The sequence below is a fragment of the Microcaecilia unicolor genome, chromosome 13, assembly GCF_901765095.1.
Source record: "Microcaecilia unicolor chromosome 13, aMicUni1.1, whole genome shotgun sequence".
Lineage (NCBI taxonomy): Eukaryota > Metazoa > Chordata > Amphibia > Gymnophiona > Siphonopidae > Microcaecilia > Microcaecilia unicolor.
This window is the reverse complement of record NC_044043.1, coordinates 28,652,670-28,774,565: the sequence shown is the minus strand read 5'-3', so window position 1 is coordinate 28,774,565 and position 121,896 is coordinate 28,652,670. Positions and strand designations below refer to the sequence as shown.

At 44.0% G+C, this 121,896-nt stretch overlaps 1 protein-coding gene across 1 annotated transcript; it reads right to left on the bottom strand.

The window, feature by feature from the left end:
- Positions 1–2,562: 2,562 nt before the first annotated feature.
- On the bottom strand, positions 2,563–93,087 carry NCBP3 (nuclear cap binding subunit 3). Its single transcript, XM_030185771.1, has 13 exons — positions 92,892–93,087; positions 89,984–90,049; positions 80,649–80,754; positions 75,924–76,049; positions 72,452–72,577; positions 61,047–61,144; positions 51,670–51,778; positions 47,148–47,247; positions 45,759–45,865; positions 33,728–34,019; positions 27,549–27,703; positions 17,131–17,331; positions 2,563–5,013 (listed from the first exon to the last, which is right to left on the bottom strand). The coding sequence occupies exons 1-13, from the start codon at positions 93,015–93,017 to the stop codon at positions 4,784–4,786; spliced, it is 1,842 nt and encodes a 613-aa protein (XP_030041631.1). The 5' UTR covers positions 93,018–93,087; the 3' UTR covers positions 2,563–4,783.
- Between the last annotated feature and the right edge of the window lie 28,809 nt (positions 93,088–121,896).

Sequence of the window (121,896 nt, the reverse complement as noted above, 5' to 3'; positions counted from 1 at the left end):
AGACATCTCCCGGACAAAGGAAGCGAAAGACAGGCTCTCAGGAGGGGAAAGCTGTCTTTCAGGAGAGGGAGTGGGATCGGAAGGAAGACCCTCAGACTCCTCGTCAGAGAAATATCTGATGTCCTCTTCCTCTTCCCACGAGGCCTCACCATCGGTGTCAGACACAAGTTCACGGACCTGTGTCTGCAACCGTGCCCGGCTCGACTCCGTGGAACCACGGCCACGGTGGGAGCGTCGAGAGGTAGACTCCCTCGCCCGCACCGGCGAAGCTCCCTCCGCCGACGTAGTCGGGGAGCCTTCCTGGGAGGCTACCGCAGTCAGTACCGCAAGCGGCACCGGTGTCAGAGACCTCACCCCGGACAATGGGCCAGCCAGCGCCTGGCTCGACGGTACCGGTGGCGCAAGCACCCCCGGTACCGGAGGGGTAGGGCGCAACAGCTCTCCCAGGATCTCTGGGAGAACGGCCCGGAGACTCTCGTTCAGAGCGGCTGTAGAAAAAGGCATGGAAGCCGATGCAGGCGTCGACGTCAGAGTCTGTTCCGGGTGTGGAGGCTGTTCCGGGCTGTCCAAAGGGGAGCGCATCGACACCTCTTGAACAGAGGGCGAGCGGTCCTCTCGGTGCCGATGCCTACTGGGTGCCGACTCCCTCGGCGACCCAGAGCTCTCGGTGCCGACATGGGAAGGGGACCGGTGACGATGCTTCTTCGACTTCTTGGGACGAAGCATGTCACCGGAGCTTCCCAGCACCGACGAGGACGCAGAATCCAGCCGTCGCTTCCTCGGGGCCGAGACCGAAGGAGGTCGGTCTCGGTGGGGGGGGGGGGGGGGGGGGGGGGGCTGTACAGCAGGAGCCCTCGGAATGGGGGGAGACCCACCCGAAGGCTCACCGCCACCAGCAGGGGAATGGACAGCCCTCACCTGCACTCCAGACGAAGCACCACCGTCCAACGACATCAGCAGCCGAGGAGGTCTCGATACCGACGCCGACGCAGCCTTCCGATGTCGCCCCGATGCAGAGGGCCGATGCCTCGATGCACTCGGGGGCGAAGATGAAGGTCCAGGCGCCGACGACGTCGAAGCAGTCGATACTCCCGGTGCCGACGAAGAGCCCGAGAACAAAATGTTCCACTGGGCTAACCTCGCTACCTGAGTCCGCTTTTGTAAAAGGGAACACAGACTACAGGCCTGAGGGCGGTGCCCAGCCCCCAGACACTGAAGACACGACGCGTGCCTGTCAGTGAGCGAGATTACCCGGGCGCACTGGGTGCACTTCTTGAAGCAGCTGGAAGACTTCGATGTCATGGGCGGAAAAATCGCGCCGGCGAGATCAAAACTCGAAATGGCGAAAATGGCACCGCAAAAATAGGGGGAAGAAAAACTTCGACCGAGGCCTAAATAGGGCCTACCCCGACGACGAAAGAAAACTTACCAGGGCAAAGACTGGAAGTACGGGAAGGGAGAAAACCATAAAGGTCTCCTTCCGACACCTTTTTTTTTTTTTTTTTAACAAAGTCGATAAAACGACGCGCGAGGTCAACTTTGGGGCGCGAACGGCGAAACACGACCGTACCGAGCGCGGACAAAAGAAGACTGGCCGGCACGAGCCGGTTCGGGCGGGAAGATGGCCGCGCATGCGCGGTGCGCATCGGCGCGCGAGGACTAGCAAAGGACTTTGCTAGAAAGTGTTCCGATTGGAGGGGCTGCCGTGGACGTCACCCATCAGTGAGAACAAGCAGCCTGGTTGTCCTCGGAGAAGTACTTTTATACTCAGTACAAAAAGGGGTAAAGCAGGCCAGGAAAGAGATTTTATTTTGAAATCTGTGGATCTACTTTGCCCTTGCTCCATGAGATGCCTGGTATACAGCCACACACACCTGCCTGATTTTTATAGTGATACAGAAGACAGTCAGTAAGAAAACAAAATGAGAGAACAGTCACCTTCCAATTGATCAACAGCTTTATCCATGGCATAATTCAAGGGAGCTGAAACGGATGGAGCAAACAATTTTTTTTTAATAAGCTACAAAATCTTTTCCAATATCGACAAAAGGCACATGTCCCATCCCAGATGTCAACTTTTTTGCCCTATTTAGGGGATACATACCACATCCTCCAGACCACCACAGATGTTTATAAAACAAAGCAACAAACTCTACAGCAGTGTTTCCCAAGTCTGGTGTTGGAGTAGCCCTTGCAATCAGATTATCAGGATATCTACAATAAATATGCATATAATGGAGGTAGTGTATGCAAATCAAGTTCATGCATATTCATTGTGGATATCTTGAAAGCCTGACTGGCAAAGGGCACTCTAGGACTGGACTTGGGAAACACTACTGTAGAGCAAGCATGGGCAACTTTAATCCTTGAGAGCCACAAACTGGGCTGTTTTTCTGGCTATTCCTAATGGACTGTACATGAGTCAGAATTGAACACACTGAGATAGGAGTTCACAAGTCACTCCTTATGGATATCCATTAAACACAGCCTGAAAACCTGACCAGTTTTTGGTTCTTGAAGACGAAGGGGGTCTTTTACTAAAGCTTAGGTCGAGTTAGCTGCAGCAGGGCCCATAGGAATAAAATGGGCCCTGCTGTAGGTAACTCAAGCTAAGCTTTAGTAAAAGACTCCCTAAAGTTGCCCACTCCTGGCTCCTGGATCTGGGCTTATTAATCATGTCAACTCAGTATTCAATCGACACCGTCATCTTAATATCTCATACTCCGCTCAGCACTGAAGAATATCCTTTAAAATTAGGGTCCAAACACTCAAGAGACGGAAACAGACCCTTGTCATGACTTATAAGACTCAATGTGTATTTATAGTTCGCTGTAAACTGATTCTGAGTGAATTCAGTTTATTCCTAACACAATAGACTTACCAAGAGCTTACCCACCTTCTCCACCTTAATTGTAGATCCAGTAAACATCAGAACAGCTATATCATGTTCAATTATGTCAGATAATTAAAACAGTAAAACACCACACCTCATTTTCCTGGCCCCTCCAATTCATTTATGTATATATAACAGCACATATAAAAAAAAAAAAAAAAACCCACTAGCTCTCACTATTGCCAACAGAAAAACTGGCACAAATATACATATATTATAAACAGGTTTCAAAGAATTTAAATCATTAACAGGTTCTTTTAAAAATTATACATATACATTGCCCCCCCCCCCCCCCCCCAAATCAAAATTCAGAAACATTTCATGTAAATAAAACCTGAATAGCTATTGAAGGAAAAATTACTTGATGACTAAAGCAGGATAATGTGGAATGGTCTAGGTCTTACGCTTTATATTGCTTTTCCACTGTGGGGAGCTGGGGCTTTCAGAGGGGTGCTTAGGGAAAGATTATTTCATTCTCTACAGAGCTTTATAACAAAATGAAATATAAAGCAGTCTCTGCCTCAGAGAGCTTACAATCTTCTAAGGCAAAAGGAATAAAGTGGCTTACCCCGAATTATGGGGAGTGTCTGGTGGAAATACAATTTGGAGCCAATTTGCTTGGTTTGAGGTCCACTATTCTAAACCACTTGACTACTGGCTCTCTCCCAGACAACTTTCAAGATTTCATAAAAGCCATAGTTTGTATTCCCCTCTGTCTGCACAGATATTAAAACAATTTCCTTCAACAAAAGTAATTTTCTCAACATTGAAACCAGTAGGTTGCCGCAGCAGATGCTCTATAAATCTGTAAACGCAATCTTCTCAGTTCAGTGGTTAAAAAACAAAACAAACAACTTAACTCTATGTCCAATACAGTTATCAGATATTATATAGTACAATAAATTAGGAATAGTTGGATGAATTGTTTTAGGTCAGCACTGAAGGGGTGAGAAATCATAGGACAAGAGCACTGATGGTAGATGTTACCACACCAGTAGGTCATTCATAGGCCCTTGGCTGGGTGGCTGATTTTGTATGCAGAGGTGTGATTTCTATGAGCATATTCTGCTTCTAGGTCTCAAAATGATTAAAAAAAGGAGAAGGTAGCAGCTGTAAATAAGCTGCTGCTCCTAAGTAACAGGAAGTACCAATACACACTGGGAATAAAGAGTGACGTGAGAAAGGGGATTATTTAATAGAGAAGGCCATGTGCACACTGCTGTAACGGAAAAATATATTATACTTTGTACATATAAGGAAACGGAAAGGAGAACAAAACCAAAGGATCAGAACCAGTGAAGGTAAACTTTACAAAGTTAGTCCTATTGCTTTAATGAAGGGATTACAATGAACAATTGGCTGGGCACTTATGAAGAACAACGGTTGTCATTTCTCCATTGGTCAGAACTTGAGCTCAACACATATGGAGCTACTCAGCAGTCACATCCCTCACATCTATGAGCACAATTTCATGGGAAACCAGGTTCTGGACAAAAATTGTTCCTGCAGTATTGCAAGTTTAAACACTCTTTCCAAAGGGCCAAAAACAAAAAACAAAAAAAAACCCAAAACAAGCAAAAAAAAAAAAACCCCAAACCAAACCAAACCAAACCAAAAAAAAGAAAAAACCCAAAAACAAAACAAAAAAAAAGGCAAAATGTTTTCTTCAAAAGCCAGAATGATCCAACTCAGACGCTGTGCATATGTAAGCAAGGATCTGCGGTCAAAAGATATTACATATCTTCTGTTTATTACCCTGTCACTCAAGGTCTTTATACGGCAAGCACATGGTGTAGCTGCCTTAAGGTGTCTTTAGAAATGGTTATCAGCCAAGTGGGTTATTTCTATCCTTGTGCTGAAGAGAGAAAAGTCCACAAAGGTTAAACTTCATCATGATTCACTGTCAGAGCCAGAAGTGCTCGCTCGGCTAATTTCGATCTGTAGGGAGGGAAGGTTATCCAGGCGACTTTTCTTCTTCCGTGATTGTTCTTTTTCTTTTATCAGTGCGCCCCACGCTCGCTGCAGTTCTGAATCATCTTCCTCTGCTGAGGAGCCGCCAGACTTCTCTGCATCCTTTTCTTTTGCTCTTGGTGCGGCTCCCAGGCGGTTCCATAAACTACCTGTTGAGAGCAGAAGATGCAATTGAGAATTCAGTTACCAAACTGGTAATCACTCATCCAGCACTGCCTGAATACACAGAGCTGTACAAGACAATATATATATATTTAATCATTTGAATTTAGCTCACATCCTTTTCAGTGGTAGTTCAAGGTGAGTTGCATTTAGGACTAGATATTTCCCTGTCCTTGGAGGGCTTACAGTTTAATTTTGTATCTGAGGCAATGGAGGGCTAAGTGACTTGTCCAACATCACAAGCAGCAAAAGTGGGATTTGAACCAGTCTTCTCTGGTTGTACGTCAGGTGCTCTAACCACTAAGCTACTCCTCCACTCCCTGCCCTGGAAAGCGACATTGAAAATTTTAGCTGTCAGCATTTTTCTAAAGTCAGTATCAGATAGCCAACACTACTAGTCACTATGTATCAATTTACCTTGTTTATTTGTAATTTATTAAATAGATTGAAATTAAACCCTGACAAATCTTCTGGGGTCCTTTTTGCCAAGAGTAGAACCCCCAAATTACATGGGCGTCTTTTGATAGCGGGTAGCAAGATTACTCTTGGACAGACTGTGAAAGTCTTGGGGATAATACTCAACCAGAACTTGAACTTTCATGCACAAATTTCTGGCCTGGTACAACCCAGTTTCTACAAGTCGAGGATGATATATTCAGTTTTATTCTCTATAGCAGCCCCTCACATATTAATACACGCTTTCATAATTAGTCAGCTTGACTACTGCAGTGCACTCTATAAAATAGAGGCCGACTGAACTTTGGTTTTGAGTTTGGCATCGAAGCCAACCCAAAATCCAGGTTCAGATTTCAGCTAAAAATGCCTGTGCATTTTCAGTGGAAACTGAAACCACAGCCCTGCCCCCCCCCCCCCCCCCCCCCCAATAGGCCCTCCCAGAGCCTACCTTCTAAAAGCCTGGTGGGTTAGTGGCCTCTTTGGTGCAGGAGCATCCCAAGTTAGCTGCATTGCCAAAATGGCGGCTGCGGCAGCCTCTCAAAACTGAAGTGGGAGGTTGCAGCCACCATTTTGGAGCAAAGTTACTGTTCTGTTTCATTTATCAGACCTTTTCTGGATGATACTGTAATTTCCAGATTCTTCCTTTGATGTTTTCTCCTAAATAGTGACATTGGAATCTCCAAATTATGGATATCAGCTTTCATTTTTATTTGTCTTCCTGTTTTCTTAAATTGTAGTTTCCTATTATGGACATGAATTCCTGTATTTGAAAGCTTTTCTGTACAAGTATGATTTGCTTGACTTATATGTTGAAATTGCGTTAACTCCCCCCCCCCCCCCCCCCACACAATTAGTTGTTCCATCACTTTGTAGCATCGGGTTAGACACCATACAGTCTAGAATACTCAATGTCGCTGGACCCTCACTCTGGAATGCTATTCCATTATTGCTTCATCTGGAGGAATCACTGCCAAATTTTAAAAAAATTAAAATCCTTATTTCAAGATGCTTTTGGAACCTGATTATGTGATGTCACAGACACTTGGGGTCCCTTATTGCCTGCTGATCCAGGGCTGGGGGCTGAGTTGAATATCACCGGATATATGTTTACATATCTGCGTATATATTTGTTTTATTCTTTTAATACCTCTTCCTATCCTATTAGAAAATAGAGTTCTTTTCATCCTTTTAATTTTTAGGTTTTGTAAACTGTCCAGAAGGCCTACCAATTGAGTGGTATATGAAATTTTAAATAAACTTGGAAATTCTAGAAAGAGCACATCTGCTATTCCTCTGAACTCTTGGGCCTTTAATTGTTATTTCATAAAGTTAGTTTGAAACAATTTTTATTGATGACAAGTTTAGAAACAATCCAACATGTTAAAGATACAGAAATCCAAGATCACCATGTTCACCATAACATAGTAATATAGGCAGTCATCAATCTTTTAACAACTTTTTTTCTCTCCCCCTCCCCCCTCTCCTTTGTATTTCCACCTTTTAGTGATAGCAGGACAATACTAGCTCTTCCATTTTTGTACCTTTGATAGTATAAACAGCTCATCCGACTCCCTTGGCAGCCATCACCCGCATTATTAGTCCCCCCACCCTTCCCCCCCTAGTCCACCCCCAGGTTACTGATGCGCCCCTCCCATTGTGAGAGCGCCGCTGCCTAGTGTACATATCAGTGCACTATGTGCCTTCTTTTAAGAGCTGAGAACATGAGATTCCAGATGAGAGGTCTTATTTCTCAAAGTCCCCCATCTCCCTACTCGGCCTATATTTACTGGAACACACTTCATTCTTTACAGCAGAATTTCTATTACCCTCCTAATAATATTATGTGTCTCCTTGTATCTAATATGTATAAGAAGTTAAGGTTAGACACCAAGTAAACAAGTCTGCTTTTCCTGTTTATCAGATTAGCCTCTCATCGTCCCCCCCCTTCCCCTCTATCACCCCATAGTGCAATCCCCCCCCAGCCCTCACATTCACTCCACATTCATCCCAATTCATTCAATACCTGACTTCTGGATCTAGGTGCGATTATATTTAAATAGGCTCTCCACACTCTAATGAACTGCTTCCTCCTTTTTGCCGTGTCACGGTCCCCTTGTGCCTCCCACAACATCCGTGCATGCAATTTGTTTCTCCAATACCAGTATGACGGCGGTATGCTGGATATCCAGTGATTGAGAATGCATTTTTTTCCCTAGGATGCAGGACTTACTTAAGAATAATTTCTCCTCTCGGGTCCCTGTTGACCATACCGCCACCGAGCTGAACATTGCTCGATCAAATGATATGTGAATCCTACGCCCCCGAATCCCCGAAACAAATTGGGCAATAGCTGTCCAGAACTTCTGAATGGTCCCGCATTGCCACATCCCGTGTGCTAATGTTGGCATACTCGCTCCACATTTCCTGCATTTATCTGAGTCTTTTACCCCTGCCCGCCATGCTTTTTTACCCGAGAAATAGGCCCTGTGAATCGAGCGGAAATGACATTCCTCCAACTCCGCACTACCCCTGTTATTCCTTTAAGTGCGGATAAGACCCTCCCTTCTGCGATTCTCCCGCCCACCTTAATAAAGTGCTTTAAGGACTTTTCTGCGTTGATCTGCTTCTTGTTTGTGCCATGTTGGTAGAAGAGTCACAGAATGGTTGATAAAGGCCGAATGTTACAAATTATACGCTGAAATGCTCTGCTCAGTGTGCTGCGGCTAAGAAAGCAAATAGAATGTTAGGTATTATTAAGAAAGGAATGGAAAACAAAAGTGAGGACGTTATAATGCCTTTGTATCGGTCCATGGTGCAACCGCACATCGAATATTGTGTTCAATTCTGGTTGCTGCATCTAAAAAAAGATATAGTGGACTTAGAAAAGGTACCGAGAAAGGTGATGAAAAAGATAAAGGGGATGGGATGACTTCCCGATGAGGAAAGGCTGAAGCGTCTAGGGCTCTTCAGCTTGGAGAAGAGACGGCTGAGGGGAGATATGATAGAGGTCTATAAAATAATGAGTGGAGTGGAATGGGTAGATGTGAATCATTTGTTTACTCTTTCCAAAAATACTAGGACTAGGGGGCGTGCGATGAAGCTACAAAGTAGTAAATTTAATACGAATTGGAGAAAATGTTTCTTCACTGAACATGTAATTAAACTCTGGAATTCTTTGCCAGAGAATGTGGTAAAGGTGGTTAGCTTAATGGGGTTTAAAAAGGGTCTGGACGGCTTCCTAAAGGAAAAGTCCATAGACCATTATTAAATTGACTTGGGAAAATCCACTGCTTACTTCTGGGATAAGCAGCATAAAATGTATTGAGCTTTTCTGGGATCTTGCCAGGTATTTGTGTCCTGGATGGCCACTGTTGAAAACAGGATGCTGGGCTTGATGGACCTTTGGTCTGTCCCAGTGTGGCAATACTTATGTACGACATCATAGAGATTGAAATAAATGGATTGCAGCAGGTATGCAGCAATTTGGGATACTAATGAACCAAACTGGTGGAGATGAAAACGGTAACGGAATTCAAACATGCGTGGGATATGCATAAAGGAATCCTGTGCAGTAGGAATGGATCCTCAGAAGCTTAGCCGAAATTGGATGGCGGAGCAGGTGGGGGAAGAGGGGTTGGTGGTTGGGAGGCAAGGATAGTGGAGGGCAGACTTATACGGTCTGTGCCAGAGCCAGTGATGGGAGGCAGGGCAGACTTGTACAGTGTGTGTCCTGAAAAAGGCAGGTACAAATCAAGGTAAGGTATACACATATGAGTTTATCTTGTTGGGCAAACTGGATGGACCATGCAGGTCTTTTTCTGCCGTCATCTACTATGTTATGTTACTATGTTATGTAACTGCACCCAGGGCTTCAAGAAAAATATCAGGGACAGTTTAAGAGAGTAACAGTAACTCCATCTAAATAGCACCTGATGAACTGATGCTGTGTTCTGTAATTTCCCCTAAAGGCACACATTGGAGGGAATTCAATGAACAGCATTTAAACTCGGGTGTTGAAAAAAAAAAAAATTCAGCACCAAGTACTATTCTGCAAAGGGTGCATGTCATATACACTAGTGCTTACACACAGATCTTGTGCCTAACTTTTGGGAGCTGGACTTCTGCCTGCTGAAGCCAGGTGTAAATGCTGGTGCCCAAAGCACAAATTCTGAGTGCAATTTTTTGGAACATTCTCGACATGTCCCCCCTTTTCAGATACATGCTAGAAAAGTTGGGCGCTAATCCTTATAGATAGAGTGCACCCAGATGCATGCAAAAAACTTCTAATCAAAGCCAATTAACTGCAATAATTGGTTAGTGCCCAATTATTGCTAGTCAAGGGCTCATTACTCAATTAAGGTGCATGTGTCTTGGATGTGTGTCTGAATTTTGGTGTACAATTTTGGGTGCGATATATAGAACTGGGGGGGGGGGGGGGGGGTGGGGGGGGGGGGGGGGGGGGCGGCTGTGTGTGTAGCCAGTTGCCAAAATATGTTTTCCTATGAAGTTGCAGGAATCAAATCTGAACAGGGGTGATCTATTCTGAGAAAGTGGTCCAACTGAAATCTTAGCTTTCAAAGCGAAGTATAAAACTAAGTTCAGGGAGGAGCCTTGTTTTCCTCCTCCAGAGGGGTCCATGACAGAGATATAGAACTACAACAGGTGGGTTACTACACTCGGAGGGTCCACATAAGCCTTGATACTCTGCTCTAGAGGCTAAGGGAGAAGGACACTGAAAGGAGAGGATAAACAGATCAGGAGTTGCCAGTCTGATCTACAGCTTCTCCTCAGGCACAGAGTGCCAAAGACAAGAGGAGGAGTAGATCACTGGAGAGATCTGATCCTCAAAAGGCAGAGCAGCTGAGTGAAGGTAAAATTATGTATAATCATACCTGATAATTTTCTTTCCATTAATCATAGCTGATCAATCCATAGACTGGTGGGTTGTGTCCATCTACCAGCAGGTGGAGATAGAGAGCAAACTTTTGCCTCCCTATATGTGGTCATGTGCTGCCGGAAACTCCTCAGTATGTCGATATCAAAGCTCCATCCGCAGGACTCAGCACTTCGAGAATTACACCCACGAAGGGACACTCTGCCCAGCTCACCACCGCCGAAACGGGGGAGGGGAATTAACCCAGCTCATCCCCACACAAGTGGGGGAGGGGAATCCGTCCAGCTCATCCCCGCGGAGCGGGGGAGGGACACCACACCCGCCGATGCGGGGGGATCTGGCTTATCCTGCAACCGCAACCGCGGGAGGAGCTGACTGACCCTAACACCGCCGAAGCGGGAGGGGTACAAAACTGCCCTACAGCCGCACGAAGCGGGAGGGAGTGCCGGCAGAATTTTAAGTCTCAATCCAGCCCCGTAAAACGGAGGGGAGAGGAATGCAGCAGCTCACTGTAACACAAACTCGTCTTAACTCTTGAAGAATCCAAGTGAAAAAACTTGAACACGAAGTCTTTCTGAAGTAACTGAAGACTAAACTTGAACCTGAAATGCAACCAGAATAAAACAATACAGATATCTGGGAGGGGCTATGGATTGATCAGCTATGATTAATGGAAAGAAAATTATCAGGTATGATTATACATAATTTTACCTTCCATATCATCAAGCTGATCAATCCATAGACTGGTGGGATGTACCGAAGCAGTACTCACCCAGGGCGGGACATAGAAATCCCTGACCGCAACACTGAAGCTCCAAACCGGGCCTCCGCCCGAGCAGCCACAGTCAAGCGGTAATGCTTGGAGAATGTATGGGCCGAAGCCCAAGTTGCCGCCTTGCATATCTCTTCCAAGGAGACGGAACCGGCCTCTGCCATCGAGGCCGCCTGAGCTCTTGTAGAGTGAGCCTTCAGCTGGATAGGCGGCACCTTCCCCGCGGCCACATAAGCCGCTGCAATGGCTTCCTTGATCCATCTTGCCACTGTAGGCTTAGCAGCCTGCAGACCCCTACGAGGACCTGAATACAGGACAAACAGATGATCCGATTTCCGGAAATCATTGGTCACTTCCAAGTATCTGATGATGACTCGTCTCACATCCAAATATTTAAGAGCAGAGTACTCCTCTGGGTAGTCCTCCCTACGAAAGGAAGGGAGACATAGCTGCTGATTCACATGGAAGCGAGAAACAATCTTGGGCAGGAAGGAAGGCACTGTGCGAATAGTCACTCCTGCCTCAGTGAACTGTAGAAAAGGCTCTCGACATGAGAGCGCCTGGAGCTCGGAAACTCTTCTGGCTGAAGTGATAGCCACCAAAAAGACTGCTTTCAACGTCAGGTCTTTCAGAGATGCCCTTGACAAGGGTTCAAACGGCGGCTTCTGCAATGCTCTCAGCACCAGGTTGAGATTCCCCGCAGGCACCACTGAGTGCAGAGGAGGGCGCAGGTGAATAACCCCCTTGAGAAAACGCACCACATCTGGCTGCGAAGCCAGGGAAGCACCCTTCAGGCGGCCCCTGAAGCAAGCCAGAGCCGCTACCTGGACCTTAAGGGAACTGAGCGACAGGCCTTTGTCCAGACCTTCTTGCAGGAACGCCAACACTGAAGAAATTGGAGCAGTGAAGGGAGAAAGTGAGCCTGCTTCACACCATGCTGCAAAGATACGCCAAACCCTGGCGTAAGCAGTAGAAGTAGAGCGTTTCCTCGCTCTCAGCATAGTGGCGATGACCTTGTCTGAGAAGCCCTTCTTCCTCAGACGCTGCCGCTCAATAGCCAGGCCGTAAGACCAAAGGGGGAGGGATCCTCCATCACCACGGGACCCTGATGTAACAGGCCCTGCTCCACTGGCAGCCGCAGAGGATCGTCGACTGAGAGCCTGATCAAGTCCGCATACCAGGGACGCCTGGGCCAATCCGGACCCACCAGGATTATCCTGCCGGGATGCTTTGCCACCCGGTCTAGTACCCTGCCCAACATGGGCCAGGGCGGGAACACATAGAGAAGCTCTTGTGTCGGCCATTGTTGGAGAAGAGCATCTACTCCCAGGGATCGAGGGTCCCGTCCTCTGCTGAAAAAAGCGCGGCACTTGGCAATTGGCCGATGACGCCATCAGATCTAGGCTCGGCTGGCCCCAGCGCTTCGTGATGTCCAAGAACGCCTGAGCAGATAGCTGCCACTCTCCGGGCTCCAAGGTATGGCGACTGAGAAAGTCCGCCTTGACATTCATGACTCCGGCAATGTGGGCCGCTGACAGCTGTTCCAGGTTCGCTTCCGCCCACTGGCATAGACTCATAGCTTCCTTGGCTAGAGGGGCGCTCTTGGTACCTCCCTGGCGGTTGACATAGGCCACAGCCGTGGCATTGTCCGACAGGACCCGTACAGGCTTCAACACCAGTACCGGGATGAACTCCAAAAGCGCCAACCGAATGGCTCTGAGCTCCAGGAGGTTGATAGACCACTTTGCCTCTGCAGGAGACCAGAGCCCCTGCGCTGTCCTTCCCAAGCAGTGGGCTCCCCAGCCCGATAACGAGGCGTCCGTCGTGACGACAATCCACTCTGGGGACACCAGAGGCATTCCCGCAGACAACTTGTCTGTCTGCATCCACCAGCTCAGCGCCTTGCGCACTGCTGGATCCAAGGGAAGACGCACCGCATAATCCTCCGACATCGGAGTCCAGCGCTGCAGCAGAGAGTGTTGTAGTGGTCTCATACGAGCCCTGGCCCAGGGCACTACTTCCATCGTGGCCGTCATAGAGCCCAACAGCTGCACATAGTCCCAAGCCCGAAGAGGAGAGGCTACTAGGAACTGGTCCACCTGAGCCTGAAGCTTGACAATCCGATTGTCTGGCAGGAACACTCTGCCCACTTGGGTGTCGAATCGAACTCCCAGATACTCCAGGGACTGAGTCGGGCGCAGCTGGCTCTTCTCCCAGTTGATGATCCATCCCAGGGAGCTCAAAAGAGCAACTACCCGGTCCACAGCTCTGCCGCACTCTGCATAAGAGGGGGCTCGGATCAACCAGTCGTCCAGATAAGGATGGACTTGTACTCCTTCCTTTCGCAGGAAGGCCGCTATGACCACCATTACCTTGGAAAAGGTCCGCGGAGCAGTAGCCAACCCGAACAGGAGGGCTCTGAACTGGAAGTGTCGGCCCAGGACTGCAAAACGCAGAAAGCGTTGATGAGGAGGCCAGATGGGAATATGCAGGTACGCTTCCTTGATGTCCAAGGATGCCAGGTACTCCCCTGCCTTCACTGCCGCTATAACAGAGCGGAGAGTCTCCATGCGAAAGTGCCGCACTTTCAAGGCCCGATTGACCCCTTTGAGGTCGAGGATAGGCCGGACAGAACCTCCTTTCTTTGGTACCACAAAGTAAATGGAGTAACGCCCCTTGCCAAGCTGACTTTCTGGCACCGGAACGACCGCACCCAGGCGGATCAGATTGTCCAAAGTCTGCTGCACTGCCACAGCTTTGACCGGAGACTTGCAGGGAGAGAGTACAAACCCGTCTCTTAAGGGTCGGCAGAACTCTAGCTTGTAGCCGTCTCTGATGACTTCCAGCACCCAAGCGTCTGAAGTTATTGTGGTCCACTCGCCCAGAAACGAGGACAGCCGTCCTCCAATCTGCACTGGGGCGTGGACCAATACCCCGTCATTGGGTACGAGACCCTGGGGGAGGACCGGAGGGAGCACCTCCGGGACGGCGGTCTCTGCGAAAGGAATGCTGCTTGGGGGAGAACTTCCTCTTAAAGGAAGAAGGGGCAGAAGCACCCGACCTGCCCGGGCGGTACCGACGGGCTTCCTGAAACCGTCCTCTGGAGGTACCGGGACGAGCACTAGCCCGAGCCCTGACCTCCGGTAACTTCTTGCCCTTAGACGTGCCGAGATCAGTCACGATTTTGTCCAGCTCGACCCCAAAGAGCAGCTTGCCTTTAAAAGGCAATCTAGCCAGGCGGGATTTTGAGGCGTGGTCAGCAGACCAATGTTTCAGCCAAAGCCACCGCCGCGCAGAGACAGTCTGAGCCATGCCTTTAGCTGAGGCTCTCAAGACATCATACAGCAAGTCTGCCAAATAGGCCAGGCCCGATTCCAGGGCTGGCCAATCATCCCTCAAGGAATGATCCGAGGGGAAAGCCCGCTGCACCATAGTCAGGCACGCCCTGGCCACATAGGAGCCGCAAACTGAGGCCTGCAAACTTAAAGCAGCCGCCTCAAAGGACGACCTTAAGGCCGCCTCCAATCTCCTGTCTTGGGCGTCCTTTAGGGCCGTGCCACCTTCCACCGGCAATGCCGTTTTCTTAGTCACCGCAGTGATTAAAGAATCCACGGTAGGCCACAGATAGGCCTCACGTTCACTCACAGCCAAAGGATAGAGGCGGGACATAGCCCTAGCCACTTTAAGGCTCGCTTCTGGGACATCCCATTGAGCCGAAATTAAGGTGTGCATGGCATCATGCACGTGGAAGGTTCTAGGCGGGCGCTTCGTCCCCAGCATAATGGCAGAGCCAACAGGGGCTGAGGGAAAGACGTCCTCCGGAGAGGATATCTTCAAAGTGTCCATGGCCTGTAACAACAGGTTGGGCAAATCCTCCGGGTGAAAAAGCCGCGCTGCAGAGGGGTCATCCGCTCCATCCGAGCGGGGATCCGTCTCCTCCAAGGAATCCGCAAAGGACCGTTGGGAGACCCCAGACACGCTGCCCTCATCTACATCGGAGGAGACAAATTCCTCCAAGGCCTGGGAATCAACCCGAGGGCGTTTACCTCTGGGAACCTCAACCTCTTTACCAGAGGAGGAAGCGGGGGCAGCGTTGTGCATGAGGAAGGCCCGATGCAGCAGCAAAACAAACTCGGGGGAGAAACCCCCCAGACTGTGCACTTCCGCAGCCTGGGCAACAGCCCTAGGCGCTCTCTCAACTGGCGCTCGCAACAGCGGGGGAGAGACATGCTGCGCATCCAAAATGGCGTCCGGCGCGAAACTCCGCGAAGGAGCCGCGCGGGAAGAACGGCTCTTAACTTTAGCCGCTTCTGTGCCGTCGCCCAAATTAAGGGCGTTCATGGCATTAATGTCTCCAACCTCAAGGGCGGCCCAAGAAGAAGCCGTCCGAGCCGCGTGGCCGGCCAAGATGGCGGAGGCGAGGAGCGGGGGATGGGCGTTTATGGCGGGAAAAACCGCCACGCCGGAGGAAGGACCGGGACATGCATCGGTCGCGAAACTGTCACCCACCAAGGGCGAATCCGGCTTGAAGACCCCCGCATCCCCTCTAGAAGCGCTCGAGCGACCCGGGGAGCGACCCTTTGCGCCCTCGCCCTCCGACGCCATGTGCCACGAGGAGAAGAATCGGGGAACCCCCGCCCGCTATAAAAAGGTAAAATTACCTGCTGTCCGCTCCGAGTCGTAACGACCTGGTGTCTCAGTGAGTAGCTGCAATAGACGCTTAAATAAACGTCGAAATAAACGCCTTTAAGGCCGTTCAAAATTTTTTTTTTTTTTTTTTAACGGAGCCAGCGGGAGGGGGGAGAAAAGGAGGGACCTGGCACCACCAGGTTTGCACTTGCTCAAAAGAGCCCTCAACCCCAGGCACTCAACAAAACCTAAAAATTAGGCTTGGAGGCCTAGCCAGAGCTGCTGCTGATGTGTGACCACCACCTGCTGAGATAGAGAACATACTGAGGAGTTTCCGGCAGCACATGACCACATATAGGGAGGCAAAAGTTTGCTCTCTATCTCCACCTGCTGGTAGATGGACACAACCCACCAGTCTATGGATTGATCAGCTTGATGATATGGAAACAACATTTCTTGTTTGGAAAATGATTGGATATTGGAAGTAGTGGAGTTGGGAGTGCTGAGACCTTGAAAGAGACTGGAGATAGGGACCAACTCTTGAATGTGGCTTGACCTGCCTGATCTAGTAAGCGGTGGGGGGAGGGGAGGAGGTGTGACTGGGGCACAGACAACCTGTTTGCCTACCAAAGAGTGAGACAGGAGAGAAATACAGGGCTAAACCTATGTATAGGAGTTAAAGTACTATTGGAAGGACTAATGAAATGAAGAGAAGCTATTGATCTACTTAAAGGAGACTAAAAGGCACATTACTGAGGAGTAAGGATTTTAACAACTGTCCAGTCTGAAGAGAGGTGTGAAAGATGTACAAGCTTGAAGGAGAGAGACAATGCTCAGAGACACCAAGAATTATAAATTCTTTGAAACTTTTTGATAGCTTTTGCAACTATTTTAACTTTATTTACATGGACTGTCATTTTAATCCCATTCCTTCTTTTGCTCCCGCGGGAGGTGGTAGAGATGAAAACGGTAACGGAATTCAAAAATGCGTGGGATAAACATAAAGGAATCTTGTTGGGCAGACTGGATGGACCGTGCAGGTCTTTTTCTGCTGTCATCTACTATGTTATGTTACTATGTATATATTTGTACATTACTGGAGAGCCCAGTAAACAGGAATGTTGTTATAATTCAGAACAGCCTCCCTGTCATGTCTGAAAATGTACTGTGCCCATCTAATGCTAATCCATATTTAGGTCTGCCATTACGGGACCCTTTCATTGGGAAAGATTTCTGAGAGATCTGATGTGTTTTAGCCACAGATCTCAACTAATTTGTTCGTGCACTGATCCACGAGGTCCGCTACACATTTGATGTCAAGATGAGTCCCAAGGAGACTTTCTGCAAACCAACCTGCTTTCTTTTCTTTGCCATCCGAGTAAAGGCCCTTGACATCCGGTGCCTGATGCTGCTGCTGCTGCTGCTGCTGCTGCTTTGGGACTCCTAGTCTGCTGTGCACATCAGATATGGGCTCTCGACGTGTGATGGTAATGTTGCCTGCAGGCTTACTGCTCTCAGGAGAATGCGGTCTTTTTCCCAATCTCTGTCGTACATCTGGAAACAAACATACAGTCCTGTGTCAGTAGATCTCACGTGTGCAAGTATGGCTTTAGCCAGTGACGATCTGCCATAAGCTACTGGTAAGCGCAGATAAAATTCTTAAGCTTTTCCCTTTCTCCAATACATCATTTCTTACATATTTTTAATTTGCTCTCTGTTTAAGCAGCACACATGAAACCATTAACCTTAATGTGGTTCTTAGAATTCTCAAAACATCAGTGTGCCCTTAGATACAGTCAGGTTGGACTACAGACTGTCTTGTAACTTATTCTTGTGAAATCCAGTGCTTTTTTTGTGCCGGTACGCAACGGTACGGCGTACCGGCACCTTTTTTTTTTGCTCCCCCCGCCCCGTGAGTCCATGTCCCGCACGCAGTGCCGGCCCCCATTTCCGGCCGCTGCTGCTTCTCCTGTTGAGCAGCAGCGGCCGCTACACAAAGAAAAAGATTTTTTTAAAAATTGAAACCTGGCTGAAACGCGGCACCCCGGCACTTTAGACAGCCATTAGGCATTGGCTGTTGCCCCGCAACCGCTCCTCCTCTTGCCTCTACGTCACTGCGCTCCTCCGGGGTCTTCCTCCAGGGGCAGTGACGTAGAGGCAAGAGGAGGAGCGGTTGCGGGGCAACAGCCAATGCCTAATGGCTGTCTACAGTGCCGGGGTGCCGCGTTTCAGCCAGGTTTCAATTTTTTTTCAATCTTCTTTTTCTTTGTGTAGCGGCCGCTGCTGCTCAACAACAGGAGAAGCAGCAGCGGCCGGAAATAGGGGCTGGTGCCGCGTGCGTCGCGTCTTCGCGCCGTTCGCGTCAAACTTGGCAGGGAGAGGGAATCCAACAGAGGGAAGGATTGGGGAGAGAGAGAAAGAGGGAAACCAACAGAGGGAAGGATTTGGGAGAGAGAGGGAAAACAACAGAGGGAAGGATTGGGGGGAGAGAGAGAAAGAGGGAAACCAACAGAGGGAAGGATTGGGGAGAGAGAGAAAGAGGGAAACAACAGAGGGAAGGATTGGGGAGAGAGAGGGAAAACAATAGAGGGAAGGATTGGGGAGAGAGAGAAAGAGGGAAAACAACAGAGGGAAGGATTGGGGAGAGAGAGAAAGAGGGAAACCAACAGAGGGAAGGATTTGGGAGAGAGAGGGAAAACAACAGAGGGAAGGATTGGGGGAGAGAGAGAAAGAGGGAAAACAACAGAGGGAAGGATTGGGGAGCGAGAGAAAGAGGGAAACCAACAGAGGGAAGGATTTGGGAGAGAGAGGGAAAACAACAGAGGGAAGGATTGGGGGAGAGAGAGAAAGAGGGAAACCAACAGAGGGAAGGATTGGGGGAGAGAGAGAAAGAGGGAAAACAACAGAGGGAAGGATTGGGGAGAGAGGGAAACCAACAGAGGGAAGGATTGGAGAAAGAGGGAAAACAACAGAGGGAAGGATTGGGGAGAGAGAGGGAAAACAACAGAGGGAAGGATTGGGGAGAGAGAGAAAGGGAAAACAACAGGGAAGGATTGGGGAGAGAGAGGGAAAAACAGATGGAAGGATGGGGAGAGAGAGGGAAAAACAGATGGAAGGATTGGGGAGAGAGGGAAAAACAGATGGAAGGATTGGGGAAAGAGAGAGGGAAAACAGATGGAAGGATGGGGAGAGAGAGGGGGAAAACAGATGGAAGGATGGGGAGAGAGAGAGGGAAGATGCTGGATGGAAGAATGCAGAAAGAAATAGGGGAGACACTGGAAGGATGGGGAGAGAAAGCAGAGCTGCTGGATGGAAAAGGGGAATAGAGAAAGACTGGAGAATAAGAGGAAGGGGCATGGGGAGAACAAGGGTGAGGAAAAGATGAAAAGCCACAGGTAGATGAAGGACATTAAAGAATGGATAGTAAGAATGAATTAAATCTGGACAGAGAGAGAGCCTGAAAAATATTGAAGAAAGCAAAGAAAAAGGAGACAAAAATGACAAATGGCACAGAAGAGTTAAGCGAAAAGAAAAGAAAGCAGAATCACAGACTGGGACCAATATGGAAAGAAAAACAGTCACCAGACAACAAAGGTAGAAAAAAATCATTTTATTTTCATTTTAGTGTTTGTAATTATGTCCAATTTGAGAATTTACATTGGCTGTCTTATTTTGCACTGGGTATACTGGAGCTGTAAGAGCTCACAGAGATTATTTATAATGAAAAAAAATCACGTTATTTTTTTCTCCTATAGTACTATAATATTTTCAATGATGTCTGTTTATATGCGCCATGGCTGGTATAGGGTGTGTGGTTAATGTGGGTGTGGCTATCATAGGGGTGGAGCCATATGTGGTGACCCCGCCCATAATGAGTACCGGCACCTTTTTTTCTACAAAAAAAGCACTGGTGAAATCTGTCCTCTCTATCCATTCTGTGGACTTTTGGATCACCATCATCTCCTCTTTTGGATTTTTATAATGTCTTTCTCTTTTAGAGGCATTTATACTGTTACTTGTTTATATCCTATTGTGAGTATTCATTGTACCATGGGTTTCAACTTAAAAAGCTAAAACAAAACAAAAAAACCCCCACATCCTTCTGCCTATGTTTTTCTTCTGTCTTAGTGTAGCAAACAAGAATAGGACTGCTAGAAAGATTTCTCCTGTTTGTCATATTTCCTTGTTACGGCTAAAATTACTTGATTTTTGTTGATTTTTCCTAAATCTTCAACCTATTATCACTGACATGATGATCTCTGTTTTTTTTTTTTTGTTACATTTGTACCCCACGCTTTCCCACTCATGGCAGGCTCAATGTGGCTTACATGGGGCAATGGAGGGTTAAGTGACTTGCCCAGAGTCACAAGGAGCTGCCTGTGCCTGAAGTGGGAATCGAACTCAGTTCCTCAGTTCCCCAGGACCAAAGTCCACCACCCTAACCACTAGGCCACTCCTCCACTATTTCCTTCTATTTCTAGATTACAGTGATGTGGTGAACTCGCTGCATCTTCTCAGTAAAATAAAATCACAGCAAATAAATTCCTTGACATTAAAATACTCAGTAAACAGCAACATTTCCAATTTTTTTCTGGCATACCATTAGATCTTGAGACAACTTACTCCACCCAACTAAATAGAATTTACTGAGAACATCTATCACAATTACATTTCAGTCTCACTTACATAAAAGACAGGACTACCAACAAATTTCACTCTAGTAACACATACTAAATGGATGCAATTATGAAGCATTTACCTAAATAACAAAAGTGTCTCCCCAGATCTTGCTTTAAGGTCCAACAATACTATTTTACATTTAAACTGCAAATGGACTGTCGACTATGGCAGTATGAGAGTAATATAGTCACGGCTTCCTATAATGCCGACAAACTGAGCTGAAGTTGATGAATAGCAGTTTAACACAACACCCAGCAAAACAGCACTGCAGAAGTCCAAATGAGGAAAAACGAAGTGAGGTGATCAAATTTGCAGATGATAAAAAAACTATTCAAGGTTGTTAAAACCACGTGCAGACTGTGAAATATTGCAGAAAGACCTGTAACCTTCAGTTACCCTGGACCTGGGGCTGTGCTGGGGATTTTCAGAGCTGGTTTGAACTGGTGGCTGAGGCAGAATTTGTTTTAAAAAGTTTTTCTTTTTCTTATGTGACTGTTCTTAATTTTATATTTCACCTAAAACAAACGTAGAAGAAAAACAACAAAAAAACGCTGTTCTTTCAATTGCTGTTCTTTCACTGCTGTCCTTTCTAAGCCTCTCAAGCCTATTAACTAATCTATAATTGCTTAAACGGTGCTGAATTTCTGTGCTGGTGATCTCCTGTTCTGTGTGCTGGGGTGTCTTGAGGGTGCTCCCTGGGGCTGTGTTTTTCTACTGAGTGAAGTAATCTGATTAATTTACATCAACAGATAGAGGCTAGCAGGCACTGCAGGATCTATTTTGGACTAATGGGACAAAGTCAACATGGATTAAGTGAAGGGAAGTCTTGCCTCACCAATCTGCTGCATTTCTTTGAAGGAGTAAACAAACATGTGGACAAAGGTGAGCCGGTTCATATTGTGTATCTAGATTTTCAGAAGGCGTTTGATAAAGTCCCTCATGAAAGACTACTGAGGAAATTAGAGGGACATGGGATCGGAGGTAGTGTCTTATTGTGGATTAAAAACTGGTTGAAAGATAGGAAACAGAGAGTAGGATTAAAAGGTCAATATTTGCAATGGAGAAGGGTAGTTAGCGGGATCCCTCAGGGATCTGTGCTGGGACCTCTGCTTTTTAACATATTCATAAATGACCTAGATATGGGGGTTACTAGTGAGGTAATCAAATTTGCCGATGACACAAAGTTATTCAAAGTCGTCAAATCGCGGGAAGATTGTGAAAATCTACAAGAGGACCTTACAAGACTGGGAGACTGGGTGTCTAAATGGCAGATGACGTTTAATGTGAACAAGTGCAAAGTGATGCATGTGGGAAAGAGGAACCCAAACTATAACTACGTCATGCAAGGTTTAGCATTGGGAGTCACGGACCGAGAAAGGATCTAGGAGTCATCGTTGATGATACATTGAAAACTTCTGCTCAATGTGCTGCTGTGGCTAGGAAAGCAAATAGAATGTTGGGTATCATTAGGAAAGGGATTGAAAACAAAAATAAGGATACTATTCTGCCGTTGTATCGCTCCATGGTGCGACCGCACCTCAAGTACTGTGTTCAATTTGGGAGAGAGATGTTGGAGGAGGCACAGAGAAGGCCTCCAGTATTCAATGTACAGAATTAATTTTTCATTTTTAGACAGGGAGAGATGGAGATTTCTCCCCTTCTGATCATGAGGACAGTTATTGCTGGAAGCAATTCACTCTACCCCCCCCCCCCCCCCTCTTGACCAGCCAGGTAATTGTAAACTTGTCTGCCCACGACCCTCTCATAAGTGTGGACAGGCCTCAGGGAATTTGGGCGACAGAGTTCTTTTCCATGTCTTTTGTAGGGGGCCACTTCAAGGCAAGAAAAAATGACTTTTCTGTAACCGTGAGAGGAAATAGCACCTGCAGAGACTTCTTTTTCTGTCTAGAACAATAGATCAAATATTGTATCTCACAAAATGGGAGGCAATAGACCCCCCTTTGAGAAACAGACCTCTGGAGCCAGGTAGCAATAGCTTTTATTATGTATTTCTTTGAACACAAGAGAATCTATGTTCTGACATGTCTCCAAACACAAGGTCTGGGCTGTCAGGAGAGAAATGTAACACCTCTAAAGGGAGCAGTTAAACTCTTGCCTCCTCTCTTTAGAATAAGAATAAGGATAAGGAAAATACTGAGACAAAAGACCAAAAGTTCTGACAAATATATTCTTTTGTGGGAAAACTGTAAATGTGACCAGAAGAGAGATAATGATCCAAAACATTTTGTCACTTTTTGACAACAAATGCATCTTCTAAGGAAATGCAAACATATGCTATGTATTTCTTTGTTGATACTATAAACAAAGAAATCCTGACTGTACCTGCAAGATGCTAACTGGGGGGGGGGGGGGGGGGGGGGGGGGGGAACCTCCCCTCCCTCTTACTCCTTTGTACTGTAAGGGAAAAAAACCCTATATAAACTTTTCTGTAAGACAGGAAAGAGGTCAGCATACATCTCTTTTGGGCCCACGCCAGGGAGACTGAAAGAATGTCCTATTTCCACTGAATTTCCATTTCTGTACATGTTCTTCTTTCTGTCCTGTTCTGTATACTGTATCTATACTATTTATTATTTTTTCCTAATTTTGGATGAAGAATAAACCTGTATTAACCCCAAGAAGCTTCTTTTGGTTCTTTTTTCTTCTTTTGTTTCTAGTTGTTATTGTTTTAGTAGACTTTACCAGCTGTCCAGGGTTCTAAGATACCAGTTGGAGAATTTGTCTGTGTAAGTAGTGCTGGTTCTGTTGGGCTCTGGGACGCAGCATGAAAAGGCACAAACAGATACCAGTGCCAGAAATAGTATTCAAAGCTGAGGAGCTGGAGAAACTGAATGAAATCTCTATAAACCTGGAAGATGTAATGGCGCAATTTGACAAATTGAAGAGTATCAAATCACCTGGACCAGATGGTATTCATCCCAGAGTACTGACAGAATTGAAAAATGAACTTGCAGAACTATTGTTAGTAATATGTAATTTATCTGTAAAATCAAGAATGGTACCGGAAGATTGGAGGGTGGCCAATGTAATGCCAATTTTTAAAAAAAGGTTCCAGAGGTGATCTGGGCTATTATAGACCGGTGAGCCTGACGTTGGTGCCGGGCAAAATGGTAGAGACTATTATAAAATAACAGAATTACAGAGCATATTCAAAAGCATGGACTAATGAGATAAAGCCAACGTGAAGGGAAATCTTGCCTCACTATTTTACTACATTTCTTTGACGGAGTGACGTGGATAAAGGTGAGCTGTTTGATATTTTGTATCTGGATTTTCAAAAGGCATTTGACAAAGTACCTCATAAAAGACCCAGAGGCAATTAGAGAGTCATGGGATAGGAGGTAGTGTTCTATTGTGGATTAAAAACTGGTTAAAAGAAAACAGAGAGTAGGCTATTATAAACAACAAAATTACAGAGCATATTCATAAGCATGGATTCATGAGATAAAGCCAAAATAGATTTAGTGAAGGGAAGTCTTGCCTCACCAATCTACTACATTTCTTTCAAGAGGTGAACAAACATTGTGGATAAAGGTGAGCCAGCCGATATTGTGTATCTGGATTTTTAAAAAAAGGCGTTTGACAAAGTATCTCATGAAAGACTCCAGAGAAAATTGAAGAGTCATGGGATAGGAAGTAGTGTTCCATTATGGATTAAAAACTAGTTAAAAGATAGAAAACAGAGAGTAGGTTTAAATGGTCAGTATTCTCAATGGATAAGGGTAGATAGAGGGGTGCCCCAGGGGTCTGTACTGGGTCTGCTGCTTTTTAACATATTTATAAATGATCTAGAGATAGGAGTAACTAGTGAGGTAATTACATCTGCTGATGACACAAAGTTATTCAAAGTTGTTAAATCACAAGAGGATTGAGAAAAATGACAAGAGGACCTTAACGAGACGGAGACAGGACATCCAAATGGAAATTGGCATTTAATGTGAGCAAGTGCAAAGTGATGCATGTAGGAAAGAGGAACCCGAACAATCTATATATATAAAACTCACCCTCAACGTTCTATTTGCACTGACGTCACTGAAGCCAGGTTCGTAAGTTCGAAGCCACACAAAATCAGTCTGTGGGCCCCGCCCTCGCGTCAAATGTTATGACGTTGAGGGCGGAGCACATTCTCAGCTCCAACGTTGTACTGCACTGTAGCTCTGCTCCGCCCTCGCGTCAAAACGTGATGTCGAGGGCGGAGCACACGTTACTTCGGAGGGTCAGTGGGGTGGGGGGGGGGGGGGCCTTCGGAGAGAGGGGAGCGCCGGCAGCGACGACATCGGTAGGGGTGGAAGGGGGTGCACTGGCAACTCACACATCGGGGGGGGGGAACGGAACGGTCACGGACGTTGGGGGGGTGTGCCAAAAGGGCCAGGGTCACAGCACATTCGCACGGAGGCTGCAGGAGGGCCGGCGACACACGGAGACACAAAGGGACGGAGGGGAGCCCTGCTAGCGCCCGTTTCATTGCGATTTGAAACGGGCCTTCGTTACTAGTAGCTACATGATGCAAGGTTCCACATTTGGAGTCAATGACCAGGAGAGGGATGTAGGTGTCATCGTTGATAATACACTGAACCCTCTGTTTAGTGGGTGGCGGCAGCTAAGATAGCAAATAGAATGTTACGTGGTATTAGGAAAGGAAAACATAAAATGAGGATGTTATAATGCCTTTGTATCGCTCCATGGTGCGACCGCACCTCGAATAATGTGCACAATTCTGGTCACTGCACCTCAAAAAAGATATAGTGGAATTAGAAAAGGTACAGAGAAGGGTGACAAAAATGATAAATGGGGATGGGGAAGACTTCCCTATGAGCAAATGCTAAAGCGGCTAGGGCTCTTCAGCTTGGAGAAAGGACGGCTGAGGGGAGATATGATAGAGATCTATAAAATAATGAGTGGAGCGGAACAGGTGGACGTGAATTGCTTGTTTACTCTTTCCAAAAATACTAGGACTAGAGGCATGCAATGAAGCTACAAAGTAGTAAATTTGAAACAAATCGGAGAAAACATGTCTTCATTCAACGTGTAATTGAACTCTGGTATGTAGCAAAATGTGGTAAAAGCAGTTAGTTTATCGGGGACCAAGAATCAGGGGAATCAAGTTTGATTCCTACTGTGGCTCCTTGTGACCCTGGGCAAGTCACTTAACCCTCCATTTCCCCAAGGTACAAAACTTAGAGCCCACTAGGGAGAGAAAAAATACCTGTATGTAACATGTGAACTGCTTTGGTTGTACTCCAGAGAGGCGGTATATCAAATGCATGACCCACAGTCATAAGCTTCATGCAAAAGAAGCTAAAGGAGGAGTGGCCTAGTGGTTAGGGTGGTGGACTTTGGTCCTGGGGAACTGAGAAACTGAGTTCGATTCCCACCTTCAGGCACAGGCAGCTCCTTGTGATTCTGGGCAAGTCACTTAACCCTCCATTGCTCCAGGTACAAATAAGTACCTGTATACAATATGTAAGCCGCATTGAGCCTGCCATGAGTGGGAAAGTGCGGGGTACAAATGTAACAAAAATAATAAAATAAAATAAAGTCTTTGGAAGGGCAGCACAAAGGATCTTCCTGTTACCCTAAACTGGGGACAAGATAGAAGGCAGGCTGTCCAACAGAGATACCAGGTGACTCCTCCAGATGTCACCAAACCTATGTAGAGCCCTAGCAGAACCCTGGCCTTTTCCCCTTTGCCACATGCAACTTGGGTACCAACTCTCTAGCTGGGCCCAGGAGCAGTCCCCTCAGATGTTCATAGTCAGCTGCATGGTATGTTCACTCATCATCTGCTGGAGACAGAATAATGCATACAAAAATTGTCTGTCTTCATCTGCTCATTGGTGGACATTCTGGACTGGTCTGGGAGACAAAAAAAAAAAAAAAGGACTAAAAACATGGCTTTTTAAAGAAGCCTTCCAACTAGGGTGAAGGATACTAGGATTTTGACTTTTTATAATGTTTTTAACAAATTTTAACAGGCCATCCCTTTTATTTACTGTTAATTATAGTTTACACAATAATTACTGTTGTGCAGCTACTTATCTAACCCCCTTCTCCCTCCCATGCACTGATGTTTGTTTGGTATTTTCATGTTTTATATTCAGTTAAAACCAAGTACTGTAAACTGCCTTGATATAGTTAGTTGTTTAAAGGCAGAATATCAAATTTAAGGAACTTAAGAAATAAATGATGTTCTGAACGTGCATTTAGTGGTTTTTCTGGCACCTTTGTTCCTGGGTTGTGCTCTTCATCGCCTGAAGAGGTTGTCTCCTCCTCTTTTCCTTTCACCCTATGTACAAATGGAATCCACATAAAATATTCCTAAAATTTTCACCAATACATACAGATTTTAGTATCCTCCCAAAGCACCTAACTACCTTGAAAATCAACACTAGTATTTATAATTTATAAACACTCTAAGATCAGAGGCCCTAATTATTTGTCTAAGATGGCCACATAAAACTGCCCTAGTTCCAGTGCTGCTTATGAAATTCTGCATTTGCACAACTCAGGAGATGGATTTTCTAACTGCAGGAGATGAAGGATAGCTTAGATGTTATAATTTCAGACGGCCTCTCCTGTTCATCCCTCTCACCTGGAAAATCAGTCAGCTCATGTCAAAAATTGAAGTTAAGGAAAGTCAAGCAAATTTTGATAATATACAGCGATTTAGACTCTGATGGAGGAGTGGCCTAGTGGTTAGGGTGGTGGACTTTGGTTCTGGGGAACTGAGGAACTGAGTTCGATTCCCACTTCAGGCACAGGCAGCTCCTTGTGACTCTGGGCAAGTCACTTAACCCTCCATTGCCCCAGGTACAAATAAGTACCTGTATACAATATGTAAGCAGCATTTAGCCTGCCATGAGTGGGAAAGCGCGGGGTACAAATGTAACTAAAAAAAAAATGTGAGCAAAGATAAAAATGGGTCAAAATGACTCAGGAGAACCTAACCAAAGTCAGCAGCCTAGCCTTGGTTATCATCATTTACCAATAGGTCATGAAAGTTCAGGGGTGCTCACAGCTTGCAAAGAAGGCTCACTGCATTGATCTCATGTTATGCTTGATTGGATTACCTGATTTTTGGTTGCCGCTCAACTGCCGCTGCCCGGTATTCTGCCGTTTCTCCTCTAAAAGAAGGCGCACATCTGCAGGTTTCTCTGACACTGCTTTGTTGCCAATGCGGTTTTTCACATTACTACTCGTGACAGTATCAGCTCTCATGGAGTTCCTGGGAAAAGAGGAACAAAGCAGACATCCCTTCATCAGGAATGGCAAGGCAGGACAAAGGTGCTTTGTGCAACACCATGATGGGGCCACAAATGCTCCCTACATAGACAAAAGTATTCAAATGGACTGGCCCAGTGATCAGAATAACGGGCTGATAACCAAAACATCAGGATTCAAATTCTGAACCTGGCCAAGTTTTCTGTTGCCAGGGGCACCCAGACTGTAAGCTCTTTATGGAAGGGATTTACTTTATCTACTATATAATTTGTACCTCAATGTTCTATGGCTGGCTGGCTGGGTTCGTAACATCCTGACGTCAGCAAGCATCCAGCGTTCCCTTCCCTCTCACTGTCCTGCCCTCGCATAAAGACGAAATGACGTCAGAGGAGGGTGGAGGCGAGCTGACGTCAGGATGTTACGAACGCAAGTGAAAGCAACGAAACCCTGGAGGGGACGCAAGCACAACCTGCCTGCAGGGAACGCTGGATGGGAGGGCACGGCAGAGGAGAATCACTGGGGAGGGCAGAATCGCTGGACATGGGAGGGGAGGGCAGAGCAGAGGAGAATTGCTGGACATGGAGAGGATGGGAGGCGAGGGGAGAATCGCAGGACACGGATGGGAGGGGAGGCGAGGGGAGAATCGCAGGACATGGAGGGAAGGGCAGACTGGGGGAAGACTCAGAGAGGTGATATGCCTCTGTTTTACCTATCTACACTAGAGGGTGCTGTCACACTGCTCACTGCTGACAACGTGCTTTGGGAATATTGACTTCTAAAACAATTAACAGAAGCACCTTAAGGAACTGGTTTACTAAAGTTTTGTTGCCCACAGACAAAAATGGGGGGGGGGGGGGGGGGAGGAGAGGATAAAACCTTAGTTAAGTTAATTTCTAAGAGAGCTACTGCTAATTTGGGAGGGGATTCAACCCCCCTCCCAAAAAAAAAAAACTTCACTGGAGACAATGTTGGAAGGGTTGATAAAGGTCTTAGACGCTGGCTCCTAGATTTAATTAAAATTTGTTAAGGTCTGCACTAACCTAACACTAACCACATGAGCAAACGTGTGTGGACTTCACATCTCTGGACAACTTGTAGAAAACAAGAGAAACCTCGGGTGGACCTCTGGAATTCTGAGCAGCTTTGCACTATTCCAGAACCTGAGGGATGTTGAAAAGCAATCCCTAGAGTGGGTGGGATCCTGGCACCGCTGCCCTGAGAACCAAAGCTCCAAAACTTGCTTTTGAGTGTGCTGAAACATCCAACCCTGTAGTGACTTTTAAAGGTATGCTGCGTTGACCACATCGCCACCTTGCAAATATCCACCAGAGACAGTAGTCTCTGCCCAAGATTACACTGTATGCCTCACAGAATGAGCCCACAAGGCCTGAGGTCCCTGCACGCAAATAAGCTGGTGCAACAGTCTCCTTCATCCATCTAGCAACTGTGGGCTTGGAAGCCATGAGGCTTCTGTTTACCAAAAACCACAGTCTGTCCGAATTGCGAAACATTTGTGACTTCCAGATATCTAATGAGGACTCTATGTACATCAAGAATCTTCAAGGAAATGCTGATACCACTTTCAGAAGAGAGGAAGAAACCGTGCGCAGGGAGACCCTCCTCTCTGAAAAGTGAAGAAAGGGATACTGACAAGAGATCCTGAAGCGCCGAAACCCTAAGTGCTGACACCACAGCCATCAAGAACAATTGTCTTTAGTGCAAGATCTTTCCAAACGGCCTTCCAGGGTGGCTCAAAAGTAGGCTTCTGAAGAGCCCGAAGGACTAAATTAAGGTTTCACTCTGGTACTGCATATGAAAGGGAGGCCACTAGTGTCCTGCTCCCTGCAAGAATTGAATGATATTCAGGTAAGCTGCAAGAGACATCTTCTGTAGTCGGCCCTTGAAACAGGCCAAAGTAGCAACCTGAACTTTTTGAGAACCCAACACCAATCCTTTCTGAAGACCTGCCTGGAGAAATGCTAGGATGTGCGTGCAGTCTGAGAAGAAAAGGGAGAAAGTCCATGCTCAGAATGCCTGCCCTCGAACATCCTCCATACCCTCACATATGCCATGGATGTAGAGCATTTCCAAGCCTTCAGCAAGGTAGCAATGACCAAATCAGAATAACCTTTTTGTCTTAATTGAGCCCTTTCAAAGGCCAAGCCGTAAGACTAAACAGGCACAGATCCTGATCTTGCTTCAGTAGGCCGTGTACCTGTGGAAGGCAGAGAACCCATGTCCAGTCGTTGAATCAGGCGTGTATTATGGCCTCTGGGGCTATGAGAATTATTTAACCCTAGTGCAATGCAATCCTTTTCAACACATGGCCTACCATGTCTCCGGCCAGGACTACAGTAGGGAATCTTCCACTTCCTTCTCGTTCTCTCATGTGTGGGGTCCTTTGGGGTTCTATTTTGTTCCCCACATTGCTCTTTCTTACACCCCTCTTCCCCATTTATTAGCCCCCTTCAAAACTGCTTAAATGTAGTGGTCCAATGACTCTTGGATCATAAATTAGTGAACAAACAAAAACAGTCGTGTGCTGGTTCACAGGTGCCCACCTTCTACCTCCACTTTAAATCTCTTTGGGGCAGATATTCAGCCCACTACCTGTTTTCATTACCTTGGAGTAAATCTAGACTCACAACTTTCTTTTTCAGCTCAGATATCCTCCATATGCAAGGCAGGTTTCTTTATTTTACAACAGCTGTGTTCAGTTAGGTGGTATTTCATGAGGTACTTTGTCAAATGCCTTTTGCAAATCCAGATACACAATAAAGGAATTTCAAATGCTCAAAATACTGCTGTTCGTCTTCTTTGTCACGTTCATCAAAATTACTATATCACTCATCTCTTGAAAGCTCACCATTGGTTGCCGGTGGAACAACGTTATCATTCACAAAGTAGCTACACCCAATTTTAAAGCTTTTTGTCTTGGCACCCCTGATTATTTATCATGTCTCACAATTCCATACCCTCTTGTCAGACTTCTCCGTTCACTCAATAATCATCACCTGGTTTTTCCTGGTCCCAAGTTTGTTCAACTTGAATCAACTAGACCCACTGCTTTTTTTTTTTCCTTGCACCTTTTATATGGAACGGGCTCCCCCTCTCTCCATGTCAATCTCTCTCTTAAAAAGTACAAATGTGAATAAAAATCCTAGTTTTTTTCTGAAGCTTAAGGTGAGGATATTTGATTAGGGTCGATATTTCCGTGCCCTTCAGTTTGTCCCACTATATCTTGTTGTATGTGGTTTTACTGTCTTATCAAAAAAATTGTCGTTCCTCCCCCCCCCCCTTTTTTATTATTTTTAATGAACTTGTACACCGCTCTGCTTGTCAGCTAGAGCAGTATAATAAATTTAATAAAATTATAAACTGAATGCTCTGTCAGGTCCTCAGACTGTAAAATGGCGGCTATGCTCTACACATTGACCCTGACAAAATGGTACCCATCACGCGCTCTCCTATATCAAACTGCGCACTGGCCCTTGATGGACAGCCAAAGACTCCAGCATATTTGATGCTGTGCCAAATCCCAAGATACACCGTCACCGACTGCTTCCTCTGCGTCTCATAGGATTCCCAGCTTGTGCACACTGCAATACCCCGATGCTGGCTGGCAGGTCCCACAGCGCGAACACTGCTTAACTGCCTCAGCAGTGGTCGTCATTCACCCCAACTATTCCAAGCGGTGAGTCAGGATCTCTCTCCTGCACCAAGTAGAACTTGCAACCCTCCAAACAGTTCTAAGTCAAACTTTAGTCTGACTTTTCATTGCTGGCTGCCCCCCCTCTCCAAAGTATTAACAACGACAGTCTCCACAAGTCTTACCAAGATGAGAAAGGCTCAGGACTGATACTCTGTCCCACGTTCTCCAGAAAAACCTTTTTTTCCTGTTTGTTTTTAAATTCTTGTATTTAAGGTTGTTGTGCTGGAAAAGGAGAGTTCCACAGAATACAAGGGAGAGGTGAAGGGAGGGAAAAGTAAATTCATGGGGCACCAGAGACAAAGAGGTCTGAACATCCAGATAGGACTCTGCAGACTCAATTCACCCACATATTACTCAGAACTAGAGGCTCTCCACCTGCTGGAGATAAAAAAAAATACTGAGCTGGACTGGATGTCAAGAAATACATGAGCTCAGTTTTTCCAGTTCTCTATCTCCATCTGCTGGTTTATGGACACAACTATCTCACAGATTAATAATAAATGTATTGTATTCAGCATTATCTTCATAATTCTAAGCAGAGGCTCTGGAATAGTGGAAAGCTACACAATGGAAAATCAACTTTCTTCTAACTACTACTACCACTACTTAACATTTCTAGAGCGCTACTAGGGTTACGCAGCACTGTACAATTTAACAAAGAGAGACAGTCCCTGCTCAAAGAGCTTACAATCTAATAGACAAGTGAACGGTCGGTCCGATAGGGGCAGTCAAATTGGGGCAGTCTGGATTCACTGAACGGTAAGGGTTAGGTGCCGAACGCAGCATTGAAGAGGTGGGCTTTAAGCAAAGACTTGAAGACGGGCAGGGAGGGGGCTTGGCGTAAGGGCTCAGGAAGGTTGTTCCAAGCATAAGGTGAGGCGAGGCAGAATAAGCGGAGCCTGGAGTTGGCGGTGGTGGAGAAGGGTACTGAGAGGAGGGATTTATCCTGTGAACGGAGGTTACGGGCGGGAACATAAAGGGAGATGAGGGTAGAAAGATAGTGAGGGGCAGCAGACTGAGTGCATTTGTAGGTAAGAAGGAGAAGCTTGAATTGAATGCGGTATCCTTCTCCAATCGTTTTTAATACTTCATCACAAGGGTAAAATCTAATTACTTGGCTACTGAAAATGGTTCTGAATTGCTGTGTAAACTGTTCCAAATTCATTACTTATAGAATTATGCAGGCAGCTTTAGGCTTGGCTGACTCTATATGGTTTCTTCACCAACCTGATCAACAGTGGATAACACTTGAAAGCTGATGACCCTTATCTCTATATACTGAAGTAAACTAACATGGTAACTACAAATCTTTAGACCACATAAAAAGTAAAATTGTTTGCTGTTTTGATGACTTGGAAATAAGTATCAATTTACTTTTTACATGGTCTGCTCTTTTTTTCTGTTCTGGATCTTGCAGATCGTTTATCTGTTTGTTTTTTGGGAACTACAAATCTTTGCAACGATTTTATCCAAACATTCAAAAGATTAGCTACAATTTCATGCAGATACTAGGTTTTGCCACTACGTTTCATGAGAACGTAACTGCTTTTGGCTAACTTCTATGCATCACTAGGTTTTGTCTTCGGGGGGGAGGGGGGGAGGGAAGAGACAAATTTGTCTCCACCTGCCCCTTTAGGCCCTGAATCATTTTGTTACTGAACTGTCTTATGTTTTTGGAAACAGATAATTGCCATGCCATGGATTGTTCGAGGAAGGCCGAACAATTTCAATCCAACATAGCTTTGTTACAGAATATTCACTAAAGTTTGTCCTCACTACAAAAAAAGCAGAAGCCATATTGATCCTGAAGAAACCTATTATATCATTTATTGAATCAAAGTTATGTATCATTGGAAAATTCTAATTTTGAGACCCTTCTTCAGAAGCAACAGTAAGACTGAAGGAAGAAAGCACATATATACTGAGACAGTATCACACAACGTTAATTTACAGTGTAGGGGTCTTCAAATGGCGTCACATCAGGAGCAGATTAGCAGAATAGAAACTTCTCAGGAATATGTTCCCTTCCCTCAGCCTGTCACACAGGAAGAAAGGACCTATATGGTCTCAAAAACACGCACAGTCATTTTTGAAAAAAATATGTAGAATTTAGAAATGTTTAAGATCTTTTATGATTATTGTTTGAACCAAGCCAGAGGCTGGTTCAGATGTTGTACTATTCAAATGCTGTTAATCAATATAATTACAAATAAACGGTGGAAAAAAACTAACAAAAAAAAAAGATAAAAAAATATGTAGGCCCAATAAAAGGCAAACCTTATAGAGAATCACAGTAGAAAAGAAATCCACTTTTACCTAATAGTTTTCAGTCTGGACTCCACCTCATCTGCATACATGGTCATCTTCATGCTTTTCTTGGGGGAGGGTGTGGAAATCATTTTTAGTTCTAAATCATAGTCCATTTCATCAGAGTCTGAGCCACTGGCACTAGAACGATGAGCTCGGCTGCGCTCTCGTGCCTGTCGGAAAGTCTGCAACTCATCTCTGTATTCAACCACAACTCTGTCATCTTCATCCATATCTTGGTCCTCCACTTCCTCCTCCTCCTCCTCTTCTTCTATTGGCTCCTCAGGAACATTCACCAAGCCTATGAGGGAGAAAGATTGTTTGGATAATTAGAAAAGCCTGCTTGTTGGCTCAGGCTCTGAAGTAACAGAGCTTGACTAACCTGTGTTCTTTTTTTTTTTTTTTTTTTTTTACAATAAATATTTAGATTTTGTTTTTCTTTCTGCTTTAGAACATGAGTAGCTCAGGGGCTGGGGAGAGAGAAACATGCCAAACACACTTTCATATTTCAAAGGCATGCAGTCAGAATTGGTTAAAATAAATCAGGAACTGGAAAATAGCTACATTTCAACCGGGGTGTAAGCATGAAAATGTGAACTGAAGGAACAGGATTCGTTGGTATGCTGAGTCAGCTTCTGGTGAATTCTGCTAGATCTTTGACCCTGCACTATAGTCATAAACATAAACCCCAGCAGGAGGGCACAACATAGCCCTAAACCTGCCACATTTTCACTAAAAGGGTTAAAAACCCCCCAAAACCAAATAGTACAAATCAACGCAAAGCAGATCTTGAGCATCCCCTTTTTTAAAATGTACAATTTAAATTTACATTCATAATAGCTAGATCATTATATACCCCAGTTAGGATACATAGAGGCGTATTTTCAAAGCACTTAGACTTACAAAGTTCCAGAGGTTACTATGAAACTTTGTACTAAGTGCTTTGAAAATGAGTCCCTTAAAGTCTTCATTTAACTTAGCATTACCCACCTCCTGAGAATTGTGTTGAGTAAGAATTATAGACTGTTTTTCTAGAGATTTGGAATGTTCTATTGAATGATGTAAAATGCTCCACTCACACACATTTTGATGATTCTTGAAAACTTGGTTTTATAAAACTTATTCCTTACAGTATATGAGCTTTTCCCCCCTATTACAAGGGCCCAATATATCTCTGGAATAGTGAGATCCTCAGAACAACCACCTCAGGCTGCTTCAAATCTTAATTTGACAGAATTTCTTGAGAACTCCCTGGAAGTGATTACCGAAAGAACAACTTTAATAGTGACATTCGCTCTTGAACTAGATAGAAATAATATTTTCAGGCTATACTTTCACTATTTAAACGATTGTTTCTTGGGTCAGAAAATTCAAATTTTCCCTGACATGGCAAGGAGCACACAGAAAAGGAGAAAGGAATTTCTATTGTATAAATCTAGAGTTATTAATTTAGGTGCAACTTTTCTGTTAAAGTTTCCTTGTAAATGCTATATAACTTTTGAATTGGTTAATTATATATTTTTCTCTCCCTCGAAATTGTTAGAATTTATTGTAATGAAGGAAGCTGTTAAGCCCAAGGATTTGCCTCCCTAATTGAGAACGCTGTTACGTTGGCTGTAGAATTTCTGCATTAACCCAACCGTTAATAACGTAGTTTATAGCTATGTTATTTTCTTCTTTTTTCCTTTTATTTTATTGCCTAGTATCTTGATTCAAATAGATTGTGGACAAAATTTAAAAGCTGATCTTCTATTTTAAGCCAGAAATGGCTATAAGTAGTCTTCTTTTTTTCTTTTCAGCTGTTTGTATTTTCTGATATTTCCTCATTTATGTCATTGGATGTAAATGAAAAATTTATAAATAAAGAATTAAAAAAAATAAGTTTTGCTTTTAATGAATTATGTGGTAGGACTGCTTTTTATGGTATTTACTAGTAAAAAAGGCCCGTTTCTGACACAAATGAAACGGGCGCTAGCAAGGTTTTCCTTGGAGTGTGTATGTTTGAGAGAGTGTATGTGAGAGTGACTGTGTGTGAGACAGAGAGTGAATGTGAGAGAGAGAGAGAGAGAGAGAGAGAGAGAGAGAGAGAGAGAGAGAGAGAGAGTGAGTCTGGGTGCGAGTGTGTCTGTGAGAGACAGAGTATGTGTGTGTGTGAGAATGAGAGTGTGTGCAAGTGCATATGTGAGACACAGTGTGAGAGAGCGAGTGTGTGTTTCACACAGATACAGTGTGTGTGAGAGATAAGAGTGTGTGTGAGACACAGACTCTCTGTGAGACTGAGTGTATGAGACCAAGAGAGTGTGTGAGTGACTGTGACACAGAGAGAATGAATGTGATACAGTGAGAGACAGTGTGTGAGAGTAAGAGAGAGAAAGACTGACTGTGAGAGAGAGAGTGTGTGTGTGACAGAGATACTTCCCCCCCTCTCTGGTGTCAGGCCCCCCTCTCTCTCTCTGGTGTCTGAGCGTTACTGTGCAGGACGCTGTGCTCTGGCTGTGCTTCAAGGAACTGACCAATCCTATTTAATAGAATGCACCTCCAACATTCTGAAGCCGAGAAACCTCGTGTGATTGGTCACTTCTGCTTGTGACGAACCCGGGAGTATGTGATGTCAATTCAGGAGATGGATACAGAGAGCAGGAATGCCTCAGCCATGCAGTCAGCTTCAGAATGTTGGAGGTGCGTTTTATTATATAGGATTGTATTGTTTCTAATAATCGCCCCTCTCCCGCCTGCCTCAGGGCTGGAAACCCCTTTTTTGTTAATTGAATTTTTAATTGCTACATCACAAACATAAGAAATGGCAGAAAAAAAATCACACACACAAAAAAAAACCTACATTGAAAACACATTATTTCCTAATAACCCATGTTATGAAAGGCCAATTGGAATATAAATAAAAAAGAAACATTAAAGAAATGATCAAAGAATATGTTCCCAATAATAGGCAAAGGAAGTATATTGAACTACACCCACCGAGAAATCTGAATAAGTTCCTAGCTATCTCACAATAAATCTACCTGCTTCCTGTATCCATCAGAACAGGGTAACAGAAAAAAAAAATAGTTGGGACTTTGCAGCCCTTTAGTTTCCCCTTTCATTTCCCTTGAACCACAGCCACAAAAAGCTCCTACACTTGAAATATGGCAAAGCAACATCATGCCCCTAAAGATGCAGCTCCCATTACAGCTATTGCCTCTGTCCAAACTGAATGCTTGGTCCAAGGCAAGATTCTGGTTTCATGTGGTAAATGTATGCACAATGAATCCCTCATGAAAAAAGTACAAGAATTAAGAGAGGAGACTAAGAACTAAGAAGCATCTGTGACAACCAGAAATTCATCTCGGAGATGCATGCTGAAACATTGGGGATCTCCAGCAAAGGAAGAGAAGATCTTGTGCAGAAAGCGGGCAGCTGGACAAAGGTCACCAGATCCTGCAAAATCAACTTCCCAATTCCATCTTTGGTTGGACTGAAGAACTGGTTCGCAGCCCTGGAGGTAGAAGAGCTCAAAACTTCTCAAGAACAAGAAGAGAGGATGATCAATAATCCCAAAGCCGCTGGATCGGTGGCCAACAAGAAACGAAAGGTAGTGGTTGTTGGCAATTTTCTTCTGAGGGGTACTGAGGCACCTATCTGTAGACCAGACAAGTTGTCCAGGGAGGTGTGCTGTCTGCCTGATGCCAAGATTCGAGATGTAGCGGAAAGATTGCATAGACTCATCAAGCCTACTGACCACTATCCATGTTGGCACAAATGATACTGCCAGGCATTCTACCGAACATATCAAACGTGACTTCATGGCTCTGGGTCAGAGGGTAAAGCACCTAGGTGTGCAGATGGTGTTCCCATCGATCCTTCCAGTTGAAGGTAAAGGCCAAATGAGGGAAGCTTGAAAATTCTGCAGGAAACAAAACACTCCTTGGAATCACTGTGGATTGAAATTCCATGTGCAAAGGGGAAAAGGATAGTGATAGGAGTGTACTACCGTCCGCCTGGCCAGGACGAACAGACGGATGCGGAAATGTTAAAGGAAATCAGGGACGCAAGCAAACTGGGCAACACAATAATAATGGGGGATTTCAATTACCCGCATATAGACTGGGTTAATGTAACATCTGTACACGCAAGGGACATAAGATTTCTTGATGAAATCAAGGACAGCTTCATGGAACAGCTAGTTCAGGAGCCGACAAGAGAAGGAAAAATACTAGACTTAGTCCTTAGTGGTGCTCATGATCTAGTGCAGGGGGTAACGGTACGAGGGCCGCTTGATAACAGTGATCATAATATGATCGGTTTTGATATTGGCATTGAAGGAAATGAAACTAGGAAATCAAGTACGCTAGCGTTTAACTATAGAAAAGGTGATTACGACAAAATGAGAAAAATGGTGAAAAAAAGACTGAAAGGAGCAGCTCGCAGAGTAAAAAACTTGCGTCAGGCGTGGATGCTGTTTAAAAACACCATCCTGGAGGTTCAGGACAAATATATTCCACGTATTAGAAAAAAGGGAAAAAAGACTAAACGTCAGCCGGCGTGGCTAAACAGTAAGATAAAGGAAGTCATTAGAGCCAAAAAACAATCCTTCAGAAAGTGGAGAAGAGAACCAACTGAAAGTAACAGGATAGATCATAAGGAATGCCAAGCCAAATGCAAAGCGGAGATAAGGAGGGCAAAAAAGGACTTTGAGAAGAAATTAGCGTTGGAAGCAAAAATACATAGTAAAAATTTTTTTAGATACATTAAAAGCAGGAAACCGGCCAAAGAGTCGGTTGGGGCCGCTGGACGAAAATGGTGTTAAAGGGGCGATCAGGGAGGACAAAGCCGTAGCGGAGAAATTAAATGAATTCTTTGCTTCGGTCTTCACCGAGGAGGATTTGGGGGGGACACCGGTGCCGGAAAGAATATTTGAAGCGGGGGAGTCGGAGAAACTAAACGAATTCTCTGTAACCTTGGAGGATGTAATGGGTCAGTTCAGCAAGCTGAAGAGTAGTAAATCACCGGGACCTGATGGTATTCATCCCAGAGTATTAATAGAACTAAAAATGAACTTGCGGAGCTACTGTTAGAAATATGCAATCTGTCCCTAAAATCGAGTGTAGTACCGGAAGACTGGAGGGTAGCCAATGTTACTCCGATTTTAAGAAGGGTTCCAGAGGAGATCCGGGAAATTATAGACCGGTGAGTCTGACGTCGGTGCCGGGCAAGATGGTGGAGGCTATTATTAAGAATAAAATTGCAGAGCATACAAAAACATGGACTGATGAGACAAAGTCAGCACGGATTTAGTGAAGGGAAGTCTTGCCTCACCAATCTAATGCATTTTTTTGAGGGGGTAAGCAAACATGTGGACAATGGGGAGCCGGTTGATATTGTATATCTGGATTTTCAGAAGGCGTTTGACAAAGTGCCGCACGAAAGACTCCTGAAGAAATTGCAGAGTCATGGAATCGGAGGTAGGGTATTATTATGGATTAAGAACTGGTTGAAAGATAGGAAGCAGAGAGTAGGATTGCGTGGCCAGTATTCTCAGTGGAGGAGGGTAGTTAGTGGGGTCCCGCAGGGGTCTGTGCTGGGTCCGTTGCTTTTTAATGTATTTATAAATGACCTAGAGATGGGAATAACTAGTGAGGTAATTAAATTCGCCGATGACACAAAATTATTCAGGGTCGTCAAGTCGCAGGAGGAATGTGAACGATTACAGGAGGACCTTGCGAGACTGGGAGATTGGGCGTGCAAGTGGCAGATGAAGTTCAATGTTGACAAGTGCAAAGTGATGCATGTGGGTAAGAGGAACTCGAATTATAGCTACGTCTTGCAAGGTTCCGCATTAGGAGTTACGGATCAAGAAAGGGATCTGGGTGTCGTCGTCGATGATACGCTGAAACCTTCTGCTCAGTGTGCTGCTGCGGCTAGGAAAGCGAATAGAATGTTGGGTGTTATTAGGAAGGGTATGGAGTCCAGGTGTGCGGATGTTATAATGCCGTTGTATCGCTCCATGGTGCGACCGCACCTGGAGTATTGTGTTCAGTACTGGTCTCGTATCTCAAAAAAGATATAGTAGAATTGGAAAAGGTACAGCGAAGGGCGACGAAAATGATAGTGGGGATGGGACGACTTTCCTATGAAGAGAGGCTGAGAAGGCTAGGGCTTTTTAGCTTGGAGAAGAGACGGCTGAGGGGAGATATGATAGAAGTGTATAAAATAATGAGTGGAATGGATCGGGTGGATGTGAAGCGACTGTTCACGCTATCCAAAAATACTAGGACTAGAGGGCATGAGTTGAAGCTACAGTGTGGTAAATTTAAAACGAATCGGAGAAAATTTTTCTTCACCCAACGTGTAATTAGACTCTGGAATTCGTTGCCGGAGAACGTGGTACGGGCGGTTAGCTTGACGGAGTTTAAAAAGGGGTTAGATAGATTCCTAAAGGACAAGTCCATAGACCGCTATTAAATGGACTTGGAAAAATTCCGCATTTTTAGGTATAACTTGTCTGGAATGTTTTTACGTTTGGGGAGCGTGCCAGGTGCCCTTGACCTGGATTGGCCACTGTCGGTGACAGGATGCTGGGCTAGATGGACCTTTGGTCTTTCCCAGTATGGCACTACTTATGTACTTATGTACTTATGGAGCTAAATGTGTGGCTGTGTGGATGGTGCTAATGCGCACACTTCAGTTTCCTGGACCATGGGATGATTTTCCAAGAGCTACTGAGCGGTGGTGGTGTCCATCTTTCAAGGAAGGGACAAAGTGTCTTCAGTAACAGACTGGCTAAAGTACTAAGGAGGGTTTTAAAGTAAATTTGCTGGGAATGGGTGAGAAAAGCCCCAAAGTCATAAATAACTTTTCGGAAGGTAAGACATCAATCAATCACCCTTATAGAAAAGGGAAAAGAGAGTCACATCTGGACAGCCTTGTATACCAATGTCCATAGTATGGGAAACAAATTTCTAGATCCAAAGGCTGCAATGATAGAAGCCAACTTGAATTGTGGCGGTCACGGAGACGCGGTTCACAGAGAGCCATGACTGGGATATAGTTATACCTGGCTATAATCTATTCAGGAAGGACAGGGTAGGAAGAAAAGGTGGAGGAATGGCAATTTTTGGTAAAAAAAAGATATTAAAGTGACAGAACTGCAGGATATAGGGTAAGAAGGAAGCACTGTGGGTTAAACTGGTAACATGGAAAGGAAAATGTATTTACATTGGTGTATTATATAGGTCACCTTCACAGTCAGATGAAATGAACAGAGACCTAATTGATGACATCCACAAAATAGCTAGGAAAAGGGAAGTATTATTAATGGATTTTAACATGTGGACGTCGCCTGGGGCTTCCCTTCTGCGCAGTTGTCTAGAAGCAAAGAGATCTTGGATTCTCTTCAGACAGAATTGTTTAACAGTGGGTAAAGGAACCTATGCGGGATGGAGCCATCATAGACCTGATGCTCACAAACGGGGAGAATGTTTCTGATGCTACAGTGGGAGATCATCTGAAATCTAGCGATCACCGAATGGTGTGGTTCAAATACTAAGACAGATGAGGAGAGGGCTTATTTGAGATTGAAGGTCCTAGGTTTCAAAAGAACTAACTTTGCTGAGATGGGGGAATTTTTCAGGAAAGAGTTAGTTGGATGGGAACAGCTGATGGAAGCAGAACAGCAGTGGGCAAAACTGAAAGGAGCTATTTTAAAGGCGACAAACCTTTATGTTAGAAAATTACATAAAAGTAAGAGGAAAAGAAGGCCGTTCTGGTTCTCAAATGTAGTAGCTGAAAAGGTAATGGAAAGGTTAGCTTTCATACGTTACAAGATGACTCAGAAAGAGGAGGACAAGCAAAAATACTTTAAAAAGCTGTCAGGAATGAGAAGAGGCAAACGGAAGAAAAGATAACCAATACGGTAAGATGGGGGGGACAAGACATTTTTCAGATATATAAGAAACAGGATGATGTGCCATAATAGCATTGTGAGACTCAAAGCTGAGGGGGAGGTATACGTAGAAGCGGATAAGGATAAAGCTGAACTGCTTAAACAATTATTTCTCATCTGTGTTCAGGGATGAAAAGGCTGGGGGTAGGAACACAGGAAACAAATGCAAATGGGGATGGATGTATGGAAGACCGGGATTGAGTCTCGGAAGACTGTTCGTGAGAAGCTATCAAAGCTAAAAATAGACAATGTGATGGGGTCTGATGGGATAGATCCAAGGGTGCTCAAGGAACTCAGAGAGGTTTTGGCAGCTTCGCTGTCTGACATCTTCAATGCTTCCTTAGAGTCTGGAGTGGTCCTGGAGGACTAGAGAAGGGCAGATGTGGTCCCTTTGTACAACGACGGAAGTAAGGAGGAGGTTGGAAATTATAGACCTGTCAGTCTGACCTCAGTGGTGATCAAACTTATGATTGAGGTTTCTCGAATTGAATAGACTGCAGGACCTGAGGCAGCATGGCTTCACTAGAGGCAGGTCATGTCAGACAAATCTGATTGATTTCTTTGACTGTGTGATCAAACAGTTGGACTTGGGAGGTGCGCTAGATGTGGTGTACTTGGATTTTAGCAAAGCCTTTCACACAGTTCCACAAAGGCGACTGATAAATAAACTGAGTGCCCTTGGTATGGGACCTAAAGTGACTGACTGGGTTAAAAATTGGTTAAATGGAAGGAGACACAGGGTAGTGGTAAATGGAGCTTAATCTGAGAAAAGGGATGTTATCAGTGGTGTATCACAGGGGTCGGTCCTTTGTGAGTGACATTGTGAAAGGGCTGTCTGAAAAGGTTTGTCTCTTTGTGGATGATACCAAACTATTTAATAGGGTGTACACTCTGGAGGGTGTGGATAGCATGAAGAAGGAACTAGCAAAGCTAGAAGAATGGTCCGATAATTGGCAACTAAAATTTAATTCTAAGAAATGTAGGGTCAAGCACTAGGGGTGAAGTGCATCTATGTACAAAAGAAGAGCAGGACTCGGAGGTGATTGTGTCCAATGACCTTAAGGTCTCCAAACAGGCAGAAAAAGTGACTGCCAAAGCCAGAAGGATGCTTGGGTGCATAGGAAGAGGGCTGACCAGCAGGAATTAAAAAAAAACCAAAAAAAAAAAAACCAGAGGCGATAGTGCCCTTGTATAAGTCTCTAGTGAGGCCCCATTTAGAATACTGTGTACAATTCTGGAGACTGCACCTACAGAAGGATATAAACAGGATGAACTCAGTCCAGAGGGAGGCTATGGTCTTAGTCATAAAACATATAGGACAGGCTTAGGGACCTCAACATGTATACGCTGGAAGAGAGACAGAAGAGAGGGGATATGATAAGAGTTAATGTACAGGAGGTGAGCCTTTTTGAAATGAAGGAAAACTCTGGAATGAGGGGACATACAATGAAGTTAAGAGGAAATAGGCTTAGTAGGAATCTAAGAAAATACTCTTACAGAAAGAGTAGTGGATGCGCAAAACGGCTTCCCGGTGGAGGTCATGAAGATAGGGACTGTATCAGAGTTTAAGAAAGCGTGGGACAGGCATGTGGGATCCCTTAGGAAAGAAAGAGTTAGTGGTTACTGAGGATGGGCAGACTGGATGGGCCTTCTGGCCCTTATCTGCTGTCATGTTTCTCTGTTTCTAGGCTTAACAGTAACTTACTCTACCTGTAATCAAAATGAGATCTTTGATTTATCAGCAAGAAAGTGCTCCAAATGCATGGGAGCTAAGAAAATTGTTATCCAACGTAACAAAGCACTTAAAGGATATTTCAGTTTAAAAAAAAGTGCCTCTCACTGCCACAACTCTTTCAGCAAGAGCCTTACGTCTCATTTGAGTGTGTCTGGAAATGTCAGGAAACATTAATTTAGTCCGAACACAAAAAGTGGAAATAAGTTTTCAAAATTAACACTTTCTTTTCCACAAGTAACTAACAGGATTGCTCTTTTAGTTCTAAAATCCTGAGAAGTTTCTAAAAATCTTGTAAGATCTAGGCTATCTGGAGCATTTATATTATCCATTTCCCTTTCCTGATTAGCCACCCTAGAGCCTATAGAAATATAAGTATTTACAATCTCACTTTCCTCCAGAGTTAGCTGTAGAATATTTTTTAAATACATCTTAAAAAGTTCTCTAGGGGAGAGATAGTGTATCACAGGAAAAATGTAGCAGCTTTAAATTGAGTGCCCTAGAAGTATTCTCAAGCACCTCGATCTGAACGTCAATTAACAAGCTGTCCTTAGTAGAAGCCACAACAGCAGTGCAATACATTCACATGCGATTCAACTTTTTCAAGATTCTTCTCAAGGGAAATCCCGTTATCCTGTTCAAGAAACGTAGCCGATGCATCCTCAGTAAACTTGCTACAAAGTTTCAAATTATCCTACAGGTTCTTATCCATCTTATTTATAGCAATCAGAATATCTTTCAAAATAATATCCTGCGATGCAAGAGGCGGCTCAGCTAAAGATTGTGGAGAGAAAGGAACAAAACCGGTACCTTCACATTTGAAGACTCAACCGCTCCCTGACGCAGATCCGGAGAGCTTCTCCCATGAGATAACACATTGGGAGACACTACTCTCTCCCGCTCCAGGGCGTGGTCAAGCTCACCAGATGGTAAAGGTTGTGGGGGACAGAGTTCGACCCTCGGGTGAAAGTGACGTATCATGAGAAAGAAGAGGTGCCGATTGGGGGCTGGCAAGTGCATCAATGCTACCATCAGATGTTTGTCCAAGAGGCTCTTCACTACAATCGGAGCCGTTACTCTCTTCGATCATCCTTTCCTCTTCCCATCGGAGCAGAGCAGAATTCCATGCTCCACAGGTTCTGAAAGGGCTCCAAAGGGGTGGGGCGTGCCCCTCTGGTCACATGCTTGCATTCCGTGGTAGGGACAACCCAGATATGGGATGATGACAGGACCTCTTCTGATGACACCGAGAGCTCTGGGGCATCCAGCACAAGTGCCTGCAGTCTTAGGCAAGCTCCAAAAAGCCTTCCCTGGAAAATCCTTTAATTGAAGTCTTAAATCTAAATTTTGATTCCCCCAATAACTACTACTACTACTTAACATTTCTAGAGCGCTACTAGGGTTACGCAGCGCTGTACAGTTTAACAACGAAGGACAGTCCCTGCTCGAAGGAGCTTACAATCTAAAGGACGAAATGTCAAGTTGGGTTAGTCAAGATTTCCTGAATGGAAGTGTAGTGGTTAGGTGCCAAAGGCGACATTGAAGAGGTGGGCTTTGAGCAAGGATTTGAAGATGGGCAGGGAAGGGGCCTGGCGTATGGGCTCAGGGAGTTTATTCCAAGCATGCTTCCCTCCCTTCTCCCCAGAATTCATGGTAATCTAGCATGGCTCTCTTCCACAACCCCCCCCCCCCCCCCCAATGAACAAATCGCTCTTCTTACCTCTTCTCAAGTTCATAACGCTGGACTGGAACACAGTTGTAGCATGCACAGATGCTCAAGAACTTGTACTTGCCCAGCAATAACCTTGAGAAGAGGTAAGAGGTCTGGTCATCAGGGGCAGGTGAAGAAATGATTGTCCTGCAAGCAGTCAGAGCAAAAACAGTTTCCTGATCTGCACAGCTGCATGAGGAAAACTCGCTGTTCACGCTGGACAGACTGGATGAGTCCTCACACCTTACTTTGGGGGAGGGGGGGGAAGGAGCAGGAATTGGGATCTGCACTGCATTCCTTCCTGTTAGCAGTCAGATCTTGACCCTTCCCCACTCAGCCAGAACTTGTACAGGGTCTGGACAGCTAAAACCTGAAGTGCCTCTAATAATAGTCCACCCTAGACTGCAGAAAACCCAGTGTTTCTAATAATAGCTTGGGCAATTAGAAACAATACTGTATTCTAATTCTTGTACGTCTTTATATGTTATTATTGTAATCCACACTGTACTTCTTTAGAATGGAAGGGCAGAATATAAATGGAGATATTACATTTTTTTAACTCAACCAACCATTCAATTGCCAAAATGTACTGCTGGTCTAGGAACAGACAACCTGCATGATCTCACTGCAGTCAGAGTAATCTCTCTGAGGATCAGACCTGAATGCCGGTGTTTGTAAGGCGGGGTTAAGCCGACATCATCACCAATAAATGTCCTCCTTTTTATAACGTCCCGCTGGAGCCGTCGTGAATGGTACCTTCGCTTCCTACAATACGAGAACAATTAAATGAACATTTTGTACTGTGAAGAATCAGTGTACATGTGAGGTAAAGCACCAAATACAATCACATCATTGTGTTTACCCCCAGAAAGACTCATCAGTATTTGGGCAAGTCTTTTAGAATACTAGCATAACCTGGCATTGGCACATCTAGGTATAGGAATACACATTTACGCCGGGTCTACGGCTGACAGAAATGGGTGAATCTAAATGCGGCATTTACACATATAACTTTCAGTATTCTGTAAGAAGCCCATACAAATGATAGTTATGCCCAAGCTCCTCCCCTCGAATGCCCCTCTTGCAGTAAAGTGCTAAACCACTGAAGCACAAAATTGCAGCATAGAAGTGGGGTACACTACTGATATTTATGTGTGTAACTATACACTTACTCATGTAAATGGTAGTACTCAGTTGAAGCATGCAAAACAGCGCTTAAATTTAGACAATCTATTATAGAATGAGGGGGAGGACTACATTTGCTGATTTTTCTTCTATATATTTTATATAGACTTACGTAAATAAGCATGTAATTTGCCTGGAGAATATGCTTTTGGGCATGTGTCTAATACATTTTAATACATTAATAAAGAAAGAAAATATCAGCTCATGGGATACACCAGAAATAGCTGCAACTCATCATGGAAGGTGACAGGATAGAAATCGCCTGCACCAGTAGCAGGAATTGGAGTTACACTATACCAAAAGGTGGGCCCACTTTTGGGAACTGTAGAACAGATCTCATCTCTGTAAGGGTGACAACTAATTAAGAACAATGCCTAGCTTGATCTTTCCTTGTGAATGTATGAAGACAAACCACTGCGCTCGCAGATCAATTACACATGAGTAGAAGTCCGACTAGAGTGGGGATTATCAGAAGTTAAGGTGCCAAGAGCACCAGACACCGTTCTTTTGATTGCTGTATTTTGGCCAGTTAAAGCTCTGCCATTGTCATTTGCAAGCTCCAAAATATTTGGCCGAGGAAAAGCTTCCCCATCATGCAAGCCATACTGCTCTTTGCGGTAAAGAGCAGTAGCTATGTTTCAAATGATTACAAAATGTACATACACAAACTGTCTGCAAGCACTAAATGGCAGGATAAAGGAATAAAAGGTGAGGGATAGGAGCAACCAATTTTGAAGTCCCTGGAGTGAAGCCCAAAGGATATATGTTCAAATTCTGAAGTCCCTGGATGTAGCTACATTGAGTGTTCTACTGTCACTCATTACTAACCTAATTCCCGCAAATTTTCTGTTGCCACACTCACCAAGAATTGCTAAGAATTCCTTTCATGCCGCCGTAGTTCGGATTCCCATATTTCATGTAATACTGACTTCTCCTTGCCGCACCAAGCTCCTTTTTGTCATCTGGAAAACAAATGCAGCCATGACAGGTCCACTGTGTGGTTTGGATGTTTCAACTGTTTTGCTTTTGTGTTTTTATTGGTTTTATTTAGTTTTGCATTATAAATGTTTTGAATTTATTCTAAGACAGTAAACACATTGAAATAAATGGACACAGTACATGACATCAGATATGAGCCATAAAGGTTCACCTACTCTGCCCAATGTAATTCCTGGTGCCATGCCAAAGACCTGAGGATTTTCAGCTTTCTTCTCACTTCAACTAGAAACCCTCTGTGCTTGTTGTTTCAAACTTGTAACACACCCTTACACCAATGGATCTCAGGGTGAGGTAAATAAAACATTATCATTTATGTGGAGGAGTAGCCTAGTGGTTTGTGCAGTGAGCTGAGATTCTGGGGAACTGGGTTCGATTCCTTGTGACTATGGGCAAGACACCTAACCCTCCACTGCCTGAGGTATGAAACACACATTAGACTGTGAGCCCACTAGGGACAGAGAAAGTTACCTGCTTATATAATGTATATAGTGCTGCGTATGTCTAGTAGCGCTATAGAAATGATAAGTAGTAATATAATAAAGACTTCACACAGCATTATTGATTATACATCCCATGCTTCCTTTAATTCCATTACTATTTTTACCTCCACCACCTCCACTGGGGAGGCAAGGTCATTCCATATATCACCACCTCTGTCGGGAGAAATATTTTCTATTTATTTCAGACTTTTGATATACCACTGCAAGGCATACACATAGGTATCTATATGATTTACAATAGAAAAATGTAATTTAAAAAAACAGCGGTTTACACAATAAGTAAAAAAAAAAAGAAACTGAGCAATAAAGGAGAAAAAAAAACCAAACTAAAAGAGGTAAGCGAAGGAAAAGCTGAGAGAGAAAGGTAAGCAGGAGAAATTATGGTCTGCAATCAAACTGTGTTAGGAAGAAATAGTGAGAAAACATGAACTTTGAGAGTTTGCTTGAAAGCGGGAATGGAGGGCGGATTTCTGATGAATAATAGTTGTTCCAGAGCTTAGGTCCGTTTTAACGAAATGCTGAGCGATGGGTAGTGCTCCAGGGTCTTGAAGTAGTTTTCCAGATTCAATTAAACAAAAGAAAATTAAATAAAAGGACAGGGACTTACATTCCCTGGGTATTTGTGGGCTCTGCATGTATTTGTGTGTATGTGTATATATATCTATATCTGTTCAGTACCTGCTGTGCACACATTCTATCTGTGGTGAAAGCTAGCGGGGGTGGTGGGGCACTTTGGAACATGGGACATTTTTGGAGACTAATTTTGGGGTGTAGGATAAGGAGGCAGTTGCAAGGGTTAGTTTAAGGGGGGGCAGGTTGGAGAATGGTAGAGTAGTTCTACCCTATTTTAATTTTCAGAAAGTTATTTTGCCCTCGGACATTCATTCATTCTTGACCTCTTTTCTATATTTCTTTCCAACTTCCATTGGGTTGGAAAGAATAGAAATAGCATCATAAGTATAGCCATACTAGGTCAGACTAATGGTCCATCAAGCCTAGTATCCTGCTTCCAACAGTGGCCAATCCAAGTCACAAGTACCTGGCAGAAACCCAATTAATAGCAACATTCCTTTCCTAATTAATTCCTAGCATCCTCTTTGTATGTTGGCCGCTGCCGCTCACTGGACAGAAGATTTAAGTATATTGTCTACAATGATACCAAGATCTTTTTAAGTGCTGACTTCTAAGCACTCTAGCATCAGGTAACTATGATTCGGATTATCACTTTCCATCTGTCCACATTAAATTTCATCTGCCATTTGGATGCCCAGTCTTCCAGTTTCCTAAGATGTCTATTAGGCTTATTTTCGAAAGAGAAGGCTTACCGGTCTGTAATTTCACAGATCACCTCTAGAGCCCCGTTTAAAAATCGGCATTACATTGGCCACCTGCCAATCTTCAGGTACTACGGATGAATTTAACGACAGTTACATATTACTAACAGCAGATCAGCAAGTTCATGTTTGGATTCTTTGAGTATGTAAGCCATCCGGTCCAGGTGATTTACTACTCTTTAATTTGTCAATTTGGCTCACTACATCTTTCAGGTTCACCGAGATTTCTTTCAGTTCCTCCGCATCATCACCCTTGAAAACCATTTCCAGTACAGGGAGGTCTCTTACATCTTCTTCCGTAAAGACAGAAGCAAAGAATTCATTCATTTTCTCCGCTATGGCCTTGTCCTCCCTGAGCGCCCCTTTTGCTCCTTTGTGATCCAACGGTCCCACGGATTCCCTGGCAGTCTTTCTGCTTATAATGTACCTGAAAAAGTTGTTACTGTGAGTTTTAGCCTCTGCGGCAAGTTTCTCTTCATATTCTCTTTTAGCCTCCTTGATTAATGCTTTGCATCTTACTTGCCAGTGCTTATGTTGCTTCTTATTTTCTTCATTTGGGTCCTTTTTCCATTCTTTGAAGGACAACCTTTTGGCTGTAATGGCCTCTTACTTCACCTTTTAACCATGCTAACGTTTTCTCTTCCTTCCACCTTTGCAAATACATGGAATGCATCTGGACTGGGCTTCTAAGATGGTATTTTTGAAAAACATCCTCACCTGATTTAGTGTCCTAACATTTGCAGCCAACCCTTTTAGTTTCTTTTTAACCATTTTCCTCATTTTATTATAGTCACCCTTTCAAAGTTAAATAATGCTATAATAGATTTCCTTGTGGGTTCATCTCAGATAGTAGCTCAAACTTGATCATGTTATGATCACTGTTTCCCAGAGGACCCAACACCGCCACCTCCTGCATTATGCCCTGCATGCCACCAAGGACCAGATCCAAAATAGCTCCCCCTCTTGGTTCCTGACCAGATGCTCCAAGCACTCGTTTATTACATCTAGAAATTTTATCTCCCTGAAGTAACTTTTATCCAGTCAATATTGGGGTAATTGAAATCACCCATTATAGTGTTGCCCAATTTGCCAGATTTCCTAATCTCTGTAAACATTTCTTCATTTGTCTGTTCTGTCCCGGCGGACAGTAGTACAGCCCTATAAGAATACTCTTTCCCTTCACATGGAATTTCTATCCATATTGATTCCACACTGCTATCTGTGTCATGTGGAATGTTTATTTTATTTGACTCAACTCCCTCTTTAACATAGAGCACAACCCCCTCCCCGCTCCAATTTGATCCTCTCTATCATTGCAATACAATTTGTACCCTGTTAACACAGTGTCCAATTTATTATCATCTTTCCTCCGAGTCTCTGAGATGCCTATTATATTACCTGTTAACACGAAATGATTATGTCATAACCATACTCTGTAAGCCACTTTGAGCCTACAAATAGGTGGGAAAAGGTGGGATACAAATGCAATAAATAAAATAAATAAAAAATAAATATCTACCTCATCATTTTTTTAGTGCTATATATTTTAACTCTCCCATCTTGTTTTTTAGGCTTCTAGCATTTATATACAGGCACTTCAAATTGTGTTTTTTCCTTTGATCTACAAGCTGCTTAAAAGTTGAAGGGGATAATGTGCATTTATCCTGCTCTAGTAGCCTAGTGGTTATTGCAGTGGACTTTGATCCTGGGAAAGTGAATTTGATTCTCACTGCAGCTCCTTGTGACTCTGGGCAAGTCACTTAACCCTCCATTGCCCCTGCTATAAAATAAGTACCTGAATATATGTAAACCACTTTGAATGTAGTTGCAAAAACCTCAGAAAGGCAGTATATCAAGTCCCATTTCCCTTTCTCTCTCTCGTTAAGCAAACCTCTCTACTGGGATTCCCTAAATGTCCTGTTTCAATAGTATCCCTTCAAGGATACTCCACACCAAACCATGTGCTCCTGGGCGACTGTCAGCTTTCCTCCCCCATTCTAGTTTAAAAGCTGCTTTATCTGCTTTTTAAAAGTTAGCGCCAGCAGCCTGATTCCATCCTGGTTAAGGCGGCGCCCATCCTTTCAGAACAGTCTCCCCCTTTCCTAGAATGTCACCCTGTTCCTAACAAATCTAAATCCCTCATCCATGCACCATCGTCTCAACCATGCATTGAGACTTTGGAGCTCTGCCTGCCTTTTGGGTCCTGCGAGTGGAATGGAAAGCATCTCTGAAAATGTGACCCTGGAGGATCTGGACTTCAGCTTTCTACCTAATAGCCTAAATTTGGCTTCCAGAACCTCCCTCCCACATTTTCCTGAAAGAGGAGGTGAAACAAGGGAAAATAATCTCCTGGTAAGCTGAAGTTCAAGACAGGCTGATCTTGAGTGACCTAGAAGCACAAAGGAAAAGAGAAAACTATAATCCGCCATTCCACCAACACAAAACATCTGGAACCTGTTGAGTTTTTGTTTCTATTTTAAAGATTCTTGTAATTAATGCAACTAATGGACACCAGCTTTATTCTAAACAGCAATACAGGTCAGCTGCTTACCTTTAGTAGCAAATCTCATGTAGAGGTTATTGCCTTTAGCAGTTCTGAGAGAGGGACGTAGGTCATTACGTAACAGGGATTCTTCCTCGGCTTGGGACAAGGTATCCAGCTGTAAAAAGGAACAGATTTTAGATAGAACTCATCATTCTCTCGTGTGTAGACAATAAAATATTTTGTAGGGGGAGGGGGCCCAATGTGGAACACACTAACGCCAGCAGCACGGAGCTACCTGTTAAATATATGAAAAATGAAATTAGAGTAGGGTTTGGAGTGAGAGCGGCGAGGGTGGGATGGGGGGCGGGGGAAGGAAGGGAGTAAAGGTCAATAGTTAAAAAGTTTAAAGTTGTAATGATAACCGGTTATACGTGTAATTAGCAAATGTTACTTATGACTCAGACTAAACATAACTGAAACATGTACACTGTTAATTATATTTGTTGAATAAAAACGAATTGAAAGATAAAATATTTTGTAGAATAGTACAAAGAAAACTGTATGCTGCCCCCTTTATTACCTGGTTACTGCCTATCCATCCTCACACATTTACCTGTGCACCTGAGGGCTACTAGTTTCCCTCAGCTTTACTGCAATCAGCAAATAGTGTTGTCATGCCTACATTGCCTGGACTGCTTCTCCCCAAGCTAGAGGCCAGGACTGCTGAAGTGCTAGATGGCTGACTCTAGCCCTTGGCCTAGACTTGGACCAGTTTGCTCTCCATCAAGACCAATATCAATGTTTCAGCTGCCCCAGACCACAGCTCTCCTCCCAGCCTATCAAATTCACCTCTATAGTGCAAAGTAACCATGAAGCAGACTCACGATTCATTCCCTGCCAGAAACAACTGCTAAAGTTACCTACTCAGTCTCTTCCTATGAGTAAAAGAAAGAGAAAGTAGCCTTGCTACACTGGCCTAATGAAAGTCACCATGAAAAGAGTCTAAACCAGAAAAAAAAGACACAAATGGATCTGAGCCCAAAGTGCAATACACAGGTTCAAAGTCCTGAAGCCTAGGACCTTGCAGAAGAACCATTCTCATGGAAGAGCGGAAATGGGAGATTTGGGCACTAGGAGAGATCTTGAGTCCCCCAATGTCCACAATTTTTTTAGGAGACAAAAGAACTCACCTATGCCTCAGAAACAAGGAAGGACAAAAATCTTTTCAGGATAATTGTAAGCTTAGGGGTTCCCTACCTGCAGAAACCTGGGTCCTGTCAAGCTCTCCTGTTCTGAATGTCCTAAATCACTTTGACCGATAACTGGTGGTAACTGGGAACACAGTTAACCCAAGGGGAGAAAACCCGATGCTGTCAGTAAGGGGATCCAGGATACCAAATCTAGGAATATCTAGTGATAACCCTTAGAAGGAATGTCCTTTGTATTCATGCAAAGACATATCTTTGAAGAAGGCTGGCATTCTGTGCAGGAACACCAAAAACAGGTAGACTCTGAGCCCCTTTTTGAGTCCAAAACCTTGCTGCTAATTTCCAGCCTAAAGTTGCCCCTGAAGCCTACAGTGACTGTGAGAGGACATCTCCCTAAATAATTTCCAACCACTCAGAAAGAAAAATCCAGGTGTCTGCGTAAAGGAATACACCCAAAATGCAGCAGTTCACAATAAGAAAGGGTCCAACCCAGTCAAACCTAGGACTACCTTTCTGAGGGAGGGAGCTGTTTGAAAAGTACTGCTCATGGCTTCTGAATTTGGACTGTGACTGGTATTTTGGGGGAGGGAGCCTGAGGTACGGAAAGACCTCCCTTATGTATTTCCAGTCAGCCTCTGAATTTTGGACCCTAAATGTCCAGGATGTCTCCAAAAGACTGCTACCTCTTGGAGAGAATGAAACTGCCCAGCCCATTCGAGACTGCTGTGTCTGCCTCTCTCTGCAGGAATTCTGAAGAAGCATGGCCAAACACTGTGGCCCTGACCAGACAATATGGAGGATCTAAGCAAAAGGAGCTCCCAGCATCATTTACCTCCATTGTACAAGACTCACCAGCTTGTTAACCAGTCCAGGAGCTGATAAGGTCTCATTGAAGGCTGTTCAAAACCTCTTTCTTCTGCATATTGTTATCTGCAAGAAGGTCACCATTGTCCCATCCAACACAGAACTCAATCATGGAACCATTGCATATAGCTGCCTGAATGAGAGAAACTATGGAAAAAGGAGGAGTTAGACCTTATCTGCTAATTTGCTTTCCTTTAATCCCTCTAGACCAGCCCAAAGAAGACCGATGGGTTAATGCACTCCTACCAGCAGGTGGAAGCTAAGAATTCCTGATTCCCGAGTGAGTCTATAACTGAACTGTGCCACCTCTCAGAGAACCAGTATTGAACATCCAAAAGCAGAATTCTAAGAAACAAATTACTTCTGTCTGTGCTTCATTCGCCCAGTGCAACATACAGCTGAGCCATACAAATTAACATAGCTCCTCCAGAAACAGACTTAATTTTAACTTTTTTTTTTCCCTTTTGGAAACAAGTCATAAAATATGCAGGCTTACCCCTTGCAACGAGAGGTCCTGAAAATCAAAGAGACGACAAAACCAGCCTGGGAATCAGAGAAACGCAACCAGAGAACACCAAAAAACAACCAGAGAAACAGACAATGAGCAGGATCTGAGCTGGTCTGGAGGGACTAAAGAAAAGCAAATTACCAGGTTAAGATCTAATTTCTCCTTCTTTAGGATGCCGCCAGACCAGCTCAGAAAAGACCAATGGGAAGTACCAAAGCATTAACAAAGGACGGACCCTCAGAAACCCATGGACAAGACTCGTGCTCCGAAAGCTACATCCTCCTGAGCCTGAATATCCACTCTATAGTGACGAACGAAAGAATGCATGGACGACCAAAAGGCAGCTCTACAAATGTCCAGAGGCAAAACCAGAGAACTCTGAGCCCACAAAGCCACCTGACCTTGAGGGCCTCCGGAACAGCCCTAATGCTCAGCAGGTATGCGGATGCTATAGCTTCCTTAATCCATTAAGCAGTAGTGGGCTTGGAAGCCACCAGCCCTTTGCAAACTCCCCCCAAGAGGACAAAGACAATCTGCACAAAGAATATCCTCCATCTTACGCAAGTATTCCTTCAAAACTAATATCTAGCTTGTGCAACTGCCACTGCTCCTCCGAACCGTTATGCATTCCCCCAAGACTGGTAAGGACACGGACTAGTTAATATGAAAAGCTGCCACTACCTTAGGAAGGCAGGCAGGCACCGGGTGTAAGGCCACTTTTTCTTCAGAGAAGGTCAGAAAAGGTTCCATGCACAAGAAGGCCTGCAATTCCAACTGTTTTTATCTACCCCTCTCTAGACCCCCGCAGGACCCTTGCCCACGGAGGTGTACAGAGGGTTTGTTCTTCTAAAATCTTGTTAATCACTCCCTCCCTGAATTCCAGTGACACCCCATTCCATGGTGTTATGTCTCGGGGTTCTAAGAAGCGCCTCCGGTCATGGAGGCATGGGGGGGGTGGGGGTGACAGAAGGCGCAGTTCAAATCTAATTCCCATGACCACAGCTTTCTGTCTATCTGGATCTAAGTGAATCTTTGGCCATTTATGTTCCCACATGAAATCTATGTGAGTGAGAAAGAATCTTACTTGTGAGTGTAGTATTCTGTGAAACAGGTGGAGGAGAGAGAATAGATTGAAACAGAGACTAGAGCAGTGTAAAATAAATAATCTTTTATTCTCACCCAATCAGGACTTCAATTTGGTACAAACATCAGACAGATTCTGGGTTCAACCGGCCAGAGCTTCGCCTTCAGAGATTTCGGTGGGGAAAGAAACCGATTTTAGCTCAGCTCTGCATTTCTTCTATAGTATTTCTTCCCCATACAAGTCAATTGGAGAGAGACTTTTTTTCTAATCTTTCTTCATACTTAACCGCAGGTCAGGTGCCCACCTGCCCCTGCTCTCAAAGATTTCTTCATAGTGCCAATTTCAACACTTTTAAAACCTCTTTCCTAATATTGAGAGATATCTGTGTCTTTGTATCTTGTGATACTGGGAGCCATTTTATAAAGACGAACTCCATTTTAAGAACCAAGCTTTTTACCATTTTTGTCATTAATTTCTACGTCTTAAGTGTTACACTCAATTTGAAAGTTGTACCAGGTTTCAATAAGATTCACCAAGCAGTCCTGCTCTTGCAGGCTCTCTGCTATAAGGCCATCAGCTGATTATCAGGCTTAGTCAGTGCTTTTCAGCTGTTTAAGCTATGTAACTTGGCCCACCACTATTCTAGTGGATAGATCTCAATCTAGGACACATATTAACACAACACACATACCTGGCAGACGAAAAAGTGACTAGAAAGACCGCATTCAAGATCAGATCCTTGAGGGGCTTGAAAGATGGATGCATCACAGCTTTCCAGACTAAACCAAGATCCCAAAGAGGGATCATCAGATGACGAGGCAGATAGATAAGGTAGACTCCTCTCAGAAACCGGATGAGCGGCCAGGGACCTTCTCTTGAACCAACCCAGAAAGCTCGATAAGGCAGTGACCTGTACCTTGAGAGAGGCGAGCGCCAGGTACTTATCCAAGCCACCTTGTAGGAGATCCAAAATCTGAGGTACCGAGATGCGCAAGCAAACCACCTAGTGATCCTAACACCAACTCTCAAACATACACCAGATGCAAATATAGGCTAAAGAAGTAGACCATTTGAGATCAGAGCATAGTTAAAATCACTTTACCTGAACAGTCTCATTTCCTCAAAGAGCTAAGTCGTAAGACAAACCCAAGCTGGATCATGCATTCGCACTGGTCCCTGAACTAGGGGTTCCGAGACACCAGAAGCTGCAACTGATCCTCTGAGACAAGATGCATCAGATCTGCATACCAACGTCACATATTCTTTAGATGATTCTTCCCACCAAGGGCCACGGGGGAAACACATGTGTGCTGCTCACAGGTCTGACAGATGACACTCCGCCCAAACCATTAAGAAGAGCTGCTTCTTCTGCCAGAGAACTACTATTTGTGCCACCCTGATGATCAACATATGCTACGGCTATCATGTTTTCGGACAATAACTGAATCGCTCTGCCCTCAAGCCGACTCTGAAAGGCCAGAAGGGCCAGGCAAAGTCACCTTGGTTTCCAGTCTACTAAGCTTCTGGTCCACTGAGCTTCCTCCGAGGACCAGAGACCCTGCACACGGTGACCCAAACAGTAGGCCCTCAGCTCCTGAAACTCGCATCCATAGTAACCATCAGACGATTTTGTAAATCTGGACTGACCCCTCTGGTTAGACTGAGAAAATCAAGCCACCATCTCAAACTGCGCCTTTCCTGACTCCAGAACGGTAGTGTATCTCCAGGGACTGGGTCTGAGGGCAGACCTCTGCAGTGGCCTCGTATGCGCCCCCATCAACTGAGCTACTCCCACAATGAGTCAAAACACCCCCCCCCCCCAGATTTTCCAAGGACTCAGATGGATAGAATGACTGCATTGACTATCCAAACCAAGGATGTCCAGGAACTGTATACCAGCCTCATGGTGACTCGCATGCTCTCCTGGTAAGATTTTGCTCAAACCAAACAATCATTCAGATACAGATGCACCAGAATGCTCTCCTTAAGAAAAGCTGCCACCACAACTACAATCACCTTGGAAAATGTGCAAGGCGCAGTCGCCAGACCACAGGGAAGTGCATAAAACTAATAGTGTTTCCCTAAAATGGCAAAACAAAGGAAATCTGATGCATTTCAGTGACAATCTAACAGGGTGGGGATGGAGGTGGATGGGTGAGACAGGGGGATATGCATGGAGAGAGGAGAGTGACAAACAAAGCAGTACAATTTACAATTTTATGGCTTATAATGGGCTAGAAAGCCCAGATCTCTGTTAAGTCCTGTCTGGTGGGTGTCAAAATATTTAATCATTCTGACTTCAAAGGTCTTACGTTCCTGTATTGTTTTAAAGTTACCTTTCAGGATTCTTACTGTGAAATCACTAGTACAGTGTTCTGTTTTTGTAAAGTGTTGCCCCACAGGCGTGGCATCCTGGCTGGCAATGGCATTTTCCATATGATGTCTATGTAAGTTAAATCTTGTTTTTAGCATCTTGCTTGTTTCTCCAATATAGCATCCTTGGTCACATTTTTTACACTGGATGATGTATACCACATTGGAAGATGAGCATGTGAAGGATTCCTTTATGTTGAATGTTTTTCCTTTGTGAATGACTGTGGGGTCCTGCCAGATGTTTTGGCATATGACAGTGAAAGTCTCCATGTGAAAACTGGGCACCTTGAGAGCACAACCAACTCCCTTCAGATCCAGAATGGGCTGAAATGTACCTTCCATTTTAGGAGCCATACAACAAAATTGAGTAGTAGCCCCATTCCTAGCTCCTTACATGGAAAAGAACACATAGCCCACAACTGCAACAGACTCCCAAATGGCCTCCATCTTTACTCGGGACCAATGGGACTCCAGAAGGTGTCCACCAAAGGACTGGCAAACTCCAAAGCTATCTCAAATGATTGAGGATCCAGTGGTCTGGAGTTATCTAGGCCCATCTGCAACAGAAGTCCCACAAACGAGCACAGATACCAGAGGTTGGGTCCCAACACCTGCACTGGGCTCCTTGCCTCTCCAATGGCATAATTGGAACCAGAGTCTCTGCTACCATGCTGGTCTCCGTGAAAGGACTAAGAGTGCTGAAAGAACCTACTGTGCTGTCTACTACTTACTCTTCCTGGACGATAAACACCCAGCATCTCAAAAATGACCCCTAGTGGCTGTCAAACCTCGCCCCATTGCCTTTGGGCAATCCTACGGCAGGTAAGAGACCTTAGTCTTGTCCAGACTCTTCCTAACTTATCAAGCTCATCATCAAAACAGAAGAGTCCTTGAAATTTGCTCAACTTCGACTTGAAAGCCACATCAGCTGACCATCATTGAAGCCACTCCAAGGGCCATGGATTTCGCCAAAGCCCTGGGCAAATCAAAGTGCATTGGCCAAATATAAACAGCTGATTTCCGGCTTCATCAGTTCACGATCAGCCACAGAGAAATCATCAGAAGTCCTGTCCAAAAATTTCTCAGCCCAACGAAAACAAGTCCGGGATACAAAACCACCACAAATGGCCGCCTGCACCATCAAAAAATATCCATCTTGTGATCCAGCGGATATTTTAGGGCTGTACCACCATCCACAGGAATCGTAGTCTTATTTACTGCCAAAACTACCGCATCCACCGCTGAAGGCTTCAATAGCACTCTATCCTGTTCTGGGACTGGATAAAACCTGATCATGGAGTGTCTAAAGGGAGTGTCTAACAAATTCCATTGTGCCTGAACAATATCACAGATATCCTGATGCATGGGGAAGGACCTACCAGTCTTTCTGATGTTCTTAACCAGAGGACCCACCTTGCAAGATTCAGGGACACTGAGCTCCTCCTCATTAAATTCAAGGTAAAGGATACCAGCAAAATCAACTTCCTGTGAAAAACTGTGACTACAGAAACATCTTCCCTGGGGGAAGATTGTCCAAGCAAAGATGCTTCCTCTAAGATCTGGTCCTGCCCCAAATTTCTCCTGGAAACAGATCCCCTTACATAAATACATAGTATTGCCATACTGGGCAGACCAAAGGTCCATCAAGCCCAGCATTCCATTTCCAACAGTGGCCAATCCAGGTCACAAATACCTGGCAAGATCCTGAAAAAGTTCAATACATTTTATGCTGCCTATCCTAGAAATAAGCAGTGGATTTTCCCCAAGTCAATTTAATAATGGTCTATGGACTTTTTCTTTAGGAAGCCGTCCAGACCTGTTTTAAACCCCGCTAAGCTAACCGCCTTTACCACATTCTCTTGAAACGCATTCAAGAGTTTAATTACACGTTGAGTGAAGAAACATTTTCTCCGATTTGTATTAAATTTACTACTTCTCAAAAAGGGATCCAGTCTCCAAGACCGAGGGCCTCATTCTTCCACTTACTGGGAGAATCCCTGCTGCTTGAAGAGAGCAGAACCCCCCCCCCCCCCCCCAAAGGTGGCTCTGGCTAACGGAATGAGCACTCTGCACATCTCTAAGTTCAGTCCCTGAGGGGATAATGGCAGGATCCAAATGTAGGGACTGGTCAGGAGCAGGCAAAGAAGAATGCAAGATGGTGGTGGTTCCTGTTGAAAATGCAATGCTACTAAGGTTGGGGGTGCCGAGTCTCCATGAGCACCATCTGAGGCAATAGCACCCTGCCTCTGGGAAACCACTGCATGCTATAAACTTGCAAGCCCTAGAAGTGCTGACAGGCAGAGCACTTATAAAAGGCAGTCAGAGCTCATGACTGCTGCGACAGGACTTCTCCCCTCCCACCCCCTGTACACCTCAAACCTGACTGGGCAAGCTGTGTGAGAAGACAGCTCAACAAAGCACTAAGACAGGTAGCGCTTTTCATTTCCACTGTCCCCTCTGCCACTCAAGGCTTTCTCCTCACCAGAAGGGTCAAGGCATACTACAGAAGTTCAGCTCCTGTCTAGAGGTGCCAGGAGAAGGAGGGACTTGGCCAACTGAGTGTGACACTCCCACACAGGCCTCAGCTTCTGATAGTCAGCCAGAGACTTGAAAGGAGCACAGCTTCAGCTGAAAATGCACTGCCATTTTCAGCCAATACAGAGGCATGCCAAATCTGGATTTGGAGCCGGTTTTAGCGCAGAAGCCAAAACTGAAATACAATGGCCTCTAGACTAAACATGCTTTACTTTTTTGGCACAATGCAGAAATAAGACTGATCTCATCAATAAGGAGCAATGACCAAGTCTTACCTCAACATGCACTGCATGGACCCCAGCTCTACCTGGGAAACTTCTCTTTTAAATGAGTGCTAAACCTCCACAGATCACACCCACCCACTTGACACCTGCTTTTCTGCCTGCTCCCAAGCCAGACCAAACGCAATGGCTGACACACTCAACAGCCATGTCTTACCTGCAGTATTACGTACCATTATTTCTAGAGGTACTATAAGCAAGTGGAGGGAAAGAGGGAGACTGTGATCACTTCAGACCCCCTGACCAAGTCCCAATCTGATACAACATTGCAGGAGACGAGGAGGTAGTTTGGGAAAAGGCTGCAGTGAATGCTTTTTTTTCCCCCCAGCTTCCTCATGAAAAACTTTTAACTGCTGGAGAGAAATACTGAGGAGCTGAAGGAAACACCAGTCTCCTTGAAGGGGAGTGAAATCAGCTCGAGTATTTTTTTTCTGGCTCCATTTGCTGGAAGAAAGAAATGGACTGATCTGGCATAGACAATAAGGAACGACAACTTAAAAAAAAAAAAAAAAAAAGCAGGATGCTCCACGACATTCTGATTCATAGTCTTGTGATCTATTCATTAATATATAACTATCCTCTTTTCATACCGTGCTCTCTCTTTTCCTCTCAACCTCAGTATCACTTGGATTCTCATCTTCCACCTCGCCTTCTTCCGTCTCATCACCAGAACTATCGTCCTGTCTGTCTAAAAAGAAACAAGAAAACATTCTTAATCTGAGAAAAAAAAATCTTATCTTCTTTATACCAAGAACACCTGCCAAGTTAACTCTTTTCTCAGGATTAATGATTTCCTGTACTAGCTCTTTAAAGGGTCAGATTAATTCTGCATTCCACTTTTTCTTTTATGAACAAAACAGCAGCAGCACCCAAAATGATTTTAAAAAAGAGCATTACTACTACTAATAGCATTTGAATAGCGCTACCAGACGCACGCAGCGCTACTTTAAAGTGAAAACGAAAATGGCTGCTGATAAAAGGCTACTGTTCTTCTAGTCTGCCCATTCCATGTGTCTACCTACTCCAGAAGTGCAGACTCAACATAATATTCTATTCTATTTACATCACTTATATTATGTATTTAACCACAGCTGCAAAGCAGATTACACTAAGAATCACTTCTAATAGAAAAGAATTATATTTACAATACAAAATTCAATCAGTATTTTATGAATTGAAAAAAAATGCTCAAAAACTCAACACAAAGAAAACAAATGGGTTTTTAAAACTCTGTGAAACTGTAAATATGATGTGATCTGTCTAATATGAACTACTACTACTATTTAGCATTTTTATAGCGCTACAAGGCATACACAGCGCTGCACAAACATAGAAGAAAGACAGTCCCTGCTCAAAGAGCTTACAATCTAATAGACAAAAAATAAATAAAGTAAGCAAATCAAATCAATTAATGTGAACGGGAAGGAAGAGAGGAGGGTAGGTGGAGGCGAGTGGTTACAAGTGGTTACGAGTCAAACGCAATGTTAAAGAGGTGGGCTTTTAGTCTAGATTTAAAGGTGGCCAAGGATGGGGCAAGACGTAGGGGCACAGGAAGTTTATTCCAGGCGTAGGGTGCAGCGAGACAGAAGGCGCGAAGTCTGGAGTTGGCAGTAGTGGAGAAGGGAGCAGATAAGAAGGATTTATCCATGGAGCAGAGTGCACGGGAAGGGGTGTAGGGAAGGACGAGTGTGGAGAGATACTGGGGAGCAGCAGAGTGAGTACATTTATAGGTTAGTAGAAGAAGTCTGAACAGGATGCGAAAACGGATAGGGAGCCAGTGAAGGGTCTTGAGGAGAGGGGTAGTATGAGTAAAGCGACCCTGGCGGAAGATGAGACGGGCAGCAGAGTTTTGAACCGACTGGAGAGGGGAGAGGTGACTAAGTGGGAGGCCAGCAAGAAGCAGATTGCAGTAGTCTAAACGAGAGGTGACAAGGGTGTGGATGAGGGTTTTGGTAGAGTGCTCAGAAAGAAAGGGGCGGATTTTACGGATGTTGTAAAGAAAGAAACGACAGGTCTTGGCAATCTGTTGGATATGAGCAGAGAAGGAGAGAGAAGAGTCAAAGATGACCACAAGGTTTCGAGCTGAGGAGACAGGGAGAATGAGAGAGCCATCAACAGAAATAGAAAACGGGGGGAGCGGGGAGGTGGGTTTGGGGGGGAAATGAGAAGCTCGGTTTTGGTCATATTTAATTTAAGGTGGCGTTGAGACATCCAGACAGCAATGTCAGACAAGCACGCTGAAACTTTGGTTTGGATGCAAGGTGAGATATCAGGGGTAGAAAGGTAGATTTGGGAGTCATCAGCATAGAGATGGTAGGAAAAGCCATGGGATGAGATTAATGAACCAAGGGAAGAAGTGTAGATAGAAAAGAGGAGGGGACCAAGAACAGAACCCTGAGGTACGCCGACAGGCAGAGGGATAGAAGTAGAAGAGGATCCACCAGAGTGAACACTAAAGGTGCGGAGGGAGAGGTAGGAAGAGAACCAGGAAAGGACAGAGCCCTGGAATCCAAGTGAGGACAGGGTATCGAGAAGTATGCTGTGATCGACAGTGTCAAAAGCAGCGGAAAGATCAAGAAGAATGAGGATGGAATATTGACCTCTGGATTTAGCCAGTAATAGGTCATTGGAGACTTTAGTAAGCGCAGTTTCGGTTGAGTGGAGAGGGCGAAAACCAGATTGTAGTGGGTCAAGAATAGCATGTGAGGAGAGAAAATCAAGGCAGCGGCGGTGAACAGCACGCTCAAGTAATTTGGAGAGAAAAGGAAGGAGGGAGATGGGTCGGTAATTAGAGGGACAAGTAGGGTTGAGTGAAGGCTTCTTAAGGAGAGGTGTGACCACAGCATGTTTAAAGGCAGCAGGGACAGTTGCAGTGGAAAGTGAGAGGTTGAGAATGTGACAGATAAAAGGAATAAGAGCAGGAGAGATGGCATTAAGAAGGTGGGTGGGAATGGGATCAGAGGAACAGGTGGTACATTTTGAGGAAGAAAGGAGAAGTGTAGTTTCCTCAATAGTAACTTCAGGAAAGGAGGAAAGGGAATGAGGGGAAGGAGAGAGGGGAACGGACTAGTGGAGGGAGAGGTGGTGAGGTAGAGAAAGCAAGGTTTATCTTTTGAACCTTGTTGTGAAAGAATTCAGCAAGGGTCTGAGGAGAGAGTTCAATGTGGTGAAGAGACGTCGAGGATTAGAGCCAAGAGAGTTGGTCAGTTGGATATAATAATCCTGTTTGGCACGTAAAAGAGCAGATTGGAAGGAGGTCAGCATGAACTTAAAGTGTAAGAAATCAGCAAGGGCCTGAGATTTCCGCCAGAGGCGTTCGGCGGAGCGGGTACAGGAACGTAGGTATTTATTTATTTACGTCAATTTATATACCGTATCTTATTGCTACTGCAAGACAGAACGGTTTACAATTTATAAAAAGAAGCAATACAATAAGTACAAATTGGACAAACATTAGAACTCCAATCATTACAGGAAAGCACAGCAAACCCACAAACTAGCTACATAAGATGAAAAACAGTATAACTCATGATTAATATACAGGAGAACACCGAAAATACAAAATTAAATACATAATATAATCTACACAGACAAATAATACAGTTTTGATTTAATATATATTACAGATGCCCATTTATAACCTTTCTTCCATTATTCTAAATTCTGTTCTACATACTCGATAAAGTAGAAGGTTTTCAAAAGTTTCCGAAAATGAAAGTAAGATTTCTCAAGTCTGATCTCTTTTGGAAGACCATTCCAAAGAGCGGGAGACAAATAGAAAAAAGACGAATTCCGTGTAGATTCCCATCTAGTCCTAGCGAGAGGAGGAATCACTAACCTGTCTGTCAGGGATCTAAGGGTTCGTGTGGCAGTGTAAGGAATAGTTAGATTTGACAGACAGTCAGGATTTAGTGTATAAAAAGCCTTATGGGTCAAAACTAAGGCTTTAAACTTAACTCTTGCTTCAACCGGAAGCGCTGCGTATGCCTTGTAGCGCTATAGAAATGCTAAATAGTAAATAGTAGTAATGCAGTTGATGTAGTAAAGGTGTTACTCTGTCATCCCTCCGGGTCCTACAAATCATACGTGCTGCAGTATTCTGTATTCTTTGTAGTCGCTTCAAGCTAGTTTGAGTGATCCCTGAATATATGATATTACAATAGTCTAAGCGTGAGGTAATAAAAGCAGATGTCAACGTTTTAAGGGAATCCTTACTAATTGAATTCCTAACTGGCCGAAGTCTCCTAAGATGGAAAAAAGATTTTTTCACTACGTCAGATATTTGTTGCTCAAAAGTCAGAGCAGAATCGATTATAACCCCAAGGTATCTAAAAGAGTTAACTGTAGGGATGTTCTTGCCAAATAGCATAGGTACCACTGCTGGACATGTGCCCTGTCCTACTATCCAAGATGTTATAGTCTTATCTGGATTTAATACTAATTGATATGTTGTGAGCCAATCTGCCACTTTATCCAGACAAATTTGTAGCGGTGTAAGATCCATATTAGATGGTTTAACATAATGAATAAGAAGAAAATCGTCCGCATAAGAATAAAAACTAATACCCATTGTTTGAATGAGAGGTGCCAAGGGACTGACATATAGATTAAACAGTAATGGGGACAGGACCGATCCCTGTGGAACCCCACATGGTAGATTGTATATTGTAGAGGACGATTGCTGCTGAACTACTTTAAATGAACGTTTGGTAAGAAAAGATACAAACCATTTCATAATTGTCCCTGAAGGACCAATCTCACCTAATCTGTCAAGAAGTAGTTTATGATTAATTAAATCGAAAGCTGCAGATAGATCAAGTGAAACAACCAAGGTAGCGGATATTAGAAGTCAGCCAAGGTTGGGGTTTTGTACGCCTTACAGGGCGGGTCACCAAAGGTGCAAGAGTGTCTAAGGCAGAGGATAGAGTATTGTTGTAAGAAGAAACAGCCTCGTTGACAGATGTGGATGGTGCCACAGTAGAGAGGAGGTTTGAAACATGGGAGGATAGAGATGAAGGGAACAATATTCAAAATTTTAGCACTTTGGTACACAAAACAGCATTCCCAAACAGATTTTAATTTAACATTTTTCACTGAAGGAAAATCCAAAGTTAATTTGGAGCCACTTTTCAAAGATAATTGTGTCGGTGGAAGAGATGGAAGCTGAGTCACATTCTCTGATCCCAAACCACAAAAGCTCATATACCGGACATACTAGCTTACAATGAATACGCTCCTCTATTTTCAACCAATGTAGCTTAAATAACAATGGAGAAGCCTCCTGAAACTTACCCAATTTAAAAATCAGCATAGCTGCTGTATTTTGTAAAAACTGCATTGTTTTCTTTACATTCACATTACTATACAATTATTGTATTCCGATACAAGGAATTACAATAATCAAGATAGGCTGTTAAAACTTCCTGCAAAATAACTCGAGAATTTCCAGGACTCAAAAATTATCTTATAGCTCTTAATTTACATAAATTAAAAAATTAATTTCCGTACTAATTCATTCATATGTAGCTCAAAGACAATCGAGAATCTAAAGTCACCCCTGCAAAAACCCAGAGAGCGTTTGTGCATGAATGAGGAGCGGGACTTAGGTGCGATCGTATGTGATTACCTTAAGGTGACCAACAGGTAGAAAAGCTGACATTGAAAATTAGAAGGATGCCTGGTTGCCTAGGAGAGGAATGACCAGTAGGAAAAAGGAGGCAATGATGCTCCTGTATAAGACTGGTGAGACCTCATTTAGAACATTGTATACAATTCTGGAGACCACACCTTCAAAAAGATATAAATAGGAAGGAGTCAGTCCAGAGGATAGCTACTAAAATGGTCAGTGGTCTTTGCCATAAAGATCTCAATATGCCTTGAGAAACTTTTGCAGGAACATAGTTCAAAATAATTAATTTGGTATGGAGGTGTAAAGAGTTCATATAGTTTATCTAGTCTCACTGATTAAGAATGTATTCTTGATTGTCCTAATTTTTGTATTTTTACTTTCAATTTGTTCTTTATTCCTCCATTGATGTGGGCTGAAATTATTTGTATTGTTATTGCCTACCTCATTTTGAGGATTTTTCTGTATATTTGTAATTGCTTAATGCATGAATTTGAACATGTATATTTTAAAACTTCAATTAAAAAAAGAGCTCAATATGTATACTTTGGAAGAAAGGTGGGAGAGGGGAGATAGAGACATTTAAATACCTACGTGGCATTAATGCACAAGAAGCAAGTATCTTTCAACTAAAAGGAAGCTCTGGAATGAGGGGGCATAGGATAAAGGGGAAAGAGGACAGCCTCACAAGTAATCAAAGGAAATACTACTTCACAGGGTGGTGAATTTGTAGAATAGCGTCCTGGAGAAAAACTGTATCGGAAGTCAAGAAAGTTTGGGAAAAGTACACAGGATCTCTAAGGGAGAAAAAGGGATAGTAGATAGATGATATACCTCTTCATATGAGGAAAAAGGTTAGGACTCTTCAGCTTGGAAAAGAGACGGATGAGGGGAGATATGATTGAGGTCTACAAAATCTTGAGTGGTGTAGAGCAAGTAGAAGTAAATCGATTTTTTACTCGTTCCAAAAGTACAAAGTCTAAGGGACACTCAAGGAAGTTACATGGAAATACTTTTAAAACAAATAGGAAGAAATATTTTTTCACTCAACAAACAGTTAAACTCTGGAACTCTGCCGGAGGATGTGGTAACAGCGGTTAGCGTATCTGGGTTTGAAAAATGTTTGGACAAGTTCCTGGAGGAAAAGTCCATAGTCCGCTATTGAGACAGATATGGGGAAGCAACTGCTTTCCCTGGGATCTGTAGCATGGAATTTTGCCACAATTTGGATTTCTGCCAGGTACCTGTGACCTAGCTTGGTCAGTGTTGGAGGATACTGGGCTACATAGACCACTGGTCTTGATCCAGTATGGCTATTGTTATAAAGTTGGCATGAATGGGCAGACTGGTCTTTTATTTGCCTTCATTTTTCTACATTTCTATTGTGGAACACCTTTTTGATTTGAGAGGTTAAACCAACCAATCTCTGGCACTCTCCCCAAAAGCCTTAACTCCTAGTGTTGTGACAGCAAAATGCTGATTGGGCCATGGCTCCTGTGGTCCATCCCATTACTTCTATGCTTCACTGTACAGTGATGTGAAAAATGGAAAATCAGGAGGGGAAAGGGGGGGGGGGGGGGGGGGAGACTTTTATTGCACATGTGTCACACTGATTAGCTTCTGATCTTAAACAAAATGCAATATTAGAAAAAGGGAACCTGAGTACACACACAAGTTTTTAAAGTATTGCTCATTTATTTAAGGAACAAAAGTTATCCAACACCAGTATCACCCATATCATCCATGTATTAATCAACTGACCAAATTATGTGATAATCAGATTCAGCTGATTGAACACAACCAAACTTAATTGTGGCCAATTCTGTTGAATACAAATCTCATGATATAATGAGACTTACCATGAGAGTGAAGCAGTAATCACAAAGTGTCTACAAGAATGCTACGAATCAAGGAAATGCCAGGAAATGAAGAAAATAAAGTTATTGTTTATTTAAAAACTAGCCATACTGCCCTTTCAACAAGGTCAGAAATCATGTAGTGTGACATCTATGTAATAACAGAAGAAATCAAGTCGGGGGTGGGGAAGAGAGGATTTTTTCATTTCACTGTAGTTTGGCTAACTCAAGGAAGAAGGAGATAGTGGGACTTTATCTAGATCAAACAGAGACAGGAATTTCAACTCTTGTCCCAAACCTCTGAATTCCAGCTTAGTTTCACTCCAATTCTCATTTCAGAGTGCCAGTGAATGTTGATTGCAGCTTTCATGATTTTCATATGACGTAAAAGATGGCTCCAGTGGGGTTTGAATTAGAGATTAATCAAACATTCCCTTTGTATCAGAATGCACATTCAAATCATGATAAATCACGTGAGTTCAACAGCAGCCACATTAAAGTAATCAGAAGGAAAACCAGAGAGTGGACCATAAGAAAAGGTCAAGCAAAGTACTAATCCTGAGTTTCACTGGCTACAACCCAAGAATTGCCAACCTTGTGTTTGCATAGACAGAAGAGAAGGCAGCAGACCCCCCCCCCCCCAAAAAAAAAAAAAAAAAAAAAAAATCCAATACCTAGTCTGCCCATTTGTGCCTGCCTAATATGCTATCACAAGTTGTACAAAGGGAATTCATTTCCTAAGTCTGCCAATATTCCACCGTATTGCCTCTAAAAATTGCCCCAGTTATGTAATATAGATGTCACAGCCAGGCCATACACTATCAGGAAAACCAAGGATCCTGGGCGAAGGTCATGCATTTTCACCTTTAACAGGATCCTCATATTCAATGAATAAAACGCATGCATTTACACCACCTCATAACTTACTGGTTTTGACGTTTCAAGTTTAACAGTGGAGTGGAGGAGTGGCCTAGTGGTTAGGGTGGTGGACTTTGGTCCTGGGGAACTGAGTTCGATTCCCACTTCAGGCACAGGCAGCTCCTTGTGACTCTGGGCAAGTCACTTAACCCTCCATTGCCCCATGTAAGCCGCATTGAGCCTGCCATGAGTGGGAAAGCGCGGGGTACAAATGTAACAAAAAAACAGCACTTGATACAACGCCCATTGAAATCCTTCAGAGAGGTTTTCTCTCTAACCCTCATCATATTTTCAAGAGATCTCAGATGGTTGACTAAGATCATAACATGGTTTTCTTTTTACACAAATACAGTGGGGGAAATAAGTATTTGATCCCTTGCTGATTTTGTAAGTTTGCCCACTGACAAAGACATGAGCAGCCCATAATTGAAGGGTAGGTTATTGGTAACAGTGAGAGATAGCACATCACAAATTAAATCCGGAAAATCACATTGTGGAAAGTATATGAATTTATTTGCATTCTGCAGAGGGAAATAAGTATTTAATCCCTCTGGCAAACAAGACCTAATACTTGGTGGCAAAACCCTTGTTGGCAAGCACAGCGGTCAGACGTCTTCTGTAGTTGATGATGAGGTTTGCACACATGTCAGGAGGAATTTTGGTCCACTCCTCTTTGCAGATCATCTCTAAATCATTAAGAGTTCTGGGCTGTCGCTTGGCAACTCGCAGCTTCAGCTCCCTCCATAAGTTTTCAATGGGATTAAGGTCTGGTGACTGGCTAGGCCACTCCATGACCCTAATGTGCTTCTTCCTGAGCCACTCCTTTGTTGCCTTGGCTGTATGTTTTGGGTCATTGTCGTGCTGGAAGACCCAGCCACGACCCATTTTTAAGGCCCTGGCGGAGGGAAGGAGGTTGTCACTCAGAATTGTACGGTACATGGCCCCATCCATTCTCCCATTGATGCGGTGAAGTAGTCCTGTGCCCTTAGCAGAGAAACACCCCCAAAACATAACATTTCCACCTCCATGCTTGACAGTGGGGACGGTGTTCTTTGGGTCATAGGCAGCATTTCTCTTCCTCCAAACACGGCGAGTTGAGTTCATGCCAAAGAGCTCAATTTTTGTCTCATCTGACCACAGCACCTTCTCCCAATCACTCTCGGCATCATCCAGGTGTTCACTGGCAAACTTCAGACGGGCCGTCACATGTGCCTTCCGGAGCAGGGGGACCTTGCGGGCACTGCAGGATTGCAATCCGTTATGTCGTAATGTGTTACCAATGGTTTTCGTGGTGACAGTGGTCCCAGCTGCCTTGAGATCATTGACAAGTTCCCCCCTTGTAGTTGTAGGCTGATTTCTAACCTTCCTCATGATCAAGGATACCCCACGAGGTGAGATTTTGCGTGGAGCCCCAGATCTTTGTCGATTGACAGTCATTTTGTACTTCTTCCACTTTCTTACTATGGCACCAACAGTTGTCTCCTTCTCGCCCAGCGTCTTACTGATGGTTTTGTAGCCCATTCCAGCCTTGTGCAGGTGTATGATCTTGTCCCTGACATCCTTAGACAGCTCCTTGCTCTTGGCCATTTTGTAGAGGTTAGAGTCTGACTGATTCACTGAGTCTGTGGACAGGTGTCTTTCATACAGGTGACCATTGCCGACAGCTGTCTGTCATGCAGGTAACGAGTTGATTTGGAGCATCTACCTGGTCTGTAGGGGCCAGATCTCTTACTGGTTGGTGGGGGATCAAATACTTATTTCCCTCTGCAGAATGCAAATAAATTCATATACTTTCCACAATGTGATTTTCCGGATTTAATTTGTGATGTGCTATCTCTCACTGTTACCAATAACCTACCCTTCAATTATGGGCTGCTCATGTCTTTGTCAGTGGGCAAACTTACAAAATCAGCAAGGGATCAAATACTTATTTCCCCCACTGTACATATGTGCAATTATGTCTCCTCACAATGGTTTTGTTTTTCCATTCGATACACACCAAATTTTTTAGGGGATATTAAGGAATAAAAAGGAATTCACAGTTTTTCCTGGATCCATGTAGGCAGCCTCACACAGCTTTGTGCAGATTGTAGGCTCCAATTGCTCTGCGTGGAACTTCCTGTTTCAAATTTGCTGCTCTGCTGCTTTAAAAAACGTGCAGCGATTAGTCTGGCCAAAACCCTCACCAAAAAGGGAATCTGGTCTATAAAAGGAAATTGAATATTCAAAATAAATGTAACAAATGTGCATCAAATTTATAATCAGCCTTCTAAAACCTGGTCCAAATATTTCTGTTTATAAATATTGACTATTCTGTTTCAAGAATATAAAAACATAAGAAGCCATGCAGAGTTAAAGACCCAGCATCCTATCTCCGGCAACAGCTGCAGACCAAGGTCAAAACTATCCGATAGATCCCAAAAGCAGATCTATTTCTCATAGCTCATTTCCAGGGATGAGCAATGACTCTCCCAAGTTCACTTGGCTAATATTTTATTAGACTTTTCCTCCAGGGACTTGTTCTTTTTTTGAACATTATGTTAGTTGCTTTGACCGCATCCTCCAGCAACAGGTTCCTGAACTTAATTATGCTCTGAGTAGTAGGTAACAGTTTAGTTTCATGGCATGTCTTCTTGGCTTTTTTTTTTTTTAAAGGTTTAAAACAACCATTCCTTATTTAATTGTTCCAACCCACTCATAATTCTGTAATACAACTTCTACCATAACCTCTTTCAGTCTTATTTCATCAGAACATACAGTGTGCCTTATGGGGTCTATCGAGTTCTGCATACTGTTTCCGATAAGTGACAAATTTGGGTCACTAGAGGTACCTGCCAGATACTAATGGGGAGATCCCCTGTTGTTGTCTCGGAAGTGAAAGGCAGCAAACCCTAAGCCTTACTGCCTAATAACTGTTAACGAATCTGTCCAAATCTCTTAAATCCAACCCTACGACTTGGCTGCAATCTTCTCTCAAGAAATTTTAGAGCTTACAAATGTGTTGTCTGAAAAAAAAAAAAATCATTCTTAAAATCAGTTTCTCGGCATTTCCCCTACCCCTAGTCTATTTATAGCATTAATACCCTACATTATCCCAAACGTTTGGGTTCAATGTGGGCTTACTTCAAACTTTAAAGCAAAGTACTATTAGGATTAAACAAAAGTAAAAGACAATAAGAAGTAAAACATCATAGCAGCAGAATGACTCATTTGAAAATAACAAACTAGATAAGAAAATTACAATCAAAAGTGGAAAGGAATTCACTAAATAAAATGCTTTCAACAGTTTATGAAATTTTAGATAACCAGTCTCAATAGAAAAAGATATATAAAAACCTGTCCCTTTCATTCAGAATTTGATAAATGTCATATCCCCTTCTCAGTCACCTTTAATCCAAGCTAAAGACACCTAACTTGTTTAGCCTTTCCATCCCCTTTACCGTTTTTGTCACTCTTCTCTATACTTTTTCTAGTTCTATCATAATGCCTCTACAGAAATAAAGGGTATATTCTCCATTTTATTCTCTATTCATTCAGGGCTCCTGTTTTTTCCACAGATCATATAATGCTAATGTTTTCTAAGGTACACACATACCTTTCTTTGTTGTGGAGGAGCTGTTTTCTGTAGTTCCACGATTTTTGATCTTGTCCTGGTCAGGCATAGAGCTTGTATTTAGAAGGGCACGGGTGGTTGTCACCTTGTCAAGCCAGACCACATTACCTGAAAAACCACAAGACCACGCATTCATTAAATCAAACTGACCTTCCGGTTACTGTCATTATGGATGATCCTCTGATCTTACTAAAATGGCTTTAAGAGGGTCCTCAAAAGACAATGATGAATACCACCATGCTTCCAGTCATAAAGCATGGTAGCAGTAAATCAGCAAGCTTCACTACATTTCATAATATGCAATCCTGAAATAGTATCTTTCAATGATTATAAATTTGGGTAAAAGAACTACAAAATACACAATGTGAGGAGAAAAATTCTGCCTGCCTGCCCAAAATGCATAGATTCATATTTATATATTCTACTGAATATTTATGTACTCTGTTGAAGTCATGGTTTTCAAAAAGATCTACACACAGTTTCAATTTAGTTCCTTTTCTATCATTCAGTACAGTTTAGTCTATTGCCTTCTGATCCCTAATGTATAAAGGATTGTTTTTGTTGTGCTATGCTACTCCTCCCTTGTGTTCTTGAGTAAAGCACATTGTTTTTCTTAGATGATTGACGATGTTATTGTTACGCGTCTACTGGTAATGACCCAGATCTGTACATTGCCCTGATGCTTCCTTGAAAGGTGGAATATCAAATATCAGTACATAAATATATTCATTCTTTGTTACATATTTATATATACTTTTAAAATGATACCCTAGAATATACAAACATACGGGCCTTATTACTAAAGGGTTGACGTGCGAAAACCTGGAACTACTGCTAGCCTAACGCTGGTGCCAGCGGTTAATTCCACCCCAGTGCGTGGCATTTCTGGCGCCAGTGAACATATTTGAAAATTTTCCATAGGGGCGCCACCTCAATGGGTGGCGATAAGTGCTCCCTCCGAAATGGCTGCATGGGAAGTGCGAATGTACCTCATGGCCATTTCTTTTTTGGGGGCTTTTTACCCGCTGCAGTAAAAGGAGCCCTGCCGCGTGGCAAAAATAGCCACCGCTGCTAGCGCAGGGTCCATTTTACTACAGCTTAGTAAAAGGGCCGCATAATGAGACAGTACAAAATGTGATACCAAATGATTTAAGGAAAACTGAGGGATTAAGGACTCAGATCAGTGCAAATATGACTGGCACTAGTTGAAGGTGAGGTGTGTGACTGGAAAGTGCCTAATTAATAAAAAATAATTGCTTTTAATTGGAAGGTCTCTTTTTGTATTACTGACTGCTCTTGTTTGCTAGCTTTTATATTTTAGAATTAAATGTGCCTTTTGTTCTTCCTTGGTCCTTAATGTATATCTAAAGACAGCCAAAGGCACACTGTTTCAAAATAACGAGAGAAAGAATGGAAACAGAGACAGCCAGAAGAGTGTATAAAATACTGAGAAAAAAAAAAGAAAAAAAAAAGACTTCTACCATGAGACGTCTGTGGAAGCACAAAGCACTTATGAATTTCATATGTGAACTTTTTTCCTCCCTAAACTGAAACACAGTTGGAAAAAAATCAGATTCAGGCAAAAATCTAAAAGTGAGATTGTGAGCCTCTAGGGATAGAGAGAGCACCTGCTCATAACATATGATTGTTCTCTGCCTTCAACTTGATGGTTAAGCAGAATATAAATGACAGAATTAAATTTGTTACATTTGTACCCCACATTTTCCCACCTATTTGCAGGCTCAATATGGCTTACATAGTACTGTAATGGCGTTCGCCAAGTCGGTAGATAACAAATAGAAGCTTATATTGTGGTCTAATGAGGTAGGTGTGTATTAGGTACCATGAGGGTTGAAGGGAATGTAGATTGTATATTGTCCAGTATGATCCTTGGTTATGCTGTGTTGCTGGGTGTGGGGATTTACGGTGGATGGGTGGGGTAAGCCTTTTTGAAGAGGTTGGTTTTTAGTGATTTCCTGAAATTTATATGGTCATGGATTATTTTCACAGCTTTTGGGAGTTCATTCCATAGTTGTGAGCTTATGAAGGAGAAGTAGGATGCGTAAGTTGTTTTGTATTTAAGTCCTTTGCAATTTGGGTAATGTAGGTTTAGGTATGATCGTGATGATCCGATTCTATTTCTGGTTGGTAGATCTATGAGGTCTAACATGTATCCTGGGACTACGCCGTAGATAATTTTGTGGACCAGAGTGCAGATTTTGAAGATGATTCTTTCTTTGACTGGGAGCCAGTGCAGCTTTTCTCAGAGGGGTTTGGCACTTTTGAATCGTGTTTTACCAAATATCAGCCTGGCTGCTGTGTTTTGGGCGGTCTGGAGTTTTTTTGTGAGTCCGAGTCCTGGAGGCAAAAAGAGATTTGCCCAAAGTTATACAGAATGAGCAGTAAGTCCATTCATGCTTTTGTTCGTCTCCTGAATCAAAGTCCAAGGCACTAGGTTGCAGGATCACTCCTCCTACCTTAATGACTAATACTCGCAGTGCAGGTTTGTGGTCAGACCACTGACCTAGATATTCAAGTTCCAATCCAACCTCGATTGTTCACTGTAGGACTAGAGCTGTAAAACAAAGCTCTCCAGCCACAAGCCCTAGCAGCCAAGTAATTTTGCAGTGTGTACAGATAAAAGTCTCCGATAGCTGAACCTCCATCATACCACAACACAGTTTTGTGGCTTTAATTAAATATAACTTAAGTACAAACACTGTACATTTTCAAGCAGTGACGCTCGCTCTGGTGATGGTAATCTTACTGAGGCATTTTCATGGGCACATGACACCACATGCACATAAAACAACACTTATAAACTGGGCTGTGGAGTCAGTACATCAAATGTTCAACGACTATTTTTCTACTGTCCGACTCAGACTACTGATATTAAATTTTTTGCCCTGGATCTAAAGTACTGGTAAATATAACTTATATTTACCAGTATTTTAGATCTAGAATAAAACAAAAAAATCTATAAGAAAAAAGTGATAAATTATAATTAAATTTTTTATTTTGAAGCAGGAGTCGGAGTTGGTTCATTTATACCGACTCCACAGCCCTGCCGATAAAATTACCTCACCCACAAAAGTACGCATGTCAACAAAAACACAGGTACTTTTACGCAACCTGGCTTTAGGCTGTGTTTGGGGGTAGAATGCGACTGTAGTTGCAATTTACACATGCTTTACATGTGGACATTTAAACCGGCTCTCGAGCAGGGCTAAAAGGTCTGCAGCTTCCTTTTAGCCATGATTTATCCAGCTTTACTGGGGAAATTTTATGAAGAGACAGTGTCTATAAAGTAAAATCCAGTACCAAATGCTGCAAATTATAAAGCAGTGTACAACCCCTCATGTCAGTACTGAGCTAATGTATCTGCTGTAGAACAGCACATAGATGTTAGCTGCTAAAGCACACAAAAGCAGAGCATTCTTTTTTGGTTACTTACAAGATGTATCATCTACCCACTCAATATGAGCAGGGGGATACTCCTTAAAATAGGCAAATATATCTTGTGTACTCATCTCATCTACTCCGCAAAGATGGATAGCATCCAACCTCACATTTGGAATTGCTGTAAGAGTGAAAAAACATTAGTAAGTCCTGTGCCTAATAAAGATTTACAACCTTACTTACCACAAATTTAGCCTTACTTAAATATCTGGTCATATAAGAAAGCATCTGCAAAAACCAGAGAAACATTGGCAGGGTAATTCATTGAGAATCCATTTTAAAGCTACATTTTAAGAGGGTTTATTTCCCTTTCAATCAATTTCATAAATTGATTCAAAGAAGACCTATGATATCACGTGTGCACAAAAATTTTTTTTCTTTAGAAGGTAAATGACACTGCTTTTAAATTCTAGTGGGTTAGTGTGCTTTCTGTAGAGAACTGAATCTGATGGTGCTCTGCAATGATCAATATAAGTCCCACAAAAGCGGCTCTGGAGTGAAGAGTCAGAAGAATATACAGGGTAGAGGGCGACCAAAACTGTTTTTTTTTTTTGTCCAGTTCCAGCCCAAACCGAAACTGCTATAGAAACTGTCCAAAAGCTTTTGGCCAAAGCTGAAACTACAGCTAAAAACCATGAACTGGTTTTGGCTAAAACTGGAACGGAAAACTCAAGTTTGGCTGTGTGAATGTGAACCGGTGAGGACAGATGACTGTCAGAACTTGCAGTCTACTTCCCTACTACTACTTGACATTTCTAAAGCGCTACTACGGTTACGCAGCGCTGTACAATTTAACTTAATTTCCCTCTGCTAAATCCACAGTACCCAAGCCAGAATATAATAATTTAAATAAAAGAAAGATCATATTTCACCTCCAAGCAAAATAGCCTCCACACACGTGGACTGCAGCTAATGAAAAACTAGAAACCACAGTGCTTTTACAGTGGTTGACTTTGTGCAACACTCGGAGTGACAGCTGACATCATAACCCCACAAAGAGGTTAATTCCTAAGGAGTTTATCGTCTCAAATTTATAAATTACTGCTAAAATCATGTATCAAAAGCATTTATTTGGAACACTATTTACCATATAAACTAGTCAAAAAAAAAGTTTACTTTAATTTATTTATAGCTGGCTGTACAGAATTACAAACACAAAATAAAAAGTCTAAAACACTATCATGAATACATAAAACAAATTCACACATATTATTATATAGCCATACTTATCAAAGTATTATATAACAAGAGTAACGGTGCCCCCCCCCCCCCCCCGCCCCCAGGACTACCTTACAATCACTGGTGGTCTAGTGGTGAGGTCAGGGCAGGATTCCCCAATTGTGGCAGCCATTTTGAGAGCAAAGGGAGACTGGGCAGGAGTAACTGAGGATTGTAAGATAGGCCCAGGGAGACCAACAGGTGGGGTGGGGTGGGGGGAAACGAACAGAGAACAAGTTTTCGGTTTCCACTGCAAACACATTTATCTTTATTGTACACTTGATATACCACCAGTTCTCAACAAATCAAAAAGGTTTACAAACAATAAGGAAAAAAAATAGGAAAAGAACGCCAATATCAGGAGAGCATGGGAAATAAACAGAGTAAGTCAGACAAGAGAGAAACAGCGAGGGTGGGTAAGGAAGCAGAGACAACCAACCACCTACTGGAACCCATCGCCAAAGAATTAAAAGCCATAGGGTTAGGGAAATGCCTGGGAAAACAGATAAGCTTTAAGGAGACAGCGAAAATGGGAGAGAAAGCTCACACTGGGGAAGGAGTAATGAATGCCAAAGAAAAGGGGCCAAGCAAAAAAACACAGAGGTGCGAATGGAGCAATGACGAGCACAGTGAACGGATAGTGAAGCCAGACAGGAATCAAATGCGGAGCGGATCTCACGTGCAGGACAATAAGGAGTAATCAGATTGGTCAGAAATTGAGGCAAAACCAGGTGCAATGCCTTAAAAGTGAGGGTCAGAAACTTGTAGGTAATCTGGTATTTAATGGGAATCCAATATTATTCTTTTAGTTAACGTTTTTATTGATGAAAAATAAACTTCTGTGCAATTAACAATTAGCCCAAACACAGGCCTCATCTTAAAACAAACACAATAGCAATAAGACGAAATGGTCCGTCATCAACCATTTTGTAAACAATTTCCCCCTTCTTACCTAATCCGCCCTCCCTCCTCCCCCATTATTATTATTATAGTGCAACTTTCAGTAGTTTAAACAAACACATACACCTATATAAACTGGTGGCAATAATAAGTCAGCCTCATGCTCTCCAGCTCAAAAGACCACCATCACACTTTAAATCATGTCCTCCCCTTCCCTCTTCCCCCCTAACCCTCCCAATAACCTCTAACCTTGAATAATACTCCATTTACCTCTAAACCGATCCACCCTAGCCCTCCCCTCCTCCCACCCCTCCTAGCAGTCCCTTTCCCCGTGCCACGCTCAAAGTGCCCAACTACCTAAATTACTTCTGCCAAGGGAGTTTGTTCAGGATTTGACTGCGCGCCCGCGGCGAGATTACATTCAAATAAGTTCCCCATACTGCCAGAAACCTCCGCTGTCTTCCCGGAGACACACCCGCACCCCTCGCTTCCCAGATCATTAATTCATGCAGTTTATTCCGCCAGTGCCAAACGGGAGGGCGATCTTGTGTCCAATACATTAATATGCATTTCTTCCCCACAATGCAAGCTTTCCCTAAAAACAACTTTTCTCCATGTGTACCTACACTCCACTGACCTGGGGCACTAAATAACGCTCTTTCAAATGTGAGCCGAAATGTTCTTCCCAATACCTCTTGAAGAAACCGGGAGATCGCGGCCCAATAGCTAGCGATGCTTCTACACTTCCAGAGACCGTCGAAAAGCGTGGCCTCATCCCTCGTACATTTAAGACAATTTTTAGTTTCCATAACCCCCACATAAACAGCCTGTCTCTGTGAGATGTAAGCCCTATGTACCGTCCTAAAATGGCACTCCTGGAGTTCCACATTATGTACCAAGTGAGTACCACTTTGATGGGCCCCCAATAACACCTTTGCAGCTACCGGCACTCCCACCTCCCTACTCCATCTATCTGCAACCATCTGTAGATCCCGGGCTTGTTCTCTACCGCCTAGCTCTCTATGGAACCAGGCAATTGAGACTTGACCAATATTATTCTTTTAAGAGTTACATGATCATAGTGATGAGCAGGTGAGAGAAGATGGAGGGTGGTATTCTGGACTGTCTGCAATTTATGGTGGGAAACATCTGGGCGGCTGGCATATACAACATTGCAGTAGTCTAACTTCGAGGCAACCAGAGCAAAAAGAAGAGTGGCACAGCTCTCAGTAGAGAGAAACGCATAGAGTGAGAACACTAGGTACAGAGAACAAAAACAGCTCTTAACGATGGCAGAAATGTGCAAAAAGAAAGTTAAGGCACTGTATAAATGAACTCGGAGCTATTTCATGTTATCGGTCAGGTGAACAGGAACCCCATCAATGGATGGCACAACAGGGGTTGCGGCACGATGTCCAGTGAGCCAGATAGCTGAAGGTTTCTGTTGATTAAGGTGGAGGTGATGAGAGATAAGCCAAGAAGAAACAGCATGAAGACACCTTTGCAAATAGCCAAGACTGGGGTGAAGAGGATCTTGGGTGGAGACTAGGAGAATGTAATCAGCGTAAATATAGCATTTCACATGGTGCTCCTGGATGAGAAATGCCAGAGGACTACACATTAAAGAGCAATAGTGAAAGGACCAAACACTGGGGAACACCACAGCAAAGAGGTACAGGATCCGAGAGGGAGGAAGGGAGGACTACCCAAAAGGTGTGATCAGTAAGGAAAGAACAAAACCAGAGTAGGACAGAAAGGCCTAAAGAGGACTACCCAAAAGGTGTGATCAGTAAGGAAAGAACAAAACCAGAGTAGGACAGAAAGGCCTAAAGAGGAGAGACGGGAGAGAAAAAGTGAGTGACTAACCAAATCAAAGGCTGAAGATAGATCCAATAAAAGAGCTTTGCCGTGCTCAATCACCATATAACAGTCATTCAGCAATGAAGCAATAATTGTCTCGGTTGAACCCCGGTTGAAATCCAGACTGAGAGGGATGAAGCATGTTAGAGGATTCAAGATGATCCAAGAATTGCTTAAAAACACAACGTTCTAAGAGTTTACTCAAAAAAGGAAGGTTAGAAATGGGATAATAGCTACTTAAGAGGCCTGGGTCAAGAGACTGATTCTTCAACAGGGGATGAACCAAAGCAGTCTTCCAGTGGTAAGCGTGTTAGTAATTTTAGACTACGTGAATTAAAGGGAAGCCAATGAGACGGAACAGGATCCAGTGAGCATGTGGTCTTTTGCTCAGATTGAAGTATGTAGTCAAACTGTGTTAGCGATGGAATGTTAAAGTTTGTCCAGCGATGGCCATTTTTCAGCAGAAACCGAAACATGGCCAGAAAAAGGATTTGGGGCCAATTTTGGCAGCAAAACCGAAACTCAGCTGGCACCTAATAACGGACACCCCTGAGTGCAACTTCACACACTAACACACACACTCAGTCCATCAAACATTTCAATCCGACTCATCAGGGAACAAGGACAATGAGAAAACCCTTTCATAGCATCCACGATTCATTCCAATTACCTCTTTCAGCCGGATAAAGTAAGCATTCAGCAAGTAATGTGTGTAATAAATCCACAAGTCTTTCCTCCTTACCTTTTTTCATCATCTCTGAATCCAACAGTATGCTCCTTTGTGCAAGGTTTTCATCGGCTCGAAAATGGAAGCGTTTTGCTCTCTGCTCCTTTTTCTCAATTGCTTCCTAAAGAGCAGGACATATTAAATGACAAAAGATGTGGCTGCACTTCAAATCACCACCAGACAGTGCATCAGACTAAACAAACGTAAACACAAAATCCTTACTGTTACTAATTCTCCTACCCTAGCAACTCCTCAGCTCTGGCACAGTACATGTTTATTTCCTTTTATGCTTCATCATCACTTACAGGCTTTATTTTTCTAGAATTTGTGGCTCTAGATGAATTCTGTCATCTACAAATACAGCAAGTAATGTAGTTTTATTTTCCCTTCAACAAGCAGGATTGAGTCAGGCATACAAGTGGGTGACATCATCCAAGAGCGCCAGGATGAAACTGCTCCCAGAGCTCAGAACCCAGTGTAAAGTTTTGAGCAAATGTGGTCCTTATCTCCACAGTTTTGTTGTTTCCATCAAAGTTTCTTCCTTATTAATTTTATTTAACTTTAACAGGAAGGACTTTGATGATAAACTGGAAAATTAAATAAAAATCATCCTATAAAAGTTAAATAAAAAATCAGTCTTTGAGTAAGGTAAGTTTTTCACAATGAAATTGTCTTTTCTTCTGTGCCCACTCTGCTTGAGAAATCTTCTGTCCTAGAAAGGTAAAACCATTGTTTCAGCTACAAGGATATCAGTTACCACCTCAAAAATTGTATCTTCAGCTCAAAAGAAATAATAGGACAGAACATCTTTGAGATCTTCGAAGATTTCTGCCTTTGATGGTAGTATACCAGACTATGCGCGTCATGAGGAGGTGGTCTCTGGCTCTTATTGCTGCCTCAGGCGAATATCTCCTACTTGCACAGAGGCCCAAGAGGACCAGACAGAAGTATTTTATGGAATCTTTCTTTCCTTCTCTGTTTTTTTTGTCCGTTTCTGCACTTCCCTTGCTCATGGTGGTGTTGGTCTTGCAGATCTGAATGCTTCTGTACAGTCTGCTTCACTGGGATCTATGCATTAACTTAGAGCAGACAGTCCTACCATTAAGAGAAGGTGCTTGGAATCAACTCATACACAACACAGACAGTGCAGTACCAGTGTATTTCCTGTGGAGCCTCTCAACCAGAGAGAGAGTGGCATGGGGACAGAAATCTAACCCATCCCAACTAGAATCTCCTACATCCCCACCCACACCCATTGGAAGTAATTCTTTTTTTTTAATTTAGTTTTTGAGTATTAATGAAAATACAAATACAAACACGTTCAGGCACAAAACCAATACCCCCCCCCCAAAAAAAAAATTCCCCAAACTCAAACCAAGAGGCTGACAACCAAAGAAAAGGTCAATAACAAGTCAGTTCAAATACAGGGAATCCCAGACATCCTCATGATAGTGCAAGTTGGAATCGCACAAGAAATGGTAACCAGATCTAGGAGTGGCCTAGTGGTTAGGGTGGTGGACTTTGGTCCTGGGGAACTGAGTTTGATTCCCACTTCAGGCACAGGCAGCTCCTTGTGACTCTGGGAAAGTCACTTAACCCTCCATTGCCCCATGTAAGCTGCATTGAGCCTGCCATGAGTGGGAAAGCGCGGGGTACAAATGTAACAAAAAAAAAAACCTGTCTAATCTCTATTTTGAGCACTTTACCAAGATAGTAACAATCATCCAAAGGAGCTTGTCGTGCGTGGATGCAAGCATGCGTGTGCCATTTTTTTTTGGCCACCTCACAGCAGACCACCGCCACCAGGCAGGGGGAAAGCACCTTTAAGACATCTGGCAGCCTTAAATTAGACAAGTCTTAACCAGGGAAGCTGTTGTTGAGCTAAAACAGATCCTTAGCTTTTTCTCCACCTTAAAGTTCAAACTTCCAACTGGTAAGGAAAAGTCTGAATCTGTGGCACTAATGCCTCCTCAAGATCTATTCTACATCAATGCATCCCAGATTGTGTCAAGAAGAGTCACAGAGAAGCTGAATGGGACAATAAAAAAATAAAATAAAGAAAAGAAAAAAGCAACAGGCAATTTTATCTAAGCAAGTTAGTTTCAGTAATCAACATTTTGATCCCCAACCCCTCTGCATCTGCAACTCTTTCAAAGAGATCAGAGACAAGCCAGAGTGGTACCTAAAAAAATTCTGGTTGGCTCCTCTCTGGATCTTTGAGACGGCCCAGCTCTAGCAGACAAGGATGGAACAGGAGAGGAAGCTGCTGCAGCTGCACATGAAGACACGAAGATTCGCTCGCTCATGCTGTGGACAAGAAGTCACTGTGACAGGATACTGACTGGATGGAATGAAAAACTCTGGAGATTCACTCACTGGTGTGCAATCGCTACATGCATGGCCAGTAGGTCAGGTGATCTCTGATGCTGCTGGCTCATGCATGTGGATCATAGGCCTGCCATGTATCAGCCCAGGCAGGGAGCGGAGCAGAGCAGAGAGGGTTAATGGGAGATTTTTCCCAGTGCGCCTGCGTTGATTCAATCAAGAAGCTGGCACTACTAGAACTTGTAGGTGATGGCGAGGCTGGCATTCACTTCCAAGGGATCCCTGCAGAACTGCTTCCCTTCCTGTGGGAGAACCGGAGGGGATTCCCACTCGAGTCCTGTCAACCCCGTTCGGGTCTCTACTCCCAACATTGCAAAAGACATGTTCAGCGAGGCTGGCATGCACTTCCAAAGGAACCCGCAGAACTGCTTCCCTCCCTGCGGGAGTACCGGAGGGGATTCCCACTGGAGTCCTGTCAACCCCGTTCGGGTCTCTATTCCCAACACTACAAAAGACATGTTCAGCAAACTGACTCTCTTGTATAGCTCCCTACACTGTATAGTAACAGTGGGCACTTCTATGGCCTAAGAGCAGTCTTTTTTTTTTTTGGGGGGGGGGGGGGTGCATGATGGCGCTGTAGAGATCAGACATGTGCACTGAGCTCTCCGTTTCTTCACTGCTAAAATGTCTAGAAAGAGACTGTGGATGGCAACAAGTACTCCTCTTGTACAACAGAAAACCAATACATTTGCTATGCACTTACCATTCACTGGAGCAGTCCCACTTGAGATGAAAGTAGGATTAGCAGAACCCTCTTCACCCCTGGGAAGTAGCATATCGCTAACCCCTGAAGAGAGAGCGCCCCTAGCTAATCCTGCACTGAGACATAGGAATCTATCTTTGGTGAGTGTGGCATCTCCAGACGAATGCTCTGCAGTTGACTCCTTGGGTCTAGATACACCGAGTGCAGCAGCGTCCCTTGAGCAGAGAAGTTTGCCCGGGGGGAATGAGTAAGATCCAAAGTGAAGTGCAAACAATTCACTACAGGAACTTCAGAAAGAGCTTTAATGGATTTGCAGCATAAAGCCTCTTTGCCTCTGTTTTTGAGCCAGTGAGAGCTGCTGCGTTCACTTTGGAAAATTGTGGTCTATTCCAAACCGTAAGATTTTAAAACTGGAACAAAAAGTAGGCAAGGAGAAATTATGCTAACCTAATAATTTTCTTTCCTTTAGTCCTACCAGACCAGTCCAGACTAACAGAAATAGTTCCAGGTAATTCGCCCCCTCAAGGGTATCATGCAGCCTGGAATGATCAGTATTTCGAATAGCCAAGCAACAGTGCCCATGACACTGAAAGTAAAGAAAAAGAACGTTGCAAATGCCATAATCAGTGAAGCTACTTGGCATTAGCTGCAACATTTAGCCAGCTGGCTCTTACTTGACTGACAGGCATCTGGTTGAGTCAGGATATCCAGTCTGAACTGCAATATGAAGCATGCCCTGACGTGGCTCACAAAACAGATAGTTAACTGAGGCAGGAGATATAACCCGATTGTGGCTCGTTCTCAACTGACATCCAGATATTTTCACCAAATCAAGAGATGTTGCCTGAGCTATAACCAGTACTGTTACTCATTCTTAACTGACATATACAGATATTTTACTGGGCCAGGAGATGTGGCTGGAACCATATCCACCAGTGACATGCAGACATTTTCACCAAGTCAGATGATGGGGCCTGAGCTATAACCAGCAGTATGGCTAGTACTCAACTGACATAAGAGATGTTACCAAGTCAGGAGACATAGTAACATAGTAGATGACGGCAGAAAAAGACCTGCATGGTCCATCCAGTCTGCCCAACAGATAAACTCATATGTGTATACCTTACCTTGATTTGTACCTGCCTTTTTCAGGGCACAGACTGTACAAGTCTGCCCAGCAGTATTTCCCGCCTCCCAACCACCAGTCCCGCCTCCCATCATTGGCTCTGGCACAGACCGTATAAGTCTGCCCTCCACTATCCTCGCCTCCCAACCACCAACCTCTCTTCCCCCACCTGCTCTGCCACCCAATTTCGGCTAAGCTTCTGAGGATCCCTTCCTACTGCATAGGATTCCTTTATGCATATCCCACACATGTTTGAATCCCGTTACCGTTTTCATTTCCACCACCTCCCGTGGGAGGGCATTCCAAGCATCCACTACTCTCTCTGTGGAAAAAATACTTCCTGATATCTTTTTTGAGTCTGCCCCCCTTCAATCTCATTTCATGTCCTCTCGTTCTACCGCCTTCCCATCTCCGGAAAAGATTTGTTTGCGGATTAATACCTTTCAAGAGGCCTGTCCTGAACTGTAATAGTTAGTGTGGCTCATAGTCCATACTTTTTCCTTCATTGTCATTTCTACCAGACCAGTCCAGACTAATGGGATGTAGCAAAGCAGTCTCCCAAATAGAGTGGGACCACCAGAGAAAGGCCTCTATCACTTGTCGAACTAAGTCAGGAACAAACAGAAAACAGGAAGAGACCCATAAAAGGCAAGAAGTGAATGGCAGGCAAGCCCGCTGAAGAGAAGCAAACTGTTCCTATAGAAATGCTGAAAAATACCAAAATTAAGAGAAACCTTTATGGCCAAACCTGCTGTGAGCCAAAAAAGGAATGTGTAGGGTAGCAAAACGACCGACACCCTGGAACTGTGGGCACTGCCAGTGAAACCAAATGGCAGTCTAGCCCACATACGATATTAAAGTACACTCCACTGAAGGAGACATACAAAGGCACTCAGCAGGAGAACAAAACAAACCGTTTTCTAGAGCCAGTAAGAGCGACAAGAGAAAAGAACAGAGGCCTACAAGTAAGGGCAACCCCTAGAGCTATAGAAGTTGGACGTGCAACTGGTTAGATAGAAACTAGCATTCCAGAATGTAAAAAGGAAGAGAATACGTAATGACTGAATACTAGCACATGCAACTGCCGGAGCTATATCAGTTGGTGTTGTAGCTAGTAATCCAGAGGAAACGACTGTAAACAATGGAAAAGGAAAGACTGGAACTTAACCTCTTGTGCCTGGTTCATGGGCTACTGCTCACACATGAAGAGACAGAGATGCATGCCAAGGCTGTCACCCACATACTATCTCATCATGTGAAGCTAACGGGATGAGAATGGCACCAGAGTTAAACATGAAGGCACAGATGTCATCCCATACTCTGAGCCATGTTGCAGAACCGGCTGCAGTAACAGATGAAATGCAGGCGGCTGCCGCTGCACAACATACTATACAGGCTGCTATGCCACCTGAAGGGATACTTCAACTGGTATCAGAGAAGTTAAAACTCCATCCGAAGGAACGTCTGTAGCCGGTGCACTTTAAAGGTCACCTGTGGCTGTTGCCCAAGATAGGCCTGTGACTGCTGGAACTGAAGCCACACCAACCTGCCAAGGATAACATCACATAGAAGTCCCATTTCACAGCACACAAACACCATCCAAGAAAAAGGGAGTGGAGCTGGAGGGGGTAGGGGGAAGCGTCACCCTAGCTGGGGATTGTGAGGTTTCTTGAACTGAATGGAATGAAGGACCCGAGGCAGGTTGTATATGACGAATCTGATTGATTCCTTCGACTGGGTGACAAAACAGTTGGACATGGGAGGGGAACTAGATGTAGTATACTTAGATTTCAGCAAAGCCTTTGACACGGTTCCCCACAGGCGGCTGATAAATAAGAGTGCCCTGGGACCCAGAGTAATTGATTGGGTAAAAAATTGGTTGAATGGAAGGAGACAGAGGGTAGTGGTAAATGGAGCTTGCTCTGAAGAAAGGGATGTTATCAGTGGATTGGTCCTCAGGCCGGCTCTTTCTAACATCTTTGTGAGTGATATTGCGGAAGGGCTGTCTAGTAAGGTTTGTCTGTTTGCGGATGATACCAAACTCTGCAACAGGGTGGACACCCCAGAGGGAGTGGATGACATGAGGAGGAATGGTCCAATATTTGACAACTAAGATTTAATGCTAAAAAAAGCGGGGTTATGCACTTGGGTCACAAGAATCTGAGGGAATGGTACAGTATAGGGGGTGAAGTGCTCCTGTGTACTAAGGAAGAGAGGGGTGTGATTGTGTCTGATGGCCTTAAAGCTTCCAAACAGGCAGAAAAAGCGACGGTCAAAGCCAGAAGGATGCTTGGGTGCATAAAGAGAGGATGATCAGCAGGAAAAAAATAAAAGGTGAGGCCCCATTAGAGTACTGTGTGCAGTTCTAGAGACAGTACCTACGGAAAGATATAAACAGGATGGAATCGGTCCAGACAGTGGCTACAAAACTGGTAAAAGGTCTTGAACACAAAACATATAGGGACAGCCTTATGAACCTCAACACGTATACACTGGAGGAGAGGGGAGATATAAGTATCTCAAGGGCATTAATGTACAGGAAGTGAGCCTTATTCAACTGAAAGAAAACTGTGGAACAAGGGGGCGTATGACGAAGTTAAGAGGGAATAAGCTTAGGAGGAATTTAAGAAAGTATTATTTCACAGAAAGGGTGGTGGATGCGTGGAATGGCCTCCCGGTGGAAGTCGTGGAGATGAGGACTATGTCGGAATTTAAGAAAGCGTGGGACAAGCGCGTGGTATCCCTTAAAAAACAGAAGAGTCAGGGGTTACAGAGGATGGGCCATTTGACCTTTATCTGTTGTCATATTTCTATGTCAGCTCTGAGCACAAAAAGAATGAAAATCCATGCAAAACAGGTGATTGCCTACTCCTATCAAATGCTTAGCGGGCAGCGCACCAAACAAGGGCGCTCCTCCCGTGGCAAACCCAACGCCAGCTCGGAGCTGGTATTAGGGTTGTGCCGAGCATAAGGACCTATAGTTTTCTTGATTAAAACAAAAGTACAGCCAGAAGGTGTGTAGTTTGGACGCTAACACTGCAGATACAAGCCACCTCAAGAGGGAGAAAATGCTATCAGCAGGATCCTTCAAGAAAAGAACGGTAACGATTCCAGCTTTGGATGGGATTCGTTTGTGCAGTGCACTTAAGTGAACGGTAACTTTTTCTGTCCGGTCACGTTTGTGCTGTGCGCTCTTGTGCTTGGCAGTAGCAGGACAGCTCCCTCTTTCTTCTCCTTCACTCTGATGTTCTGGGCATGAGCTGAAGAGCTGTGCTTAATGCACAACTTTTCAACACTGGCGCCAGGCACCATCCTCCCCCTATCTTGAAAACAACTCCCTAATGCTCAACGCTAACAGCATTCCTTGCATGTCATTAGCGCTGAGCATTAGGGAGCTGTGTTGCAGAACTGTTGCAGCGGTAATTTTCTGGCGCTGTACTGAACAGTGCCAGAATTTTGAGCATCTTGAAGTACTGGTAATAAACAAACCCACCACATAGTTCCATCATCACAAGTTGTTTTTGGAGACATTCCAAGTTTCTGCCTTAAGTGATGACACCCTTTCTCCTGAATGAGGAAACAATGCTTCTTCTCTTTTGTCTTGAAACCCCACTCAAATTCTCACAAGAAATCCCTTCATATTTTGGACTGTAAACAGGCTCTCACCTGTTGCTTTTAAAAATCAGAATCATTTAGAACACCAACAACGTTTTCACCTCGTTTGATCCTTGTATGCCAGTTACAAAAAATCTCTGGCTTGCTTCTTTTATAGTTCTGCAAGCTTCAAGGTTAAAGACTTAACAGGTTAGGGCTTCTACTGAAGTCTGCCTATCTACAAAAGCAGCTAAGTGGTATTTCTTTAGATTTCACCACTGATCAGTGCTTATTGTCATGCCATGCTAGACACTCTGTTCCTACAAGCTAACAGCTTTCACAATTGACAGTGCAGACTGGTAAAAAGACTGACAATACAAGACAGAGAAGCTCTGAGTTTGGGAGCTACCCATGTGCCTGACTTAATCCTGCTTGTGACAGTGAGATGAGCAGTTTCCTGTACACAGGAAGGGGTGTGAATGCTCAGAACTTTATACTGGGTCCTGTACGGAGAGTTCTACTCTGGCGCTCTCAGATGATGTCACCCATTTGTGTGCCTCATTAATCCTGCTGTTTAAGGAAAACATCTGCTACAGGTAAGCAATGTTGCTTGCACTGCATCTGAACAGCCAAAAGTAACTACAAAGTAAACACTTATTTACAGTTCTTAAACTCCATTTTATCAACAGTAATCTTCCATTTTGCTTCTATGGTGGGAATGGAAAAACCTCTGTAAATGATAGGTGGCATTAGCGATCAGCTGTTTCAGGGGATGAGGTGCTGAGAAGAGGAGGAACATTAGGCTATTTGGGGGGGGGGGGGGGGTGGACACGTTGGTCATGCTCAGTCTCTCAATCTCCAATGCCCCCCAAGCTTACAAGGAGGCTGGTGCAGCAAAAACTGACTGCATCCCCCCCCCCCCCCCCCCATGGCTTATGAAAAAAAGAGCCTCCTTTCCCCTATGGTCGTTCTTGCTTGGCCTACTCCAACATGGCTGCACACGCTTCTCACTCCAGCCAAACACCCCCAGCACCAATGCATGCAGCACCCTTCTGTTATTAAATATAGAGAACACACAGATTCTAGCTGCCCTGCACAATGCAGTGCTTCTACCTTTGTCAGGGCTTTAAACAATCATTTAAGACTAGGCTCAATAAGTTAGTAAATCAAGATGGAATGAATGGAACTTCACATGCAGTTGTACGACGTAGAGGAGTATTTTCAAAGAACTTAGAACTTTGTAAATTTAAGTGCTTTGAAAATGAGCCCTAAAGCCTACTTAGCTTCCTATTTCCTAACTGGCCAAATAAAGGAATACACAGGGATATCTAAATTCTGGTGACATATTCATGACCGTTCCAGGAACATATATAGTACGCAGAGAAAGAACCTGCATTTGTTGTAAAAATAAAATAATAAAATTGCTCAATTGGTAAAACTATAATGATAGAACATCCCACTATTTCTTGAAAGGCAAATCTTTTCTTCACATCCACTTCTGGGCTTATTCATTCTAAAAAGACCAGATCCAAGTACTTTTACCTTAGACGTGACATCAATTCCCGTTATAAAGGTTCCAGCCTTGTTTTCATATCGTCTGCTTGTGTCCTAGCAAAACACCAAAGCAAAATATTAGTAGCTTAGAGGCAAGTTTTGTGGAAGATCTAGGTTGAAAAGCAGGGAAAGAACTCTGATCTCTAAGGTTGGCAGGGGAAAAAGATACAAGGGACGTGCATGGGGGAAAAGGGTTCAGTTTATGCTCATTCTAAACAAATTTTCCCCAATTTTTGGTCACTGTGTTCGGTTTGTTTTACATACTTGCTATCTGTGTGCGCTAGAATGTTTAAGTGGGTAAATCAATGTATGTATATATGTTTTATGTATATATGCATGCAATTTGCTTACTTTTAGGCACTCAGATGAAGTGAAGTCTCATATGTAAGCCACAGTGAGCCTGCTTTTAGTGGGAAAGTGCGGGATACAAATATAATAAATAAATAAATGCACATCCTTAGAGGATACTGCACAAACAGCATTCATAGTCCCTTAGAACAGAAAGGAGAGAGCATCGCCGCTATTATACTACAACTACACCCCAATGGAGTAATGTATACAACACAGTATATATTGCAGATCTGATTTTATACAATGAGACTCAACGTGTGCTGCCATGTGTTCTTTTACTCTAATAATTTTATCCTTTTGTATTATGTAATTTTCTAGTAACTTTGTTAGCCATATTGAGCCTGCATAAGCTGGGAAAATGTGGGATACAAGTGAACCAAATACATAAACACAACAGCATACATTATTGCATTAGACCAATAGTAAATTTAGCTCTAAGTGTTGCCACTGAAGTGCACTATGTATTGGTGCATACTAATACTCATTACTGAACATTATTCACCAAGAATCCCATTTTAAGCAATGGGATCTATCCACCAACATTCCATGTTGACAACAGTAGCAATCGTTAATGCTATAGCACGTTAGTGAATCCAATGCCACAGCACACTATAGTGAATCTAGCTCTTATGATCCACATTAGCTTAGTTCCAAAGGATGAGGTGCTTTATGGCAGCTGTTCAAGGATCATTGCTGTGATGGCTTGGCTGAGTAAGGTGGTAAAATAGAAAAATTGTGGCAAATACCTGAGTAATTAAATTGCACAATAGACAGCCCAGGGACTGGTTCTAATGGAAATGAAGGCCCAAAAAGTACAGAAGGAAACCAGATGACAGCCTGAGGAAAAACAGCATGGCAGGAGGAAAAAAAATAAAGTGGAACCAGTGGCAGATCTTTGAAGGTGTATCTATGGCTGGCTACTATTGTGGCAGTTCAGCAAATGCAATGTGTGTAAAACCCTTTTCTGGTGACAAGCAGCCTTAACCAGCATACAGGTAGTAATGGACTAGCTTTGAATTTTGAAAAACAGAAGAACCTTTTGAACACACATGGAAGTTTCTGTGCAGATACTATATCACGAAGTTCCCTCAGTCTAGTCCGTTTTTGTCCAAGCTCTCACACATACATGATTCTGTTCTTGCAGCAGTGACTATTTTTCTTCTTTTCTCTCCCATGTACCCTCCCCTTCCCCACAAAAAATGTTACAGGCGGATCAATAGCAGAAACATGTAAAGTATTAACTATTCTAGACCCATACACTTTGCTGCTCCGTCAAGCGCCATTTGCCACCCCATCATGAAAATCATCACAAGCGTCTTTAAACAGAAATATTTTTCAGTTTCTCCTAAAACGATGCTATGAGGGCTCCTCTTTCAGTAGTGGTGTAATGTGATCTTATTTTTTGGCTCCTCGATGAGTGTAATGGCAGCATTTTGTATCAGGCAAATCCCTTTCAGTAATGAATTTCAATAGTCAAGATTACCAATTACTATAGGAGCCAGCTCTGTGAGTGCTTGAGCACTCACAATATTAAACAAACTCCTTATCATGTGCAATTTATAAAAACACATTTTGGATATGTAAGAGGCAGACCAAAACTCAATTCATATTTTCAAGATATATTGTTTTCCAGTGCATACATAAAAAAGAAAAAGGCTTGCTTCAATAACAAAAAGTGTGGTCATGTATTTGGGTGCAGAAATTCAAGGATGGGTGATATTGGTGCATGTGTACCACACATCATTTCAGGATGATACTTGATTATTGAGACTGAAAACCCAAACCCAGGAAAGAACATTATCTAAACCTCATCAGTACTGTCTCTACCTGGAGTCATGTCACAAAGAAGCTTAGATGTGGAAAAAAAACGGGGGGGGGGGGGGGGCAAACAGTAGGGGATTTGATGGAACTTCCAAAACAGGTTTATGATAAACAAAGTCTTGATCATCCCGTGCTCTGTTTTTTTTTTTCTGCCACTGTTGTAGTGGCGTTCTGTTCTAGTTCCTCCACCTCGTGTGGTTTTGTTTGCAAAGCAAATGGGAAACCAGAGCCTAATGCAGATCTAATATACCAACAACGGAAAGAAACCTTTGCAAATGTGGTCCTTATGTATCATCATATTCTACTTCTGTCGAGCTGGCCTACAGTCCTACAATTTTTGTTTATATTAAAAGGGAGGAAATCAGTGGATAAAATACCTTCACGTTTCATGGAGATCACCCCCCCCCCCCCCATAAACAACTGAAAATAAGAATAACGTAACGTATAAAGCCATCAGTAATACAGATCATGGCCAGTACTCTGTATGATATACTCAGAGTTCCTGCCCCAAAGAGCTTCCAACGTAAGCACAGTGGGGAAGGAATTGTTGAATAATCGGTGAGCACTCAGCTCTTTCGAGCAGCAGACAGATATGTTCCTAAATGAAAGCTTCACGGGATAAAACGGTGCTAGCGGCGCGCCACACATGGAAACACAGACGTCCCCCCCCCCTCCCTCTCCGCGAAGCCGCCCACTCCAGGCCGGGGCTCGCGGCCTAACCTACCGGAATCAACTCCTTGAAGGACCGCTGCACCGGGACAGACTCCAGTTCTCCCTCCTCCACCTCCATGGGCTCCGGCTCGGCCGTCTCTGACTTCACTGAGATCCGCAAACTCCGCACAGCCGCCATTGCTCCGGGCAAGAAGCGGGAGAGAGACGCTGAGATCGGTCGGTCCTCCAGTGCCAGCGAGACGCAGAGAAGAGAGCAGCAGCTTTGGAAGAGAGAGAGCGCGAAGGGAAGCTAGACAGGCACCAGCAACAACCAGGAATTATGGGAACGGACTGTGGCCAAGGGAGGACAGGGCGCCATTGCGCGTGCACACAGGGAGGCGGGTGCACGTGCGTGCTGCTCGCACGTAGTGGATGTTTGATGCGTGCCGTACCACGGCTGTACGCTGACGCCATGGACGTAGGGGCGGGTCTCCTGCCTGTGGGCTGGCTCCCAGCGGTGCCCTGTGTGACTCATTGGTATACGTCATCAGTTGGCGGGCTATGTCGTCTTCTCTGTCAATACACATGTTTAGGGACAAGCCAGGAATATACAGATCAGATCTGCTGCCGCTCGGGGTGAGTGGTTACAAGATGAGAGATGTTTTCCATGGACAGGATCTTCTAGCCACACCTCTGAATATACGCCACGATGACGTGCGTGACCCGGCTATCCAATAGTAATGCTTAAAAAGTAAAAGCAATAAAGTTAGCACATTCCCGCCCAGATATGCAATATAAATACCGTATGACAGCCCAGACCAGTCAGTTTTATTTTTTCCGCGCTGACAGATGACCCGGTATTTTTTCTTTTCAGTCAGTCAAAATTTGTACTATCTCACAAAAACATGGGATTTGACGACTTTAGAGCAAGTTAATATATAAGTTTTCTAACCAATCTTTCCCAGTTCTGTCTTTACAGGTATCGGAAGTTATGGAGAATAATATTATCCCTGCTCTACTACTACTTATCATTTCTATAGCGCTACCGGACGTACGCAGCGCTTCACACTTGAACATGGAGAGACAGTCCCTGCTCGATAGAGCTTACAATCTAATTATGACAGACAGATAGGACAAGTAAGGGATAAGGGTTAGGACAGACAGGACATATCAGGGATAGGGGACAGTTGAAGAGTTAGGTTTAGGAGTTAAAAGCAGCATCGAAGAGATGGGTTTTTAGCTTAGATTTGAAGATGGCCAGAGATGAGGCTTGGCGTGATAGTAGAGGCTTGGCATGATAGTAGAAGTACTAGATGTAACTGATGTATGTATGCACGTATGTATTTACTCCTTATCTGCTAGGCTGCTAGGCTCTCCCCCTTGCCTTTGTGCCCGGGGATCAGGTGACTTCAATTCCTGCTCTCCCCCTTGCCTTAGTGCCCGGGGATCAGGTGTCTTCCATTCCTGCTCTCCCCCTTGCCTCAGTGCCCGGGGATCAGGATAATGTTGGCTGTAATGGACAGAGAACAGATGCGCATAAAAATATGGCTCGACTTTACAGCGTATAGGTAAGTTCTCTAACCAAATCTTTACAAGTTCTGTCTTTACAGGTATCGGAGGGTTTCAGCTGTTATGCAGAATAATATTATTCCTGCTCTCCCCCTTGCCTTAGTGCCCGGGGATCAGGTGACTTCAATTCCTGCTCTCCCCCATTGCCTCAGTGCCCGGGAATCAGGACATTTCTTCACTGCATGGACAGCAATCGCCTCCTGACGTTTTGCCTGTAGCAGATGCCATGTACAGAGGTTGATGTCGAGGTTCTTCGTGAATCGACATCGGAGTCAAGCTCATTGATCTCGGATAGAGCCTTCGAGGTTGACTTCATCCTGTGAGGTCGACGTCGGGCATGGGCGCCCATTTCAGAATTGCAGTCAGAACTGTCCATCTCGATGTGGACGTTCTCGATATCGCCGCCCATTTAGAAATAGTCAAACATCGACGTCATCATCAGCTTCTGCATTTGAGGCTCAAAAAAAAAAAAAAAAAACCAAAGTCGAGCTAAGGCTCGTCAGAGGTCTGCAGAGTGTAAGAGCTATAGACATACTTGTTCTTCTTCTTCTCTTACACAGTTGAACTTCAGAGAGAGATCTCCATTGAGGGGCGAGACTGCATAGCCTTCCTATTTGAAAGGAAGCTAAGCAGCGTTGGCCCTGGCTGGGTCCTGGAAGGGTGACCCAATTATACAGTACAGACTAAAATAAACAAAAGGACTGAATGAGTCAATTGGTCTTTAAATCTGACAGGGCAGGAAATCCCTCATACTTCTTCTTTGTGTTCCACTAATCAGGAGGAAGATTTCCCGGAGCAAGATTATTCTTATCCAAACTTTTTACAAAAACTGGTTGATGCATTGAATTTTTCTCTTACTTCTCAAGGAGAGGTTTCTGAGGATAAAAGATTAGTCACTAAGTATTTTAAGTTGGTTCCCTATACCATAGATGCTTCAGGACCATCACAAATTGATATGGAATACGCCTATTCTATTCGCCCTACCCACAGGTCATTAGATGCTAAATATAAGGTTCATGAACTTTTCGGTCATGGTAAGAGTCTACTTCCCCACGCATCATTGTTGGTTAAATCTATGATGCGTAGAAATAAGTTGCAGAAAGATGTCACTAATCATCCGCCTCCTACGGATTTAAAGTTTCTGGATATATTAGCAAGAAAGAATTTTCACTCCTCTATGCTGTCTGCTCGTATTTCTCTTCATATGTTTCATCAGTTAGAATATTTATATACTGATTTGCAGGGCATGCGTCTTTTTCAGTAGATTATGGCAACTTTAGAGGAGACTTCTAAGCAAATGATCAGTTTTATACTTCTGTCAGAAATGTAGTTCCTTCAGTTGCTTCAAGATGATTATCTTGGTTAAGAGCCTCAGCTTTGGGTGAGCATGTTCATGAAAAGATGGCTGATGCTCCTTTCTTATGCTGATTCCTTATTTATAGCTACAGTTAAACAGTTAATTTAAGCTCTTAAGGAAGATGGTACAACTACTACTACTACTTATAGCATTTATATAGCGCTACCAGACGCAGGCAGCACTGAACATTTGACATAGAGAGATTTTCTCTGCTCAAAGAGCTTACAATCTAGGTACATCGCTTGATACCTTGGAGCAGGATAATACCAGCCTTCTAAATCCAGTTATAAAAAGTGGACTTATCTCTAGAACCAGATTTCAATAGCGTAAATCTTTTGTTCATCAACATCCTGATTATCAATTTAAATCTCAGTATCAAAGTTATAATTTTCACACTAGACCAGCTAGAGTAAGGCGTTCTCAGAAGCCTGTTCAGACACATCAGCAGCAAAAACCTTCTTTTTGACCTTTCCCAGTGTCAGAGTCCGGTGGGGGGCAGAATTCAACACTTTTTCAAGGTTTGGAGATCAATAACAACAGACAAGTGGTTTCTGGTTATTGTTCAACATGGTTATTCTTTGGTATTTTTTCAACCCCACCTCTTCAATCACATACACATCTCCATGTCTCAAGTTCCCAGACTCCACAGTTACATCAAGAACTTTGCAGGCTTCTTCATCTCTGCTATAGAGAATGTACCTGCTCATGGCATAAACGAAGATTTATTTATTCCCTATTTTTTCTTATCCCCAAGAAGGATAGGGGTCTAAGGGCAATATTATATCTAAGACAACTCAACAACTTTCTCCCAAAATAAAGATTTTGAATGACATCTTTACCGGTAATACTTCCTTTCTAACGTTTAGGGTAAGGTTTTCAGCCCTAGATCTACAGGATGCTTACCTACATATTCCTGTTTATCCCTCTTCACGAAGATTTCTTTGGTTTGTCTGTCAAGGGCAACATTACTAGTATAAAGGTCTACCTTTTGGTTTAACATCAGCTCCCAGGATGTTTCAAATTTTGTCATAGCTCCAATTGCTCAATTACATCGATAAGGAATCGTCCTGTTTCCATAACTCGACGATTAGTTGATTGCAGCTCAGTCTCCACAGAAGAATCTTTAAGATTTACAGTCTATCTTTATACTTCTCAAAAGGTTGTGGGCTGCTAATCTATTAAAAAAAAAAAAAATCACATTCGATCCCAACACAGAGGTTGACTTTCATGGGAGCGGATCTGGTTTCTTGGAAATCTTTAGAAAAGTTACCACTCCCTCAGCTCCTGTGCTCTTACAATTAGTTAATTATCTTCAATCAGTGAAGGTCATGACTGATCGAGTTCTTCTATTTTTTTTTTGGGACATATGGCTTCGGCAGTGGCTGTTCTTTCTAGCGCGACTACACATGCGGCCTCTACAGTGGTATTTAAAGAAAAGATGGAGTCAGAATCGTCATCTTCTTGCTTCAAAGATTCTTTTATCCTACCATCTCAAACTACAGATGTTGTAGTGGACACATCAAAAAAAAAAAAAAAAATTTCTTGGTGGGAGCTCCGTTCCAATCACCTTTACCAACCAAGATTCTTACCATAGATGCATCCAAAGTTGGTTGGGTGGCACATCTAGGACACTTATCAACACAAGGTCACTGGATACTTCAAGAGAGCTTCTACTCCATAAACCTCCTGGAATTGAGAGTGGTCAGATTGGCTGTTCAAACTTTTCAACATCTACTTTAATCACAAGTGATACAAGTTCGTATAGACAATCAGGTGGCTATGTTTTATATAACAAGCAAGGGCACATGGGCTGTCTTCGTCTGTGTCAAGAACCTGTCAGACTTTCGACCTTTGTTCTATCAGGTCAGGAGAATCACATCGCAGAGGTGTTAAGCAGGAAATTTCAACCACGAACGAAGACCACAATTATTCACAACCTTTTTCAGCTTTGGGGCTGGCCTCAGGTAGATCTTTTTGCGTCCCCACAGAACAGCAAATGTCACAAATATTGTTCAAGGTGACCTTCAACGAACAGGATAGCCGCAGACGCATTTACTATCCGTTGGACAAATTCTCTGTTTTACAGCTTCCCTCCAATCCTTCTCTTTTCAAAAGTGTTACAGACTATCATCCAGGACAGATCGTCTATAATTTTATTAACACCTTATTGGCCGAGGCAAACGTGGTTCCTGTACGAACGCAGTTAGCTGACTTCCAACCACAGTTTTCTTCCTGCAATGCAAGACCTCATCTTCTTCCAAATCTCAGTGACCTCCATCTTACCGCTTGGTATCTTCAAGTAACTCGCTAGGTACTTCGGTTCTTTCTCAACCAGTTATTAATGTGTGGTTGGATTCCAGGAAGCAGTCGACTAGACTGGTTTATGCGTCTAAATGGAAAACATCAGGTTAACACAATTTCTTGCCAAATTTCTCCATTTTTGGAATTTTTCCTTTCTTTTTATCCAATTCAGGATTGGCTGCTTCTTCAGGTAAGGTCCACATTGCAGCTATCTCTGTTTTTCATGATTTGATTGATGTTTACATAGTAATGGCACATCCTATCACAAGGAGATTTTTGAAAAGTCTACTGAATCTTAAACCTCCGATTCAGGTGTACAGCGCTGCGTATGCCTTGTAGCGCTATAGAAGTGTTAAGCAGTAGTAGTAGTAGTAGTAGTTACCCCAGTAGTATGAGAATTGAATTTGGTTTTAGAAAATCTCAAAGAACCTCCATTTAAACCACTTCAATGGGCTTCCCTCCAATGTCTTACTTGGTAAACCTTGTTTCTTATCGCTATTACTTCAGCTTGAAGAGTTGGGAAACGACATGCACTCGTATATTACACCCCATATACTCAAGTTTTACATGATAAAGCGATGCTACAACCTTATCCGAAGTTTCTACCATAAATAGTATCAAATGAATCAATCGATTATCTTACCAGTGTTTTTTCCACCTCCTCATCAATCTACTTAACACAGTAGATTGCACACATTGGACTGTACCAGAGCATTATTAATATATTTACAGCGTACATCAGGTGGTCATAGACCTTCGCAGTTATTTCTTTCTTACATTGTAAAAAATTGACAACCAATATCTAAAAGTACTCTTTCGTCATATTTTACTCAGTGTATAAATTTTTGTTATAATCAGCATGCTTCACGTCCTCATGTTACAGCTCATAAGTTTTGTGTTATGGCGGCCTCAACTGCATTTTTACATAGGGCGCCTCTTCTCGACATCTGTAGGGCAGCTACATGGTCATCCCTGCATACGTCTTCAAAGCTTTACTGCCTCAATGCAGCTTCACGTGCAGATTCATTGTTTGGACTGTCGGTCCTTTGGGAGGTAATGTAAACGACAACTGTCCTCCTCCTCCTACCACAGGTAACAAATTTCTTTCATCATGTTTATTGGATTATTCATGTTTTATCTATCACATGATTGTTACCTGTGTGTGCTTGGGAGTCTTCAGAGGTGTGGCTACAAGATCCTGTCCATGGAAAAATCTTAGTTTCTTACCTGTAACGGTAGTTTTCCGTGGACAAAGGATCTTCTAGCCACACCATCCCTCCCTACCCTCCCTAGTTGTCGTAGCTATATTTATTAAACTGACTGGTCTGGGCTGTCATACGGTATTTATACTGCATATCTGGGCGGGAATGTGCTAACTTTATTGCTTTTACTTTTTAAGCATTACTATTGGATAGCCGGGTCACGCACGTCATCGTGGCGTATATTCAGAGGTGTGGCTAGAAGATCCTTTGTCCACGGAAAACTACCGTTACAGATAAGAAACTAATTTTCCTCCGGAACTTCCTCTTCTCCTCTCCCACAAAACTGTGCATCTTAAATATGCATATTTTTGTTATCTATATATGGTCTGTGTGCAAAATGTAATATACTTATTAATTGTGGATAACCAATACGTACAGTTAGTATGGGATTTAACAGCTTGCACACAAACATTCTTCAGCCTTACCTACCGTCTCCCACTCAACTGGGGGAAGAAGAGCACCAGAAGTGTCAGGGCCGTGCCTAGGGTCTCTGGCGCCCCCCTGCAGACTATCAGTTGGCCCCCCCCCCCCCCCTCCGTGAAAATGATCGCTCACCACTTGCCACACTGACAGGAATTGTTGTCAGCAATATTCTTAGAAACAAACTGCCATAGGCGGTCGGTGGGCCAACTGTTTGGGGAGGCTAAGGGGGCGGGGCTTACATCCATAATTGTCTGACAACACAGAAAAAAATAAGTAAAAATAAGTCACAATTAATACCCTTTATTAAATTTAGATATTAAATATGTATCATATGTCAAAGAATAAAGTGGTTGCTCAAAGCATGTACTAACCACAATTGCTCAACTGCAAAACACTATGCACAAATTTGTGCAAAAACACACTCAGAACCTTACTGTACCATAAATATTACACTGGGCAGACCTAATACACCAATATACCACCCATACGGAAAATGCAGACTGTCAACAATATGAAACAAGGGATCATAATATCACAATTCTCTTGTAGAGCCACAAAACACCCTTTTAGGGTGGAAAGTGTTCACAATGAGCTCCTTTTATGAACGGCTATATGTAGATCCTTCAAAAGGTAGTGTTTCATGATTTAGGTTCTAAAACCCTTTCTGATGATTTGGTGCCACCTCAGTAAGCCCAATACACAATCTCTCCACTGCAAAACACTATACACAAACTTGTGCAAAAACACACTCATAACCTTACCAAACCATAACAGCACTAATTCCAAGGACAGGACAAGCACAACCTTATGCGTGGAAAGGCAGAACTGTAATTATACCAGGCTCTAAAACACCAATACACTACCTCGTAAAAAAAACAAGACAAAAAGGGCTGCAAATGCTACACGCTAGCAGGATACTGCACCTTGATCACGCATGAAAAACACATAACACAACAGATATGAAGGCAAAATACTGAACTGGAAAGTTACCTCAAGAAGTCAGACTCAGCATGCAGCAATACTAGAAAAATTGAAACTTACATGCAAAACATCACAGATGCACATTTCCAAAAGCTGACATATTGCAGTTAACAAATTCTGACTTTTTTCTACCTTTGTTGTCTGATCATTTAGTTTTTCTATTCGCTTTGGTCCCATGTCTTCTGTTTTATGCAGTGTCTTCTTTCCATTTGATATTTTTTCTCTGCAGTGTCCACCATCCTCCTGTGTCCTTATGCATCCTATCTACCATCTGTAGCCCTGTCCCTATCCTTCAGTATCCCGATCCAGCTCTTAATTTCAATAGTTTCCCCTCCATCCATATCCAGCATTTCTCCTCACTCCCCTCCATCCATGTGCATATACTTCCCTCCCCTCCATCCATGCCCAGCACCTTCCTTCCTTCTTTCTCTCCTACCCTTCCATCCAGTGTCATCCCTCTTTCTCTCTCCATCCTTCCACCCATTACCCTCTCCCAATCCTTCCGTCCATTGTCTCTCTCTATCTCCCCTTCCTTCTAGACAGTTCTCTCTCTTGACCCTTTTCCATTCAGCATGTCCTCTCTCACACCATCGTTCCAGTGTCTTTCCTCTTTCCCTCCCTACCAGTGTCTTCCCTCATTCTGCCCCCTCCTTCCAGCATTTTTCCTCTTTCTCTCTCCTTTCATCCAGCCAGCATTTCTCAGTTTGACAGCAAGGGTCTCCCCCAGTTTCTCCCCAGCAGCTTCTCTCTCTCTCCTGCCCATTTCCCCTCTTTCTCTCCCCATCTCTCTCTGGCTCTCCCCTGCTCTTTTCCATGTCCCTGGCTCTCCCCTGTTCTTTTCCATGGCCCCTCTTTCTCTCCCCATCTCTTTCTGGCTCTCCCCTGCTTTTTTCCATGTCCCTGGCTCTCCCCTGCTCCTTTCCACGGCCCCTCTTTCTCTCCCCATCTCTTTCTGGCTCTCCCCTGCTTTTTCCATGTCCCTGGCTCTCCCCTGCTCCTTTCCACGGCCCCTCTTTCTCTCCCCATCTCTTTCTGGCTCTCCCCTGCTTTTTCCATGTCCCTGGCTCTCCCCTGCTCTTTTCCATGGCTCCTCTTTCTTTCCCTATCGCTCTCTAGCTGTCCACTGCTCTTGTTCATGTCCTCTGGCTCTCCCCTGCTCTCCTTCTCTCTCCTCCTACCGTTTCCACACATTCTCTTCTCTCCCTCCTGCCCGGGCCTCTTTACAGCAGCGCTGACAGAAGAAAAAAAAGCGGGGCCGCAGCAGCGTTCAGACATGCGCTTTCGGCTCTGCCAGTCCTCTGCCCCTGGAACGGGAAATTGTCGTCACGGGGCAGAGACCGGCAGAGCCGACAGCGCATGTCAGAACGCTGCTGCGGCCCCGCGCTTCTTTTTCTTCTTATGTTATGCTGGCTCCGGCAGCGGATGAGCGTAGGTGTTGTTCCTGGCTGCCGCTGCGCTGCTCAATAGAAGCAGCGGCAGCAGAAGACTTTGTCATCGGGAGTCTCGGGATACGTTTGGAGAGGGAGGCAGTCGGGCCCGCCGCGAAGGTCACAGCTGGGCTGGGGAGGCTTACAAGCTCATTTTCAAAGCACTTAGCCTCCCAAAGTTCCATAGAAACCTATGGAACTTAGCCTCCCAAAGTGCTTTGAAAATATGCCTCTTAGCCTCCCCAAGCCTCTTATACGGGGCGCCTATGCAAACTGCTATACATTGCAAAATAAGATAGCAGATGTAAATTCTCAAAGTGGACATATTCCAAACACTAAAATGAAAATAAAATGATTTTTTTTCTACCTTTGTTGTCTGGTGACTTTCTTTTTCTGATCATGCTTGCCCAGTATCTGATTCTGATGCTATCTGTCCTCTTAACTCCGTTTCCAGGGCTTCCTTTCCATTTATTTCTTTCCTTTCCTCCTTTCTTCTTCATTTCTGGTCCTCAGCTTCTGCCTATTTTCTTCATCCATGTGCAGTTTTCTCCTCTCTTCCTTTTCCCTCATTTCATCTCCTTCATCTCTCTTCCCTCCCCTCTATGTCCAGCAATTTCTCCTCTCTCCCTGAGCCCTGCCCTCCCATCCATGCCCATCCATGCTCCTCTGTCCCCTGCCCCCTCTATTCATCCCTATCCAGCAATTCCCCTCTCTCCCTGAGCCCTGCCCTGCAATCCATATTCATCCATGGCCATCTGTCCCCTGCCCCCTCTATTCATCCCTATCCAGCAATTCCCCTCTCTCCCTGAGCCCTGCCCTGCAATCCATATTCATCCATGGCCATCTGTCCCCTGCCCCCTCCATTCATTCCTATCCAGCAATTCCCCTCTCTCCCTGAGCCCTGCCCTGTAATCCATATCTATCCATGCCCATCTGTCCCCTCCATTCATCCCTATCCAGCAATTCCCCTCTCTCCCTGAGCCTTGCCCTCCCAATCCATGCCCATCCATGCTCCTCTGTCCCCTGCCCCCTCCATCCCTATCCAGCAATTCCCCTCTCTTCCTGAGCCCTGCCCTCCCAATCCATGCCCATCCATGCTCCTCTGTCACCTGCCCCCTCCATTCATCCTTATCCAGCAATTCCCCTCTCTCCCTGAGCCCTGCCCTGCAATCCATATCCATCCATGCCCATCTGCTCCCTCCATCCCTATCCAGCAATTCCCCTCTCTCCCTGAGCCCTGCCCTCCCAATCCATGCCCATCCATGCTCCTCTGTCCCCTGCCCCCTCCATTCATCCCTTTCCAGCAATTCCCCTCTCTCCCTGAGCCCTGCCCTCCCATCCATGCTCCTCTGTGCCCTCCATTCATCCCTAATTCCCTATCCAGCAATTCCCCTCTCTCCCTGAGCCCTGCCCCTCCCATCCATGCTCCTCTGTCACCCTCCATTAATCCCTATCCAGCAATTCCCCTCTCTCCCATGACCCCCCCCTCGCATCCATGCGCCTCTCTCCTCTGTCCTCCTGCTCCCATCATGTCCCAGTTGGCCTGGCCCGCCCTCTTCTCCCCTCCTCCTTCACATCCATGCTCGTCTCTATCCTGCCCTCCCGCTCCCATTGTTCAACTACTGCCCGCCCTCTTCTCTCCCACCAACATCCCTTTTCTTGTTTTTTCTTTTTAAATTTACCTCCGTGGCGGTCCAGCAGCGCAGCGTCAGTGAAGGAGGCAGCGCTTGCCTCCCGACGTCTCTAGCCTTCCCTTCGCTGTGTTCCGCCTTCTTCTGACGTCATTTCCTTGACGTCAGAAGAAGGCGGAACACAGCGAAGGGAAGGCTAGAGACGTCGGGAGCGCCGCCTCCTTCACTGACGCTGCGCTGCCGGAACCGCCATGGAGGTAAATTTAAAAAGGAAAAAAAAAGAAAAGGGATGTTGGGGGGGGGGGAGAAGAGGGCGGGAAGTTGAACAATGGGAGCAGGAGGGCGAGCGAGGTGAGCATGGTGCGGCGGCGCCCCCCAGAGGGAGGTGCCCCCCTGCCATGCTTACCTCGCTTACTGTGTTGGCACGGCCCTGAGAAGTGTTACACTGCAATAGCAGGATGCAGCGCCTGTGCTCTAAAAAGAAAAAATACAGGTGCCAGAACAGAAGTAGTGTCTATGGTGCCCTGCTCGCAGAGCAGGTGCAAGGCTAGTGGGTACCCCAGGAGAACCTTTAGCCTTACACCCCCACCTCGCAATTAATTTTTCGGCCAATAGCCTGTGGCTATCTGAAGATTTTAATCATTATTTATTTTTATTATTTTTATTTATTACATTTGTATCCCATATTTTCCCACCTCTTTGCAGGCTCAATGTGGCTTAGAATGTGTCGTTATTAGTAGATAGTAGATTAGGAGATAACAGTTAGTGTTACATAAAGAGTAGCATAATCAAAATTTGAACAAGTAAAAATAAGCAGAAAACATTACTGATAATAGGTAAGGTTGCGATGTATTACATTTATAGTTGCTGCTCTTATTCATCACACAAAAATTCTATAAAAGTATACATTAAAGAATGTGCTGATGATTCTTTGAGGCTGTCAGAATTTGCGGTTTTCAACTTCCTTGCTGTCCCCAAGAAGCTGCTGCCCTAGGCAATTGCCCAGTCTTATCTAATGTCTAGCCTGGCATTGTTTGCTCAAGTTTTAGCCCTGGGCAAAGATTGGGCAGGAGGAGGGACCTGCTTTCTTTTTCTTCTTCCCTTCACTTGAAGCTGATGTAGTCATACTCCGAAGTTGAGTACATTTTTTTTACACAGTAAACAAAGCAAATGCAAATAACATGCATGGAAAAAAATGTTTGCAAACTTGGTTGAGTATGCCAGTCAACATGGAACACGTGATCTCTGCAAAAAGGAGATTGTACCAGTACTTGAAAGATTATGTTGTGCACATTAAGTGGATAATTCTCTATAGATCACCTAAAGGTAGGCACAGAGATGATTTTATTTTATTTTTTTCTTCATTTGGCTTTTGCTTACACCTTTTTTAAGTAGTAGCTCAAGGTGAGTTACATTCAGGTACACTGGGTATTTCCCTGTCCCTGGCACGGAGGGCTCACAATCTAAGTTTGTACCTGAGGCAATGGAGGATTAACTGCCAGATTCTATATAGTGCGCCTGGAGATCCGTGCCGAAATTCAGGCATATTCTTTAACGACGCACATAACTTCATTGGCTTAACAAGTCAATCAGCGTATTTAACAGCACTTAACAAGCAAAAATGAAAACTAATTGGCAATAATTACAATTTACGTGCATAAGTTGCTAAGCAGATTCAGTAATGAACTGCACCTAAATTCTGAAGCAAAAAGGACATGGCTATGGCCGGGGAAATGAGTGTTTCGTGGGTGTTCCAAAATTTATGTATGTTATAGAATAGGGCTCCGTGCGCTTAAATTCACGTGCAGGGATTTATGCCATGTTTCTATTGGTGTAAATGGATGGGCGTAGTTTTAAGTACTGGGTTAACAACTAAGGGCCCTGTTTACTGAGCTGTGCTATAGGTGCACTAGTGTTTTTAGCATGCGCTAATGCTAGAGACACCCATGTGGGTGTCCCTAGCGTTTGGTGCACGCTAAAAATGCTAGTGCACCTTAGTAAACTGGGCCCTAAATATATTCTATTTATGGCACCTAAATCTAAGTGTTGTTTATAGAATGCACTTAGGCAGAAATGTTTACTATTTTTTAGGTGCTATATATAGATTCTGGCCCTAAGTGACTTGCCCAAGATGGCAAGAAGCAGTAGTGGGATTTGAATTGGACACCTCTGGATGTCAAGACAGGCGCTCTGACCACTAGGCCACTCCTCCACTCCACTAAACATAAATTCTGTATTGCCAATTGTGTGCACAAGTCCACAGTTGCACAGTCAACTTTAGGTGCGAGCACCAACTCCAGTGCAATGCACGTAACTGCTAGTATGGTAGATGATATGGTTATAAGTGCTATTCATGCCCCTGACTCACCTGTGCCCCTCCCAGGTCCACACCCCCTTGAGGTTGCAAGCTATGGATTCATGCCCCGATGCTCAAAGGTAAACGCGCGCGCCAGAGGACATTAGCACTGGACTAGCGCCCACATTTACCAGCTCATGAGCAGGGCAGGTTCCCCCCTCCTTACTTCCCAATGCTCAGCGCGTATAACATTTGCATATTATTAGAGTTATTTTTCGGCAGTGTCTGGGCAGTGTTTAATTTTGAGCATGGTGCATGCATAGAATGTTGACTATGGGTAGTTACTTGAATAACTGCTAATTTATGCCAATAAGTGCCAATTAACACCAATAATACAATTTTTAGAATTGTAAACTGCATAGTCGCCTCCATGGACAACTTGCAGGATAGTAAGCACTGAAAATAAATAAATACTAGCCAATTAACAGCTCATTAAACAGTGAAGTTACTTGCACAACTGCCCTTAATCTATAACTTTTCTATTAGGAGATATTACTACTTACTACTACTTAACACTTCTATAGCGCTACAAGGCATATGCAGCGCTGTACACCATACACATAAAGACAGTCCCTGCTCAAAGAGCTCACAATCTAAATAAGACAGGTAAGAGACAGAACAAGTAAGGGGTTAGGGGAATATATTAACCTGAACTTAGATAACATAGCAAACCCCAACACAAAGGATGTTTTGAATTTCTTATCCTCTTGGAATTTCTTACACCCCCACACCCCTGTCTCTCATTCAAATGGTCACCTTATTGATCTTTTTGCTTATAGATTTACCAACTCAGCCTTATCCATATCTGATATTACATAGGAACCAACCCTATAGTCAGATCATTACAAATTAGTATTCACCTTAAATTGGCTAGAAAGACACTCACCCCCAAGTCCACCCTCCCTCTTTTAAGTCTAGAGGAAGGATTGAAATTGATGACTTGTGGCCGAATATACAAGATACTGAACTTATGTCCATGTCTAATTCATTCACTTTCGTAAAAGATTGGGATGTATTTTATTATTATATTTATTTATGACATTTATATCCCACATTATCCCAAACAAGTTTGAGTTCAATGTGGTTTACAATAAACAGTATTGAATACATAACAAAGAATAATGAGTAAGAAAGTAAGTAAATCAATACTAGACTCTGTGGCACCAGTAGAAATTAAATCTAAATAAAAAAAGAGCCAAATATCAGGTTCATTGAAGACATCTTATGCATCAAACGAAATGATTCTAGCCAATTTAAGGTGAATATTAATTTGTAATGATCTGACTATATCGGTTTTCAGCCACTTTCATTTTCACAATTCCATTTCTAGCCTTCCTCCTTTCCCCAGTATATCATTTTTTCTTCTGCCTGCACTTTTGCCAGCTGTATTTCTCTCTTCACTTCTTTGAGTTTTATGCAGTATTCTTTCCTATGTTCTTCTTTCTGCGTTCTTCTGTACTTCATAAATGCCACCGGTTTTTCCTTTATTCCTTCAGACACTTGGTTTGGTGAACCATGTAGGTTTCCTTTTCCTCTTGCTTTTGTTTACTTTCCTTACATAAAGATCTGTTGTAATTTTTATAGCTCCTTTCAGCTTGGACCACTGACAACCACATTTCTTGTGTCTTCCCATCTACTAGCTCTTTCTTTAGGTACTCCCAGATAATACTAAATTCTGCATGTTTGAAATGCAGGACTTTGAGTTTTGTGCATCATTCTACACTCCCCTTTAGCTCCTATATTGAACCATATGTGTAATGACCACCACTGCCCATGGGGGCACCCACCTGGACATTATTTTTTTTTTTGTTGTTACATTTGTACCCCGCGCTTTCCCACTCATGGCAGGCTCAATGCGGCTTACATGGGGCAATGGAGGGTTAAGTGACTTGCCCAGAGTCACAAGGAGCTGCCTGTGCCTGAAGTGGGAATTGAACTCAGTTCCCCAGGACCAAAGTCCACCACCCTAACCACTAGGCCACTCCTCCACTCCTGGACATTAGCAACATTTTCCCCATGTGTGAGCACAAGATCCAGCATTGACCCTTCTCTGGTGGGTGAAGAAAATAAGAATAGCCATACTGGGTCAGACCAATGGTCCATTTAGCCTGGTATCCTGTTTCCAACAGTGGCCAATCCACATCACAAATACCTGGCAGAAATCCAAATAGTAGCAACATTCCATGCTACCAATCCCAGAGCAAGCAGTGACTTTCCCATGTCTGTCTCAATAGCAGCCTATGGACGTTTCCTCCAGGAACTTGCCCAAACCTTTTTTAAACCTAGATATGCTAACCGCTGATACCACACGCTCGGCAATGAGTTCCAGAGCTTAACTATTCATTGAATGAAAAAATATTTCCTCCTATTTGTTCTGTCATCTTTTGCCTCAGGAGAGCACTTTGAAAGGCATCCACTATCTCTCTATCTCTTTCCAATTCTGCAGATGGAATAGTCTAATCTGTATCCGGCAGGTTGAAAACTCCCAGCAGCAACACCTCACCTTTCATTCCCAGCCTTTGGATATCTATAATTTGAAATTTCTCCAGGTTTTATGTTTGTGTTGGTAGTCTGTAGGAGACACTCATGTGAACAGAAGTTTCATATTCTCTCTCTCCAAGGCGATCCATATTGCTTCCTCTTTTCCTATGTCTTCCGCTTGGCAGCACCTTGGGGCTTCCTTAATGAATAGTGTTTGCTCTTTGCTGGCAGGGCTCTTGCATTTTCTTTGGTGGTCAGAGTTAGGTGTGCACCAATAAAACATATGAAGATGGCAACCTGAAAAGAAAACTAATAGTAACTATTTATAGTAACTATTATTAGATTGTAAGCTCTTTGAGCAGGGACTGTCTTTCTTCTATGTTTGTGCAGCGCTACGTATGCCTTGTAGCGCTATAGAAATGCTAAATAGTAGTAGTAGTAGTAGTAATTTATACAGCACTATAGTGCGGTACAGAAATACATAAAAGGAGCTATACTCTTCCCTATCGCACGTGGAATACCTACCCAAATGGATTCCTCAGTGCAACTTGTTTTTTGCAAGACTTTTATCCTGCTTAACTCTGTAACCAAGGCCGGTCTTAGGCATGGGCGACAGGGGCAGTTGCACAGGGCCCCGCGCTCCTAAGGGCCCCACATCTCTGGCACGTTTTTCCTCCTGTCTTGGAACACCTCCTTGCTCCGTTCCTTAATGTGAATCCATATTTCAGTAGAGAGCATCAGGCAGCGGCAGCGATTTTCATATCTTGTCAGCTGCTGAACCCAGAGCCTCCTCACTGCTGCGTCCCGCCCCCTTTTGATTTCACTTCCTGCTTCCGCAAGGGCAGGATGCAGCAGCGAGGAGGCCCTGGGTTCAGCAGCTGACAGGATATGAAAATCGCTGCTGCTGTCTGCCACTCTCTTCTGAAACATGGTGGATGCACATCAAGGTACGGAATGAGGTGGGGTTCCGAGAGCTCTAAACCTCCTTTTAAACTCTGATAAATTATGGCTTATGGTGGTGGGCGCAGGGGGGGTGCAGATGTGGGGCCCCACTGAACTGGGCTGCACAGGGCCCCGCAATTGCTAAGACCGGCCCTGTCTGTAACATCCCTAATATATACTTAACATATCTACTACTACTACTACTACTATTTAGGATTTCTATAGCGCTACAAGGCGTACGCAGCGCTGCACAAACATAGAAGAAAGACAATCCCTGCTCAAAGAGCTTACAATCTAATAGACAAAAAAAATAAAGTAAGCAAATCAAATCAATTAATGTGAACGGGAAGGAAGAGAGGAGGGTAGGTGGAGGCGAGTGGTTACAAGTGGTTACGAGTCAAAAGCAATGTTAAAGAGGTGGGCTTTCAGTCTAGATTTAAAGGTGGCCAAGGGTGGGGCAAGACGTAGGGGCTCAGGAAGTTTATTCCAGGTGTAGGGTGCAACGAGACAGAAGGCGCAAAGTCTGGAGTTGGCAGTAGTGGAGAAGGGAACAGATAAGAAGGATTTATCCATGGAGCGGAGTGCACGGGAAGGGGTGTAGGGAAGGACGAGTGTGGAGAGATACTGGGGAGCAGCAGAGTGAGTACATTTATAGGTTAGTAGAAGAAGTTTGAACAGGATACGAAAACGGATAGGGAGCCAGTGAAGCGACTTGAGGAGAGGGGTAGTATGAGTAAAGCGACCCTGGCGGAAGACGAGACGGGCAGCAGAGTTTTGAACCGACTGGAGAGGGGAGAGGTGACTAAGTGGGAGGCCAGCAAGAAGCAGATTGCAGTAGTCTAAACGAGAGGTGACAAGGGTGTGGATGAGGGTTTTGGTAGAGTGCTCGGAAAGAAAGAGGCGGATTTTACGGATGTTGTACCCGCTACAACCTCCTTTTAAACTCTGATAAATTATGGCTTATGGTGGTGGGCGCAGGGGGGGGGGGGGTGCAGATGTGGGGCCCCACTGAACTGGTCTGCACAGGGCCCCGCAATTGCTAAGACCGGCCCTGTCTGTAACATCCCTAATATATACTTAACATATCAATCTGACTTCCCCTATTAGCTTGATATCATTTGTACCCTGATATCACACTGATTATCCTCCTTTCAGAGTTTACTGTCTAGTAAAGAGGCAAACAAAGCTTAAAATTAGGCCAAAACTGAACCAGGGTGGGATTAATTAAGGGAAGGGCAAGAAAACTGACTCTTTCTAAAGAGTCCAACAATAACTCCTTTCCTCTGTGGACTAAGGGGCTGCTCAGACTTCTGCTGAATATGCCAACTTCTGACTTGTAAGGGAGATTGTGTGGCATCAAATTTTCTTGTTTAGAATTCTCCAACCCCCATGGTAACAGACCCCCCTCAAAAAAGGCCTTGTACGTTAAACCTTAATAGATATGATCACAGCTGTGAACTTTGGGCTATAGTGTAATTGCACATCTGAAAAGGAAGAATCGTAATTAAACACAGCTACAACTAGCAGTAAGATACTTGAAAGTATTTGCATGTCCTTTATAATTCCATTCAACTGTGTAGTTGCAGGTTGATTTCCACACGGGGGCGCTCTTGACACTCGGCACCGAGAGATGCAGGTCACTTTGGATAGGAGCTTCCTGAGAAGAACAGACCCTTTTCTGAAAGAGCTTCACCTTGGCCTATTTTATGTTTATAGTTCAAATATTTTATTAGTTTTTAAAAATATACATATGTATAAAAAAAACAAAATCAGAACATGAACAAGAGGTTAGGAAATATATTATTTACACATCTTTTAAGCAATTTGTTGAAGGTATTGTTTAACTGAAAGTCAAATGTCCTTAATTTTAAAGTACAACTTAGTTTTTTCAGTCGCTTGAAGCTCAAATCATTTAGGGACTCATTTTCAAAACAGAAAAACGTCCAAAACGTGGCACAAGGCAGCCAAACGTCCAAATTGCTATTTTTGAAACCCATTTTAAGTCGTTTTTCTATGCAGTACGTCCAGATCACAAGGTGGCATGTCGGAGGCTGGATTTGGGCGATCCCAAAACTTGTATATTTTTCTGCCATAATGGAACAAAACAAAAATGTCCAGGGCTAACAGATATTTTGGCCTAGACCTGTTTCAGTTATGACTAAACTAACATTACTTTCATTAGTCCCAGTACTTGTTCCCCCATCACAATATATTCTCACATCATGATTTCCACAAGCAATTCAAGCAGTATTATTCTTGCCTCAGTAGTGCTAAATTGCCAAACAACGATTTTATGGCAATTCAAAACAGAACTAACTTCTTCACCAGCTTTTATTCATTTATATTAACATCTTAAGCACACTTATCTTAGGCATGTTCGGACTGGGGGCTCAAAGCTGTCCGACATGCATGTTTTGCCACCCGGCTGTGCCAAGGACCTCCCCCTTACGCTGTTCCAGTGGCGTAGCCACAGGTGGGCCTGGGTGGGCCCAGGGCTCAGGCCCACCCAACAGTAGCACACGTTTAGCGGTAGCTGGTGGGGATCCCAAGCTCCGCCAGTTGAAAACTTCCCCCTGATACTAATGAAAACGCTAGTCTCCATGATACTGGCACCTGCACATGCTCAGTTTTCAATGCATGCCTGCTGCAGACTGCCAAGGTGGAAAGAAGTGCTTTCCCACCAGCAGAGATATTTGTTTGGTGGTGGGGGGAGTGGGGGGGGGGGGGAGAGAACACTTGGTGCCCACCCACTTCTTGCCTAGGCCTACCCAAAATCTGTTGTCTAGCTTCGCCCCTGCGCTGTTCTAGTGTCAGCTGAACCAATTTTATCAAAGGAACAATTAAGTGTGCTTAAGATATTAATATAAATGAATAAAAGCCGGTGAAGAAGTTAGTTCTGTTTTGAATTGCCATAAAATCGTTGTTTGGCAATTTAGCACTACTACTACTACTACTTAACATTTCTAGAGCGCTACTAGGGTTACGCAGCACTGTACAATTTAACAAAGAGAGACAGTCCCTGCTCAAAGAGCTTACAATCTAATAGACAAGTGAACTACTGAGGCAAGAATAATATTGCTTGAATTGCTTGTGGAAATCATGATGTGAGAATATATTGTGATGGGGGAACAAGTACTGGGACTAATGAAAGTAATGTTAGTTTAGGTGTAAAGTCCCTAGTAAGAGAGTTACACTCAATACTGCCTGCATTTTGGTAGGATACAGGCTGAGATGGCAGTGGAATTTGTCAGTTATGACTAAGTCACAAAATGGAGCCCTAAATGACCACTGGAGGGATTAAGGCATGATTCCCCCCCTTACTCCCCCAGTGGCCACTGATTTTCCCCCCCCCCCCCAATATGTGAAAGAAACAGTACATGCTAGCCTCTATGACAGCTTCAGATGTTATGGTCAGTCCTATTAGAGCATCAAGCAGGTCCCTGGAGTAGCCAAGTGGTCGGTGCTGTGCACTGTAGAGAAGGGGACCCAGGCCCATATCTAACTGTTACACTTGGACTTTTTGTTTTCCAAAAATGGTTTAAAAAAAAAAACAACACTTACAAAGCACAAAACCTTGTTCAAAAAGTATAAAAAAAAAAAAAAAGAGTTGTTTTCCTTTTTTCTTAAATGAAATTCTTTCCTATTCGGATTTTAGACATTTTGTGAAGAATGTCTAAAGTCTGACTTAGACTCGTATCAAAAATGGTAAGTGCTCAGACACTAATGGGAAAATTAGCGCGTGGAATCCTTACCAGACAGCCCGTCCGCAATATCACCCACAAAGATGTTAAAAAGAGCTGGCCCGAGGACCGATCCCTGCAGTACACCACTGATAACATCCCTTTCCTCCCACTCGCCTGCCTAAAGTACCTTGGCTGGCCCCGCCAGCTGCAGACAGCGCGGCTCCATTCCTCTGCCCCTGCTTTCCTCAGGTCGCACATGCTCAGGCTCAAAACTGAGCATGTGCGGCCTGAAAGCCCAGCAGCTGCTAGGCAGGCAATGCGAGGGGGGCCCAGCGCCGGAGTTTTCTCTCTCCTGTTTCTGTTGGGACGCGATCACCTGGGTCCCGTCAGGAGCAAGAGAGAGAGAGAGAGATCCCTGCGCTGGGACCCCCCTGGAGGCCTAGGCCCTGAGAAGTTTGCCCCCCCTCTCGGTGGCTATGATACTCTTCTAACATTGATTATAATTGTAATCCACCTAGATGGTACTCTCAACTGGCAGATTAGTAAATCTAAATAAATTTGAAACTTTCAATAGAAACACTTTCTTACAGATATTTTTCTCCTCACAGTGCAACAAATTTAAAATGCGCCATTGAAAATAAAAACATTCATTTTCACTTACGTGTAGCCTAGCTGGGACTTACTCCCTTAGATTTGCATGGCTAAATTCCAGAACAAAGAGCCTAAATGTTTTTTTAAAACAAATCCTTCAAAGGGAGACATACAATTGGTTAATTAGTTTTTCTACCTTGTCTTTTATTGACTAAGAGATGAATAATTAAGATGAGGTAATTTAAGGAAATGAGGTAATCTGCAGATCACTAAGCTTCAGCCTGTGAATTTGTTTCCAGTTTATTCTGTTTTTAGTGAGGTTATTCTGAGAACTCCTCATAGGAAAATTAACATGGGCTGCTTTTTTTTTTCCATATAATTCAAATTTGAAACCCATTCTCATGTCTTAAACATGCTTTAATTAATTAATTATTTGGTTATAACATTTTTAGCCCACACCATCTACAGTTCTGAGTGGGTCACAAAGAAGAATCATAATCATAATTTTTTTTTTTTGTTACATTTGTACCCTGCGCTTTCTCACTCATGGCAGGCTCAATGCAGCTTACATGGGGGCAATGGAGGGTTAAGTGACTTACCCAGAGTCACAAGGAGCTGCCTGTGCCTGAAGTGGGAATTGAACTCAGTTCCCCAGGACCAAAGTCCACCACCCTAACCACTAGGCCACTCCTCCACTGTTGCTACTATTTGAGATTCTACATGGAATGTTGCTATTCCACTAGCAACATTCCATGTAGAAGTCGGCCCTTGCAGATCACCAATGTGGCCGCGCAGGCTTCTGCTTCTGTGAGTCTGACGTCCTGCACGTACGTGCAGGACGTCAGACTCACAGAAACAGAAGCCTGCGCAGCCTTCTACATGGAATGTTGCTAGTGGAATAGCAACATTCCATGTAGACTCTCCAATAGTAGCAACGTTCCATGTAGAATCTCCAATAGTATCTATTTTATTTTTGTTACATTTTTCCCCCGCGCTTTCCCACTCATGGCAGGCTCAATGCGGCTTACATGGGGCAGTGGAGGGTTAAGTGACTTGCCCAGAGTCACAAGGAGCTGCCTGTGCCTGAAGTGGGAATCAAACTCAGTTCCCCAGGACCAAAGTCCACCACCCTAACCACTAGGCCACTATTCCACTCCATAAGCTTTATTATAACAAAAATGTACCTTTCCATGTTAAATTTCGAAAATCTAAGTTGCAATTTCTGTAAAAATCAAATGTAACTTTTATGCTTCACAAAAGTGCTTTTCTACTATGAACAAATAAGGTGACTTTTGGCTCTATGACAAGTATCTATTTAGCATCAACTATATTCCAAAAAGATGGGTAGAGGATGAATTGATCCAACCAACTACAATTATTCAATACAATCCTCAATAAATATTCAAGTCTGTGAATTACTTCACAGACTTGAATATTTATTGAGGATTGTATCAAATGTTTGTAGTTAGAAGTATCTATTTAGGACAAACCTCTTAGCCAGTGAGGCTTCTCTATAACATGCGCTAGAGTATAGTCCTAGACAGACCGTTTTTTTTGTGGTCATAAACATTTGGATTTAGATGTTATTACTTGTATTTTCCAAGTTTGAGCTCAAGATTATTTACAGTCAGGTACAACACAAGTTACTTCTTGAGGCAATGGAGGGTGAATTAACTTGTCCATAGTCCCAAAGAGCAGCAACTGGATTCGAAGGCTTCTTTTCCTGGTTCTTAGCCTTCTGCTTTCACCACTAGGCTACACTGCCACTCACGTTTTCTGGAAGTTTGGGAAGCCAAACTCCTGGGACAGAGGTAAACTCTGTTCCATGAAGAGAAGGAGGAGAACCAGTACCGTAGGCTACTTAGTTTTGTAAGCTGACCTGGAAGCTCTGACTCAGCTCTCACACCCACTCAGCATCACCCCAGGTACAGTGTGGAAGCAGCCACATTGAAGGATTCCTTTTTCTACCAACCTGGCCTGAATTTTGGAAGCCAGTTGGATCTCTGAACTCTCAAGGAAGGGTGACAAAAGAAAAGGAGGGGTTCCTGAAGATCTCCTCATTCTAAAACTGAGGAAAAGAAGGAACACTAGAACCTCAGACAGATTCAGTTCTCAGGAGCTATTCCTGCAGCCCGTAAGGGAAGGGATGCTATTTTAGCTATCATAATTAAGGTCCCAGGAACCTACCTGAAGAACCTAGAAAGGAGTGATTCAGAGGAATGCTTGGGAGAATCAAGTCTTCTTGCCAGGAGAGGAAGAGAGTAAAACCACTGTATATACTACTGTACATCTGTAGAAGAAACTATAACAACCCCAAACATTCGTTTTGCTACTGTTATCTTCATTAATGATTGTTACAGAAGTTTGACCTCCATTGGGTTACTATTCAAATTTTGAGTTAGTATTACTTGATTGTGTGTGGTGTGAACTTTTTTCTGGTACTCTCACTATCGAGAAGATCCAGGTGCACAAATCTGATACCATACGAGAGCTACTGGAGTGAGAGCCTTGAAGAGAATTCTTCCCCCAGCCCACAGGACCCATCCTCTGTTTATATAGCTCTAGATAACACCCTCAAACAGAAGTCCACCTGGGCATCCCTACGCAAATATGTATATACTAGCTGTTGAGCCCGTTAAAACAGGCTAGTATGGGGTTTTGGCAAGGCCCCCTCCCCTCGCCACTGCCCCTCCCCCCAAGGTCGCCGCTACCCCTCCCCCCCAGGTCGCCGCTACCCCTCCACCCGGCCCGGGCCCTCTCTTCGGTATTGAACTTACATCGGCGAAACGCAGGCAGCACGCAGATCAGCTGAGCTCCTGTCGCAGTGGCGTAGCCAGAAGTCAGTTTTTGGGTGGGCCAACAGGTTGGATGGGTGGGCACTAGACAGTGGTTTGCTGGTAAATGTTTAACAACAGGCTCTCTCCCTGGTCCACCTCTGCGCCCCCCCCCCCCCGGTCCACCTCCCCTCAAAATTGCAGAGCTGGCTATAGCCGGGGAGAGAGCCTGGGGGTGGAGGCAATGCATTACTCCAGGAAAAAAAATTAAATGATCCCAGGTGCCAATCTAATTTATGTTTAATGTGGGATAAAATGCCATAAATAAGTAAATAAATATAAACTTTTAATGTTGAGCACCTGATTCTCAAAGTGGACATATTCCAAACACTATAATGAAAATAAAATGATTTTTTTCTACCTTTGTTGTCTGGTGACTTTGTTTTTCTGATCATGCTGGCCCAGTATCCGATTCTGCTGCTATATGTCCTCTTAACTCCGTTTCCAGGGCTTCCTTTCCATTTATTTCTTTCCTTTCCTCCTTTCTTCTTCATTTCTGGTCCTCCGCAGACTTGACTGTCCAGTGGATCCAGCTTCTGCCTATTTTCTCCATCCATGTGCAGTTTTTCTCCTCTCTTCTTTTCCCCTCATATCATCTCCTTCCTCTCTCTTCCTTCTCCTCCATCCATGTCAGCATTTCTTCTCTCTCCCTTCCGCTCCATCCATGTGCATCTCCTTTCTCTGTCTTCCCTCCCCTCCATCCAAGTCCAGAATTTCTTCTTTCTCACCTCCATCCATGTGCATCTCCTTCCTGTCTTCCCTTCCTTCATGTCCATCCCAGACCAACAATTCTCTCCCTGCCCTCTCCTCCATCCACCCATGTCCAGCAACCCTCCTCTCTCCCCTGCCCTCTCCTCCATGTCCAGCAATTTCTCCTCTCTCCCTGGGCCCTGTCCTCCCATCCATGTCCATCGAGGCTCTTCTCTCCCCTTTGACCATCTCCCTCTCACTCCCTTTCCAGCACTCCTAGTCCCCCCTCTGTCTCTCCCTTACCCAGTCTCCTAAATTCCTCCCCCATCTTTCACCCCTTCATTAGTCCCCCATTCCCCATACTCTGTACTCACCACCCCTCCAATCCCATCCTTCCCTCTGCTCACCAACAATAAAGAACGACAACGTGGACGCAGGCAGCAGCTCACAGGTTTGCTTCCTGTGATTTGAGTGAACGGCGACGGCTGCGCAGGGGAGTAGAAAAAGATTTACTAAACGGCTTCCAGTTCCTTCCCTCCTTCTCTAGTTGCAGCGGCGAACTGGTGCGGGCGGCCAGTAAAAGCATAAAGCAGCCAGGCTCTTTGACTTCGTCCGTCCTTCGCTTCCCTGCTCTCTCAGCGCGTCCCGCCCACCCGAAAGGAAATGACATCAGAGGAAGGCGGGACGCGCTGAGAGAGCAGGGAAGCGAAGGACGGACGAAGTCGAAGAGCCTGGCTGCTTTATGCTTTTACTGGCGCCGCCGCGAGTCTGGAGCAATCAGATGAGCCAGAGCGGGTACCGTTTCTGCTGCAGTGTGTGCGCTTGGGTGGGCGGGCTGCCGGGCGGGCGGGCCTGAGCTGAAATTGGGTGGGCCTGGGCCCACCCAGGCCCACCCGTAGCTACGCCCCTGTCCCGTCGGCCTTCCTTCTCTGCCTGTGTCCCGCCCTCGTGTGACGTAACATCGGTGAGGGCGGGACACAGGCAGGGAAGAAAGGGCGATGGGGAGCTCAGCTGTTCTGCATGCTGCGTTTCGCCGATGTATGTTCAATACCGAAGAGAGTGCTCGGGCTGGGTGGCGGGGGGGAGGGCCGCGGCGACCTCGGGGGGGGGGGGAGCGGTAGCGACGTCGGCAGCTTCACGCAGTTTCCCTTTCTGTCCCGCCTCATCATCACGTATTGACGCGGGGACGGGACAGAGAGGGAAGTCTCTACTGCGCATTTGCGAGTGAGTACGGTCACTCGCCATTTATATGTTTGATATTTTTAGAGCATTTATGCACTACGAGGGATTATTGTACAAGGCACCTATTGAACTTTTTGCCTAAACACCCTGTTATAAACTAGTCCTAAAAGATGTTGAAATATGAAGGTAAACAAAAAAAGCAAACACTGGGGCCTTCAGGATTGAGAAAAATGTAGTCCTTTAATATGACAAAGACCCGACACGGCCCGTGACATTTTTCTCAATCCTGAAGGCCCAGTGTTTGCTTTTTTTGTTTGCCTAGTTGTATTTTTATGCTGTTTTCCCTCTCTTTTGTGACTGAAATATGAAGGTAGACATCCAGGATTGGTTGCCATCTATAATTTTGGGCAAGAATTCCAAAGAATAGAAAAAACAAGTAAGAATCCACTGGAGCGTGCAGGGAAGGAAGCAACAGAATTTGCAAAACAAGAAAAGAAGTTCTTTAGAGAATTAGATCAGCAAAGAAAGAAAATAAATAAATGACAAATGCACAGACAGAGTGATAAAATATTACTTCAGGAACTATGTGTTCATTAAAGTCTGACATGGAAAAGCTAAGCAGAGGGGAGCTTAAATCTATATTTGAGAGACTGATAATTGCAGTACAGGATAGTAGACTCCGGTCACGATGGTTCACAGAAGCAAAGAGAAAACAAACAAATACAGGTTCTGGAAATATGTCATTGTGGCTGTGACATGTGATTGTCTAAAGGCAGAATAAGATATCGTTTCTCATCCCCTAGAAACTGTACACACATTATAACATAGCTGTACCAGAAAAAACATTCGGATCACAACCCTAATGAAATTCTGATGAATGAAAATGCAGAAATCACCTGGGACAGTCCAGTTCCAACTGATTAAAAAAAACTGAAGCATTAAACCCAGACAAGGGTTTAATAAGATAAGAATGGAAACACTAATAGAAACTTCAGTACAAGTGATTTTTCTGCAAGACTGAAGATCCTGAAGTATCCAGAATTGCAATCAGAGATTAAGAAAATGTGGAAAGAAAATACAGCACCATTCCCCGTTGTTTTGGGTGCCATCTGCTTGATCAAAAATAATTTTCAAGTGCTTTTTGATAAATTGCCTATGAACTTCAGAATGAAGCTGTCTGGCACGCAGGGGCATAGCTAGACTTCGGCGGGTCCAGAGCCTGAGGTGAGGGGGCACATTTTAGCCCCCCCCCCCCGCCATACCGACACTCCCCCCCCCCGCCATTGCCGACCCCGCCGCCGCCATCACCAACTTTGCCCCCCCTTCTGACGACCCTCTCGACTCCCCCTCCTGCCGCCAACCCGCTGTCACCTACCTTTGCTGGCAGGGCACCCCAACCTCCGCCAGCTGAGGTCCTCTTCTTCCCGCAAAAGGTGCTTGCACGTGCAGGACGTCAGAAACAGAAGGAGGCCTTTTGAGGGAAGAAGAGGACCTCGGTTGGCAGGGGTTGGGGTCCCCCGCCAGCAAAGGCAGGCAATGGCGACAGCGGGTTGGCGGCGGAAGGGGGGGGGTTGAGAGAGTTGTCAGCAGGGGGGTCCAGGGCCAAATCTATGGGGGTCAGGCCCCCCCAGGCCCCACGTAGCTACACCACTGTGGCACAGTACAAGTATTAAGATGAGCTTCCCCAACAGCAACTTCAGAGACTGAGATCATACTCAACATACCCGGGCTTAGGTTCATTACTGTCGTAATACAAGTGAAATTAACCCATTTGGAGCCCAGTTTTGTATATGGCACTGGTTCTCAAACCAGTTCTCAGGACACACGTAGCCAGTCAGGATTTCATGATGTCCACAATAAATATGGATGAGATAAATTTGCTTTCACAGCCTTTATTCTATTCTAATCTATCTCGTGTGAGCAGTGGCGTACCAAGGGGGGGGGGGCGGTGGGGGCGGTCCACCCTGGGGGGTGCCACGCGCCGGTCAGCTTCGTTCGTTTCCAAGCTCCCTCTGCCCTGGAACAGGAAGTAACCTGTTCCGGGGCAGAGGGAGCATGGAAACGAACGAAGCTGACCGGCGCGCGGCACCCCCCCCAGCGGCATGCACCCGGGGGAGGGGGTTCTTTCGCTGGGGTGGGGGGTGTCCTTCGCCAGGGGGGGGGGGGTGCTGCACCTGGGGGGCGGGGCGCATCAGCGATCCACCCCGGGTGTCATACTGCGTGTGAGTATCCTGAAATCCTGACTAGATAGGTATGTTCCAAGGATTGGGTTGAGATCTATTGGTATATGATGTGTTAGACAAGGGATGTTCACATTTTGCAACATATTTTACAAAAGGCTTGTTGAACATGGGACAAAGAACACAGTACATTCGCACAATCACAGCAAAGGTGCCAATAAATGGACAGACACTGTAAAGTCCAACTCTTTATTTCATCCACGGACTCAACATGGGCCTGTGTTTCAGCCAAAAGCCTGCCTCAGGAGTCTCTGTTGGATGTGTAGGACAACAATGTCAAACAGGTACTTGGTAAATGGATGAACACTCTAAAACCAATACTGCATAAGATGTAATACCTCGACTGCCATGCAGTCAAATCAAAGTGAATGAGTATCTCAAAGTAAAGGAAAAAAAACTCTTGAGAGTGAGAGATACATTGATTTGACTGTGCGGCCCGCATCTCTGATGTAACTTCCTGTTTCCTCAGAGGTGGCTGCAGTACAGAAGAGGTTGGTGCCGGCGGCAGGGCAGCACATGGGACTCACTGCTGCTGCCGACCTGTGGAACATGAAGAAAGAAGGAAAACTCGGGGAACGGGGTGGAGGAAGGGAGATGCCAGAACTGTACCCAGGGGGGAGGTCGGCATCTTGGCCTGGGGGGGTTGGCATCTTGCCTTGAGCCGCCCCTGTGCCCAGTTATGGCCCCTGTAATACATCCTTTTCATATCTGTGTGTGCTACTCCAAACACCTCTTCTAAAATCACTCTTATGTTTGTATTTAATTTAATTTAGCATGAACATTTACATTCCGCTTTACCTTTCAGCTGAAGGCGGATTACGGATGTAGTGTAAATATTACGTTGCATTTCGTGTACACAATATGACATCCCAAATCACAAAGCTATTTTTGAAAAAGCCAGGTTTTCAGTTGTCTAAACATTTGATAAGAAGAAATCAACCTAAGCTGATTAGATAAGGAATTCCACAATATGGGACCATAACCTGTAATAGGTTTACACCTGTAATTTGTAAACAAATTGTAGAAGAACTTGCCAATGCCAACTGAATTTCAGATTCTGAACTTAGTCTTCTCCCTGGAACATAATCAGGCTTATTTTCGAAAGAGAAAGGCGCCTATCTTTCGACA

Coding starts and splice junctions, on each gene's coding strand:
- NCBP3 (XM_030185771.1), bottom strand. CDS start 93,017: ATGGCGGCTGTGCGGAGTTTGCGGATCTCAGTGAAGTCAGAGACGGCC. Junction 72,578..75,923: donor GTGGGTAGATGATACATCTT/GTAAGTAACCAA, acceptor GTGGTTTTTCAG/GTAATGTGGTCTGGCTTGAC. Junction 27,704..33,727: donor TCCAGACTGAAAACTATTAG/GTAAAAGTGGAT, acceptor CTCTTTTCCCAG/GAACTCCATGAGAGCTGATA.